Below are 144,179 nucleotides of genomic sequence, written 5' to 3'. Positions count from 1 at the left end.
CAGGCTCCAGACGCGCAGGCTCAGCGGCCATGGTTCACGGGCCCCGCCGCTCCGCGGCACGGGTGATCTTCCCGGCAGGGGCACGAACACGTGTCCCCTGCATCGGCAGGCGGACTCTCAACCACTGTGCCACCAGGGAAACCCTATATTTAATTTTTAACAAGAGTTTCTTATGAATTTTTCACATTGTAGAATGGTGGACCTTGTAAGCACATGGAAAGAAAGCCCATATGATGAATGGTGAATAAACTGAAGTTCAGTGGACCTTCCAGTCATGTCAAAGTCATCTTGTTACGGGTTGAATTTTGTTTGCCCCAAAAAGCTATGTTGACGTCTTAACCTTCAGTACCTCAGAATGTGACCTAATTTGGAAGTTAAGTCATTGAACATTTAATTAGTTAAGACAAAGTCACATGCGAGTAGGTGGGCTCCTAATCCAAAACGGTGTCCTTATTGAGATGAGGGAAATTTGTATATGGAAACACAGAAAGAACTTGTGAAGACAGATGCAGCGGTTGGAGTTCTGCTGCTATAAGCCAAGGAACTCCTGGGGCTACCAGAAGCTGGAAGATGCAAGGGAAGAATAAATCAAACCAATCTAATCAAAACTAAATCAAACCAGTCTAATCAGCTTTTGTATATGTATTGCTATTAACTTGAAAAGCTTACATTGTTCCATACCTTTATAATAACTGCCAGTTTTCTCATTAGCAGGAGTATACTCCTTATTTTCTTCTTCCACTTTGGTTGTTCAGCCACAGGCTGCTCAGGTAAGTGCGTCGTCTTAGGCCCTGAAAAAAAGTATGTCCAGAGATCAGACATATGTTCATTTCTTTGATTATTTTCTTTTACTAACTGCATTTTTTCACAAAGGATTTCAGTCAGAGATTTAAAATCTAAGTTATACCATATTTCCAACAATAAACTTTATATCATCCTATAGGAAATTGCCACGGAGTGTTGGAGAGTGTGTGGAGAGAAGGGAACCCTCCTACACTCTTGGTGGGATGTAAAATTGGTGAAACTGCTATGGAGAACAGTATGGAGGTTCCTCTAAAAACTAAAAATAGAGTTGCCATATGATCCAGCAATCCCACTCCTGGGCATATATGAAGACAAAACTATAATTCAAAAAGATGAATGCACCCCTGTGTTCACAGCAGCACTATTTACAAAAGCCAAGACATGGAAACAACCGAAATGTCCACTGACATATGAATGGATAAAGAAGAAGTGGTATATATATACAATAGAATATTACTCAGCCATAAAAAAGCATGAACTAATGCCGTTTGCAGCATCATGGATGGACCTAGAAGTTATCATACTAAGTGAAGTAAGTCAGATAGAGGAAGTCAAGTACCAGATGATATCACTTACATGTGGATTCTAAAATATGTCCCAAATGAACATATGTACGAAACAGAAACAGACTCACAGACATAGAAAACAGACTGTGGTTGCCAAGGGGGTGGAGAGGGAAGGATTAGGACTTTGGGATTTGCAGATGCAAACTAGTGTATATAGGATGGATAAACAACAAGGTCCTACTGTATAGCACAGGGAACTATATTTAATATCCTATGATAAACCATAATGGAAAAGAATATCAAAATGTATATATATGTCTATAAGTGAGTCACTTTTCTGTAGAGCAGAAATTTACACCGCATTGTAAATCAACTATACTTCAATAAAATGTTTTTTAAAAATTGCTATGGACAAATTTCCTAGGATAATGGATAATGTTTCTTATCTGCTATTTTGATGAAAATTTTAAATGCTTACCTTCATTGGTGGGATCCGTACCACTAATCTTTGGGTGAAAAACCCCGCATAAAAAAATAAATAGTAAAAAAGTCATTGGGAAAAGGACGTGATTTATCCAGTGATCTACTGTGTCTCAGAGTTTTCTTTCTTTTCCCAGCAGGTTCTGTAACTAGCAGAGACATTAGGATGTCACTGATAAATGGAGATCAGAATGCTGGGGATGATTTTCCAAAAGCTTTGTGACTCAGTCTGATGTGTTTATCTTTGGTCCTACAATAGTTTTTCGGTGTTTTTTTTTTTTAATAAACCACTATCAGATTTTCTTGGAAAATTAAGAGTTATGTTTTCATGAGGTAATGTAAATTTTTGGTTCCTGGATTTTAAAGAACAATTAATATTGCTGATAGAAAGATGAGAACAGACCCTTTTGGTTTTCAAAGGAATTATAATATCGTATGCTGTTTTGGATAACCACGAAGTATCTCCTATAAAACTAATCAGACATCAAAATTCAATCCAAATGTCCTGCAAATTCTGGTTCATGGGCTATCTTAACTGTAATTCTTTTTTTTTTTTTTGCGGTATGCAGGCCTCTCACTGCTGTGGCCTCTCCCGTTGTGGAGCACAGGCTGTGGACGCGCAGGCTCAGCGCCCATGGCTCATAGGCCCAGCTGCTCCGCGGCATGTGGGATCTTCCCTGACCCTGGCACGAACCCGTGTACCCTGCAGCAGCAGGCGGACTCTCAACCACTGTGCCACGAGGGAAGCCCTTAACTGTAATTCTTTAGGGGAAAGTTGTTTGAAACATCCTTTTGGGGGCGGTTTAAGACCTATATTCTTTATAGAATATAATATATTTATTTTGCTAAAAACATTTTATCAGTGAAACCGATCTTTCACCTCACATCATACAGATTGAGAAAATTATCTAACAGTTAGAAGAGGACTTAGGCCTGGATAATATTATCCATACATTCTTCATATAATAACTCATATAATAAGCAATAAAGGCAAGAAATCAAATGGACAATACCACCAATATTGCTCTTCATATTAAAGGATCACCTAATATCCCCTCCCACAGTTGTAATTATTATTGATGGAGTCTCTTAGCTCTGGACAATATTCATAATTAAAATGACACAAGCATCAGGAGAAAAAGCGCACAAGTTTAAAAAGACTTGAATGTTTTTTCAGTATAATGAAGGCTCACAAATGAAGTCCAGCCAGTGTGGCATTGACTGGGCATACCTGAGGTACTAAAGAGTAAACTCGGAAGGAGTCTAATTGCTTAAGAGGGTGACAGGAAGCAGAGAGGACTTATTCTAAAGTAAAAGCTGGTTAGGATCACAGCCTCAGTCCTCAGTCAACGAAAGGGAGGTCGTCCTGTGTTTAGTACTGTTTTTCTTTTAGGCTCTCCAGCCCATTCTTCCGTGGGTGCTGGGAAGTGAAGAAGAGATGTGAGTAAAGAGCTAGTAGGCTTCTGGAGCCCTTTACTTTGGCATCTCCCTAACAGGGTGCAACATAGAAAAGGGGACGTACTTGGAGCAAGCATGCCCCTGGTTGCCCTGAACCACTGCACAGCTTTGTCTGATGGAGCTCAGCCATGATGAAACTTAGCAAAAGATAGAAGTTCCAGGGTTGGGGAGAAGGTGGCATCCAGTGGAATTACCAACTTTTCTCTCTGCAGAATCCTCTTATATTCCTAGAATAGTTATGCTTATTTTCAGACGTGACAAACCCCCTCTACATGTAATGGAACTGGTAGAGTGAATTGGTAGATTTTTTTTAAACATTCGATTTTATGAAACTAAGTTTGTTTCAAAATTGATTCTAATTTTCCTTTGTCCCATGACCAGTACTCTTTCTAGAGTATACCACTAGTGTTACGGGTTGAACTGTGTCTCCCCACCCCCAAGTTCAAATGTTGAAGTCCTAACCCTCCAGTACCTCAGAATGTGACCCTGTTTGAGATGGGGTCACTGCAGATGTAATTAGTTAAGATGAAGTCATACTAAAGTAGGGTGGGCCCCTAATACAACATGATTGCTATTCTTATAAAAAGGGGAAAGTTGAACATAGACAGTCAGACAGATACACACACACACACACACACACAGACACACACACAGGGAGAATGCCATGTGAAGATGAAGGCAGAGATGGAGATGATGCAGCAAAAATCAAGGAACACTGAAGACTGCCAAGAAACTACCAAAAGCTAGAAGAGAGGCACAGGACAGATTCTCCCTTACAGCCCTCAGAAGGAACCAACCCTACTAACACCTTGGTTTCAGATGTCTAGACTCCAGAACTGTGAGTCAGCAAATTTCTCTTGTTTAAGCCACTCAGTTTGTGGTACTTCTTTATGGCAGCCCTAGCAAACAAACACTAGATAAACTCTTTGGGTTCTTGGGAAGAGATTATGGAAACTAAACGTGAATGTGTTCTCACTGTATATCATCAGTTTAGGCTGTAGTTATCATTTCCATGAATGTAAATATTCTATTACGCAATAGAGTAAAAACTTATCTTTAAAAAAAGTGTATATTTACTTTCTATATATTAAACTATATTTTATGCCTTTGAAGAATGCCCTAAGAAGGATCCATTGCTAATACCAAGGATGTCATTAGATATACTTTCTAATCTATGATTTTATTTTATTTCTTGTTTCTTGACCATGTCTGGGTTATAAGCCCCTTCCATTTTGGTGTCTTCTCCGATAAGAGCACTGGGCCAGGAGTAAGAAGGAATACATTTGGGTCTTAGCTCCATCACTTACTACCTATGTGTTCATGAGCAAATCATCTCTCTAACCCTGAATTTCCTCATCTGGAAAATAAGTAAATTAGATATCATACCAAGTAGATATTCGAGGCATTTACTGGGTTGAATTTATTTCCTGAATTTATTTACTTCATAAAGAATTTATTTACTTTCTATACAGATAATTTTTTCTCATGCCTAAAAGGATTAGCGCTGGTGAGATTTTCATATACACAGCGTTTTAAGAGGCATAACACAACAGTACCCTACTAGGGAAGTAAATATAAGTAGAAAAAGTGATGTAGTAGAAGACACACAAACATTAAGAAATGAAACCATGTTGTAAAATGACCCCAAACGTATTTTAAAGACTGTCAGTTGAGTCATCCTAATCTTCGAGAGACTCCATTAAACGCAGATAGTTCCACAAAGCGTACATTAGTTGTTGCAATCTATGAACGGAAGTCTCAAACCTTGCTTAAAATATTAATTTGAATATTACTTTCCTTAATTCTAAATAGTAAGTTTACACATGACATAAAATAAAATAAATGATTGGTTATATCATTGTAATTTTGTAAAACCAAGAACAATGAACTCTGCTTCATCGGAATGGTTAGGGAACTGAGGTTGTCTTTAACAGACTCTCTCAAACTAAACAGAAGTTACCATTTCATTCAGGATTGCTCATTTTCAAAGAACTAGAATCTTTCAATAAAATATAAGAAAGTTCTTTTGAACAGAATGTAATCTCTTTTCTCTCTTTGTGGGACTGTCAAGAATTTATAGTGCCCTCTGGGTTAAGTGAGAACCTTGATTATCAATGAGTACTTTTGTGTATCATTTTGATTATCTGAGCTTTTTTCCCCCAGGTCCAGATCCTTTTTATTTTTATTATTATTTTTTATTAAGGTAAAGCTTTTTTTAGCTTCTAGATGAATAGAAATATTGAAGTAAGGGTATTTTTACTAACATGGTGACTCATGTAGTAAAAGAGAAATATCTGTTGATATTAAAATGTTGGGTTTAATACCAGATCTTTCATTCACAACTTAATAGAAGAGGCAAGGGAAGACTGCATGGAATCTGGCCAGGCTGAAGTTGTTTAATTAGGTTGCTATATAAAAACTGCCACTTAACCTAAGTCTTAAGGAGGTTGCTAATTAATAGCTATCCAAAGATTCAGGATAACAGGGTAGATGCATTAGGACAGAGGGACAAGAACATTGAGGCTGCTAAGTAAAGAGTGGAAAAACTGATTTACAGTGGGGTCTGGAAGTTTAAAACTTCAAAGCTGAACAGTGCTGTGTAATAACGAGTCCAAAGGGCCTGGCTTCAGGTTGCTAAATTAGATTAGAAGGGAAGAAGAACATTGGCATTGGGATGTAAATTAAGTAAAATGAGAGACCAGGATGTGTTGTCTGGGGCCAATGAAGCTCCCTAGGACATGTAAGACTTGGAAATGAGAGGAACTATGGGAAAGTGGTACCTTGGTCTTCTGTGAATGAGGCTGGTGTAGAAAATGACAACAGATGATGGTGGTGGGTAGGGTGGTACAGAGTGGTATTGTTAAATGGCATAAACCTGGGAGGATGGGTGGTTTTGAGAACACAAAAGTCAAGATACTGAAGAGCAAGAATGCCAACCACACCTCAAGGCACTGATATACACTGGGGTACATGAGATATAGGAGAAGGGGTTGTAGAAGGCTGCAGCTAAGAGCCAGATCTCGGTGAGAAGTTGTACTCATACTGAATCTAGATGTTGTATTTATAATTTAACATTATAATATAAGCATTCTGACACACTTAATTTTAATATCTGTAAAACATCCAATTCAGTGAATATTTATTACTTTTTTGGGTCATTTACCTTATCATTGGTTAGGTTGTTTCCAATTTTCCTTATTACACACAGTAAAGTAATGAGCATATTTATGGCTAAAATTTTTTCAGCATTTATAATGATTTCACTTAGATAGTTTCCTAAATGAGGAATTTCTACCTTAAAGCATATGAACATTTCCAGGCTCTTGATACTCACTGTTCCACACTCATCTTGGATTTTCCCAGCCCCAGTCATGGAACCAACCGTCATCTCTAAGAATTCCTGGTTCCTTTCAGGGGACAATAGTATCCACATGCCAAGACCTGGACACTGGATGTGTTCATTGAATCAGAACACCACTGTGGTCAGGTCCTCTCAGTGGACAGAGACAGGAATACAGTGTATATACAAGTGTATATGTGTATGTAATATATGCATATATATACAGACATATATTTACATCTATATTTATTTCTATATGTATCTATAGCAAAAACATGGGTTCAAACAGTTACTTTAACTTCAGACCAACACCTGTTTACATATTTATAACCCCCTTCTTTGATGGTGAGAGACCTGGCTTCCATTATACTTAATGCAGTATATTTACTTGTTTGATTAACTTCTCCCTCCCTCCTCCCCGTGGTATGGAATCAACCTTCCATTGCTGCGACCTCCCTCCCACTGTCTAGATGCCCTTCACAACCCACTCAGGCTCTGACACCCTCTGCCAGGCTGCTCTCCCAGATAGATGACCTCCTCACCCCACTGGCCTCTGCCACCTCATGGTAGGCAGCCCTCCTACACAGATGCCCGCCCCATTTCACCTGGGCTCCAATACACCATGCCAGGCTACCTCCCACCTCACCCCTGCATGGATTTCCTCCCGATCCTGATTCCGTTCCAGTATTCCATACCGAGCACCCCTCCTCCTACTCAGATGCCCTTCTCATCCCGCTTGAGCTCTGACACCCCATTCTGGGCCACATGGCTCCCTCCACCCCACCCTGGCACATACCCTACTGTGAGTGACCCTACCTAAGGCTTTGGGATAGGAATTTTCAGAAGGATGAAGGGGGAAGTGACAATGTACCTACTTTCAAATTTAGTTGACTCAGAAACATTCAGAACTTCTGAACACTGCTGTCTTTTTCTTTCTTCTCAATGGTCACCCTTGCCCCAAATCCTGCTCTAATTCCTTTCTCTCTGATCTTATATCTTCTCATTCAACTTGAAGTGATGATCCATGTTCACATCTTCTAAAGGGAAATTTACACAGTAAAAAGATTAAAGACACCAGAATAGGGTTACCCTGGTGGCGCAGTGGTTGAGAACCCGCCTGCCAATGCAGCGAACACAGGTTCGAGACCTTGTTCAGGAAGATCCCACACGCCACGGAGCAACTAAGCCCATGTGCCACAACTACTGAGCCTGCGCTCTAGAGCTCACGAGCCACAACTACTGAAGCCCATGAGCCACAACTATGGAAGCCGTGCATCTAGAGCCTGTGCTCCGCAACGAGAAACCACTGCAATGAGAAGCCCGTGCACCGCAACAAAGACCCAACACAGCCATAAAGAAAGAAAGAAAGAAAGACAGCAGAATAAATGAAAACTTGGGGGCCTCTAAACATACACTGAAGTTAAATGATTTGCCCTCCACAAACGTGAGAATGTGAAGTTCACCTTCAAATGCAACGGGAAGTTGAGCAGTGACCAAGCCTGACTCAATGAACAAGTTACCATGATATTTACTCTTATTTTATGTGAACTTTAGCGCATCTTATCCCAGAAAGGATTTTAGGAAGTTTATAAGAGGTACAGAAAATAACAGCATAACATAAAAATAATAAAATATGGGGTGGGGGAGATAGAAAAGCAAGTTCAGGTACTCAGTTAAGCAGGAATCAGCTTTAAAAGTCAACTGTAAAGTCCCATGACCATGTTCAAGGTTGGCATAGAATTGGGTCTATCCTTCATAGAAAGAGATAATACAAAAAAGAGAATCTTGTCAATTATACGACCCACGGTGTTGAGAGAAATAAGAAACTATTTCTCAGAGAGTGGACCCCTATTCTTGGTGTTGGAATCAGACAGGCTCATTTTCTGTGTGATCTGGCCCCTGCGTACCTCTCCAGCTGTGTCTGTGCCACCCACCATCTCCCTTCCGAGGCCCCAGGCACCCTAGTGTTCCTTCAGTGCTTCAAAGAACCTTTTTCTGCCCGAGGGTCTTTTTCCATCTGGCCCTTTTGCTTGGAGGGCTCTTTTCCTTCTATTTGCTTGGCTGGATCCAGATAAGCCTTTGTCACTTGATTCGTTTGAAAATAATTTCTCCCATTCTGAGGGTTGTCTTTTTGTCTTGTTGATAGTTTCCTTTGTTGTGCAAAAGCTTTTTTAAGTTTCATTAGGTCCCATTTGCTTATTTTTGTTTTTATTTCCATTACTCAAGGAGGTGGGTCAAAAAAGATCTTGCTGTGATTTATGTCAAAGAGTGTTCTTCCTATATTTTCCTCTAAGAGTTTTGTAGTGTCTGGTCTTACATTAAGGTCTTTAATCCATTTTGAGTTTATTTTTGTGTATGGTGTTAAGGAGTGTTTTAATTTCATTCTTTTACATGTAGCTGTCCAGTTTTCCCAGCACCACTTATTGAAGAGGCTGTCCTTTCTACACTGTACGTTCCTGCCTCCTTTATCAAAGATAAGGTGACCATGTGTACGTGGGTTTATTTCTGGGGTTTCTATCCTGCTCCATTGATTTATCTTTCTGTTTTTGTGTCAGTACCATACTGTCTTGATTACTGTAGCTTTGTAGTATAGTCTGAAGTCAGGGAGCCTGATTCCTCCAACTTTGTTTTTCTTTCTCAAGATTGTTTTGGCTATTCGGGGTCCTTTGTGTCTCCATACAAATTTTAAGATATCTTGTTCTAGTTCTGTAAAAAATGCCATTGGTAATTTGATCAAGATTGCATTGAATCTGTAGATTGCTTGGGGTAGTATACTCATTTTGACAATATTGATTCTTCCAATCCAAGAACATGGTATACCTCTCCATCTGTTTCTGTCATCTTTGATTTCTTTCATCAGTGTCTTATAGTTTTCTGAGTACAGGTCTTTTACCTCCATAGGTAGGTTTATTCCTAGGTATTTTATTCTTTTTGTTGCAGTGGTGAATGGAATTGTTTCCTTAATTTCTCTTTCTGATCTTTCATTGTTAGTGTATAGGAATGCAGTAGATTTCTGTGCATTAATTTTGTATCCTGCAACTTTACCAAATTCACTGATTAGCTCTAGTAGTTTTATGGTGGCATCTTTAGGATTCTCTATGTATAGTATCATGTCATCTGCAAACAGTGACAGTCTTACTTCTTCTTTTCCAATTTGTATTCCTTTTATTTCTTTTTCTTCTCTGATTGCCATGCCTAGGACTTCCAGAACTATGTTGAAAAAGAGTAGCGAGAGTGGACATCCTTGTATTGTTCCTGATCTTAGAGGAAATGCTTTCAGTTTTTCACCATTGAGAATGATGTTTGCTGTGGGCTTGTCATATATGGCCTTTATCATGTTGAGGTAGGTTCCCTCTATGCCCACTTTCTAGAGAGTTTTTATCATAGATGGGTGTTGAATTTTGTCAAAAGTTTTTTCTGCATCTATTGAGATGATCATATGGTTTTTATTCTTCAATTTGTTAATATGGTGTATCACATTGATTGATTTGCGTATATTGAAGGATTCTTGCATCCCTGGGATAAAGCCCACTTGATCATGGTGTATGATCCTTTTAATGTGTTGTTGGATTCTGTTTGCTAGTATTTTGCTGAGGATTTTTGTATCTATATTCATCAGTGATATTGTTCTGTAACTTTCTTTTTTTGTAGTATCTTTGCCTGGTTTTGGTATCAGGGTGATGGTGGCCTTGTAGAATGAGCTTGGGAGTGTTCCTTCCTCTGCAATTTTTTGGAAGAGTTTGAAAAGGATGGGTGTTAACTCTTCTCTAAATGTTTGATAGAATTCACCTGTGAAGCCATCTGGTCCTGGGCTTTTGTTTGTTGGAAGATTTTTAATCACAGTTTCAATTTCATTCCTTGTGACTGGTCTGTTCATATTTTCTATTTCTTCCTGGTTCAGTCTTGGAAGGTTACAGCTTTCTAAGAATTTGTCCATCTCTTCCAGGTTGTCCATTTTATTGGCATAGAATTGCTTGTAGTAGTCTCTTATGATGCTTTGTATTTCGGTGGTGTCCGTTTTAACTTCTCGTTTTTCATTTCTAATTTTATTGATTTGAGTCCTCTCCCTCTTTTTCTTGATGAATCTGGCTAAAGGTTTACCAATTATGTTTATCTTCTCAAAGAACCAGCTTTTAGTTTTATTGATCTTTGCTATTGCTTTCTTTGTTTCTATTTCATTTATTTCTGCTCTGATCTTTATGATTTCTTTCCTTCTACTAACTTTGGGTTTTTGTTGTTCTTCTTCTTCTTTCTCTAGTTTCTTAGATTTAAGCTTAGGTTGTTTATTTGAGATTTTTCTTGTTTCTTGAGGTAGGGTTGTATTGCTATAAACTTCCCTCTTAGAACTGCTTTTCCTGTGTGCCACAGGTTTTGGGTCATCATGCTTTCGTTGTCATTTGTTTCTATGTTTTTCTTTTTTTACTTCTTTGATTTCTTCAGTGATCTCTTGGTTATTTAGTAGTGCACTGTTTAGCCTCCATGTATTTGTGATTTTACATTTTTTTTCCTGTAATTGATTTCCAATCTCATAGCATTGGGGTCAGAAAAGATGCTTGATACAATTCTAATTTTCTTAAATTTACCGAGGTTTGATTTGTGACCCAAGATGTGATCTATCCTGGAGAATGTTCCATGAGCACTTGACAAGAAAGTGTAATCTGCTGTTTTCAGATGGAATGTCCTATAAATATCAATTAAATCTATCTGGTCTCTTGTGTCATTTAAAGCTTGTGTTTCCTTATTTTCTGTCCAGATGATCTGCCCATTGGTGTAAGTGAGGTGTTAATGTCCCACACTATTATTGTGTTACTGTTGATTTCCTCTTTTATAGCTGTTAGCATTTGCCTTATGTATTGAGGTGCTCCTATGTTGGGTGCATATATATTTATAATTGTTATATCTTCTTCTTGGATTGATTCCTTGATCATTATGTAGTGTCCTTCCTTTTCTCTTGTAACATTCTTTAAAGTCTATTTTATCTGCTATGAGTATTGCTACTCCAACTTTCTTTTGATTTCCATTTGCATGGAATATCTTTTTCCATCCCCTCACTTTCAGTCTGTATGTGTCCCTCGGTCTGAAATGGGTCTCTTGAAGACAGCAAATATATGGGTTTTGTTTTTGTATCCATTCATTGAGCCTGTGTCTTTTGGTTGGAGCTTTTAATCCATTCACATTTAAGGTAATTATCAATATGTATGTTCCTATTACCATTTTCTTAATTGCTTTGGGTTTTCATAGGTCCTTTTCTTCTCTTGAGTTTCCCACTTAGAGAAGTTCCTTTAGCATTTGTTGTAGAGCTGGTTTGGTGGTGCTGAATTCTCTTAGCTTTTGCTTATCTGTAAAGCTTTTGATTTTTCCATCAAATCTGAATGAGACCCTTGCCGGGTAGAGTAATCTTGGTTGTAGTTTCTTCCCTTTCATCACTTTAAATATATCATGCCACTCCCTTCTGGCTTATAGAGTTTCTGCTGAGAAATCAGCTGTTAACCTTATGGGAATTCCTCTTTATGTTATTTGTCATTTTTCCCTTGTTGCTTTTAATAATTTTTGTCTTTAATTTTTGTCAATTTGATTACTATGTGTCTTGGCGTGTTTCTCCTTGGGTTTATCCTGTTTGAGACTTTCTGTGCTTCCTGGACTTGGGTAGCTATTTCCTTTCTCACATTAGGAAAGTTTTTGACTATAATCTCTTCAAATACTTTTCAGGTCCTTTCTCTCTCTCTTCTCCTTCTGGGACCCCCTATAATGCAAATATTGGTGCATTTAATGTTGTCCCAGAGGTCTCTTAGGCTGTTTTCATTTCTTTTCATTCTTTTTTCTTTATTCTGTTCCATGGCAGTGAATCCCACCATTCTGTCTTCCAGGTCACTTATCCATTCTTCTGCCTCAGTTATTCTGCTATTGATTCCTGCTAGTGTATTTTTCATTTCAGTTATTGTATTGTTCATCTCTCTTTGTTTGTTCTTTAATTCTTCTAGGTCTTTGTCAAACATTTCTTGCATCTTTTCAATCTTTGCCTCCATTCTTTTTCCGAGGTTCTGGATCATCTTCACTATCATTATTCTGAATTCTTTTTCTGGAAGGTTGCCTATCTCCATTTCATTTAGTTGTTTTTCTGGGGTTTTATCTTGTTCCTTCATCTGGTACATAGCCCTCTGCCTTTTCATTTTGTCTATCTTTCTGTGAATGTGGTTTTCATTCCACAGACTGTAGGACTGTAGTTCTTCTTGCTTCTGCCATCTGCCCTCTGGTGGATGAGGCTATCTAAGAGGGTTGTGCATGCTTCCTGATAGGAGGGACTGGTGGTGGGTAGAGCTGGGTGTTGCTCTGGTGGGCAGAGCTCAGTAAAACTTTAATCCATTGTCTGCTGATGGGTGGGGCTGAGTTGCCTCCCTGTTCGTTGTTTGGCCTGAGGCAACTCAGCACTGGAGGCTACAGGCTCTTTGGTGGGCTAATGGTGGACTCCAGGAGGGCTCATGCCAAGGAGTACTTCCCAGAACTTCTGCCGCCAGTGTCCTTGTCTCCATGGTGAGCCACAGCCACCCCCTGCCTCTGCAGGAGACCCTCCAACACTAGCTGGTAGGTCTGGTTCAGTCTCCTATGGGGTCACTGCTCCTTCCCCCTCGGTCCTGATGTGCACACTACTTTGTGTGTGCCCTCCAAGAGTGGAGTCTCTGTTTCCCCCAGTCCTGTCAAAGTCCTGCAATCAAATCCCACTCGCCTTCAAAGTCTGATTCTCTGAGGATTCCTCCTCCCGTTGCTGGACCCCAGTTTGGGAACCCTGACATGGGGCTCAGAACCTTCACTCCAGTGGATGGACTTCTGTGGTATAATTGTTCTCCAGTTCGTGAGTCACCCACCCAGCAGTTATGGGATTTGATTTTATTGTGGTTGCGTCCCTCCTACTGTCTCACTGTGGCTTCTCCTTTGTCTTTGGATGTGGGGTATCTCTTTTGGTGAGTTCCAGTGTCTTCCTGTCATGATTATTCAGCAGTTAGTTGTGATTCTGGTTCTCTCGCAAGAGGGAGTGAGCGCACGTGCTTCTACTCCACCATCTTTAACCAAATCCACGTTCTCCTGTTCTTATATAGTGCCTTGAGCTTACCCCTGGAGGATTCATCCTGATCATAAGGCGTTATTTGCATGCAAATAATGTTTCCTGATAGTCTCCCCTTGCTAGAATATAAGCTCTGTGAGACTCAGTGTATCTTATTTACTGCTGTATCCCCAGACCCTTGCACGTAGTAGGTGCTAAAATAAATGCTGAATAAAAACTTCTGTGAGGCTCATTAATGAATTTCACGGGACTGTTTCTTATAACAACCCATTTTATAAGCTGAAGGACTGAGTGATTTGGAGACTAAGTTGGGGATATTGGCAAAAGGCCATCCTAATAAAAATTCATGGAGAACATGCTACAGGCCCGGTAGGATTGTGCTGCCTTGTCCTTTGTCCAATGGAACAAAGAGAGCCTGGAAATGGACCCTGGTGCATGGCTCTTATAGACCTGCCCACTCTGCTTCCTAGGGTTGTCCTTCCGTACAGTGAGGGCATCAGGCAGGAGAGGTGAGGAAGCATAAAACTGCAGGTGTATAACTTATTGTTTACATGGACAGCATCCTGCACAATAGGTCTGCAGAACCCAAGACATCCTGAGAACATCAACTTTTTAATACATAAGTGAAATTCTTTCCCTTAAGGTCTGATCCTCTATCTGTTACACAAACTCCTCCCAAACTCCTCCCTGACACTTTTGCTCTGCACCGAATTACTCTTTACTTTGTATGCATGTGTCTTTCCACATGATAATAACATTTTAATGCAAGGAGGTCCCATTGTCAGGGCAACCAAGGGGAGCACTTGCTCAGTTCAGGCTCTACTGTGACTTAGATTCCTGCCTGCTCTTGGCTCACCTCACTTGTGTGGTTGCAAGGAGGTCAATATTCTGCTGTCTCCTGTTCTTTTCTTCTGTGTCCTGATGACAAACACTCACGCCTCTGAATTAACTTACTTTATAAACTCCTACTATCATTAATGCATTCCCTTTCTCCAGATGAATACTGCAGAATAGTGTACCAGCTGCCTCCAGGAAAGCCTGGCCAACACTTACCTTGTCCTTGTTCCATTCCAGGAGCTCAGAATGAGCCTCTATCTACTCACAAGCTGCCATATCCTTTCTCTGGTACCATGAAAAGGCCAATACCAGGAGAAATATATAGTGGATAAGAGTCCCAGCATTGCGTCTGGTGTTCTGGGTTCACATCTCTGCTCCTTCACTATCAGTTTGACCTTGAGCAAAATATTTCATCTCTTTGAGACTCAGTTTTTTCACCAGTAAAGTGGGGGATATTATGGCACTCACCTCATGGAGTTGTTATAATCATTGAATGAGATATGGCATGTAAATCACTTGGCACAGTGACTGGCACACAGTAAACAAAGCTTAGTTGTATAGTCTAATGTCTTATTACAAGTTTGTAAAGTAAGATGTGCCTTGAGTGAAGTCTCATAAAGAGGCCATGAAAAGGGAATACAAAATACTACATAATACAATATAATAATACAATACATAATACAAAACTTCCTTAAAATCTTCTTTATCCAAATTTCTCCCCAACACTCCTTTAGTGTCTCCTAAAATAACTCTCTTCTTTGTCATCCCACAAGCTCCATCCAATCAACCTTCCTCCACTCTTTAGTTTATTTCCCCTTCCATCTTCCCTCCCTCCCTCCCCTCAATTCATACCTATTTATTTTTTTGTAAGCAGTACCATGCCATTTCTTATTTAAATTAGTTTATCCCTCCCCACTCTGAGGTTATTTTAAAAATAAACCTTTTTGTCCTAGTTCTTTCATGATTTTTTTTCACACTTAAACCTATGGTCTAAAGCATAGATTGGTAAATATTCTGTAAAGACCAAACTGTAATATGTAGGTGCTTTTACTAAACCTGTACCAGAGGTGCTATTTAGTGCAATAAGGCAAGAAAACAAAATAGAAAATGTAAGCATTGGAAAGGAAGAAACAAAACTGTGTCCACTCTCTAGGTGCTAGGTATACATCAATCAACAAAATAGAGATCCCTGATGACATAGAATTTATATTCTAGTTGGGAGAGACAGACAATACACAATAAACCTAGCAAGTAAATTACACAACATAGATGCTATGGGAAAAAGAAAATTTGACCAGAGGAAGGGAGACTGTGAGTCTTGGTGGGCAGGTGTGACCAGCAGAGGCCCCAGTGAGAAGGTGACATTCAAGCAAAGACTTGAGGGGAGAAGGAATTAGACATGAGGGTATTTGGGGGCAGAGCATCCAGGCAGGGGAACGGCCAGCGCAGAGGCCGTAAGTGTGAATGTGACCGGCATGTGTGACGCCAGCAAGGAGAGGAGGGACAGAGGGGAACTGAGGGTTTTAATCTGAGGTTTTGAGCAAAGAAGGGACTATATTCTCATCCACAGACCGGGCAGGGGTGGGCGGCCCTGTTCCTCATGTCCAGCCAATGTTAACTTCTCCCACCCAACTTCATCCTGTCTAAAAGACCTCAGCATCTTTGCCCTAAGTGAAATAATTAGCCTTTAGATAAATAAACGAGTCACAATGGACGAGTTTTCTAAATGCTGCTGCCTCTTATGGATGGATGTCAGCATGTAGTGTTTAGCAAGACTAAATACATCATTGTAGAGACATTATATGCACAGTTATGGAGAAACAGTTATCCAAAATATTGTTTCTGGGTTAATAAACATAGGATTCTGTTGATACCTTTGTGCCTCTATCTTTTATATATTTCTTGAAAATGCTTACACTCCTATCCTTTGCTGATTTGGTTATAGGTGAGGTCACATCTCAGTTATATGATACGATTTACTCTGGAGCAGTTATTCAACTTAATCTAGTAGGCAGTAATATTTATATGCTCAATCAAAGTTTAATTAGATTGAATTGGATGTCCTCGTTTGGGTTTTAATTTATTAAGTACTGGGAATTTTGGGGGGTTTTTTGTCCTCATTAAAACTCAGTTAGATGAGGAATGCTGCATTAAAACAAGAAGTTTCTGTTAAAATAACGTGTTCTGTTAAAATCTACTTCACAATGAAATAGAAAAATCAGATAAAATATCTAATTGTTATAAATGACACTACGATTGCTTCCCAATGACAGTTCTTTATCATTTTGGTCAATGTAGCAATGAAGTCTGCTTGGAAGCAAAGCTGAAATTTAAGAATTTAGGTTATTGAAAGATTGCATAGATTTAATGATCGGCTTAGCTTCCACGGGAAGCAAGCTTCTTATGGGAGTATCAATTTTGCTGTTGTTGGGTGGAAGGACTGAAGGCATCTGGTTTGAATTTATTGTCTTCTAAGACAGTTTTCCATTTATTATCATTAATACAATGTAGGTTACTAGGGAGAATATAATAATACACCAGGTATTCAATGTGTATGGGGATACATTTGAAAATTGAAATAGTGGTTTCCTCAGGGGCCTCTCTAGACATGGTAAAGCAGGGGCTGTGACCTGACATGCCTTAGGGGAGTGGCAAGAAACATACACGAGTGAAGCATCCCAGTGTAAGAGGACAGTGGTAACTGACAACCAGCCACATGTTTGTGCAGCAACAGGGAGTGGTGAGGACAGTGGTACATTAGAGAGACAACTCCATCAAAATGGGTCAGCCACTTCTCAGCCAATTCCTGAAAACAAAAGCCTTGTGTGGCCAGATCTTCTGATTTTGTAAGAGAAGCCAGAAATTCTGATTTTCATGTGTCAAATTTTCTGATTTTTAAATGTCAGTACTAGTAAAACAACAACAACAACTACAATCTACATAGGTCCAACAAAACATGCCTGCAGGACAAATTCAGTCCATAGCCTGCCTCTTTGTCACTTCTTGGTATACATTTCAGACAGTGGAACTGAGAAACAGAGAAACCCTTATATGTGCGATTGAGTTCCAGAAATCTCGTTCCTCACTGCCCTGTGTCTAGAAATCACCTCGTCACAAACAGCTTTTGTCAGACATAGTATTCTATTGTTGCTATTAGGAACAGAGGCTACTTTTGGAGTCATTTACAATTATTACATAGTGACTGTAAATGTACTAATATCAATAATGTATAAGTATACAGAATTTACATATTTCTGCTTTTCCAAATATGTTAATATTTTAATCTTACATCAGTGTCCAAAAATAATTATAAGCTACATAGGAACAAATCTAGGACCCCAGTTGCAGTTTAGAAATCTGAGGCACGGAACAATTAAATATACTACCCAAGGTCATACAAATAAGGTAGTGGCAAACCTGAGATTAAACCTCAGGTTTGTTTACTCTGGTTGATGAGCTTTTTCTATAATCTAGACTTATTACCTTTATATGCCAGGCTGTTACCAAACTTAATACTGAATCCGACTGCAAGAAAAAAGATGTACAACATTAATCTGTTGAGAAGCTACACAATATGCATGACACCCTCCCAGGAAAATTTGTAATAGAATAAAGGAACTTCTGCTAAAATACAAATATGTGCATGTGTTCTAAAATAAATTTTGAATTAGTTTTTTGTAGAGTTAACCTTTCTTTGCATTTATTTGTTCCAGGATCATTGCAGGATAAAGAATATGTTTGTTAAAGAAATAAAACAAACACATAAAAAAGACAAAATAGAAGATGGTTATGTGTCTTTTATTTGTAACATTTGAATTCCTAAGCTCACATAAAACTGATTTCATAAATATCCTTTAGTTTTATCTTGCATTTTAATTGTTTTTAATTGTTAGTCTGTTCTTTTAACCAAATCCTTAATTTAATCACAAATGGAACTAAAAATATGCTAAATCTTTTTTCTGATGCAATTAGAAAAGATACTGAAAAACTTTGAAATTAGAACATTAAAAGCTAGTAAAACAGCTTAACTGTCAGATTAGAAATGGACTCTTCCCTCTAAAAGTTACAAAAATCCTTATTTATTCATTGAAAACTGTTTACCCAGAATTAATAACTGCCCAGAGAGAAACAACTTGTTGTAAGTTTTTTTGTTGATATATTTTTAAAAGCAGGGAAAAAAACCCATTAGTTCCAAAACACACTTTGTTTCGCTAATTCTAGGAGAGAATCACCTATTTCATTAAGAACTAAAATGATCAAAGCACAAAAGACAACAGTATTAACCAAGTGACACATCAGACTACTTTTAGTGATTCTGCCTTTGTACACATTCCTTGGTGGCTGTACTTTTCCTATGGTATTTCTTTTTCTCAGAGTGATACCCATAGGGTGTGGAAGCAGTGTAAGGTTAGAGACCATAGGAAGTGATGTGCTTCCATTAATGACCAGAATGACATAATCACCACAAAAAGATAAGAGAAATTCTATCCACGTCCCCTAATGCTTTGCCAATTAAAGAGGGAATTAAAACAAAATAACTCAGTGTGATCTTACAGGGAATGCTAAAGGTAGGAAGGAAGGAAGCTCAAGAAGATAAAGCAAAATGGTGGAACAGAATATAGATAAGGATTTAGTGTGGGCAAATACAACAGAAAAGAAAATTTATAAGTGTATAAAATCAAGTCAAGAGTTAGCAAAGACACAACATAGTTTGGAGAAAGCATGCAGTAATTTCTTAATGTTCACTGCTAGTTACATCCATAATGCACAGTGACATGGAGAGCTTTAGGAAGGTTTCAGGCTGAAGTATAGAAATGTTAGCAGTGGGGCAACGAGACTTCCAAGAGAATTCCGCCATTGGGAGATGATAAATGGAGGAAGGCTGAAAGACAGCTGCTAACAGTCTTCAAATATTTAGTGGACATGCAAATAAAGCTCTCATTTAGTATGTGTTTACTTATACAGTCTTTGGATCTTAATGTGGGATCCTAGAAAAGGTGAGCTGAAACGCAAAGATAATAGTTTAACTCAAGTTGAATGGAAGGATTTCAGATGGAATCTGGTCTGTGGGTTATACCAGAGGATGCTACAGAATTTCTGTGCCTGAAGATCATTGAGAGGAGAATTGGTTTTTCACCTGGAATATTACTGATGTGGTTTGGGAGGGTAGAAGGAATGGCTTAAGAAATCTCTCGAAGTTACTTCCATTCATCCTGGCCCTCAGAAATGAGCAAACACCCCAGGAAGAGAAAATGAGAAATCTCAGAAGTAGAAACTGACTCCAGATGGGTATTTCTCAATTTTTAAAAATTATCATCCTCCTAAAGAGCCTTTTTAGACATTTTATTCTTAATCATCTCCCTATCCCTACGGAAATTTAATACTACATATATACTTCATATCTGTATATGTACTATGGTCAGGCCATGCTCCAGTCTAATATATAAGATTTCCTCCCCACCCAAATCCATTTTTGCACCCTTGGGCAATCACCATCAATGAAAATGCACGCTCTCTAAAATAAAACATCGGTCTGAATGGGAGGTCACCGAGGATGGGAGAAAAAAAAAGTTATATATATTTTAACTCTGGCTTCAGGGACTACATAAATTCTCATTAGTCAGCATACTCATGCTCTACCTGCAGAGGGAAACTTTTTGTGTCCTCTTCTTTCTGTTAAATGGGAAAAGATGAATTCTCTGTCACTGCTATTTCAGCTAACTGCAATGGCTGTAATCTTTTGGAGATCCTGGACCTCTTTGTGAATATTAGGAAAGCACATATGTACACTCTCACACTCTATAAAATGTATGCATACGGAATTTCAGATCTTTATAACGAATTATGGAACTTTATAATGAATGGATCAGGCAGATAACCCCTCAACCCACTGATCAAGCTTAATATTTATTATAAAAAGAGACATCTAGACATTATATGCTTCCTGATATGATGCAAAAGGAAAGAAAACATCACTTACATAGTATTCTTGCTAAAAAATGTTTAACCTGACTCTAATAATGAGGAAACAATCAGAAAAAAATGCCAGATTGTGGAACATTCTACAAACAAACCAGCCAGAACTCTTTACTAATGTCAGTGTCACGAAAGACCCACATACACACACGCACGCACACACACACACATACACACACACCTCACACATACATAAAAGAAGGACTCTAATCCATTAACTAAAGAGAATGACAACTAAGGGTATATGGATGTCATTGTAATCTTTCCTTTTTGAAATTTCCACTTTGACATTTCTCAAAAAAAAAAAAAAAAGAAAATCATGGATACATGTATTACTCAACTAAAAAAAAATAGTGGGAAATGAGGGAGAGCGAGCCAGGTTAGGAGGAAGAAGCAAGATGTCAATCTCAGACCCAGAGAGTAGGAGATGCCTGAAGAGCTGAGATCTCCATTTGCCAGGAGAGGTACTTAGGATGTAGTCAGGCCAAAGAGATAAAAGATCGGCTGTAATGATTTTCTTCAGAATTTGCCAAACAAAGTTCTGCGGGAATAGGAACAGTCTGTAATTAAAACGTAAGAGTGGTTTGCCAGCACTAACCCTAGAAGTGCCGATTAGTGCAGCGAACAATATAACCAGGAGGAAATGGTTCCAAGAAGTTTAAAAAAAATCTGAATTTTTTTTTAATTGAGTGGAAATTGCATATGCACGAACAGTTAACAGAAAATAACCTTCAAAAGACTTCAAAACAGAAGTCTTCAGAGTCCAGCATCCTACTTGATCAGGCATTATTGAAATACAGGAACTTAGTCAACTTTTTTTTTGTTTGTTTTTTGCGGTACGCGGGCCTCTCACTGCTGTGGCCTCTCACGTTGTGGAGCACAGGCTCCGGACGCGCAGGCTCAGCGGCCATGGCTCACGGGCCCAGCCGCTCCGCGGCATGTGGGATCCTCCCGGACCGGGGCACGAACCCGCGTCCCCTGCATCGGCAGGCGGACTCTCAACCACTGCGCCACCAGGGAAGCCCAACTTAGTCAACTTTTTAATGCAAAACTCCTGTGTTGTCCATTGTGCAGAGCTTCAGAGATCCTCCCAGGGCCTGGGCTCCATGCTGTCACTTCTCTGTCTCACTGCTCAACACTCCCATGTGGCACTAACTGCATCGTGCATAGGCCGGGAAGACGGGCTCATCTGTCTGATCTCTGGATGCTTCGGACAGTCAGATATCCTTTCAGCCAAACACGATGCTGAGAAAATTCTTTGCCTATCTTGTCCTCTCAAAGTTACTTAGGAAGCAAAAAACCAAAACACAAAAAAGGTATGTTTGTTGTTGATCAGAGCCCAACAATACAGAGAGAGGTAGCAGCACTTGGATTCCATGAGACAACTTTGACGAGATACAAAGCAAGGGTCGGTCTGCCGGGTTAGGTCAACACAGAATGCCACGGTGTCCAGACAGTTGACCCTTTCTCAGTCTGGACCAAGAAAAGACTTCATGCCTTTCTAGGCTCTCGCGGCAGCTCCAAATGGCTTTAACACATTACATGCAATGAAACAAAATCAGAGCTGTTGAGTTATTCTTTAATCAGTACTACACTGAAATGCCCTAATACATTCTTATCTACATCCCTCCACCAACTGCTATTTTGTCGAATTCAAATGCTCACTGGAAGTATCATCACCCCCTAGTCATAGGCTCTCAGGACCACCACGGTTTTGCGAATGAATCAGAGAAGGCAACAGTGCTTCAGCTAAAAGTCACTTAGCTTCCAAAACGCAGGATGTAGCACAGAATGATTCTGTCTACTGGGATAGAAACACTGGGAAGGATGGGAGAAGGAAGTTGGCTCCAGCTCCACTGTTACCTTGGCAACTGTGGCGCAAGCATCATCCGGGCAGAAATTAACTTTGTGCCATAATATCATAGGGCAAAGGAAGGGAGAGCGCGGAGGAAGAGGAAGAAAACATCGGCTGGATCTAGAAACTCAGAGGGCCGGCTGGGAAGATTATGAATCAATGGGCGGGGCATTTGAGCTACAGGCACCAAATTACCCATTGTACTTTTGTTGGTTTTTTTTTTTTTTCACTGAAATTTCAGTATTGTGTGAAGACAGCCACCACACCCTTTAGTAATGAACAAACACTGCACTAATTTGGCTCAGGGCATCTGCTGATCATTCTTGGTCATTTATAACTTCCTTTTATTTCTCTTTGGGGAAACAGGGGAAAAAATATCTTGAACGGAAGAGACAAGGAATGGTGTGGTTATAAAAAGCACATTCTGTTGAGGGTGAACTGGTAACTAGTTAGCCTTAGGCTAGAGAGCAGTCTCTTCCCTGCAATGAAAGGGTGCAGACCTTATCTGGGGCAAGACAAGCCACGCTGTGGAGTGGTCCCTGGTCAAACTGTTTATGGGGGAAATTGCACTGATGCTGTGGGACGGGCCTCAGACCTCCCAGCCAAGACCACGGCATCAGGGCCAGGGCCTGCAGGGACCGCACAGGAAGGCTTGTTAGAGAAAAATTGGCTGTGCATCCAGAGTTCCAAAATTCACTGGGTACTTAGAAAACACGTTACAGAAAAGGGAGCCGGCTGACGAGACAGGTAAGTGGAAAAGTACAAGTAAGTATCTCAGTCTCAAAACCTGAATTCCAGTAAAGCTTAGGTGGCAGGTCACAGGCAGAACTGCGACACGCATGTAAGTGCAGAGGCTTCCTTCCTCCAGGATGGGTGAGGGGCCGTCCTTCTCTCCTGGCCAGGTCCACAGGTCACGGCTAGCAACACTCAGACGGTTCAAGAGCACACGAAGTGCGCGGGGAACATCTCTCAGGAGTCACCGCTGGTCTCCAGCTTGCCTGCTCCTGGGAGTAGGTGCACCTTTTCAGCCAGGGAGGTCTCCCTCCTGCCGGCCCGGGACTCCAGGAGGAAACAGCTTTTCCTCTTTCTTCTGTAGGGTAAGATGGGGCGTTAGTGACACATCCTGCTCGTCATCTCTTTCTGGAAAGCAGGGGGAGAAGGATGGTTAGGAGTAACTATAAGCAGAGCAATGACTTGTTGAAGGATTCTGAAAATACCCTGGCAATCTCTGGAGCCTTTAAACAAGAGGTTGCAAGCATGGCCCAGGAATAAGGCTTAGCATACAGATGTGTTCCACTGGCTGCAGGCTTTTTTTAAAAATCAAAGCAATGTTTAAAAACCTCAGCTAACTTGCCAAAAATCCAGGTTGCTCTGTGTTTTGGAAGAATTGCAAGATCTGGAGCCACTGGGCGGCTGAGTTGAGAATTGCTGTCCTCTTCAGATGCAGAATACACTCTCCAGTTTGCCCCAGTCTCCACCACTCCCAGCAGTCTCCCCATCAGGAGTGAAGTATCACTTACTGATTGATATGATAATTGGATTTAGACGGCTGTTTTCCTTAGAGTAGAGCACAATTTCTCTTTACCTAAGTTTCAATCAAAGATAAAAAAATGGAGGATAGGTACAAGTCAAGAAAAGTGGGAGGAAGGACATTTCTTAATAGAAAGGAAGACTATCCCAGTGTGTCTGACCGTTAACCACAACCAGCTGGCCTTTCTACAAATGCTCTTGTGGGCATTTATAGACCCCAAATGTGGCATCTGTTCTCCTTCTCTGGGTCTCTGCACAGGCGAGACCCTCGCCCGTGGCCTGCTCCTACCACGCCCTGCTCTCTTTACTTGGCTAATTGCCATCCATTTTCCCAACTCCAGCAAGATGACTCTGATCTGCCTGGGAGGCCTTCAGGCACTCCCGCCCCTCCCACTGTGGATCAGCCATGCCCTCCACCTGTGCCCACCCGGAGGCCTGCGTGCAGGGAGCCAGTTTGTACACCTGTGTGTGTGTGTGTGTGTGTGTGTGCACGCACACATGGGCGACGGGCATGTGGGTTAGCTCTACTTGTGAGCTCCAAGGTGTCAGGAAGAAGAAACCCTCACTAGCAGTGCCTGGCACAGGGCAGCAGCTCCTCTTTCATCCTCAAGAATGTCCTGGGTCGCAGGCTGGGAAGGAGACTTGTGCCTTGTGGCATTTAGGAGGACACGTTTCATATAGTTTAGTTAGATGAATGAGCTGCTTCTGAGGTCCACCTGCTGCAGAGCTGACGCCAGCTGCTACCTCTCTTGCACGGTGACCCCAGCTCACCCTCCAGCGCCCCCTATCAAATAGGAAACATCTGGGTAACAGGAGCTGGCGAATACGCATGCCAGCTGCTCAGAGACTCTATTAGAAAACCATACCAATGTGCTGGTTAAAAAAATAACCAAATATACAGAACAGAATCTAGGTACTTTTGCACCCTTATAATATTAAGCAAGGCAATTATGTAGAGATACATATATTGAAAAATTAAGTGACCATTTACTTATGCTCAGTACTTATGCTATGCACCAGGTGCCTGGGAGATGAGGTCACTGTTCTCAAGGAGCTACAGTCTATCAGGGAGAAAACGATATAAAATACAATGATAGGGCTTCCCTGGTGGCACAGTGGTTGACAGTCCGCCTGCCGATGCAGGGGACACGGGTTCGTGCCCCGGTCCGGGAGGATCCCACATGCTGCGGAGCAGCTGGGCCGTGAGCCATGGCCGCTGAGCCTGCGCATCCGGAGCCTGTGCTCCGCAACGGGAGAGGCCACAACAGTGAGAAGCCCACGTACCACACACACACACACAAAAATACAATGATATAAATATTAATATTTAGAGGAGGAGGTGACGCATGGTAGAACCCAATCCACCCATCCCACTCTGCCCTCACTAGCACCCTGTGTGACCTCCCTGAGGCTTTGGGTCTTAGCTGAAGTGGCCCCTTTCTAGGGATACCTAGGGATACCCTTCCGAACCTCCAGGATAGGGCATCACCTCCTCTTCTGCTCTTTCATAGCACCCTTCTTCACAACCAGGATAGTCTTTCTGTTTCATTCCTGCCTCCTGGATTCATCCCTTGTAAGATCCTGTAAGACCCACCAAGAAAAGGGCTGTGTCTGTGGTCTGTGCTGTGTCCCCAGTGCCTGGCAAGTGATGGTGGATAAAATGTTTGTGTAATCCAGTAATGAATGGGCTCCCAGTGTCCTCATCTGTGAAACAGACCAGTGATGCCTACTTGAGGTGAGTGGGAAGGTTAAAAAGTATTCATGGACAGAGTACGCATTCATTCCCTTTCCTGATCTCTCCAGAAGCACAAACATGGCAGCGGCCACTTTGTGCTGGGAAGGCAGAGCCTTGAGAGGACTTCTCTGATAACGTACCCACTGAGATGGACTCCACAACCTAGAGGAGGAGGAGTCTGACAGGTGAGGCTGGGAGAAGGGGGACTGGAGAATAGGGGCTGTGGCTGGAGGGAAGCACAGTCGAGGTGGAGCCTGCCAGGGATCTGATGCTGCTGTGGGTGGAGCGGGGTGGGGGCAGGGCAGGATGGGGATGCAGGGGTGGGGAGACAGGTAAGCGCACAACTATTTGAATAAGGACCCAGGCACCTGGTGTGGGGGGATGGAAATAGATGATGACAACCTGAAAAGGAATTTGCTGTTCCTCTGTTAAGCTTCCAAAGGTTCTTGTGTTTTTGGTTAACTTTTTGTGACAGAGATGGGAAAAATTAGGTGGGAATTAGGTGGGAATACAAAGTGTGTGTGTGTGTGTGTGTGCGCGGGTGTGTGCGGGTGTGTTTGAGAGAGTGAGAGCAAGAGAGTGAAGGAGAGATCATGGGATGAAGACAACTTTGCCTTTATAACTAATTCTCATAATTATTTGCAATGGGTCAGGATTACAGAAAGAAAGGAACTAGCATTTGTTAAGCCCCTGTGAGTTGCAGGTGCTTCGGGTCGTTATATTAATATCATTGCCTCTGTAAAACTTTGACAGAAGAGGAATCCAGGCCTCAGAGCAGAAGTGATGTGCTCAGGGTGAACAGGTATGGTGAACAGTAAGCTGCCCAGCTTAAATGGTAACAGTTGCTTCCATCAAACAAAGGTTTGCTGTTGTTTAGTCTTGGTGTCCCTCACGGCCCTACAGATATCACTTCATGTAACCCTTACCCTGATCCTGTGAAGTAAGCTTTGCCATCCCCATTGGTCTGATGAGGAAACAGGCACAGAGACAGAGAATAACTTATCAAAGCCACACAGAAAGTGGCAGAAGTAGAGATTTAAACTCAGGTCTATCTGGATGCAAAGGCCAGCTCTTTCCACTACACCACATGACCATGGTTTAAAGCCTCTGAGACATTCTTATGAATATTCATTTGAGTGATATTGACTTATATTAATTAACGATTAATTGCAATCGTTCCTGAATTTTCAAAATGCCAAAGAGATAGTTTTTCTTTATCCAGACTGATGCCACTTTGAGTTACAAGTGCAATTGGTAAATACTAAAACAATTATGCCACTAAAAGACTATAGACACTAGAAATATGGAAGACTTTTTTTTTTTTTAAGGAAAGCAGAAGAGGGAAAAGATTGAGAGAGGATATGGGACTTAAGCAAAGCCACTGAGTTAGTCTGTGAAAAGCCAGGACCAGTGCTTTCCTCACCACACCGTGCAGCCTCAAATGCAGGAGAAAAACTGTTTACTATGAGGCCTCTTAACATTCTTACAGGGAATGAATGGTTGAAATAGATCTGAAACTTGAGGAAGGACGTCTCAGTTGGATCCGCCCTGCAAAAGCCTACAAGCCTTCACAGCTGTATTCTAGCGATTTCCCACTGGGTGGCGCCAATGGGCTGGCTAAAAACCAACTGGTTCTGAGAAAAAAAAACCCAAACCAAAAAAAAAAAACCAGACAATATTGGGTTCCATGGCTTTCCTCTTCATCAGAGCCCTCCTGCAGGCATCCAGCAGGGCCAAACACGTTCCTTCCTATCGGGGAGAGTAGCTTAAGCAACTCCTATGCAGTTTGCTCTCTAGGGATGAATTTGCCATTGCAGGAGTTATCTGAACCCACCATGTATTAAGTCCACTAAAGAGCTCCAACAGGTGCTTAAGAGGTTTCTGCAGAGGTAGTGTGAATTTTCTGAGAAATGTTCCTAAAGACTGTATTTGGCTTGTACATGAAGACTTTTCAAGCACCCAGATTTTTAAAAATCCATTCTTAAGGAAAGAGTAACGTCAGGTTTTGGTTGTGCTCAGTCGGTACCATTGCTTTAATGTAAGGCAGAACTTGATTCTGCAAAGTCCCTGATTCCCGACTCTCAGCAGAACAAAGTCCACACTCTGCAGCCTGGCAAACAAAGCTGTTCTTAACTGGATCCACCCACCCTGCTCACCTCCTGTTGAAGCCCAGCCCACTCACCACACCCATCAGGCAAACTAGACTCCTCCCCGTCCTCCAACGGCCCTGGTCTGTAACGTTTCTAGTAGCTTCCCATCGGCTTGTTTCTTCCATCTGGCAAATGCTTTCTGCCCTTCTATGCCTGGCAAACTTTGACATCCTTCAAGATCAGAAAGGGTTAATTAGCTCCCTTCCGGGGTTCCTCCATCACTTTGCACACACCTGCATCACACTGCTTTCTACCAGCACTGGAACTCACCATTTCATCTTGCCTGAATCTGAACAGACCCTTAAAACTTTGTTATATGGGAATATATGATGAGAGATATTTTGGTCAAGTCACATAACAGTATGTATGGTTTGATCCAATTATATTAGGAAAAAATATAAAGCATGAGTCCAGCATGATAAGTTTACCTCTGGGTGAATGGAATAATATATGTTTTCTATTTCTGATATTTGCCTTTCACATATCCTCTAGCTTTTTAGATATTTTTAATATACATGTAATTTTTCCTCAAAAGTAAGCTTCAGTCATTTAAAAAACAAAAAGAGAAGTAGACCAAATCTCCACATTGAAATCATAGTTAGTTTTGGAAATGAAGTTAAAATGATTTTGCCTAGTCTTTGTGGGGAATGGTGGTGGTGGATGAAATCAGCATATCTTCTGCATAAGATACTCAGCCACTTCTGATCCAGAACATTTAAAATTAAAATAGAGATCTTTGCTAGCATTTGAAAGTTTTGTTTGTTTGTTTTAATATACATGGAACAAACTTGTGTGAATTCTATGAGTCAAATCTTCCTCTTATCTCTCAGTGTAGCCATTTTGAGAACTGGCCACGGAGGGAATAAACTTTCCAGAAGTAAAATGATTTATTCCAGGTCACGCAAATAATTTCTGACCTGACCAAGACTACAAAGAAACCGACTGACTTAGCTTACTACACCATACCATCACACATCCCAGTAATCGAATTTTCACATGGAATAAAGAAAGAAATCTGATGTCTGCCAGGTGTCAGTCATCATGCTAGCATAACCATATGAATAAGGTAACATTAGGAATTATAAAATGAGCTCCAAAAAGGAGTGACAAAATCACAGGATCACAGACGACTGTTCAAGCTGGGAGGACACCTGGATGTGATCTAGTCCAACACCTTCATTCCAGAGATGTGAATTCCCGGCCGTGAGGGAGGAAGCGACTTGCCGAAGGTGGGACCACTGATAAATGGCAGCGCCAGGACTCCTGACCTGTGGACTCTGCACTCCATGTTGATTTCAGAGAGGCAACTTGTGTACACAAGGATTTCTTAAGAGTCACCTCAGTGTGCTTCAGGAAAATCCCTCTTGCATTACTGGCTCTCCTCCACGTAAACCTAAAACCTAAATGGCTCTCCACAGCTTTCAAACTAAGTCCCAACTCTAGCGTCTAGCATCGGTGTGGACTACTACTCAACCACTCGGCCGTCACTCCCCAACCCTCCTTCTCTACCGTTGAGCCCATAGCAATGCCCTTATATATGCTTTCCTTTGCTCCTCTCTTCCCAAAACACCTTTCTCCCAACTCCAGCATCCTTCGAGACCCTTGACCATTTCCCCCCTCAGGAACACCATCTCCTACCCTCCCCACCCCGTCCCCAAGAAGTCTCAGCTGCTCCTCTTCTGGTTTCCCTTTGTGCCCATAGTACCTCTCACGTTGTTCTATGACACTTTATTAATTCCTGGTTCCAGCAGGAGATTGCTCTGGAAGAGATGAACCATACCTTGTTTCTGTTTGGACCCTGGTGCACAAGGGGCTGTACAAATATTTGCTAATTCGATGAAAATCCAATGAAGATGAACAATTATTAGGTCTTAAAGACCCAGTAAAACGAGAGGTAGAGGAAAATACAAACTGAATATCTACTATGGTGGAGGCACTTATATTTATTGTGTGTACTTCTTGCTCAAAACTCTGTGAAGTAGGCATTGCTCCTTCTAACTTACAGATGAGGAAACAGAGGCTCAGAGAACTGAAGTAACTTGCCCAAGTTCACTCAGCTAGCAAGTGGAAGGATAAGGGTCAGATTTGGTTGCCTCAAAAACAAAAAGCAGGGCTTCCCTGGTGGCGCAGTGGTTGAGAGTCCGCCTGCCGATGCAGGGGACATGGGTTCGTGCCCCGGCCCGGGAGGATCCCACATGCCGCGGAGCGGCTGGGCCCGTGAGCCATGGCCGCTGAGGCTGCGCGTCCGGAGCCTGTGCTCCGCCACGGGAGAGGCCACAGCAGTGAGAGGCCCGTGTACTGCAAAAAAAAAAAACAAAAAAAAACAAGCAAGCAGACAAAAAACATCCTGTTTCTATTACTCCACTGGGAGGAGAAATAAAAGAAAAGGACTGAGGTTCTTTGTTTTTCTAGTGTTTTAACATATATTGGGCATAGAAGTGCTACAGCAACAGCGTTTTAAAGCCAATTTCTTGTTTCTAATTCACCAACTTTCTGCTAATTCTGAGAAATAAGAAGGAGAAAGGGGAAGAAGAAATATTGGAAATAAAGCAATGATTTAGGAAGAACAGGACACAAAGGGATGAAAGGAAGGTGGGTATAAAAGGCGCAGCAGTGTGATAAGAATGAGAACACTGGGCCCAGCGCTTCGTGAAGATGACCTTTGTGTAAGCGGGTCCTTCCCACCACCAGCCACCATGAAAACAGGGTAGCTTGAAACACACAGCATATCGTTAGATCGGGCACAAAGAGGGAAGTATTCAATCAACTGCCTCTCATCTAACAGAGCATAGGTACACATACACACATACACACACACACACACACTTTCCTTCTCCAGTAATGGAACTTCACCAACACATTTTAAAGGCACTATGTTAAGATGATAGTTGCCAAAAAGACAAAGGAAAACGGTGAGTCCACCAAAAAGGGCCAAGGTGCGGGGCAGGGAGAGGGGGGGCCGGGGGTAGGGGTGCTCCTTTTCTAATGTGCTCCCTTGCAACCAATCAGCAGCACAGCCTCAGGGCCCCCCAGTTCCCGGAAGCCCCCCCTAAGCTGGAGCATGGACACACCTCACCTCTCCTCAGCCTCCTCTCAGATGAAGACAGATTTGGGAAAGTGGGTTTGAACTGCAGCGTGAATTACAGGGACCACATTTCTGGCTGGGTCGGGGGGATGGGATACGAGTAAACCCTGTAACTGAGAAGACTTCTTCATTCCTGACAACTTGGTTAGGCCCCCGGGGGGTTGGCAGCCCGGTCTGCAAAATGACTTTCTACGCAGCCTTGCATCCTACAAATTCCATTTCTTAAAGGCTTTAAAACCTCCAAGTGGTATCCATATTATCCATTTGTTTCTTTTGCTATTGGCTATTTTCCCCTCCCCTAACAAGTGTGTGGATTGAAAATGTTGACCATCTCGAAAATTCCATTGCTCAAGGGTCTGCTCTCCCCACCACCCCATTCCAAGCAAACTGCTGCTGATGCCCATGTGAGGATTTCACCAGAACTACCCCTAACCCACCCGCCCCCCGGGGTCCTCAGCTCCTGACCATACCCATTTCCCTCTGGCCATCTTTCTACACCAGAGGTCAAGCAGATATTTTGCTATTTCCTTATCTCGGGATCTAACCCACGGGTAGCAAAGCGAGTCCCTTTGGAAACGGCAGTTTTCCTGGAGGATGAGAACCAGAAGAAAAGCGAGCTGGCACCAGCAAGGAGGCTATGATGGGCAGCTGAGCTGCACGGGGCAACGTGGGCGATTCCTGAGTGCAGGCAGGGCCAAGGGTTCAGCGAGGGCTCTTCTAGCACCTTGACGCCGTGAGAAGCAGGGCCACACCAGGGTCAGAAGGACTTGAGGAACCGGCACGGGTGGCTTTAGGGAGGAAGTGGTGGTGTGCAAGGTATTTGATGACGGGGATCAAAACCAGTTGTTGTCTCCGAATCATCCAGTTTGGAGGACTCAGAATTTCCCATGATACCATGCTGCCTTGTGATTCCAACGTGTAGACAAGGCCAAAGGCCTACACTCTCTAAGCTCTCCTGGTATCATCAGCAGCGCAGGCTGGAAAGCTGCTGCTGAAGATCCAAAAACGCACAAAGCTTGTTTCCACTTCCCTCCATCTCCTACCAGAAAAAGTCTCAGCAAGTTAAGTGACTGCAGGACTCTGGGACCTGCCCCCCTCCAGCCTTGCACACACCTTGCTTCTGTTTGTTTCTGCACGAGAGCCCCGCTTCCTTAGCCTGCCCAGAACACACCTGTTCATCCTTTCAGGCCCCGTGTAAGTGTCTCCGGATGGGAGACAGAGCGCTCAGGGAAAGGGAACAGGCCTCAGGGGAAAAGGAAGAAGAGAAGGACGATCCCGGAGGGCCCCAGGGCTGGCTGCTAAGAATGTGGCCTGGCAGTTAGCTCTCCCTCAGACAGCGTCTCCCTGAGCTCTGAAGGGCAGTATTTCACTTCAAGGGGGAGCCCAGTAAAATATCAGGCTGTTTGCTGCAGGGAAATCCCTGGAACAAGAGAGAGGAGGAGAAAAGCAAAGCAAACAAGCGAGTACAAAACATCCCCAGCCACTCTCCTGCCCAATCCCTGTGGGACAGCTAGTCTTCAGAAGGTAGAAACAAGGGGGCAGCTCCTGCCACCCTCGGGCACAGGGCGGCCATGCATCTCACCCACCCAGGGGAGGCCAGCTCTCCCCTGCTGCAGTGTTTCTCCTCTCGCTTTCTAGAATCCACAAAGCTGCACCTATGACATTGACCTTTTCCCAAGTGTCTTGACAATTGCGGGGGGGGGGGGGGGCGGGGGGGAAGAGCAGGTAATTCCATGGGTGGGGCCTCCCAGGGCAGGACTTTGTAAGGAGCCCTCAGTTCCGCCCACAGTGCAGGGCAGAGCCAGTGAGGATGATTCGGCCTTCGCCTACAGCAGGGCCACCCAACACGCTCCCCAAAAACGCGAGCCCAGTTCAATCTCCTTGGGTGAACTGGACCATTCAGAGCTGATTCCAGAGACCGAGATCGCTGAGGGTCTTCACTTGTGAGCTGCCCAGGAGTCTCGGTGGCCCCGCCCCCTGGGTGCGGAGCACTTCCTTCTGCCCTCAGGGCCTCGAAGCCCTGAGGACACTGCTGCTCCCAGTGATCCTGGAGGCCAGGCTTCTGGGCCCGGAAGCTTCTGTTCCAAAGAACAGACAGACCACAGAGTAAAGAGCGCACCCGGCCTGAACATTTTTTAAAAACTTTTTTTCTTAACGTCGCTGTGTCTGTTAGACGGAGAAAGAATTCCAGGGGGAGACTGACACCAGCCACCTTAAATGGTTTTTGGAACAAGGCTTTATACATATTAATAACCTGATGAATGCATAACTGAAGTAGTGCCAGGTCACAAAAGATGCAGAGCAAGATGGGGCGGTAGTATCCCAGCCTTAAGGGATCAACAAAAGTGTACTGTGCTGCTAACAGAGCAGTAGCTACACTTCCGGCCCTTCTTTCTATGTGCCAGACTGTGCTCAGTGCTTTAAACTCATGACTTCCTTCAGTCCTTACAGCAGTCTTATGGGGTGAGTGGTACTCTCCTCATTGTACAGATGACAGAACTGGGGTTAAGTCCCTTGGTCAAAGTCACATAGTTCATTCGGGTAGCCAAGGTTGAAACTTGAAGACCTGTCTTCCTAACCAGTCTACCCAAGGCATCGCTCTGAACAGATCTTCACTCATATCTGCATGTGCTTTCAGCTGAGTCTTTGAGTTGGCAGCCATACAAAGCCAGCCCTGGCCGTCGGGGTTGGGGAGGGCAGTGTGGACGGGACAGGGCCATGACTGGTGGAGCCATCCACGGCAGGCCCACAGCCAGGGCTGCTGACTTTCCTTGCTAGCATCCCCAGGTCGGAAGTCCTTTAAGGCAGGCAGGGCAGCCAGACTACAAACATTTTAAAAAATTCTCCCAAATTGAAGTATACACGTGATCCAACCATCACACAGAAATTTAAAATGTTCTTTCTGCATTCTCTTAGGAATGTGGGTAGCAAATAAGCCAAAAGAAATAAAAATAGAAACATGGCAGGCCAGACCACCCGACACAGGAAAGAAAAATATTTATTTGATTAATTCTGTACCTAAACAGCAGCCCACATCACTGCCACAGAGGGCAGTCCCCACGCGGGTGTGTGTGTGTGTGAATGTGTGCACATATATGCACACCCCCACGTACATGTATACACATGTATGGCTAGATAAACACAAAGACCTGCCACCCACAGAGAATATTTATTCATACTCATGCAAGAATCAAACTGCTCTTCTTTTCCCAAATCCTGCAAACATTAAAAATAAGTCACATTATGTAAACACATTCAGTCTCTTGATTTACACTTGTTCTTACAAGGGCAGAGCTGCACATTTTTGAAGCTCTCTCCTTTAACCACAGGAGATGGGATACGGACGCACGGCGGGCTGCCTCATGGCGTATCATGAAAGCAAGAGAATGAATTGAAAACGTTTCGTCATCACTGCATTTCTCAAGATCAAGTCAGCAGACTGCTGCCAGCCCCTGATCTGCCATTCCATGTTTTTTAACATCCTGATTTCTCTGCAGGTCTACCAACCATGTCTTCCCCCATCCCATCCCATCCCATCCCATCCCATCCCTCTCGCTGGTGCAGTGTTAGTTAGCACTTGACCATGACAGTGCATGGATCCAGCCTGATTTCTGCTCAAAGCGATGCTACCTATAACCCAACAAGGCACAGTATTGGCCCTCTTTGGTGGTCCGTTGCTTCTCCCTCCTCCTTTCCATCTCTGCCTGCCCACCTCCTCCGCAGCCTGGCTTGGGGTCCACACAGCCATAAGGGGTCTGACTCCCTGACTCCCATACCCTGCATTTGTCAGCACAGCTGGACTGGTTTCTGGTAGATGTTCCTTAAGCCCCTTGTTTTGGGATGAGCCACAGGTAATTCAATGCACACACACCCTTGGAGGGATGGAACAGATTTCAACATGGCCCAGTGCCCACCTCTCGGGTTGCCCGGCTCTTTGAGGACTGTTTGTGGGAAGGCAGGTAAGGAACTCTCCCCCCATTTGCTTCTGTCACTTGGCCTTTTCATGGGGGGCAGGGGTGGGGAGGGAAGAGCACAGGCTGGGAAAGCATTCCCAATCTAGGTTAGGCTGCAGGCACAGACTTTTAGTTATCCTGAGAGAAGCTTAAAGGGTCCAGCCCTTGATGACATTCAAAACACCCTGACAAAGCATCATTCATCATTTCGGGTGTAACCTGAATGAAGTTCAAGGGCATGAGTCCCTGGAGGAAGAATTTACCTCCCCTGGGGAAAACAAAGGATTCCATAGAAGAGGGTCAGTCTGTCTGAATTCACCACAGGACAGAGCTTGCCATTACTTAATAAGACCTCTGTTGTGTGTCTGATGAAAACATACGGAGATTTTTCTTCCTCAGTCAGCCTGTAATTTAGGAAATTTGTAGTTTCTTAGCAATCTCATTCTTTTGGTAGGAACAAAGTATTATGTTGATGGGGTAAATAAACATGAAACAAACTTAATTTTCTTTTTAATAAAATAAGACCTATTGCTAGGAGTTTGACTACCACCAACTGAAACAAAGTCTCAAGCTCCCAAAGAGAGAAATGTAGCCTCTCCAGAGCTGTAGGGCCTGATCACCATTTTGTGCCCCACTTTGTAACTTTCATCTCTATGGGGTGGTCATTGTGCTTTCCCTATGGATAAACTGAAACTTGCAGAGGTTAGTGACATGCCCAAGGTTACATGGTTAATACCTGGCAGAGCGAGAACTCAAACCAGTATCTGTCATTGGCATCTTGTCCACAGGCCTTGGAATCCTGTTTTTCCTCTACTTCAGGCACCTGGAAATTGAGTCCTTGGCCCAAATCCAATCCACACCTGTTATGTATGGTCCATAAGCTAAGAATGACTTTTACACTTTTAAACAGTTGAAAAAAAATCAAAAGAAGAATAATACTTCCTGACGCATGAACATTACATGACATTTAAATTTCAATCCCCATCTATAAAGGTGAAGTTGGAACCCAGTGACACCCTCTGTTTATGTGTTGTCTAGGGCTGCTTTCCCATGTCAATGGCGGAGCTGAGTAGATGTGTCCCACAAGCCAAAATACTCAATATCTGGATCTTTTCAGAAAAAGTTTGCTAGCACTGGTCTGCACCCCATGGGTACCTCGAGCAGTGGGACTCTATCGTTTTAAAGCCCATGTGGTTATAAACGGTCCCCCAGCTGCCTTTCCAAAATCGACCTGGCCATAAATAGTCCAATATCTCTCCTATCCTGGAACAGAAGTGATGCTACATCAGTAAGATTATATATAAAATAGATAACTAATGAGGACATACCGTATAACACAGGGAACTCTTCTCAACACTCCATAATGACCTATATGGGAAAAGAATCTAAAAAAGAGTGTATATATGTATATACACAACTGATTCACTTTGCTGTACAGTAGAAAGTAACACAACATTGTAAATCAACTATACTCCAATAAAAATTTTAAAAAAAAGAAAACGCACGTGAAATAAGAATGGAATAAACTCTGCACGTACCTGCCTCCCTGATAACTAAACTTCGATGGCTTTCAGCATACGAGAGGAGGAAAAGGGCTTTTTTCTTATTCTCAGATTCCCAATTAACGAACCATGAAAACAACATGAATTTTACATAAAGGGAATGTGCTTTATAGGAATAAAGTAATTTTTACTTGTTAGGGCTCCTTCCTCACTTGGTCTTGATATTTGATTATGAAGCTGCAATTTTAGCAACAGAGCATGATGTGCTATTGTTCTCACAATGTGTTTTGCTCTCAGTGTAAGAGGAAGTTGCCCAGTGTATTGAAAGGTGGTAGGTAGTAGCACTGCTTCAGCTGAGGAGAAATGAAAGCAGATATCTTCTTCCTTTGCATACTTTTTGTTCCCCTTTCTGGCCTCTATTGCACATCCTAAAGACCTGGCTTATATGTGAAAACAAAATAAAATAAAACAAAAATTAAAAACCATACCTATCAAGATGAAGATTTCTGGAGATGGACGGTGGTGAGGGTCACACAACAAAGTGGGTTACTTAATGCCCATGAACTATACACTCGAAGACAGTTATGATGGTAAGCTTTATGTTATGTGTATTTTACCATAATTTAAAGTAAAACCAACCAAACAACAACAAAAAAGACCCCACAGATATCAGTTTTAGAAAAAAACAATTTCAAAAGCTTCAAGGAAGATTTTTATAGACAATTCCATTAAGAAAATGGAAAATAAAAAATCCCCAGGGAAGGGGTTTTGAAAGATTTGAAGCTTTTTCAGGAAAAAATGAGCATTAGTGTGTGTTTGTGTGTATGATTGCACACTTATGCATGTGTGTGTGTGCTTTCAAGAAAACATTCATGTCAAAAGATGCTCAACATCATTAGTTATTAGAGAAATGCAATGCAAAACTACAATGAGGTACCACTTCACACCAGTCAGAATGGCCATCATTAAAAAGTCCACAAATAACAAATGTTGCAGAGGGTGTGGAGAAAAGGGAACCCTCCTACACTGTTGGTAGGAATATCAATTGGTGCAGCCACTATGAAAAACAGTATGACGGTTCCTCAAAAAACTAAAAACAGAGTTGCCATATCCAGCAACCCAACTCTTGGGCATATATGTGGAGAAAACTATAATTTGAAAGGATACATGCACCCCAGTGTTAATAGCAGCACTACTTACAATAGCCAAGATGTGGAAGCAACCTAAGTGTTCATCAACAGATCACTGAATAAAGAAGATGTGGTACACACACACACACACACACACACACACACACACACAATGGAATACTACTCAGCCATAAAAAGAGAATGAAATAATGCCATTTGCAGCAACATGGATGGACCTAGAGATTATCATACTAAGTTAAGTAAGCTGGACAGAGAAAGACAAATACCATATAATATCACTTATACGTGGAATCTAAAATATGACACAAATGAACTTATTTACGAAACAGAAACAGACACACAGATATAGAAAACAAACTTATGGTTACGCAAGGGGAAGGGGGGAGGGGTATAAATTAGGAGTTTGGGATTAGCAGATACAAACCACTATATATAGAATAGATAAATAACAAGGGCCTACTGTATAGCACAGGGAACTATATTTAATATCCTGTAATAAACCATAATGGAAAAGAATATGAAAAAGAATATATCAATACATATAATACACATATATTATATATATATATAACTGAATCACTTTGCTGTACACCAGAAACTAACACAACATTGAAAATCAACTATACTTCAATAAAAAATAAACTAAAAAAAGAAAACATTTATGTCCAATTAATTAGATTCCCTCTGTTATTGCGATCAATATTGGAAATAAAAGTGTTTTCAAGAGTCCTTCTATGTACAATAATCTCAATCTATTAATGCAAAATACCAAGCACCCTTGCACCAGAAACAGAAATCAAAATAAGGAGTAACTATGTCTGGGAACCTCTTAGAGCTCTAACATCTTTTACCAGTGACACCAAAGGAAAGAAACCACACCCAGTGGACACCTATTAAGATTCTCCTGTCGTGTATGTACAAAGGCTGTTGTACCCGCCAGGGAGAGAGTGAGCTCCAAAAAAACAGCAAACCACAACAGAAACCTTATCCTAAAAATGGAACTGAGATCTGAGCAGGAGTGCCAACCTTAATAAAAAAGTCTTCCTCTTCAATCATTAGGTCGTAAAACTAAAACCAGCCTATGTTAGATGTGGGCAAACTTCATATTTGACTCCTGTGCATTTGCCAATGTTTTTCAAAGATTAATAAGATAAAATCCTTTGAGTGTGTGCTGTGAGTACTGTGGGACTTTCTGCCAGTTCCCCGAGCTGAGGTGGTGTATGGTGGAGTTTCTGAAGGCTCTACTGTTTGCAGTAAGCACACACAATAACAATAGCTGCTTATGGCCCGGGCCTGGCAGCGACGGAGTCAATGAGCTAAATGCCAACTGGAGATGACACTGGTCATGTCAAGTGAAGCCAGCGACAAAGGGACAGATGTGTTCTGTGTCCTTGGTGGCTGCTGCAATGCAGTTGCTGCAGACCAGCCATGGTGATGGAGCTTGGAGCAGCATGGTGTGATGCTGACACCAACTCAGTCAAATGCCCACTGTCTCGTCTGCTTCAGACAAACCCTGTACACCCCCCAACACACACACACACACACACACAAAGACACATGCATGCACACACACACATACACGCATGCACACACACGCATGCACTGATGCTTCACTTCCTATGCTTGGAAGTGCTGGGCTTTCAAGATAAGGGGAAACTCTAAAAATAACTCTGTAAGTGCAGATACTGACAATGTGTGGCCAGGTTGTAATGGGCCAGAACCCTCCTGTCCACTGCAGAATCTATATAAGGCAGGAATGCAAAACGATGGCGCCTAGGCAAATGGCACTCCTAGAAAGAGCTTGTTAGGTCTGTAGATATAAAAATAAATAGAATAAAATACAAGAACTGTTCGAATCAGTTGCCACCGTTTAAAATCCTGGCGAGGGACTTCCCTCGTGGCACAGTGGTTAAGAATCCGCCTGCCAATGCAGGGGACACGGGTTCGAGCCCTGGTCCGGGAAGATCCCACATGCCACAGAGCAACTAAGCCCACGTGCCACAACTACTGAGCCCGCGAGCCACAACTACTGAAGCCCATGTGCTTAGAGCCCGTGCTCTGCAACAAGAGAAGCCACCGCAATGAGAAGCCTGTGCACCTCAATGAAGAGTAGCCCCCACTCGCCGCAACTAGAGAAAGCCCGTGCGCAGCAACAAGACCCAATGCAGCCAAAAATAAATAAATAGATAGATAGATAGATAGATAGATAGATAAAATCCTGGCGAGTTCACCAGGTTCTTTTGATTTGGAAACACTGGCTTTTTACCCTCCACACACCCCGTACCCTCCAGGGAAACCATTAGCTGGCATTGCGTGGCGGCTCCTCCCCCAACTTGCCTTTTCTCACTACCTGCTTGTTAACTCATCTTTGCTACCTGCCTGGCCTCTGAAGGCTTTGGGTTTGGGTCATACAGAGATATTAAACTTCCTGAGGCAAGGGTGGTGTCTTTTGAGCTGTGCCAACACTCAGCACCAGCTCTTCACGCACTGTCATCTCATTTGAGTCATTCAGCAAAGCACGTTCCTCGGGCTCACAGAGCTGGGGTATCGTGACATTGGTCTCACAACTGGATGCTGTTGAAAGATGGACAGAGGCTTGGGAATCATCCAGCTGCTGCAGATCATCAGAACCCACTTGAGTTAGTGAGTCCTCCTCAAGCAAAAATCCACCTCGAATGGATTTCCTCAACAGAGGCTGTGTCTGGGATGGGAAGTCAGACTGCATGTGTTCAACCCCTGCCTCCCCAGACCTGTGTGATATTGGACAAGTTGCTTCACTTCCTTGCCTGATGTTCCTTCTCTCTTGAGTGGAGATAAAAATAGTATTTATCTCAAAGGACTGTGTGCAGATTAAATGAGGTAATATATAAACATATCTCCTACAGCACCTGGGTCATAGCTTTACCCAAAATATTTCCCTATCATTATACCTTCAGAAGCTGAACATACCAAATTTTAAAAGTGTATAGTTATTACAGACCATCACAGCATTCTTCTATGTTGAAATACTTTCATAAGACATAGACATAAATCACTACCATAAATCTCTGTTTTAAAATAATTATACTATTAGAAATAAATGAAGTAAAGGGAAAGGCACTGACAATCTATGTCATTCTGGATCCACAATGTGCCAGAACTGGAAGGAAAGCTAAGCCTTCCCTAATCCAGTGGATTTACAACTTATTTTAGCAGCAGAAACCATTTCTTCCAATGCAGTCTTACACCGAAGCCATTAATGAGAGCAGTGTGGCAGCTTTGGTTGAAGAGGAGGTGAGGCCCCAGAACTGGGCTCTGGCTTCACCCAGCATGTTCTCAGAACCTGTTGCTAAGGACCATGGACCTCGGCTAAGCCCTCTCATTGGACCAGTGGAAAATTAAGACCATTCATATCTATACCTAGATAAGAAGATTTATGTCAAAGACCAAGACTGACCTGTGACTGTATCCCCAGCACCTAGCCATGTGCCTGGAGCACAGGACCCTAGTAGCACAAAGGCTTGTGTGATGGGGGCTCTAACACAGGTGAGGTGCCAGGCTGAAGAGGTGAAGTCTGGAGGGATAGGCTTCTAGGGTATGGTGATGATTGCTGCCAGTACGGGGTGACAAAAATGCCATTATGGTCTAGACAGGGTACTGGGTGTGGGGTTGATTCTGGGGGAAGGAATGGGGTGGGGCTAAGTAAGCCTGACTTAAGTAAACAAAAGTAGTAGGGCTAGATGCCATCTAAAAAACCCAAGATGAAGGAGCCACTTTTCAGCCAAGGAATCTTGTTAAACTCCAATTCTGCCCAGAAATCTGGGAAAAGATAATGTTAGTTTCAATGTGTGATGCCTGGGCCACTTCCATCAGAGCTACCTGGAAGCTTATTAAAAATGCAAATTCAAGACCTCCAAGAAGAATTACTCAATCAGAATTTCCAGTAGTAGAATCCATGCATTTACATCCTCCACCAGCTTCCCAGATGTTCTTGTGCAAAAAAAAAAAAAAAAATTTTGAGAAGCACCATACTCCATCTCACTGGGGCTCACCCACGGTGTCACCGAGAGCCATCGGGAGAGCTTTACTTTGCTTGGGCCCTACCCTTGGAGATTCTGATTTAATAAGTCTGAGGTGGGGCCTGAGAATTGAGGTGCTTTCTGAAATACACCTCCCCCCCCCACCCCGCCCCAGGGTTGTAGGGCAGAGTGGTTTGTAATCATTCACAACTGATTGCCAGAGGGGAGGGAGAGCCTCCTGTCTCTGTGATATGAATCACTTCTGTTATTACAACCAACTGAAAATTGCCGATATTCTAATTGGCCCTTAGAGATAACTTGCTACTTTTCCCTTTGGTTTGTCTCTTTAACCACCCAGGCAGCAGGAAGACAAAAGTTTTCAACAAAGACCTGTCAAAACATTGCTCTTGCAAATACTGAAGTTGCTTTTAAAATATGTTGGGGATGCATTTACCAAGCATACTTTAAAGTTTATCAAGGTATATTTGGTTTTTAATAAAATGCTTTATTTAAATGCACAGTTTGAAGAGTTTTGATGGATATATGCTTCCAGGTACCACCTCAATTAAGATACGTAATATTTCTACCACCTCCGAGAAAATTCCCTCTTTACTCCTTTGCGGTCAATCCCCCAACCCCACCCTTGGCCCAGGCAACCACTGATCTGCTTTCTAACACTGGATTAGTTTAGACTGTTCTAGAATTTGATACAAATGGCATCAAACAGTATGTACTTTATGCCGGATTTCTTTTGCTCAGCACAATGTTTTTAAGATTCATCCATAACATGAATTATTAGTGAATTATATTGTTCATTGTTTCTTCTCTGTTTCAAAAATAAGTGCATAGGGGCTTCCCTGGTGGCGCAATGATTGAGAGTCCGTCTGCCGATGCAGGGGACGCGAGTTCGTGCCCCGGTCCAGGAGGATCCCACATGCCACGGAGTGGCTGGGCCCCGTGAGCCGTGGCCGCTGAGCCTGTGCGTCCGGAGCCTGTGCTCCGCAATGGGAGAGGCCACAACAGTGAGAGGCCCGCGTACCACACACACAAAAAAAATAATAAGTGCATAGGGCTTCCGGCTACTACTTCCGGAGAAAGAGCAGGTTTCCGGAACAAATTGAAAGGGAAGTGAGAAAGTAAAGACCATGGGCTTCCCTGGTGGCACAGTTGCTGAGAATCCACCTGCCAATACAGGGGACATGGGTTCGACCCTTGGTCCAGGAAGATCCCACGTGCCGCAGAGCAACTAAGCCCATGCACCACAACTACTGAGCCTGTGCTCTAAAGCCCGCGAGCCACAACTACTGAGCCCGCGTGCCACAACTACTGAAGCCTGCGTGCCTAGAGCCTGTGCTCCGCAACAAGAGAAGCCACCACAATGAGAGCCCGCGCACCGCAACGAAGAGTAGCCCCCGCTCGTCGCAACTAGAGGAAGCCCATGCGCAGCAATGAAGACCCAATGCAGCCAAAGATAAATGAAAGTAAAGACCATTGGCTAGATCACCTTCTTCAAGGAGCTTGGCCAGGAAGGCGAGGAGGAAGTGACCACACTGAGGTAAGGGGAGTTTTCACCTGGGCAGGTGATGTCTGGAGGAAGGAGCATGTGGGGGAGGTGGCAGTCCTGAACTGCAGGATGTGGGAAATGAGAGAAGAAAGGGAAATAAACTCAAGGGTCAAAGACAAACATCACCAGTTTAAAAAAATGTTGGTCTCGGGCTTCCCTGGTGGCGCAGTGGTTGGGGATCTGCCTGCCAATGCAGGGCACATGGGTTCGTGCCCTGGTCTGGGAGGATCCCACATGTCGCGGAGTGGCTGGGCCCGTGAGCCATGGCCGCTGAGCCTGCGCGTCTGGAGCCTGTGCTCCGCAACAGGAGAGTCCATAACAGTGAGAGGCCCGCGTACCGCAAAAAAAAAAAAAAAAAAAAAAAAGTTGGTCTCTGTGGTGGTTTAAAGATACGTCCATTTTTAAAAAACTTTTTATTGGAGTACAGTTGCTTTACACTGTTGTGTTAGTTCCTGCTGCACAGCAAAGTGAATCAGCTATATGTATATATGTATATATATATTCCCTGTTTTTTAGATTTCCTTCCCATTTAGGTCACCACAGAGCATTGAGTAGAGTTCCCTGTGCTGTACAGTAGGTTCTCATTGGTTATCTATTTTATACATAGTAGTATGCCCACAAAATTCTTTTCTTTTTTAAATAAATAAATTTATTTATTGGCTGCGTTGGGTCTTCGTTGCTGCATGCAAGCTTTCTCTAGTTGTGGCAAGCAGGGGCTACTCTTTGTTGCGGTGCACGGGCTTCTCATTGCGGTGGCTTCTTGTGTTGCAGCGCATGCGCTCTAGGCGCGCAGGCTCAGTAGTTGTGGCTCGCAGGCTCTAGAGCGCAGGCTCAGTAGTTGTGGCGCACAGGCTTAGTTGCTCCGTGGCATGTGGGATCTTCCCGGACCAGGCCTGGAACCCATGTTCCCTTCATTGGCAGGCGGATTCTTAACCACTGCGCCACCAGGGAAGTCCCATAAATTCTTAGATATTCCTCTTTTCAAGAGACAGAAAACTTAATTTTCTTCCCCTTTCAGTGTGGGCTGGACTTAGTGACTCACTTTTGATGAATGGCAAGTGGTGGAAGGGTGGTTTGTCACTTCTGACACTAAGCCTTAGAGATACTGTAGCTTCCATCGTGGTTGCCCTCTTTGGGGTCAGGGAGCTCTGGGAGCAGCCAGCAGAGACCTAATGTGGTGAATAGTGAAGGGACATCATCTCTGAGGGAGAGGAGGCTTGCAGGACGAGCAGGACTTAGGAGATGTGGAGGCCGAGGGACTGGCATGTACTTATAGCCTGAAGGTGAAGGGACATGGCTCTTTCAGGGAACTCTAGGAAGCTCCCTTTTGAAGTCATCTGCATCTCTCTCTTCATCCAGATCTACCTGTATGCATTTATTCTAAATTATTCATCCAGTTACACTCAGATTCACAACACAGTAGGAATCTACTAGCACTAACCTCAAGAAACTGATACTGATTAGTACCATGTTCTAGTTTGACATTATGGCCTAACTGGCCTTGTTGGTGGCTTGGATAGCTAACCTTTATGCACAAAATTATCTCACGGTAAGAGGTGTCCTGAAGACCACACAGTGACTACACAAGTCCTTAGGATAAGGACTGCTTATAACCTTATCCTCATGCTTTTATTGTGGTAAGACTGGTGAGTGGTGAGAGAAGATATATTGTTATATTTCAGTAAGTAAAACCTTCCTGCATTTAAATCCCAAGCTAATACTCATTTGACAAAGAATCTACTCTTGTCTGCCGGGAAATCTGAACTAGTCTATAGACCACACATAGCAGACAAAAGTTGGCAGGCTTATTTATATATGGGCATCAAGCCATACTGACTGTTCACACGTTTATTCAAATGCTCACGAAGATAAATTAATTCCTGCTGTGACTGACATTCCGCAGCAATTTCCAAAAATGCAGACACAGTAAAGTAATTACGATTTGTGATTGATTTGTAATTTACAAGCATTCCTGAGGCGCTGAGCAGCCCCTGAGATGGAGATTCTGACATGAGACCTAGGGAGAAACACTGAGCATACAGTTTTGAGTTTTATCTGTTCTTCATCTGTAAACTGGGAGAGAAGTGGTCTAGCAAAGAGAAGCAGGCCATAATCGATGCTTAAAGAGCTAAATGGCAATGCCTCACTGAGGCAGCAGGGGGACAATTCTGAACACATCTGGCAGCCATTGGTGGGACAGGGGATTAACAGAGTATTGTAGGAGGTAACACTTGAGGCTGGAACCTCTTAGTCAGTGGTGTCCGACAGAACATTCCACGATGATGGAAAGGCTCACTATCTAATACAATACCCACTAGACATACGTGGCTTTTGAGCACTTGAAATGTGACTAGTAAGATTAAGAAACTAATTTTAGTTTTTATTTAATTTTAATTAATTTAAATGTAAATAGCCACAGGTGACCAGCGACTACTGTATTGGACAGTGCAGCTCTAATTAATGTGGTTTCATGGATTCTTTAAAACCAGGAGCTTCTTGAAGAATGGAGATGTATCTTACACTGGCGCTCAGCACATGTCTGACATATAGTAGGTTTTCAATAAATGCTTATTAACAGACCCTCAGTAGCTAGAAGAGGGCTGCCTTTATAATACGGAACGTGGATTGTTTAAGACTGTTTAGTTAGTATTTCCCAAAGGGTATTTCAAAGCCTTAGACCCACAAAATGCTCTGGAAAGAAAGAACTCCCTGATCAAATATATCTGTATGTTCTATATCTTGCTTGGGGGATTAGGATGTATGACAGGGTACTAAAGAAACTGGAATAGCTTTATTAACTCACTGTTTCCCCTAGTCATTTGACCATGGAACCCCTTTTTCACATAATACCTTTGACATCCCCTAGAACTAGTAGATTCCGGGGAAAACACTTTGGAGGATGCTGAAATAATGACAGGGTAAGAGGAAGACTTCCAATGAATTCCTTGAAAAGTAGGGACCCCGATTTCTAGCACATGGTCAGCAGGTAATAAATATTTATTGAATGGTCTAGAAATGTCTCACTTCCAGTCAAAATCAGAAGCAGTCTACAAACCATTCCCACTCAGCAAAGGTAAAGAAAGAAGGCAGAGTGTGGCTGGCAAATCTAGGTATTCTCAGGCTGCCGTATTGGGCACCTGCCGAACTAGAAGATAATCTGACATGTATGAATTAGGGATATGTAATAGCAAATTGGAACAGAAATAATAAGAGTTACTGAAATATACTAATATTTTAAGACCCTGTTCTTTAAAAATTTAAACCAAGCAGCTAAACACTGAGAATTTGCTGTGATTAGAATATCCACCCCCATAGAAAGGAATGACCAATCCGGAGATACAGGTGGTGTAAACAAGGATGAGCATGGGTCCCTGGGGAGAGGAGAAGAGAACGGTCGTCTCTGAGAAGAGAAACGATGAAACAAGAACCTGACTGAGACCACGACAGAACCATGTTCCTTAGTCACTTCTGGTCTTTAGTTTCGCTAGTGCCTTAGTAAGAAGGGATTGGAATTAACTCTAGACCCACACCATAGTTTCAGCTAAAAATTATTTGTAGTTATTGTACATACACTTATGCTTAAATTTAATAAATTATATATAGGGCTTCCCTGGTGGCGCAGTGGTTAAGAATCCGCCTGCCAACGCAGGGGACACGGGTTCGAGCCCTGGTCCGGAAGATCCCACATGCCACGGAGCAACTAAGCCCGTGTGCCACAACTACTGACCCTGAGCTCTACAGCCTGTGAGCCACAACTACTGAGCCCACGTGCCGCAACTACTGAAGCCTGCGTACCTAGAGCCCATGCTCCGCAACAAGAGAAGCCACCACAGTGAGAATCCCACACACTGTAATGAAGAGTAGCCCCTGCTCGCTGCAACTAGAGAAAGCCTGCGTGCAGCAACGAAGACCCAACGCAGCCAAAAATAAATAAATAAATATTTTTAAAACAAAAAACAAAAAAAAAACACTGTATATAGACCATTCTATGGTATGGGTTAATCTCTTTTCAATAAATCCTTCCTATTCTCTTTTGAAACTCGAAGTTAGAAAAAAACAAGAATCTCTTCAGATCTAGTTAGGTAAAGGAATCTAGATGGGAGAAACTCCAACCAAAACCGTCAGTCAAGATCATGGTACCCTCTGCAGTGAGGTGCCCAGACAAAGCCTGTCCCTGCAGGGCTGGATGCGTTCCATGTGAGTGATCCACAGACTTCGTCACATGCTTTAGATCGGCCCACTTAAAACAGAGGCTTCAAAATGAAAAAAGTGTACCTATTATAAAGATAACATCACCTCAGTGTTTACAAAGATGCTGAACTCCCCACTCCAGGAGGGATCACCCCACATCCAGTGAAAGCTTCATTGTTTAGCCCATGTGATTGTGCACATCTGCCTCCAACTACATTCACAAAAGGGATGCACCAACACTAGCCTGTTCCTCTGAGCTTCTCTGTCACCACAGCTCTGAGAAGGGGGAGGAGAGGGCACGGCCAGAGACAGGAAAGAGCTCACTCAAAACCCTTGGTCCTGGGCTTCCCTGGTGGAGCAGTGGTTCAGAGTCCGCCTGCCGATGCAGGGGACACGGGTTCGTGCCCTGGTCTGGGAAGATCACACGTGCCGCGGAGCGGCTGGGCCCGTGAGCCATGGCCACTGGGCCTGCGCGTCCGGAGCCTGTGCTCCGCAATGGGAGAGGCCACAACAGTGAGAGGCCCGCGTACCGCAAAAAAAAAAAAAAAGAGTCCTCTGGTCGACTCTTTAAAAAACAAACAAACAAACAAAAAAAACCCCTTGGTCCTGGGCACACAGGCCACTTGTCATGTTTAGCTTTGGTCTTTGTTGGTAAGGCTTTTTAAAGCATAAGGTTTGATTTTTCTGATTATTATAAAAGTGATGCATGTTTGTTACAGAAAACTTGAAAAGTCCAAGTAGACACATATACAAAAGTATCACCCAAGAGAGAACTACTCTTGACTCTTTTTGCCATATTTCCTTTCTCATCTATGATTAGATGATTCTAGTAGACATACTAATAGACAGACACATGATTAGAGTGATTTTCCAATACGGTTTTGAATCTTGTTTTTATTACTTAATATTATGTGTTGTGATTTTCCCATGGCATCGTATTCAACTCTAATTGATTATATTTTAGGCCCTGAAATAAAGCAGACCACATCTCACCCCTGACCCAGTTAAAAAACAAAACAAAACCAAAAACCAAAACCCATCCATCTCCCATCGTACAAACCAGAAGCAAAAGCTCACTGGACGTCAGCAAAAGATGAGTAAGTAGAACTCACAAAGACATGCAGCTGATTTTGCTCCATTCCCGCTAACGCAGCACAATGCAGTTCATTGAAAATAATCCCACATTCCTTTGCTATTTTTCAAACTGACACTTTAAAATATGTCTGCCAAAGCTCCTAAAATGGTCTCTGGCAGGCTCTCCCATTCAGCTCTGGGCATTTCGGTTGCCCTGAACAACCACCCCCAGATGATGCCATGCTGGAGACAGACAGACACACACACACACACCCCACCTAATTTGACAAAGTCCCACAAATGCAAACTCAACTCCAGAGACCCTCTGTGCCAGGTATACCCACTCTGCTGGCATGGTGAGCTTTAACTCATGAAGGCCTCACTAAGCAAAAGGGAAAGTCACCTTGGACCAAAGACAATAAGGCTGTTGACATACCATGTCAAAGACCATAGTCTCAGTAAGTCAAGCTGGGGGGACTCTTGATATGACCTCATTCATATATGGAAGACTGAGGTCCAGAGATATTAAATGCCTTGCTCAGCATCAGACAACGAATGTGGTAACATAATAATGGAAGCATCCTTGTAAAGGCCAAACTGCCAGGCTTCAGACTCACAGGCTGAAGCTCTTTCTTCTTCAATGCCTGTGTCCATGTTGGAACCATCTGGCTGAAAGTGAAAGAACCCGCCTGACAAGAAGCAGCCCAGAGGCCTTTGCACAGATGGTGTTTCAAAAGAAAAGATCCTTTCAAAAGCCCCACAATGGCTCTTCATTGCTGGCTATTTGGGGGAGCAGCTCTGGCTCATGTGACAGGCTCTGCTTCTTTTCACCGTCCTGACCTGATCTGGCCAATCCTGGCTACTGCACTCACCCAAGCGTCTCCAAGGGAAGCGTGGGCATGACCTGGCCACCTCATATGGGAACGCAAGGTCATCGTATGCCTGGGCTTAGATGGGCTGTGCTGGGTCTTTATGAGACAAGGCTTTCCAAGTCTTTGGTCTGCAAACTGTTGTTCTTCCATCTGGCCCTAAAGTACCCGTGTTTGAAGCAGTGGTTTTGGTGCTGAAGCCTAAGATCATTGATGCATGAACCTCAATCATTAGCCAGCAGGCACTGCCTACAAACTGGGGGAGGAGGGGAAGCTTGGGTGTGATAAGATGGCAGTAATGAGAATAATGAGGGAGGTTGAGAAACTGCCCACCACACCTGTTTGAAGTAAAGGTAATAAGTGTGGGGAACAGAGGAAACAATTTACGTGAAGAATGTAAGGGAACACCTGGAACTCAAGAAATGGAGCTATCGTTTATTTCTTGAAAATATGTGCATGCCAGCCACATGGTAAAAACTCACTGATGGGGTGTCATACAGGGAAGTGGGAGGGTTGAGGAGTGAAGGTGAATGAGGCTGAGTTACTTTTCCTTCTGTGAAGCCTTCCCATATGAAGAGTCTCACTTCCTTCCCATCTCCCTCTCCAAGGCTTCTTTCTTCCTCATCCCATGCAGCAGTGGTGAGTGTACGGCTGGGGCCAGGGTGGAGGCACGGAGGGAAAACTCAAAATCCAGAAACACATGACAGAGCTGAACAGTGTTGCCCTTGCTTTGTTCCACGGATCACAATCTCCATAAGATGTCGATGAGTGATGACAAAAGAAAAAAGATTTCAGCAGCCAAACGCAGCTAAATGGGGGGCAGGGGGCGCTACACAAAACCCAACCAGTTTCTTCACTGGATGACTTCGCAAGGCCTTTGATCTATGATTGTCCATCGTGAGTCTTCAGGGGTGGAGATGATGTAGCGTTTCGAAAACCCATTTGATCAGGAAAAGAAAAACTGTTTTCACTGATGATTACTCGGGACTGATATTTTGAGGAATACTCTTGGTCGGTGCTGACCCTTAGATTTTTCTTCTTTGCTTTACTCTCCCACTTCACTGAGCTGACCCCCCACACACACACCCATCCTAGAGAAGAAGAAGGGATGATGTGCTAACAATAGTAATTTTCAAGTTTGAGAGTCACTGTCATCTAGAGTCGTGCCCCTGAGCGAGTGGTCTGGGAACCAGCAACATTGACGTCACCTGGGAGCAAAATGAATTGCGCTGCAATCAGGGGTACCGAACCAGAATCTGCAGTCTGGCGAGATGCCAGAGTGATTCATATGCACACTGAAGTTTGAGATGCAGACCGAGGGTGCTTGGGACTAGGCACTAACCTCAATAATTCTGACTTGGTGTATCCAGGGTGAGGCCCGGGTATGCACATTTTAAAATACCACTTCCAGGACATTCGGATGCAGCTGGTGTGTGGACCCCTAATGAGAAACACTGACTTAATTAAAAAGCTCCTATGGCCCACGTGCCCTGCTATAAGGTAACCAAACAGCCTTGTGCTAACATGTGGTTTCATGGCAGCACCTCTACAAGCTAGGTGATGGTAGAATCACTTTCATTGTTAGAAATAAGGAAATGGATCCCTGGAGAGAGAAGGTGAAACTGCTGGACCAAGGTCACCCAGGGGCCAGCAGGTGCCTTAGGGTGAACAAGGACTCTCCTGTCTTTCCTCCCCCGCCTCGCCAACCTCTCTCGTCGTCCTCCTCCCTCATCTGCTCTTTATTCGCCAGCTTCTGTGTCGCTAACAGCCCTCTGAATCTGCTTTTGTTTTTAGTGAAAGGCTAACAAAATACTGCTGCTCTCTGTGCTGGCTAATGATAATCCTGATTAGCTCCACTCTGTCAGCTGACTCCCAGGCTGCCCAGGGCCAACAGCAGCCTGCTTATTCAATCAGGGCCTGGCCCATTTGCTAATTATCATTTGGGCTCGTTTTCTCCAACTGTGAACTTGCTCGAGTTCAAGTCATCTTCAGCTGTTGCATTTACATGAAAAATAGATCATTTGTCACGTCTATGTCTGTCAATGCTCCAGCCTCCCCCTCGCTGTTGGAGACCAAATGAAATCACGTATTTCTCTGGGTTCCCAGGCTGCTGCAGACCAGCAGGTCCCAACGGGAGCCATGAGGCAAACCCTGTGGACAGATGGACGTGCTGGCCTTCCTCACTGGGCTGCCGAGGTGACCTCTTCCCAGCTTCTGAATTCCAAGCTGTATTCCCCCTCAGAGGCCTGATAGGGTGACCAACTGTCCCCGTTTGCCAGGGACAGTGTTTTCCCAAGACATGGGATTCTTCTGTGCTAAATCTGGGAGGCTTGGTCACTGTACACCTGGTCCACCAGGACACACAGACAGTGTGAGAGCATTCAACATCCTCCTAGGTGATATAGTTGGAATCTGGATCAGGGAACTGACGGAGCTGGGGTCCCAGCTTTCTCTGTCAGGCCTGAGGCTGAGGATGCACCCCTTTACTGCTCTGCGCCTTATTTTGCTTTTTACTCTCTACTGCTAATCGGATAGCATGAAGCTTTATTTCCAACTGTGGATAAGTGGAGGTCTGCAGGCGTGTTCTGAGATGAGGGTGGCACCAAAGAAGGAATGACTAGTGTGTAATCCCATTGAATGGGGATCATCCTCAAAGTACTCTTCCGGATTCAAAAACACACTAAGCATTTATTAGGTGCTTGGCAACACAGGCAATACAAGCATATGTCCCGTTTACTACCAGCCCTCAAAGAGTTGACAATCCTGTGGGAGACACTGATACAAATACAATGAACTATATCTGCTACAAGGCTACCTAGGGGATCTCCAAGATGGCAAAAGGCCATGGGAGCTGGGGAAGGGAGAATTAGGGTACCTCTGCTTCCTATATGACAGCCACTGTACATTCGTTATCTCATTTAACAGCCAACATTTCTTAAGCACCTATCGTGTGACTAACCCATTTAGTTTTTTACAATTCTATTATTATACCTATTCTACAAATGAGTAAAATGAGGCTTTGAAAAACCGTGCTCGAAATTGCGAGTTAGTGAATGAAGGGTCCAGGGTTTGAACCCAGAGAGTCTGAGCCTTGTGGTAAGCACTGTCTTGAGACTGAATCTCCTACCCTTGTGGGCTGCTGTACCCTCAACACAACCAGTGTGTTGGGCACTCAGCCAACGTCAGACAAAACTAACAGGGCCAGCTGAGGAGCATGGCTGTGCGTGGCGGGAACATGGCAGAGAGAAACATGAGGTGGGGCTTCTGCATCCTACATTGTGGAATCCCGAGGCATGACATAGAGAATGTCCCACTGGAGGTGTGGTGACTCTGGAGCTGCTGATGTTCAAAAGGAAACTGGCCTGACAAGTGCTGTCCTTCTGGTCCCTAGCTGCATTAGATTCTAAAGAAGGTACTAGAACAGGAAGCCAAATGCCTGACTTCTTCATCATCCTTCAAGGACCAAAGATGAGTGACAGTCATTATTTTATATTTTTTTAGACTGCATTTGTCAATTCTCAAAAGCTTATCTTTCTTATACAATTAGAACATCTGAGCAACTTGCCTTGCGTATATAGGGTACTTGATATATGCAAATCAAATACATACGTATTGATTTCATATAATATGACTGATTTTAATACTACAGCATTGCAATAGTAGACTTGGAAGTTAGGTATTCCAGCACTTTCAATATTGAAAGTGCTCGTTTCAGTAATAACAATCCACAAGTGCAATATTCTTAGTGGCCATTGAACTGTGCTAATGACTGTCTTCAGAAACATTCTCAATATCTTTTTCTGTTACTTTCTAGGTTTTGATTTGTGTAAAATGAATACATAATTTCAGACAGTTAAGCATTAAAAGCACTTGTTATTAATATGTACAAGCATTGAAATTAATCTCCCTGTAATTAAAATGAACAAAACATAAAGGTAGGCTGTTTCAAGCAAAATTTAAAGAACTATAAGCTTCTGGGAAAAAAAATGATATCCCTTCTTGCTCACACCTACTGTTAATAATTCCTGGTTAATCCAATCATAGTTTGTTCCCCATCCCCCGAAATAGGCTCTTATCTATTGACAGAATAACTGGGTTGTTCCAGCCCTTTCTGTGACTCAGACTTCAAGTCAGTTCCCGGCACTGCCAGGTGTTAGAATCCCTGGGGCCCTTCTTCAGTTGTAGAAAATACAGTTGACCCTTGAACAACGTGGGGGTAAGGGGCCCTGACCCTCCATGCCATTGACAATCTGAGTATAATTTATAGTTGGGCCCTCCATGACTGAGTTTCCTCCGTATCTATGGGTCTGCATAAACAGATTCAACCAAACGTGGATGGTGCAGTAATGCAGTATATAGCGTATAAGTGGACCTGTGCAGTTCAAACCCATGTTGTTCAAGGGTCTGCTGTAACTGAGAGGGCTCTGATGGCAAAGGAAGGCTTTATCTACTTGTTAACTTACACCCGGCTTTGTCCTACAATGGCCTTCATGCTTCCGTACGTAGAGAAGAAATTAACATTCAGCTCTCTCCATCAGATGTTTCTGCTCCCTTAACTCAGAGAAACCCAAACTTCAGTGCTGAGGAGAGCCTCTCCCTTCCAGTGGACCTTTAGGGAAGGTGTTTCCCCTCCACCTGAACATGTCAACTGAAAACAACTGAACCAAACTCCCCAGAAGGAGACTCTTCTCCTGGAGATCAGAGTGCTTGCTCCACCCTCTTCATTCACCTGCCCCTATCCACTCTGTCCTTAACATTTTCTGAAATTAGCTCTATCCGCTCCTTTCAGGCCTTTAACTCCCTTTTGCTGTTTGCACCACCTTTTCTGTTTACCCACAACAGCCTTTATACAAGACAAATGAGCAAAACCTCACCATGATTATGTTTTAGTTTCTTTCCACACTACTCGTCCAACTGAATCCAGAGACAACTTAGTTCTTGCCAAGAGCTTTCTAGAAAGTGGTTGTGAAAGAAAATGAAGAAAATAAATGCTTTAGCCAATGATATATCTCACTTGTACCCAGCGAGTCTTGCTTTGTTCCACAACTCTTGAGTGACACACAGAAAAAATGGGTTTTTTGCCATGTATTCTCAAAGCGTCGTTATAGATTTCAAGTTGAGAAACTCTAAAGGTGATATATAAAATTCCCCAACATCTTCTTTGCCAGATACAGGTACTCTACTGTATTAAACATGTCTTTTGGTTTTTGTGTTTTGATTCTTGAATATCTGGGGCCTTGCTGAAAAGGGAGGGATTGCCCCTTCTAGGGCTAACCAATTTCTAGAGATTGTAGACAACTCATCCTTGAGCTGTTTACTCACCAATCAACGCAAACCAACCAATCCAGAGCCCACTTTCCCAACCACCTCCACTGTGACCTCTTAGGGTTAAAATCCCTTTGGCCTAATCACCATAGCACCAGGTGACCAGCTAGGGGCAGCTCCCCTGCCCCAGAACCTGCTGAAATTACTTAAATTAGTCCATGTTTAGCCTTCTTACCCTGCCTCGCCCATTCCTTCCCAGGGAAACCACAAGAAAGGCTCCTGCCCGTGTTGTCCCTGACCAGTCTGCGTCCTTCCCCACGTTGTCCTCACACCGTGGTATACCCCCTTCTCTTGGGATCTGTGAGTAAAACAAACTATCTTTTCAATGGCAGTCATGTCTTTTTCTCTTTTGTTTTAATTAGTTTTGATTGAGTAGAGCTGCTCTGGCAGTCATCTCTTGATCTGTTGGCCTCACCATACATAAATAATTTAAAAACCTGTATTTTAAAAACATGTACCTCAAGAGAAAGGAAGACAGGCTAGCAAAAGACCAGTCTGGCCCCTGTGCTCAGGCCATTGTTCAAATGGAGTTGGATGAAATTTAGTTGCTCTGTCAGTTATATTTAGCAAAACTGTCACTTTAACTGTTTCAGGAAAAAAGCATGATTTTACGATAAAGCACTGATTATACTGGATAAGACGGTACTAGATAGAGTTGCTAGGGATAGCTGTGATGAGGGTACCATAGTATGTTATATGTCACAAAAGATGTAGGGTTTTTAGGGGCCCTTGACTTCCAAAGCACAGTTTGAGTCCTACTGTAAAGATAGTCTATAAAGAAAATGAAAGGGGCTTCCCTGGTGGCGCAGTGGTTGAGAGTCCGCCTGCCGATGCAGGGGACGCGGGTTTGTGCCCCGGTCTGGGAGGATCCCACATGCTGCGGAGCGGCTAGGCCCGTGAGCCATGGCCGCTGAGCCTGCGCATCCGGAGCCTGTGCTCCGCAACGGGAGAGGCCACAACAGTGAGAGGCCCGCGTACCACAAAAAGAAAAAAAGAAAATGAAAGGACTCCCCACTCACTTAAACAATAATAGTAAAGTTTTTTTTAACCAAGTGCTCTGGATTCTCATATATTCCATTAAAACTGCACTGCAGGAGATTCAGTATGAAAAGCAAAGTCCCCATGATACTGTATTCTCATCTTGGGCTCACCTCTCTCTATATCTCTGGAGTAAAAGCTACTCAAAACTAGTTTAACTTGACTTTGTGTATGTAGCAGGTGCCACCCAGTAGGGGCTGAATATTTAGTCACTGACTGAAGAAACGTTTCTTACCTTCTTTGGAAAACAGTGTAAGAGATGACATAGAACTCAAAGATGCCCATTTAAGGGGTTAAGTGAATAGGTGACTGGTTTTGGAGCTGAGAATTAAAGCTACTTCCTCTGACCCAAACCATGACAATCCCAGGGAGAAATGTAAGACCTCTGTTTGATGGCCGCGCACATCTTGGCATCTCCTGCCCTTTAGCTGACCTCTAACTCCTGTCCAATTCTGCAATCCTCTGGTTAGGAGATGGCCATCAGTTTGCATGGGCGAGGCAGTGTCCTGTGACAAGTGGCTGAGCCCCTGGGGTGACCAGGGTGCCGCACAGTGACACTTACCAAAGGGCTCCAGCTCCTTGCGGTCTATGAGGTTCATCTCAGTGACGAAGTAATAGAAGTGTTTGTAGCAGGTATTGATGTGGGCCTCTGCGCCCATCACAATGACCCGGTCGAAGTGGTGGATGTAGACGTGGACGAAGACCCGGAAGAGGCGACACAGGATCTTCTTGCAGATCTGCAGGAAGTTCTTTGGGAAGGGAACACCTAGAGAAAGGGAAAAAGGAAACAAAACCATGATGGGGAAGCTCTGGCAGGCCCCGAGCACACGTGTGAGGCTGGAGAACAGTCCTGGACCCGGGCTTCTGGGCCAGCCTGCAGATGCCTGGCTCTGTGTGGGCAGCTGCATTGGACATTGTCTGAAAAAGTGGCTAAAATGGTGTTAAATTCAAACACCAACAACCACGAAAAGACCAAAAAAATGAACAAAGAGGGCCAGGTTTGTTTCTTTGGTTATATCTTTTTTGGTGCAGATAAACGCACAGAAATATTTATTTTTAGATAGAAACAGGCACTCTCCCTTCTTGCTTTTTTACTTTTCCCACTTTTTAGAGCCCAAGAAAGTTCCTTTTCCTCTTATCTCTAATATAAGAAAGCTGGTAGAAGGAGGGCAATGATCCAGGGAGACTGGCACTCCTTGACACAGAGTAATAGGGAGCGGTGAGGACTGCAGCAAATTAGAAAGCCCTTTCTCGTCAAAGGAAGCAGCCGCTGCACAACTCAGTCAGTGGTGGCCAGATGGCCACAGAAGCCCGGGGCTGCGAGATCTGGTTTTGCAAGATGATTCAGAAATCTGGGGTTCTATATGAACTATCTGGAGTTCTATTTTTAAAAGGATAGAAATTAACCTGACATTTAAAAAAGAAAAAAATACCGCAGGTCAAAACAAAACATCTTCCTAGGATAACTCGGCCTGCAGACTACCAGTTTGCAAATTCTGATCCAAACTTTTTCTGAGATACACTGTTTCGGAGGTGGGCAAATGCAACAAAACTTCATGAAAACTTCGCATTATACTTATTGTCACCTCATCTCCTTGAGGGAAGGTAAGAGTTGGGGGTTGTTTTTCCTAACACAGACTGGGTGAGGGGGCAGAGGAATCACCCAGATTTCCTGTCTGATGACCACTACTCCCAGCTTGGTCAGAGCAACAAATAGCAGAATCCCAAGCCCACTTCCTTTCTGCTTCTCAGACACTGCTTAAACTCTTGGTATTTACACTGTTCTTAAGCAGTGACGTCATGGATTCCAAAGTTAAATAGCCTTTGAATTCCTATTGCGCTCCTCTTCCAGCCGTAGGACCACAGACAAGTTATTTAACCTCTCTGAGCTTCAGTTTCTCCATATGTAGGGTGCAGGTAAAATTGCCAATTGTCCTGAGGATTAGAAGTGACACCCCTGTGACTTTTGGTTTTCTGTCAGTTAAGGAGGAGTCAAAACAAGGCCTTTTCTGCATGGCCAGGAGTGTCAGCATGACTAAGACCCTCCTACAGCGCCCAGGACAGAGTAAGCGCTTGCTAAAGGGAATGACACCTCTCCGGCCCGCTCTCTGCTTTGTAGATCTGGAACATCTAGCTGTTGTTATAAGGCAAGTAATTACCCTTATCAGGAAAAGGCAGACATGACCACCAGCCGTTCGGCAGAATTGCAGAGGTGCGCTCAGGGCATGTCCCTGGTCCCCAGCAAGCCTGGAGTTTTGCTGTCCATGCCTCCACAGGGTCCCAGTGGCAGCTGTCTGGTGAGAGACACTGTCACGGGATCACCTGGGACACCGAGGGCAGGATGAGCGATGGAACACAGCTGGCAGCTGGCAGAGGCAGGAATCTGCCTCCCCAGGGTCTGGCACTGATATTGGCTTTTCTTCCAAAACAAAGTGGCAACATATCAAATGAACCCAGGGGGAGACTTGGGCACAGCTTGGCAGCTGACTGTCTGGGCAACAGATGCTGGGGTTTGAGGGTGGGGTGATGTAAAGCTGGCCCAAGGTGGAGGGCAGCTCCCCGCCAGAGCGGCTAGGTGGTTATCTCTGCTGAAGGGGGTCCAGTGAAAACCTCTGCTGCCAGGCTGGGAGAAGGTCTAGAGGCTTCAAAGAAGCCTGAGGTCCAGAGGTGATGGAATCCCCCATTATCCATATTCAAGTGTTGATTATGTTCCCATCAGAACGGGAGTCCTGGAACCACACGGACACAACAGCAGAGGTTGACATGTGTTACTTTCGCAACCTGTCCGTGATGTAGGTTTTACTAGTCCTGTATCACAGATTAATTAACACCAAGCACAGATTAACTTGCTCCAGGCCACTTAGGTAAACAGTGGCAGGGCTGGGATTTGGACCAAGTCAGCCTGATTCTAAAATTTAACAGATCTGGTTATGTTTGGAGTGTGACTCTCTTTGCCAAGGATAAAAGCACAGCTTAATTGCTAAATGCAACGAGGCATCTAAAGATTAGTCTTTGGTGGCACAGAAATATAATTTTTAAAAAGGAGAGGGGTGAGGAGAGAAGGGTGAAAAAAGTCCAAACCCTTGGGAGCCACAGATCCGAGTTACTAAGAGGTCAGCTAATACTCTGAGGCCCCAAGGAGAGATGTGTTTTCTCTGCCGGTGCCTTAGACGATGGACCTGGGACTAAGAGTAAAAGCCAACATTTACTGAGCACGTAACAAGTCTAGGTACTATTATTGTTTCCATCTCATAAATGAGGAAACAGACTCAGAAAATTAAGTAGCTTACCCGGGTCATGCAGCTGGCAAATAGCGGAGGGGTTTGGACCCAGGATTCTCTAACTCCAAAGCCCATGAGTACCCACTACTCTGAAATCTGGAGATGTTGCTCTGGGACTCTGCACACACTTCCAGCTCCCAAGCCCTTCCTTCCTGGGTGGCCTGAATCCCCCCAGGGGCGTTCACCTTTCATGTCACCAGCTGCTGGGGGACACAGGGATGGAGGGTTTCAGCTGTGCCAGTTCGTCTGCTTGACCTTTAAAGCTGGTGCCCACACCCCACACACTGACTGAAGGTAAGGCAAAATCTTGGGACACACCAAGGATGTTCATGGCACTTGTCGAGTTCCTCTAGAGTGTCCCCAATCTGCATCCCCCCACACCCCTCAAGTCCCTACATCTTATCAGCTTTGAGCTCTTGGCTCTGCCCTCCATTCCACACCTGGTCTCTGGCCTTGCCTTTGGCCTTGAACTTGGTTTGCTCTTGCCTCTCGCATTTGGGCTATGGCTGGGAATGATCTTCACAGTATAGAGAAGAGCTGATTTAGAGTCTGGAAGACCTAGATTAAAATCCTAGCCCTGTAACTTACTAGCTGTATAGGCAAGTGACTTCATCACTCTACTTCATTACAAAATGGAGAAAAACATTTACTTTCTAGGGTTCTTATAATAGTATCTGTAATGTGTCTGGCACATGGTGGGAACTTTGAGATGAAGTCCTACTTTTGTTATTTCCCACATGAACTCCTTGGGTAGGTAGGACCCCAGCCTCAAATCTCTTGGCTCTGGCTGCTAAGTTGGCCCTGACTCTTCCACCATCCCCTTCCTTACATGTAATTCATTCTTCAAAAGCAAACATTGCAAATGGTTCAAGTGAGGACATGCTCAGCATGCACCATAGTCACCCCCAGGCCAACATGGGAAGCTGAGAAGTCCTAGGCTGGATTCGTAGGGAGCCTAAGAACCCTGGTGGGTTCCCTGCTAAGCCAGAGATAAAATCCCAGCTCACAGAGTGTGGGGTTAAGAATAAGAAAGCTCTGTGGCATTTGGGAAATTCACTCAATATTATTGATGGTTCAGGGTCCAATTCTACAGTTTGTATACTATCTTAGCCCTTTTCTCCCTTTCTCTTCTGCCTTCCAAGTGTTCAGATTTGTGTGTGTGTGTGAAGACTTTAAATAAACCGTCAGAAGGTGCGAAGTGGAAGATCTCACCCCTCTGGATGGCCACCACTTTGGTGGACCCTGGAACTCGCATCCTGTGTAACTGGCCTCACGGCAGCAAGACAGGGTAAGACTCAGTGCTGATCTTCTCCTTTCCCTGACAGGCTCCAGAGGGACCAGTTCATGACAATTAATTTATCTGAGGGTTTCTTGTCTTCATGGTGCCGGTAAGAAGTATCTAATCTCCATTAAATAGCCACAGAAAAATGAACCCTGAAAGAGGCCTGCTATGTGTATGTGTGATGTCATTTATTCCCAGTGAAATCCTGAGCTGTGATACTATTATTTCAGCAATTTTTTTTTAATGTAACTGTGGCTTAGTTCAGCTAAAGTGTTTGCCTGTCCCCACAGATAAAAGGATGTAGAGATTTGACTCCGACAACTCGGGCCCTTTCTTTGGCGTCCTGCAGTTACACTCCATGGCACAGCGAAACTCACTGTTAAGATGACCATTTTCTGACTTCCACTGAGCTCGGTACCTGGCTTGCAGAGGAAGCTCAAAAAAATGTTTGTTTGTTTTCGATAAATACAGGCTAACAGTAGGAAGAACGAAAGGCTAATGAACCATCTCAGATGGACACTGGACTTGTTAGCATGGCAGCCTGAACCTGAGGAGAACGTGCAAGGAAGGCTCTGGGCAGAGGGCAGCCTATGTGTTCCAAGGGGCACCAATGACCCAGCTCAGGACTATATCCAACCCCATCCTTTTGTCCCTTCTGCTTCTTTGAATACATAAGGCACTGGGGACCCTCCACTTTCGTACTTCCCAAGGTCTGTGTTAAAAGTGACTAATTCTGGGAGATCCTTGGCTAAAAAAGAGGATCACGAGGTCAAGTATACTAGTCAAAATGCTGCTTTTATAAATGTTTGCAATATACCTAAAAATAGTAAAGGATCTGAGAATTTCTGTAGCCAAAAGTCCTATTTAACTCTGGAACCCCCTTTTTCCTGTAATAGCTATTGGTTTAAAAGAGTCTGTAATCAGACTTCCCAGGTTTCATTTCTGGCTCTACTACCTATTAACAAGGTAACCATATGCAAACGGCTTCGTATCTCTAAGCTGCAGTTTCCTCAACTGGAAAGAAACAGGGATATTTATGTTATCTGTAGCTCAGGGGGTTGTTGTGAGGATTAACTACACACACGTAAAAGGCTTTGCTAATACTTTGCAGATACGAAGCACTCTGGTGCACTGTTAGTTTCAGTATCTCATGGACCAAATGTTCTTTGTAACATACTTTGGGATTAAATTCCTCCTGCATATTTATTTTCAGGAGGGCAGTCTTGGTATTAATCCATCAATCCAGAACTTGCAAAGAATTTTGAGTGGTAGGTACTCAATTAAGCCCTGGATGATATTTGACTTTGCATTATTTTTTACAAATTTCTCATATTTATGTCTTGTATTACTGTAAGTTCCCTGAACAAAGGGACTGCTTTATACTTTGATTCTATCTTTAAAAGCACCTGGCACAGGGCTAGGTAAGGAACACTCATCATTCAAAGTTGAATCATAAGACAGCAGTCATCTTATTTAGTCAAGATGTGAATCCATCATCGCCTATTTGGGGGAGGAAAAAAGCCTACAGCAGAAATGATAGCTTTTTGCCAGAGTCTTGATATGGTCCTGGCATGCAAGGCGACACAATGCTCTTCTATGGAGGAGAGCTCTGAGATGGAGAATGTTTTCATCTAGCCTAGTGCGTGGGAAGAAAGAATCTGAAACTCCTTTTTTTTATCATTAAAACCTCCCTTTTTTACCTTTCAATATAGTTTTTCAGGGGGGTGATAGTTAATTTTCAGTCACTGTACTCAATTAGAAAGTTAATGCCAGACAATATTAACCAGAAGTCATAACTGAAATAGACTGCATATCTGAAGGATTTGGAGTTAAACTTTGACTAGTCTTATAATAACCCAGACAAACCTTCCGACAATAATCTCAGACAGATATGTATTGATCATATAGAAAACAACTTTTGGAATAGGTTAGAGAGGCTTTTTTTTTTTTTTTTTGGCCATGCCATGCAGCATGAGGAACTTGCCAGACTAGGGATCGAACCCGTGCCCCCTCCATGGAAGCGCGGAGTCTTAACCACTGGACCGCCAGGGAAATCCCTATAGAAAACAACCTTTGAACAGAAGGTCTCTACATGATTTGCACGCACGATTGATCTCAGAGCCTCTCCTTCCTCTACCCTACCCTGAGCCATAGCCCCTGACTCTCAGATTCAAGCTGGGAAATTTCAGACTCCAAGAAGCTGGCTCGAAATGAGAAGACGTGTTCAGATGAGCTTCAGAAAGAGGTGAGAGACATCTAGGTGTTCAAGGATAGATCTGGATGGCTCGGGGCAGGCCGTGTGGCTTGGTCTCTGCAAATGGGATCAGCAAGTCTAAAACGGGACCAGGTTGAACTCAGATTCCAGAATGAGCCCAGGCAAGATGCCTGGGCTGAGGTCAGAATCCCAGACCAATCTCTCACATGTTCCACAGGAATTTGCTCAACAATTAGACTCAAAGCAAGACTAGAGTTTGCTAAGTGATCAGGCCAAGGAGAAGGCCAGCCAGAGAATTGGGGTGAAGGAGGAGGGTGCAATGAGCCTGTGGGGCTTGGAGACCCTCTTGAAGGCCCGACCAGGCAGCTTCACGGCTCTGTTTCTGCTGCTGGTGAGGACCTGGTACTCAGCCGGGAACCAGCATCTGACAGAGCCCTGCTGAGTTTATGAATGTGTCTAACCACAAACTTTCTGATCTCCAAGCCACATTGAGTGTGAGAGCTAAATTGAGCATGGAATATAATAATTTCTCTGGGGCCCCATGGGGATTTGCCTTTCATCTCTGACTCAGTAACTATTCTTTCTCCCACACAGAATTGAATAAAAATTCCAGTAATTTCTGAGCTTCAATCCATTTTCTTTCTTCCTCATCCCCTCCCCTCCCCTCCCTTTCACTTAGCCCCCAAATGCCCCATTCAATCCTTCCTTTTCAGGCACCTCTGGAAAAAAAAAACAAGAAGTTGTCTAAATGGCTTGTGTTTTTATCTTTTATCCTGTTATGGAAGCTTCAAAAGGAGAGAGTCCCTCAGAGAATGCAGAGATGCTATGACAGGGCCACAGGTGGGAGATGGAGGTCCCAAAGTCAAACAAGACCCAGGCAGCAATTTCCAAGCTAGCTGCTACCCATTCTTGTTTTCATGGTTTTTCTCTTTTTTCTTCTGGAGAGAAAGCCAGATGCTTAGGGCTGAGAACCTGGTCTCTGACGGCACTGGGTTGAACCTGGGCTGTGGAGCTCTGGAGAGGAGGGCCTCAAAGCCTGTCTACAGGGACACCAGAGAACTGGCCCCAGAACATCCCAGGTTCCACAAGCAGCTGGCAGACATTCCAGCCCGTCATTCACCTAGCTAATGCCTCTTCCTTCTGTAGAGCTCAGCTGAAGGCCTCCCATCATCCCCAGACTCAGGTTGCCTAGCATGTGCCATCTGCTCCTGTAACTCTCCTGAGCACAGATCCCAGATGACAATTGCACACTGACCTGTGTAGGTACTGGCTCAGGTCTGCCACCCCCTCCAGACTATATGCTCCCTGAGGGCAGGGAGTGCATCCATGCTCCTCCCAGAAGGATGCTTAGTGCCCAGAGCGGAGGTACACCAAAATCAAAACTCAGAAAGGTGCAGGGAGGACTTCCGGGTAAGATGGCGGAAGACTAAGACGCGGAGATCACCTTCCTCCCCACGGATACACCAGAAATACAGCTACACGTGGAACAACTCCTACAGAACACCTACTGAACGCTGGCAGAAGACCCCAGACCTCCCAAAAGGCAAGAAACTCCCCACATACCTGGGTAGGGCAAAGCGGAGAGATTCCCGCACAGAGGATCGGTGCCGAGCGGCACTCACCAGCCCGAGAGGCTTGTCTGCTCGCCCGCCGGGGCGCGCGGCGCTGGAAGCTGAGGCTCGGGCTTCGGTCAGAGCGCAGGGAGAGGACTGGGGCTGGCGGCGAGAACTCAGCCTGAAGGGGGCTAATGTGCCACAGCTAGCCGGGAGGGAGTCCGGGAAAACTCTGGAGCTGCCGAAGAGGCAAGAGACTTTTTCTTCCCTCTTGGTTTCCTGGTGCGCGAGGAGAGGGGATTAAGAGCGCTGCTTAAAGGGGCTCCACAGACGGGCGCGAGTCGCGACTGAAAGCGCGGAGCCCAGTGACGGGCGTGGGACGCTGGGGCTGCTGCTGCCGCCGCCAAGAAGCCTGTGTGCGAGCGCAGGTCACTGCCCACACCGCCCTTCCGGGAGCCTGTGCAGCCCGCCACTGCCGGGGTCCCGGGATCCAGGGGCGGCTTCCCTGGGAGAACGCACGGCGCGCCTCGGGCTGGTGCAACGTCACGCCGAACTCTGCCGCTGCAGCCTCGCCCCGCACTCCGTGCCCCTCCCTTCTGCCCGGCCTGAGTGAGCCAGAGTCCCCAAAGAGGCTGCTCCTTTAACCCTGTCCTGTCTGAGCGAAGAACAGACGCCCTCTGGCGACCTACACGCAGAGGCGGGGCCAAATCCAAAGCTGAGACCCAGGAGCTGTGAGAACAAAGAAGAGAAAGGGAAACCTCTCCCAGCAGCCTCAGAAGCAGCGGATTAAAGCTCCACAATCAACTTGATGTACGCTGCATCTGTGGAATACATGAATAGACAACACATCATCCCAAATTGAGGAGCCCGGAGTCAGTGCTGTGCCTCTGAGGTGGGAGAGCCAACTTCAGGACACTGGTCCACAAGAGACCTCCCAGCTCCACATAATATCAAACGGCGAAAATCTTCCAGAGATCTCCATCTCAACACCAGCACCCAGCTTCACTCAATGACCAGCAAGCTACAGTGCTGGACACCCTATGCCAAACAACTAGCAAGACAGGAACACAACGCCACCCATTAGCAGAGAGGTGGCCTAAAATCATAAAAAGTCCGCAGACACCCCAAAACACACCACCAGACGTGGACCTGCCCACAGAAAGACAAGATCCAGCCTCATCCACCGGAACACAGGCACTAGTCCCCTCCCCCAGGAAGCCTACACAACCCACTAAACCAACCTTAGCCACTGGGGACAGACACCAAAAACAACGGGAACTACGAACCTGCAGCCTGCAAAAAGGAGACCCCAAACACAGTAACATAAGCAAAATGAGAAGACAGAAAAACACACAGCAGGAGAAGGAACAAGATAAAAACCCACCAGACCTAACAAATGAAGAGGTAATAGGCAGTCTACCTGAAAAAGAATTCAGAATGATGATGGTAAAGATGATCCAAGATTCTATTTCCCAGATCCAAAATCTTGGAAATAGAATAGACAAAATGCAAGAAACAGTTAACAAGGACCTAGAAGAACTAAAGATGAATCAAGCATCGATTAAAAACACAATACATGAAATAAAAAATACTCTAGATGGGATCAATAGCAGAATAACTGAGGCAGAAGAACGGATAAGTGAGGTGGAAGATAAAATAGTGGAAATAACTGCTGCAGAGCAAAATAAAGAAAAAAGAATGAAAAGAACAGAGGTCAGTCTCAGAGACCTCTGGGACAACATTAAACGCACCAACATTCGAATTATAGGGGTTCCAGAAGAAGAAGAGAAAAAGAAAGGGACTGAGAAAATATTTGAAGAGATTATAGTTGAAAACTTCCCTAATATGGGAAAGGAAATAGTTAATCAAGTCCAGGAAGCACAGAGAGTCCCATACAGAATAAAACCAAGGAGAAATATGCCAAGACACATATTAATCAAACTGTCAAAAATTAAACACAAAGAAATCATATTAAAAGCAGCAAGGCAAAAACAACAAATAACACACAAGGGAATCCCCATCAGGATAACAGCTGATCTCTCAGCAGAAACTCTACAAGCCAGAAGGGAGTGGCAGGACATAATTAAAGTGATGAAGGAGAAAAACCTGCAACCACGATTACTCTACCCAGCAAGGATCTCATTCAGATTTGATGGAGAAATTAAAACCTTCACAGACAAGCAAAAGCTGAGAGAGTTCAGCACCATCAAACCAGCTTTACAACAAATGCTAAAGGAACTTCTCTAGGCAAGAAACACAACAGAAGGAAAAGACCTACAATAACGAACCCAAAACAATTAAGAAAATGGGAACAGGAACATACATATCGATAATTACCTTAAATGTAAATGGACTAAATGCTCCCACCAAAAGATACAGATTGGCTGAATGGATACAAAAACAAGACCCATATATATGCTGTCTACAAGAGACCCACTTCAGACCTAGAGACACATACAGACTGAAAGTAAGGGGATGGAAAAAGATATTCCATGCAAATGGAAACCAAAAGAAAGCTGGAGTAGCAATTCTCATATCAGACAAAATAGACTTTAAAATAAAGACTACTAGAAGGGACAAAGAAGGACACTACATAATGATCAAGGGATCGATCCAAGAAGAAGATATAACAATTGTAAATATTTATGCACCCAACATAGGAGCACCTCAATACATAAGGCAAATACTAACAGCCATAAAAGGAGAAATCGACAGTAACACAATCATAGTAGGGGATTTTAACACCCCACTTTCACCAATGGACAGATCATCCAAAATGAAAATAAATAAGGAAACACAAGCTTTAAATGATACATTAAACAAGATGGACTTAATTGATATTTATAGGACATTCCATCCAAAAACAACAGAATACACATTTTTCTCAAGTGCACATGGAACATTCTCCAGGATAGATCATATCTTGGGTCACAAATCAAGCCTTGGTAAATTTAAGAAAATTGAAATTGTATCAAGTATCTTTTCCGACCACAATGCTATGAGACTAGATATCAATTACAGGAAAAGAGCTGTAAAAATTACAAACACATGGAGGCTAAACAATACACTACTTAATAACGAAGTGATCACTGAAGAAATCAAAGAGGAAATTTAAAAATACCTAGAGGGCTTCCCTAGTGGCGCAGTAGTTGAGAGTCCGCCTGCCGATGCAGGGGACACGGGTTCGTGCCCCAGTCTGGGAAGATCCCACATGCCGCGGAGCGGCTGGGCCCGTGAGCCATGGCCGCTGAGTTTGCGCGTCCGGAGCCTGTGCTCCGCAACGGGAGAGGCCACAACAGTGAGAGGCCCGTGTAACGCAAAGAAAAAAAATAAAATAAAAAAAAATAAAAATACCTAGAAACAAATGACAATGGAGACACGACGACCCAAAACCTATGGGATGCAGCAAAAGCAGTTCTAAGAGGGAAGTTTATAGCAATACAATCCCACCTTAAGAAACAGGAAACATCTCGAATAAACAACCTAACCCTGCACCTAAAGCAATTAGAGAAAGAAGAACAAAAACATCCCAAAGTTAGCAGAAGGAAAGAAATCATAAAAATCAGATCAGAAATAAATGAAAAAGAAATGAAGGAAACGATAGCAAAGATCAATAAAACTAAAAGCTGGTTCTTTGAGAAGATAAACAAAATTGATAAACCATTAGCCAGACTCATCAAGAAAAGAAGGGAGAAGACTCAAATCAATAGAATTAGAAATGAAAAAGGAGAAGTAACAACTGACACTGCAGAAATACAAAAGATCATGAGAGATTACTACAAGCAACTCTATGCCCATAAAATGGACAACTTGGAAGAGATGGACAAATTCTTAGAAATGCACAACCTGCCAAGACTGACTCAGGAAGAAATAGAAAATATGAATAGACCAATCACAAGCACTGAAATTGAAACTGTGATTAAAAATCTTCCATCAAACAAAAGCCCAGGACCAGATGGCTTCACAGGTGAATTCTATCAAACATTTAGAGAAGAGCTAACTCCCATCCTTCTCAAACTCTTCCAAACAATATCAGAGGAAGGAACACTCCCAAACTCATTCTACGAGGCCACCATCACCTTGATACCAAAACCAGGCAAGGATGTCAAAAAGAAAGAAAACTACAGGCCAATATCACTGATGAACATAGATGCAAAAATCCTCAACAAAATACTAGCAAACAGAATCCAACAGCACATTAAAAGGATCATACACCATGATCAAGTGGGGTTTATTCCAGGAATGCAAGGATTCTTCAATATACGCAAATCAATCAATGTGATACACCATATTAACAAGTTGAAGGAGAAAAACCATATGATCATCTCAATAGATGCAGAGAAAGCTTTCGACAAAATTCAACATCCATTTATGATAAAAACCCTGCAGAAAGTAGGCATAGAGGGAACTTTCCTCAACATAATAAAGGCCATATATGACAAACCCACAGCCAACATTGTCCTCAATGGTGAAAACTGAAACCATTTCCACTAAGATCAGGAACAAGACAAGGCTGCCCACTCTCACCACTCTTATTCAACGTAGTTTTGGAAGTTTTAGCCACAGCAATCAGAGAAGAAAAGGAAATAAAAGGAATCCAAATGGGAAAAGAAGAAGTAAAGCTGTCACTGTTTGCAGATGACATGATACTATACATAGAGAATCCTAAAGATGCTACCGAAAAACTACTAGAGCTAATCAATGAATTTGGTAAAGTAGCAGGATACAAAATTAATGGACAGAAATCTCTGGCATTCCTGTACACTAATGATGAAAAATCTGAAAATGAAATCAAGAAAACACTCCCATTTACCATTGCAACAAAAAGAATAAAATATCTAGGAATAAACCTACCTAAGGAGACAAAAGACCTGTATGCAGAAAATTATAAGACACTGATGAAAGAAATTAAAGATGATACAAATAGATGGAGAGATATACCATGCTCCTGGATTGGAAGAATCAATATTGTGAAAATGACTCTACTACCCAAAGCAATCTACAGATTCAATGCAATCCCTATCAAACTACCACTGGCATTTTTCACAGAACTAGAACAAAAAATTTCAAAATTTGTTTGGAAAAACAAAAGACCCCGAATAGCCAAAGCAATCTTGAGCACGAAAAACGGAGCTGGAGGAATCAGGCTCCCTGACTTCAGACTATACTACAAAGCTACAGTAATCAAGACAGTGTGGTACTGGCATAAGAACAGAAAGATAGATCAGTGGATCAGGATAGAAAGCCCAGAGATAAACCCACGCACATATGGCCAACTTATCTTTGATAAAGGAGGCAGGAATGTACAGTGGAGAAAGGACAGCCTCTTCAATAAGTGGTGCTGGGAAAACTGGACAGGGACATGTAAAAGTTTGAGATTAGATCATTCCCTAACACCATACACAAAAATAAGCTCAAAATGGATTAAAGACTTAAATGTAAGGCCAGAAACTATCAAACTCTTAGAGGAAAACATAGGTAGAACACTCTATGACATAAATCACAGCAAGATCCTTTTGGACCCATCTCCTAGAGAAATGGAAATAAAAACAAAGATAAACACATGGGACCTAATGAAACTTCAAAGCTTTTGCACAGCAAAGGAAACCATAAACAAGACCAAAAGACAACCCTCAGAATGGGAGAAAATATTTGCAAATGAAGCAACTGACAAAGGATTAATCTCCAAAATTTATAAACAGCTCATGCAGCTCAATAGCAAAAAAACAAACAACCCAATCCAAAAATGGGCAGAAGACTTAAATAGGCATTTCTCCAAAGAAGATATACAGACTGCCAACAAACACATGAAAGAATGCTCAACATCATTAATCATTAGAGAAATGCAAATCAAAACTACAATGAGATATCATCTCACACCAGTCAGAATGGCCATCATCAAGAAATCTAGAAACAATAAATGCTGGAGAGGGTGTGGAGAAAAGGGAACACTCTTGCACTGCTGGTGGGAATGTGAATTGGTACAGCCACTATGGAGAACAGTATGGAGGTTCCTTAAAAAACTACAAATAGAACTACCATATGACCCAGCAATCCCACTACTAGGCATATACCCTGAGAAAACCATAATTCCAAAAGAGACATGTACCAAAATGTTCATTGCAGCTCTATTCACAATAGCCCGGAGATGGAAACAACCTAAGTGTCCATCATCGGATGAATGGATAAAGAAGATGTGGCACATATATACAATGGAATATTACTCAGCCATAAAAAGAAACGAAACTGAGCTATTTGTAATGAGGTGGATAGACCTAGAGTCTGTCATACAGAGTGAAGTAAGTCAGAAAGAGAAAGACAAATACCGTATGCTAACACATATATACGGAATTTAAAAAAAAAAATGTCATGAAGAACCTAGGGGTAAAACGGGAATAAAGACACAGACCTACTTGAGAATGGACTTGTGGATATGGGGAGGGGGAAGGGTAAGCTGTGACAAAGCGAAAGAGAGGCATGGACATATATACACTACCAAACGTAAGGTAGATAGATAGTGGGAAGCAGCCGCAGAGCACAGGGAGATCAGCTCGGTGCTTTGTGACCGCCTGGAGGGGTGGGATAGGGAGGGTGGGAGGGAGGGAGATGCATGAGGGAAGGGATGTGGGAACAGATGTATATGTATGACTGATTCACTTTGTTATAAAGCAGAAACTAATTAAAAAATAAAAAAAATAAAAAAATAAAAAAATTCAAGCCCCTGACCATGGCCTGAAAAAGCCTTATAGGAGGCGTTCTCAAAGAGTGGTCCCCAGACCAGTAGTATCAGCACCTGGAACTTGTTCGGAAATGCACATTCCCAGGTGCCGCCCCAGACCTACTGGATCAGAAACTCTGGGGGTGAGGCCCAGCAAGCAGGGTTTTAACAAGCTCTCTGGGGGACTGGGATGCATGCTGGAGTTTGAGAATCACTGCTCTAAGTGATCCGGCTCCTGCCTACGTCTTCCACCTCATCTCGTTCACTTTCCTCCTTCCTGATTACACTCTGTCAAATGGGCATCTTGTTAATTTCGTGACCGTGCCAAGGTCTTTTCTCCTTCAGGTCCTTACATAGCCTGCTCTTGCTGCCTGGAACACATTTCCCATCCCTCTTTTCATATCTCCTTCTCAGGTACTTCCTCTGCCCACTCTTTCTAATGCAGATTTCTGTTTCCACCTTTAATTCTCTGTGGCTTGGATCTAATGGTTTTCTTCCCAGTACCCCCTATCACTAGTTTCCTATTTTTATTTTCTGGTTTACTTGTTTTTGTTTTTTGGTTGTTTTTTGTTTTTGGCTGCACCCCACGGCCTGTGGGATCTTAGTTCCCCAACCAGGGATCGAACCTGTGTCCCCTGCAGTGGAAGCGTGGAGTCCTAACCACTGGATCGCCGGGAAAGTGCCCTGGTTTACTTGTTTTTATTTGGCTCCTCCACTAGCTGTAACCTCCACGAGGACAGGGCATGTCTGTTTTGTTTGTTAATGTATACACAATGGACACTACAGTGCTTGGTACATAGTAGATGATCGATACGTTAAGGGCTTGAATTCACGCATTACCACCCTTAAGGTCCTTCCAGTAGAATACAGGAAAAGAAAATATGTGGCATCTGTCCTCACTCCACCATCTAAATGAGGCAGACATGGCTATTTGGTCTCCAGAGTCTTTCCCTCTTACACCTGGATATGGCCTCAGAATTTTTTATGACACCTTACTCTAAGCATCCACTAAGAAAAAAAAAAAAAAAGTCAAAGTTGTTACTTTCAATAGAAGTGGAAGAGACAAGTATATCAAATCTCTAAACAATATTTCAAATAATTTAATTACTAGTATTATTTATATACCAGATACTGCACTAACATTTCACAAGCACTATCTTAAGTCACATGAACACTATATAGAATAATTATTATTCCCACTTACTGATGAGAAAACAGTTCCAAGATCATGTCATGTGCCCAAGTTCCCACAGTAAGTGGTAAAGAGAGGCTTTAAACACAGGACGGTCTGATTGTGACACCTGAACTCATTGCTGAATCCTTTCCCTACAGTGAGCATAACAGATGGTACAGGGCATGATATACCATACAGGACTGAGGGCAAGCACTGCACCCAGGTTAAGGTAAAGGTGTCAAAGGGAGTCCAGGGGGACTTCTGAGGCATGAGTGAGTCAAAGGTGTGGAAAACAAAGAAGCAGGGAAGCAAAGACTCACCCTGTACTCACTTACTCCTTTCCCAGAAGAAGTCTGAGCTGGGAAGAGAAGGGCTCTGGTGAAATGTGCTCAGATCTCAGGAAGACGTTTGGCTGAGCATGTTCTATTCAGAGCTGCTGCGGCTGTCCTCTCTCATCTCGGCCAATTCTTCAACAATAATCTGTTTTGACTATTGACAGGATATGTGCTCTCTGGAAAGTTTATTTGTACACATGCATACTGGAGTGCGGTGGGCAATGCTTATAAATTCTCCTGGGGGAGGACGCAGGGCTTTTTTAGCTACACTGGAGCCCCAGCTAATCTGATTCATCTCTCCTGGGTCAGTAATCCCTTCATGTAATGAGCTAGGTTATTGTTAAGTATGCTGTTCATATGAAAAATGGGATGGCAAGAAAACGTTTGGAAGCCATAAATTATTAAAGTATTTTAAGAAAAGTAAGTTTATACTAAATATCCTGAGTGTGATCCAAAAAAAAAAAAAAAGAGAGAGAGAGAGTTTCTCAGCTGATTTGCACTGAAGGAAAACCTGCATAGAAGTAGAATTTATAGCACAGCCTTTTAGTTCCATGGTAACTGACTGATGTCACATTCAGGATGGAGACTTCCCTGATGGGCCCAGGATTCAGCTTGGATGTATCGTAGGTTTAGTTAAGCATAAAAGTGATTTCAAATTTAGGAAATGAGTCTTTTTTTTTAAGATTAATTTTACTTAAATTGATTTTGGAAGGAAGTGCTTGAAGCAAATCAGATGGTTCTTTTCCAACACTGTAATCAGAAATGGATGTAGAAATCTCATATAATTCACAAAATTGAGCTTGACATGATGCCATGTCTCTATGGAAAGAACAAAGAATTCTCAGTGCAGAGAAGAGATAATTTCATATGATCCAGTGCCTTTATATGAGAGTTCCTGAAAGTATTATTCCCAGATGAGCAGAATCAGCATCCCCTCAAAGGCTGCTAAAAACTCAAATTTGGGTCCTATCCAGCACTACTGAGTCAATCTTTCGGGGCAGGGCTCTGGAATCTGCAATTTTAATGTTTCCCAAAGAATTCTTAATAGAAACCATTTCTGGTGGAATCTGAACAAAGAAACAGGAAATATTCCTTTATCATATCTGGGAGCACGTAATGGGACCATCATTACAGCTTGATGAGAAATAGAGGCCATAATCACATACGGCCTAATGGCCCACAGCCTATGAGGAGTATAACAGGGTGCAAACAGGGGCATTTAAAATATTTGCATGTTTTACTTTAAGGGAAGCAAAACGGTGTAGCTAAACTTCTGGGTGTCAAAATCCAGCAAAATTTTAAAAACTGGGCAAGGGGAAATCAGCATAAATTGTCTCCTTTATTTTATCAACAAGAGCAATTTGAAAAGCCCCACCAACGCTATAATTTCATAAAAGAAAAGGCGTTTTTCACACCAAAAAAGAAATAAGGAGGAAAGACGTAATCTCAGAACAAAGGACAGTCCTTGACCTAGAATAAATTTAGGAGTAAGTATGAGGCATTTGATACGATGTCCTTATTTTCTTCATTCTCATTTTGTCACAGAGAACACTGACTCTGGCACTGACATTTGGGAAGCTCTCAGGTAGTGGAGAGACCAGGGTTTCATAAAGACAAATATCAGTTCTAAGCTCTGCCCCTTGCTAACTGTGTGATTTGGGCATCACGTGCATGACCAATTTGTCTTTTGTCTTTGTTTGTTCATCTATAAAACAAGGATAAACATCATTGTGACCATTACTGACCTAACATGGACTAATCAGCTGTCCCATGGAAGGGATGGAAGGGACTCAAAGCTGCCCTCCTTCCTTGGTTTTCTCTTCCTACAGCTTTGCAATCTACCAAGAATCTTGTTGGATGTGAGATAAAAAGACTTGAGATAAAGACTTGCTTGAGATAAAAAGGAGGAAAAAGGGCTGCTTCATTAATTGTTCCCAACTTTTATGTCCCTTTTTTCTTTTTTAGCTTCTCTTGCTTTCGATTATGATGGAATTTCACATTAGACAGATGCTCTGTTATTTGACTGTTACCAACAATCTGAAACTGCAGTTCTCTGCTTGGTTTGTCACAAAATGCAAGGGGTGCAAGTAAATCCCTGCCAAACATCTCTGAAATGTCTTTTTGCTTTTTTTTGTGTTATGCCTATTTATGAGTAAATTATTTCTCCAAAGCAAATACAGTCTATGTGTCTATCTGTAAAGGGTGCAGAGGTGTGTGTGTGTGTGTGTCTGAGAGAGAGTGAGAGAGAGAGAAAGAGAGAGAGAAGGGAGGGTGAGAAGGAGGGCTGATGTGCTGCATGACTCCAGGACCCCAGTCACACTGTATCCTATATAAATGATGTCCCATTGTCAATCATGTCCCAAGAGGTTGTACAAAATGATGGACCCAGGCAGGGGGACACACACAGATAAATATTATTCCACCAACAGCTCAAACACAGCTTTCCAAAGAATTTAGTAAAATAGTTTCATAGCTAACACTTTTTGAGTGCTTTCGTATCAAGCAATGTGCTAAACACTTGACCTGCACTATCACATTTTATCCCTCACGGCAACCCTGTGATTATGATCCCCACTTTCTCTGTGAGGAGACCAAGTCTTAAGAGGTCTCCTGCCTACGATCACCCAGTTAGCTGGTCAACGGCAGAGGAAGAAATGGAGTCCATGTCTGGACATCCAGAGCTTAAACTCCATACCAGTTTGCTAAACCACCCCTCCAAGCAGGAGGAAACAGAGAACGGAGATCTTGTTTAAAACTTGTAAATCTGAAAGGAAGGTTGTTTTCTCTTCTTTTCTTCCTGCTAAAAAGCAGTTGGCCAGGGCTTCCCTGGTGGCGCAGTGGTTAAGAATCTGCCTGCCAATGCAGGAGACACGGGTTCGAGCCCTGGGCTGGAAAGATCCCACATGCCACAGAGCAACTAAGCCCGTGCACCACAACTACTGAGCCTGCGCTCTAGAGCCCACGAGCCACAACTACTGAGCCCGCATGCCACAACTAATGAAGCCCACGCGCCTAGAGCCCGTGCTCCACAACAAGAGAAGCCACCGCAATGAGAAGACCACGCACCGCAATGAAGAGTAGTCCCTGCTCGCTACATCTAGAGAAAGCCCGTGCACAGCAACGAAGACCCAACGCAGCCAAAAATAAATCAATAAATAAGTAAATAAGTAAATAAAAAGCAGTTGGCCAGCTTTGGCTTATGGTTTACCTCCATGAACACAGAAAACAAAGGCTTTTTGGTTGTTTTTTTTTAGGTAATTAGTGAGCATTTAACACGTCAGCTCTAATTATAGCAGAGTGTACCAATTTATATTTCCGACAACAGTGCACCCATTCTTCTGTGCTCTTGTCTACGTCTGGTATTATCATTCTAACAAAAGCTTTTTGGAAGAGCTCGTTCCTCAATCCCCAGAGCAATGATGTCTCTGTTTGCCGCGCAGGGAGCTTTCGTACTTGAGGCTCTCTCAGAATAAGTTAGTCATTGTATTTCCTAAAGGGATGACCTCTCTTTCTTCAAGAAGTAATCACTCCTGCCCTGCTGAACTGGACAGAGGGCAGTAGCCAAATATCCTGTCGTCAAGCGTCCTCCCGGGCAACACTGGTGCGTGGTCCTTGTGGAAGTGGCTCTAATCTGTCACGGTAGGCAGCTTTGCTAAGCCTCACTTTATGAGCTACCACCAAGAGCTAATAAAACATGTCAGGAAGTCTCTGTAAGCTGTAAAAACATTTCCAAAGGTCACTGCCGACACTCTGGACTTCAATGACTTTTGAAAGGAAAAGAAAACAGAGGCAGAGGCATAGAGTTCCAAAAGACAGAACTATCAAAAGAAGTGGCCCCAAATGGACCGTAAAGGCCGACAACTCCACGCTACACTGGCCACTGAATAAACTCTGCCCAGAAGGTGTCTCGATGAAAAGGTTCCAAAGCCAGCAAAGGGTGGTGGGGATAACGACAAGGAAGGAAAGCACGACATCCCAGGCTTGATCTCTCAAGAGGGGACTTTCCTTTTCTTGGTTATTTAGATTCAGTGCGTGGGGCATCGAACAGTCACATTTACTTACATTTCCGGCACCTACAATAGACTCCTTTATAAGTAATGGTGTAAGGGGCAGAAAAGTGATGAATTTTAGATTAACCCTAGCGTATCAGGCATTTTTCTTAATAAATGCTTTTTTCTATTATAAAAGTAAACATACTTTTAAATGAAAACACTAAAAAAAATTAAAAAGGAGAAATAATCATGTCATGTTAGAAGTTTCACATTTTATGTTTTGGGAGCCATGCTTTGACATTTGGAATGACCAAGAGTCAGTGGTGCTCCTAGTCTAGAAATATGAACCATCATCAAGCATTCCATTTACTGCTGATGAACAAGGTCAGGCCCAGAAGAGGCAATAATATTTTTATCCTGGCTTAGGAAATTTTAGACTTGAAATCTGAACTTGCTTTTGGGGAAAAAGGTCATCCATGGAGTCAGTAAGTCAGGATGTCATCTTGTAGAAGCTCAGCACAAAAAGACCGTTGATTTGCTAGTCGCCCCAGAGTGAGGGGCAGGCTCTGTCCTGCTTTGGAGTGGTGGCCAGCCTGCTCTCATGCACACACTCCAAAGCAGGACAGAGCCTGCCCCTTCATATTTTATGACAGGTTTCAATAGGGAGTGAACGGGAGTCAATTTCCTAAACGTTACAACAGCTCAGTGAACTAGTCAATAACCGGTGATACCAAAGGGCTGAGCTGATCCTTCCCATTTGTCTCCGTTTTCTTTCTTCTCTTTTATTTGCTAAGACAGGTAACACAGACCAGTAACAGGACTCCAGGCCCTGCAGCCAAATTGAGCAGAGCCGACTCCTGCTCTGCCCTACCTGCTTCCTAACTTTAGGCTGGTTCCCCTGCTTCTCTTAGTGGCACCTACACAGTGGTGGACATAATAGGACTGGCCTCACAGTGCACTTGGACAATTCAAGGAGATACGCTTTTAAAGCTCTCAGCAAGAGCTTGGCACCCAGTGAGCATTCAGTAAATGAGGGATTCACCACACTGCATGGCTGAAATGGGAGCTCTTTGAGGACAGGGGTCATGTCTCTTATTTCAGCTCCTGAGCACCAGGTGCCTGGGCACCCAAGGCAGTCATGGGAAATGGGGGACTTAGGCTCAAGCAGGAGTTAATTTGGTTTGATTTAGTTCACTTTCATTTCCTGGTATAGTCTCCCTATTTTTTTTTTTCTTTTCCAAAATAGTAAATCATGTTTTCCCCTTGATTCAAGCAGCTGTATTGTTGACAGCTAGTTGAGGCTGTCCAATTCTTTTATTTTTTTACTTGTTCTACAAGTATTTATCTTTCTTATATTATTTTTGAGAAGCAGCATTCCTTTCTCTCTTCCTCTTTTCATAGCTTTCCTCCCGGGGAGAACTGCTCTCCCCTCAGTTACTGGGGTTCTGGTGAGTCTGTCAATCTGTGATCCCCCAACCCCATGCCTACCCACCCCAACTGACATATACGCAGAATCATCATTTGGCACTAAGGTTACCTGTTTCCTAATAGATCCTTTTTCCTGCTCTGGTTCATCAGAGCCAGTTTCTGTGGCTTGTAACTAAAGGGCCCTAACTGATAGCTATCTTGTTGTTCCTTCCTTTCTACTCAGGTTTCCTTTCTACTTCATGGATGGTTTCCCATATGTCTGCTTGACCATCTACCAACAAACTTAATCTCCTTCCGTGCTGAACATGGCAGCATTTAATCCATTCTGTGATAAGGATGACATCACCCCTCTTCTAATAAGTTCAGCCTTCCTCTTAACTAGCACAGTGGCTCCATGAAATTCAGTTACCCTCAAGCAAACCTGATTTTTTGCTGCACAAGATGTTAATGTTGGCATCCTAAGCACCCTAAGACTTAACTATTATCATCTTAAAATGGTAATGCACAAGGAGAAGGAGCTGCCATCTGCTCTATTCATTTTATAGTGGCAGAAAAAGGAGGAGAGCCTTTTGTCCAAGGCCAAACTGCCAGAGAGAGGACAGATTAGAATGCAGTCTCCCGATACTTGGTAAGGTGCTGTCGTCATCTTACTGGGCAACTTATAAGGAAATACTATTTTGGACCCAATCCAAATAAATTTTCTTTGTGAAGTAGAAAAGGCCTTTGTCACAGGACAATAACATCTACAAACCAGTCTCATAATAAAGACATCTAAGAATGGTTCAAAAGAAACGGCAGTTAGGGAAGAAAGGAATGCAGGAAGAAGGGAGAGGGGTGCTAAGGAAAAATGCCTGATATTATTTCTTCTACAGGGAGATGCAGGATCCTCCAAAACGGAATCACTCCAAGTTGTCTGCCAGCCAACACACAGTGAACTTTTTTTTTTTTTTTTTTTTGCGGTATGTGGGCCTCTCACTGTTGTGGCCTCTCCCGTTGCGGAGCACAGGCTCCGGACGCGCAGACTCAGCGGCCATGGCTCACGGGCCCAGCCGCTCCGCGGCATGTGGGATCTTCCCAGACCGGGGCACGAACCCGTTTCCCCTGCATCGGCAGGCGGACTCTCAACCACTGCGCCACCAGGGAAGCCCCACAGTGAACTTTTATGTGCAGTGAGCTGTTTTAAATTTGAGGGTTCTCTGCACACACAAAAGTAAGCATTGGATAATTGACCCAAAGCAATGAACCAATAAAAGAGTTCTTTATTTTAAATTCATATCTGAAAAATATTTAATTTTCTTTTATCCCCAAGGAACAAAAAATCATAGTCTCTTAAAACTCCCTGAATGATCAAGTGAAGGAAATGGGAAGAGATATACACAGGCTTTAGAAATGCTGTGCATAACGCATGCATAGTTCTCCACATTTTTTGTTGGATAACACTATAGAAATGTCATTATCCCCAAGTGTGATCACTGAAGGCACATGGAAATGATATGTGTCTTTAAATTTCTATGATCTAAACATCTGTTCTGTTGCAAATATTTTCTAGACGGAAGCGTTGGTCATCATAGCATCTAGTGTATTAATGAGCCTAAAAATGAATGAAATTAGATCTGTACACTTGACTTCAACCACAAAATTAAATGTCTGTACAAGACAGTTGTAATTGACAAAAGGTAGGGCAGATACAGCTTTCTGAATTTTTTTGTTATAGGATCTAACTCAGAGAACTTCTAAATTCAGGGCTTTGAGAGACTGTGGTTAACTGTTAAACACATAAACCAGGCTGGCTGTCAAAGACACGGCTTACATGTCACCAGGCTCCCACCACACTTCCAAAGCAGACATCACCAACTGACCGCAGTGCTCATTTCCACTTAAGCCAGAGTCCCAGAATTTTCTCAACACAGTAGAACAAACAGCCATAGCCAACAGGGAAACACAAAGAATCCCACTTACCATTTCTCTATTAAACTACCCTGGTACTCATGCTTGCTTATTCAGTAGCTGGAATTTCCATAGTTCTGTTATTTAGGAAGTTCATTAATTATGAACTTACTAAATTTATAATGAAGAACCACATGCATCCGCGACAAATGGCTCTAAAAATGTGCAGAATGCCTGGGACATTCATTTCCTCTGATTCTCAAGAATATACAGCTGGGCTCTGAGGCTCCCCAAACACTTCAATTATCTACCCTAGCACTTTGCATAACATCTCACCCAACCCCACCTCTACAACTGAAGTAAAAATAACATCAAGTAAGAGAGAGTAATCTTTTCTTACATTTTCCAGCTCAGAAATGGATTTCTTTTCCTCTGTTCAAGACATAGTCCCTGACCTCTCCGATTTCGTATCCTCCCCGAAATAAAACCCGCATGGCTGGTCTAGGATGAGACACTATGATTATGAGTCTTATAGGATTACTCAGCCTCCTCCACCCCAAAAGGTAAAGATTGATATCTTAACAATCTCATTTAATTCAAGGCTTTTCTTGCATTGAACCACAGCACGTTTAGAGCTAATATATGCATTAGAAAGCAATAACCAAATAAATGAAAATCAATAGGGTCTCCACTGATTATTATGTAAAGCAATACATTACAAGGGAATAAACCAATAACGCTTCAATATTTTGAATTTTCACTAATTCTGAGTGATTACCTCCTCTCCATGCTCTGATGAGTATAAGTGTGTAAAATTTGACTACATCCCTTTTCTTGTTAAAATACACTTTTTAAAAAGTTTATAGAACCCTCAGAAGAAAATAATAATAATAATAGAAGCCTCCTGCTGAGAATTGCTTTTATGACCAGATATTTTGTAATTTATAATTTACAGTAATTCTTTATGTGCAGGTAAGGGCCTCCAAAATACTTGATATTTCATGAATTAACTGCTCTTTTAGAGCAGTTTAAATGTTTTCCCAGCAAGTGTCCTTTATACCAGAGTTTCTCAAACTCAGCACCATTCTCATTTGGGGCAGGATAACTGTAGCGAGAGGCTGTCCTGTGCATTGTGTGGACCATTTGGCAGAATCTACTCACTAAATGCCAGAGAAGCCTCCCAGATGTGACAACCGAAAATGTCTCTAGACTTTGCTAACTGTCCCCTGGGGTGCAGAATCACTCCCAGTTGAGAACTCCTGCTTTAGGGTATCCATCTATTGCTTACTAACCTCTCCCGTTTTTTGATAGATGATCCAAAGATAAATTTTATGGCATACCTCCTCCCTATTCAAAAGATTACCCTCCTGGATTAGCTGAGTGCAAAGCAAAGCAATTTGACATTCAATCACACAGCATCCCTGGGAGGAGTTCCTGTGTTATCTTCAATTCATTGTTGAGAAACAGAGTCCAAAGTCATACAGTGAGACGGGGACATGAGGTGTCTCCTGAAATGTATTCCCTTCCCATCCTCCCTCCCAGTATGGGCAGAGGGATCATCACCTCATCTATTGCCTTCTTTCCTGGGGGAGGCAAAATTTGCACTGGAGGATTTAATAGTTCAGAGCAAGAACTAACAACAGCAATCAAGTCCTAGGCAATTTGGGGCAAGTTATCTCAGCTCTGAGAGCCTCAGTTTTCCTGTTCATAAAAACGAAGATAGTAATTCCGAGTTCTCAAAGCTGTTGCTCAGAATTGAAGAAAATAGTGTACATAAAGCATTTAGCACAGAATCTAGTATATAGGTGTGCATAACAAAAGCTAGGTCTTTCATTCCCTATTCATGAGGAATCTCAAACCAAGGCCACCACATGGTCCCATTTGGAAGCCACGATGGAGACCAGAAGAGCTGGGTGCAAGGGTACATGTGCCCCCCTCCACGGATTTGGATGAATTGGGGAGGCTCAACATGCCTGAGAGGCAGAAGACATCTCTGAAGCAGAAATACTCACTGTGTAACACTGCCAAGTCTTTCTACAAATAAATAATTGCGGGTCACTAAATGCTCCGAGGACTTTTTAAAGTCATGTACAATCTGAATTAAGGAAAAGAGACATCTCACATAAAATTTCTCTTATTTTCACCTCGCCATCCCCATCCCCATCCCTGATGCCAGTAGGTTGAACTGCATGGAAATTGCTGATATTCGACTATTTTTTATCTGCCAAATGGCACTTTCTTAGGGAACAGTCTAAATGTGTGGAGCGGGGGAACACACTATTTCCAATACCTAAAATGTAAGGTTCTCAAGTGGAGGTCAAAGAACTCATTCTTGGTTATGTTTGGAAAATTCCGAAGAAGCCAAGCCCACGTGAGGTGTACTATTATTACGGGTGAACATTCTATTCTTCATCTTTCTTTCATCAACACAAGAGGCTAATTTACAGAGCTTTCAAAAGACCCTCCAATAAAAGAGGCAGGTGCTTGATCCCAAATCCCAGCAGGGCTCTGAATTAATCAGAGGAAGAAGGGAGAACTCACCTGAAACTAATACTAGGCTATGACATAAAAGAGATGGCATATGTATGCCATCCTAGGTCAGGGAAGGGGTCACACGGCACAAAACGGCAGGCAGAAACGCAGTTCAGACCATTGTGGGTTTGGGGTTAGTGAGCATCCCATCCTCCAGCTCACCCCTACCTGGCTGCCCACTAAGGAGCAGAAAGTGCTGGAAAGTAGGATTAAAGCTCCAGGGAGTTGGCTGAAGGAGGCAAGTCACCAGATGGTTGTTTGAGAGTACTGCATATGCCGACGGTACCATGACTGATGTGGTCTGGAGACCCTTCCAGTAATACAAACTTTGAGAACTATCTTGTACACCTCTCTGAACTCTTCCACCAGTCAGAAGGACAGAGTGACAGAAATTCAAGCCTGTACATTCCATCCTAATCCCTTCTCCAAGCCTCACTCCCTTACCTGACTGCCCTCAGATCTTCACCTTGATCTCGTATCAGGATCTGAAACTGAGTATGTCCCTAGGTGAAATCATGCCCTCCTGCCCATTCCTGCTCCTGTATCATCTATCTTGATCAGTGCTATCACTACTGACTCCACCTCTAAAGAGGAAAATTTTCAAATCGAGCTCCAGGTTCTTTTGCATTCTCTGCACACATTTAAATAATTTTGCTCCCAAGCGTGGCTTAGGCTCAGCCGCTTCTCTGGCTCCCAGAGCCACCACCCTGCATCACGTACTTATGGCTCACCTGGACAACTGTGGCTGCCTCCTGCCCACCCTCTTCATCTTCCCTCACACCAGCCTTGCTCCAAACTACCTCGAGTCCTCGTCCCCAAAAATGATCCTTAAAAAATTCACATTGGGGGCTTCCCTGGTGGCGCAGTGGTTGAGAGTCTGCCTGCTAATGCAGGGGACACGGGTTCGAGCCCTGGTCTGGGAAAATCCCACATGCCGCGGAGCAACTAGGCCCGTTAGCCACAACTACTGAGCCTGCGCGTCTGGAGCCTGTGCTCCGCAACGAGAGGCCGTGATAGTGAGAGGCCCGCGCACAGTGATGAAGAGTGGCCCCCGCTTGCCACAACTAGAGAAAGCCCTCACACAGAAATGAAGACCGAACACAGCCAAAAATTAATTAATTAATTAATTAAAAAGCCAAGCATTTGAAGCCCTTTAAAAAAAAAAAATTCACATTGGTTGCATGTTGTCCACAACACGTTTCCTTGGCTTTTTTTTCCTTTTTTTTTTTGGCTGCTCCACACGGCATGTGGGATCTTAGTTACAGGGGTCGAACCCATGCCCCCTGCAGTGGAAACGCAGAGTCCTAACCATTGGACCTCCAGGGAATTCCTGTTTCCTTGGCTTTTAATTAAATGAGAATAATACATATAGATGATGACTTTGTCTCTGGTAGAGAATAATGAATAATACTTATGATAATTATCAATTACAGGGCTTCCCTGGTGGCGCAGTGGTTGAGAGTCCGCCTGCCGATGCAGGGGACACGGGTTTGTGCCCTGGTCCGGGAGGATCCCACATGCCGCGGAGCGGCTGGGCCCGAGAGCCATGGCCGCTGAGCCTGTGCGTCCGGAGCCTGTGCTCCGCAACGGGAGAGGCCACAACAGTGAGAGGCCCACGTACCGCAAAAAAAGAAATAATAATAATAATAATTATTATTATTATTATTATCAATTACATTGTTAACTGTAGACACAGATATTCAAAATCTGGCCCCACCCTAATCTTATTACTGCTGCTCACCCAAAACATTCACTTCCCCAACTGTACTGACTTCTAGTTCCATGAACTCAACAGACCAGTTTTCAACGCCGTGACTTTGCACATTCTGTTCCTTCAGCCTGGAGTGCCTGCCTCCCTCCCCAGTTTCTTCCTGAAATGCCAGGCAAATAGTTACTCACCTTTCAAGACTCAGCTCAAAAATCACCTCCAAGGTGAAACCTTCTCCAAAATCCTCAAGTGAAATTAGTCATTCCCTTTTCAGAGGAACACTTTCATGTCTCTGCTATAGTAACCCCCATATTTTACAGTGATGTATTGGTTTGCTGTTCTCTCCATGGTACAGTGAACACCCCAGGAACAGGTGCTGTGCTGCTCATCTTCATCTACCCAGGACCTTCTTCGGAGCCTGAGTTTGAGAAGGTCCATGGGATGGTGGGTGAAAGAGATGGCCAGTGGCCTGAGCATAATGATGGTTCTTCTAGTGGTATATTAACTGTAGAAAGACAATTACTTAAAGGGGGCAGCTCTTCTTTTATGCTTTCTATTCCCTCTTTCAGTGTTTCTTTAAGGATAGAATAACATGAAATTATCTAGCTTAGCCTTCTGTGGAGAGGGCAGATGTATCTGAGGCCTAGAAGTAGGACTTCACGGGGTTCCTCTGTTCCCTTTAGCTGTGATACAAATTACCTGCTTTGAGAACTTGTGTGTGTGTGTGTTGTGTTTTTTTGTGTGCGGTACGCGGGCCTCTCACTGCTGTGGCCTCTCCCGTTGCGGGCACAGGCTCCGGATGCGCAGGCCCAGCGGCCATGGCCACAGGCCCAGCCACTCCGCAGCATGTGGGATCTTCCCGGACCGGGGCACAAACCCGTGTCCCCTGCATCGGCAGGCAGACTCTCAACCACTGCGCCACCAGGGAAGCCCCGAGAACTTGTGTTTTGATCTGTCCATTACAAGGAACAGAAACCTATTCAAGCTACTTAAGTAAATGAGGGACTTACTGTGTTATAACATGGAGCCCAAGAACAGGTGATGAAGCACAGGGATGGAACTGGGCCAGGGAACTGAAGGGTGGGGACTGGGTGCTCTTCTTACCTCACAGGCCATGTGATCTCACTTCTCTGCCTCACTCTAGTCCCTGGAGTCATTTTCTTTCTAGTCCCCTCTGAGACTTGACTCCTTCTTCATTTGACATGCACGTGAGCCCCAAACGGCAGTTTTAGGCTGGCCCCGCATGAGTTTTCAACTCAAGGGCTCTAACACCTTTCCTCTGAGCTTCAGTGCTATTAAATTAATTAAACAAGAGGCCATTAGACTGAGGTGGCGTTAATGCCTCAATAGCCTACATAAGCAAACCAAAACCTAATCGTGAAATGCCTCAGTGTTAAGGAATCAAAACCTAAGGACAGCCAGTCACAAACAGCCAACGAGGTTTCCCAAATAAGGCAATCACTTAAGCTACAGCCAATCAAATAACTACCTTGCTTTGCTTCTGTCTCTTCTTTCCCCCGGCCCCTGTTGATGGAGTGCTTTTAGCCACTTTCAGTTTTGCCCTCCCTGATTGGAATCGATTTTTGGTCAAATAAACTCTTATGATGTTTTAGTATACCTCAGTTTATCTTTTAACAGCATGAAGTCGTGAGAATGGGGCTCTAGTTGGCCCGGCTCTCCTTTTGGGTGGCACACAAGTCACACAGCACAGGCCAACCTACTGGTGGGCCTGGCTCAGGTCAGGTGTCCATCCTGGTCCAATCATCTGTGTCAAGGAGGGATGGGAGTCACATGGGCAGATGCCCTCTCATCTGGGGCTGTGAGCAGGGATGGATGATCTGAGAAGGGTCGCAGGCATTATAGCCCTCTCCAAAGGTATATATCTGCAGGCCCCCTCTTGCCCTACACCCTTCTGTCTCATCCCTCATCCTCAATACCTCTGCCAGCCTGCTGTCTACTAGCACCCACAGTGCCAAACAGAGCACAGTTAGGTGCCAAAAGTTAAATCCTCTTAGTACAATAATGAGGAATTAAAACCATTAAAGGAACATCAAAGCAAGGAAAGCAAAAGAAAAACATACTGGTAAGCCAAAAGTTAAAAACGCATGTTGAATTTAGCAATCTATCTCTTATCTGATAGCAGATTTTGAAACATGGCAACCACAATGATTCTGGGGGCTAAACTTTAATCCATCTGTCCTCCACGTAACAGGTGGGCATTATGCTCTACCGCCCCCCTCCAATGGCCTGGCACACAATGTACAGTATTTCTATACCATAGAGAATACAGCACAAAAACTAGAGTCAGACAGACTGAATTCTGCCACTTCTCTGTGAGCAAGAGAAAATCACCTAACCTCTTTATGTCAGTATCCCAATCTATAAAATGGATATAATAAAACCTACTTTGCAGGGTTCTTTTGAATATTAACGTTGAGACTTAAAAGTACATCTTCCTACGCTTAGTGTATAGGGAACAATCAATAAACAGTATTATGGTGAATCATACGAAGTTGACATTTTGGTAGATCACACTGATATTATATGCTTCCTCTCTCAGAGGACTTGTGATTTTTCATAATTATTGTGTAATGGTATGTTTCCAACGTTAAACTACGAGCTCTTTGAGAGCATGGACTCTGCCCATCTCACTTCCCACATAAGCACTTGCCAGACAGTAGGTGTTTCCTCTCTATTTTTCTAATGAATGAATATTGGTGACGATTGTAAGGATGACAGTGCTCAAGATACCTCTTCTAGACTGCCTCTATCTGGGACAATATAGTTCTTTATTCCATTGCCTGGCAAACAGGAGGGACACAATAAATGTTTATTAAAGGAATGAATGGGTGAACAAGCAAATGAATTTCAAGTCTAAATATAGAAAGTCCAAAGAGACTATCAATCAAGTAAAACTGCTATGAAGCAGGGTGCTGGTCGTGGCCGTCACAAAATACCAAGTGCTTTGCCTTCCTTTCCACCGTTCCAGCAGGCTCTTTGGTGCTGTGGAGACACCATCAGCATTCACTTAGTCCCCTGGGCCTCCAGGCAGTGAGAGAGGCAAAGTGCTGAGCTGCAGCCTGACAAGCCAGGAAAGTTTAGGACTGTGGTGTGCAGCTTCCAGAAGCCTGCTGGCTTTAGTCTGCCCAGAGACAGCCAACGGCTCGCAGTTGTGCGATAAGCCTTTGTAGACATTGGAAAGACCCCCAGCCCCTCCGCCCAGGCACTCTGTGTGGCTCATGCTACTTAAGGCAGTTTTTTGTCCGAAGAACATGCTTAGCTGATTCCCTGTACCTCTCATCAAACATTTAATCTTCTCTAGAGGAAAACAGATTAGAAGGGAGAATAGTCCGGGAAGAAAAACAAAAGAAAAGAACTGGTATGTGGCCCTAGTGACAACCAGGAGAGCAAGAAGGAGCCTGGATTGATTGAGAAGAAAGGAAGGAAGGAAGGGAAGGAGGAAAAGGAAAAGAAAAGAAAAGAAAAGAGAGGAAAGGGAAAAAAGGGAAGGAAAGGAAAAGGAAAAGAAGAGAGAAGAAAAGAAAAAAGAAAACTAGTTACAGTGAAAATAGAAGACTTCACCCAGCCATACATCCACCTTTAAAATGTCAAGTTATATCTCTGGATTTTAGAATGAAGTCACTTTTAGAAGAGAGGAGTGGTCTTCCTGGTTTTGACAACAAATAAAGGAGGAACAACATATGAAAGGTAGAATGTAGTTACATTTGGAAGAAAATCGGTCACTTTCAATTACTTAAACTTCAGGAAACCACAAATACACAAGCGTGGGGAGAAGGCAAGAAGAAAAGAATAGCCAAGGTCCACAAAGACAAATACACCAACATTAACTCGAAGGTTCTCCGACACGCTTACTGACTGGCCCGCACTTGTGTCATCTGGCAGGTCTAGGGAAGACAGAAGTGCCCGGCATTTCACATCTGAGATTAGAAGAAAGCCTAGAGCAGAACATCAGGGAACCCTGCCCAGATGAGGTTAAGGATTGTTGCCGTTTCTCAGGATTCGGGAGCTGGTCTTTTCAGCTCAAGCTACTGTTAACAGAAGCGTTACCACAGGATTATAATGATGGGTTTTGTTTGGTTATAAAGAGGGTCTGAGTCGTCCATCAAAGGAATAGGACACAACTCCCTGAGAGGTGTGGAGTGACTCACGCTCCCGTCTCACTGGAATTCCAGTGGTCCATGGATGCAGGTCAAAGCGGGGCCCTGGAGGCCTGGAGAGCTTTGAGCTCCTGGAGGGCAGGAGGGCCAGTGTTCAACCCTGCCTTTCCCTCTTCTTGGAGAAGCGCTGGGGGTGGGGAAGGCAAGGAAGTCTTGTGCTCCCCCGGCTGCTCTCCCACCCTGGCAGACTTCCTTCAGCTCCAGAAGCACTGGTCACTTTCCCCTCTCCTGCAGAGCGTGAAACCGGAAGTGCTCAGATGCATAGAATGGGGACTGACTTGGCAAGGGGAATGTGGGGAAGGGCCTCAGGGACTATCTCTGGCAAGACACTGGGATCCTGGGGATGCTTATCTGCTTCCAATATTGCTTCCTCTCAACTTCTTTCCTCGTCTTTTCCCCCATTCTTGGCTCTGATCCTGAAACGTGAGCTCTATATTCTTTGACAGCCTGTCATACCTACTTCTGGCTCCAGGGCCCCAAGCCCTGCTGCTGCCAGCCCTAGCTGGTACCCTCGCTGAGTGCTCACAGGCCTCCCCATCTCTAGAGGCTGTTTCTGGGCATTGAGCATGGTGCCTGGAATGCCAACAGCTGACCAGTGCCCCAGGGCGTCCAGGTGATCTCTGGTCAGGGTTTACACAGCAGGCTTGAGTCTGAGCCCCTGAAAGAATGTGGTGAGCACAGAGTAGGACTTGTTAACCTTCTACCCCATGACAGCTGTACAGATCAATACAGAGGTGACTCAGCCGCTGGAATAACACATGCATGCATCACTTCGGAAACATCCCAGCAGGCTCTAAGTTGATAAGACAGACAAACCACGCGGGGGGCGGGGGGGAAGCAAAAGTTCTCCTCCTCCTAAGAGAAATCTGCTTGACACTAGCCAGCATCCATTCACTAGACATGTAACAGAACAAACAGGATGTAGACTTCAGCCTGCCTGAATTCCCAGGAATCTACATTTCTGCCCCCAGATGGAGATGCATTTTCTATCAACACCTGAGCAAAAGGGGAAATGCCTAGCTTTCCCCTCCTTCAGTCTACTTACTCCTGGACCTGGGATGTTAGGGTTCCATTAGCATTTGGTTACATGAAGCTGCATTTTCCCAATGTGTTATTATGCGTGGTAGCTATAGCTACAAGACCCACCGTCAATCACGGGTCATTAATCTCCACTGAGTGTTCCTCCTGCTGTAAACTCTCTGTGCCTGTTCTGGCTTAAGGTCCTGCTGGATGGGCCCATTGAGAGGATGCCTCCCGGTTCTTCTCCCTCTGTCTGGCCCCCCAGCATCATTGCCGGGGTGCACATTTGCTCTGGGGAGCTCTGGGCTTAATGGATTTTTGCAGCACTTCCCCTTCCTTCCTGCTACAAAGCTTTGGCTTAGCACCAAAGCTGCCCAGATCCCTGAAGACAGGACACCCTACCTGCCTCTTGAAACTCATCACCATGCTGCAGACAGTGCTCAGCACTGGCGTATTTATGAAGCCCCCTGCTTAGTCATAACAAGCATCTTACTACCATTTACAGAGTGCCTACTATGTGCCAGGCAGTGTGCAAGTGCTCTCTAGGCATTGCTGCATTTAATCCTCACATAACCCTGGCAGAGGGCACTATTTTTCTTCCCATATTACGGTTGAGGAAACAGAGATTTAGGTTATTAACTTCAGTCAGGTCACATAGCTAGTAAGTGATGGAGGTAGAATTCGTCCATTCATCAGATAACATTAAGCTTTTATTATGTGCCAGTCACTGTTGTAGGGACCGGGGATATATTATTGAACAAAACAGCCTAAAATTCCAGTCCTCATGGAGCTGATTTCCTGCTGCAGTTTAAGCTCAAAGCTGTTTGATCCCAGAGCTGGGGTCAAGCTAGGGTTAAATTACATGACACTAGTTCAGAGGTGGTCACGACACAGAAAGAGTTGCTTTTAAAAGGTTTGATCATAACCACAATGAGATACCACTTCACACCCATTAGGATGGCTATTACCAAAAAAATGGAAAATAACGAGTGTTGGCAAGGATGTAGGGAAATTGGAACCCTTGTGCACTGTTGGTGGAAATGTAAAATGGCGCAGCCATTGTGGAAAAGAGTTTAGCAGTCCCTCAAAAAGTTAGACAGAATTATCACATGGTCCAGCAATTCCACTTCTAGGTATATACCTCAAAGAATTGAAAGCAGGTACTTGGACAGATACCTGCACACCAGATACCTGTACACAAATGTTCACAGTAGCATTATTTGCAGTAACCCAAAGGTGGAAATAACCCAAATGTCCAGCAACAGATGAATGTATAAACAAAACGTGGTATTTACATGCAATGGAATATTGTTCAGCCTAAAAAAGGAATGAAATTCTGATACATGCTACAACAACATGGAGGAAGCTTGAAAACATGAGCCTAAGTGAAATATACCAGATGCAAAGGAACAAATATTAGATAATTCCACTTATATGAGGTACCTAGAATTGGCCAATTCATAGAGACAGAAAGTAGAATAGAAGTTACCAGGGGTTGAGGGGAGGGAGGAATGGGGAGTTAATGGTTAATGGGTACAGAGTTTATGTTTGGTGTGATCAAAAGTTCTGGAAGTGGATAGTGGTGATGGTTGAACCACACTGTGAATGCACGACACAGTGAATGCACTGATTTGTACACTTAAAAATAGTGAAAATGGTAATTTTTATGTTATGTATATTTTACCACAGTAAAAGAAATATCAATCGATTTTTTAAAAATTTTTGATCATAAAAGAAATCAGCCCAAGAACGAGAAGACGTCAGCCAGTTACTGGGGGTTCTCAGGGTCTGGAGCACATACCTATTCATTTTGTCATTTGATTTCAAAGTCAACAAACATTTCTACCCCAAGACACGTAGGAAAGAAAAGATGCCAGCTTCCCGCAAGGCCTCACTCACCTCATCCTTTATCCAGTGGGGGCCATTTCTCCCTAAACATACAGGCAGTATAGGGCAAATGTAATAAATACAGTTTGATGAAGATGATAGCAAGGGAATACTGGAAACTGGCAAATTCGAGTCATCCAGTTCAAAAGAGTTTTTAGAGGCACCTGGCTAGGCAACTGCTTAGAAAAGAGGATTTTTGAATTTCTGGAAATTCTTTCTTTTTTAAGAGCACTTTTGCTCTTGTGATAAATGCATATTTTGCATCTTTCTGGAAATAAGTACAGGCAAGCTGACTACTCAGGGGTTAACACTCTGACCCCAGCTTTGCACCTCCATTGTTGCCTGGTTGGTCTCTGGGCCAGGCACATCTAGAAATCACACACAGATGTTTCCAAATCTTCCAAATTTTCTAAGGTGAACATCACTAATTTGTAACCAGGAAAGAAACATAATAGCTTCATTTTAAAAGAAAGCCTACTGGCTTGGAGGGAGGGATACTATTGCAGTGGAGAAATCCAGCTCTATCTTGGTCCCAAAGAAGGTTCAAAATTTCTAGAAAGGAGCATTTAAGTGGTGAAATCAGTGCCCTCTAATTTTTCTAGCAAAGTGCTTGTAGATTTGAACTAACCTTTTGGGATTAAACTGTGGAGATCAGAAGCCAGTGTGAGGCCTTGAATGGGCAAGGGAGCCTGGAGGAGCAGGACGGTCATCATCAGAGTACACACCGTACCTATTTTTAGACTTTTTTTAAAAAAATTATTTATTTATTATTTTTGGCTGTGTTGGGTCTTCGTTGCTGCGTGCGGGCTTTCTCTAGTTGCGGTGAGCGGGGGCTACTCTTCATTGTGGTGCACAGGCTTCTCATCGCGGTGGCTTCTCTTGTTGCGGAGCACGGGCTCTAGGCGCATGGGCTTCAGTAGTTGTGGCACGTGGGCTCAGCAGTTGTGGCTTGCAGGCTATAGAGCGCAGGCTCAGTAGTTGTGGCACACGGGCTTTGTTGCTCCGTGGCATGTGGGATCTTCCCAGACCAGGGATTGAACCCATTTCCCCTGCATTGGCAGGCAGATTCTTAACCACTGTGCCACCAAGGAAGTCCTTATTTTTAGACTTTTAAAATGTCTGTGTATACTTCCTCACTGATCGACCTCAGGATTTGGCAGAGTCTTTTGAAAGTTTGAAACCATGCCAGTTGTATTAAATGAACCCACAGGAGGGGCCTTGCTCACACTTGAGGTGTGACAAATATAAGTCAGTAAGTAAGTAAAGGAGAAGGATGAAAAGGCAGAGTACAGGGGAGTTTCAGGGCAGTGAAACTATTTTGTTTGCTACTGTAATGGTAGATACACGGCACTATGCATTTATCAAAAATCATAGAACTATAACATAGTGAACCCCAAGGTAAACTATGGACTTTAATTAACAATAACAAATCAATTTTGGTTCATCAATTGTAACGAATGTAGCACACTAATCCGGATATTAACAATGGGAGAAATTGTGAGGCGGGTAAAGTGTCAGACTAGAACGCCCTGTATTATCTGCTTAATTTTCTGTGAGCCTAAAACTGCTCTAAAAAATAAAGTGTTATTAATTAAGGGGGGGGAAAGGCTGCCTATTAGCCCCAAGTAATTTATTATTCATGGTGTTTTATGCAATCTAACAAAGTAAAATGAAACAATTCAGATAGTATGTGGCAGGATACTATGGAGTAAAGGTTATGGAAAAAAGTCAGCTTTGCCTTGAAATCTTCCCTTTTGATTAAAAATAAATAAAAACAAATAAAACCAAGGAGGAGCAGAACCCTTATCCATGTCTAGTAACTCAGAATCCCAGGGAGCAGACACAGGCTGCTTGGCCAGGTTCCTTTCCTCACGTTTTCCAAAGCAACATTTTAAAAACTCCTAGTTAACGTCTAATAAGTGAGGGGATGGCTTCCTGATGAATCCCCCATCTTCCCAGAATCAAAAGCATTATGACCACACAACAACCCCTTCTTGACATGTATTCTTTTTCTATACTTCAGTGCCATGTGGAAACGTTCAGCACCACGAGTCAATTTTCTTTTTTTTTTTTTTTTTTAATTTATTTATTTATTTTTGCTGTGTTGGGTCTTTGTTTCTGTGCGAGGGCTTTCTCTAGTTGTGGCAAGCGGGGGCCACTCTTCATCGTGGTGCGCGGGCCCCTCACTATCGCGGCCTCTCTTGTTGCGGAGCACAGGCTCCAGACGCGCAGGCTCAGTAGCTGTGGCTCACGGGCCTAGTTGCTCCGTGGCATGTGGGATCCTCCCAGACCAGGGCTCGAACCCGTGTCCCCTGCATTAGCAGGCAGACTCTCAACCACTGCGCCACCAGGGAAGCCCCAATTTTCTTTTTGTTTCTACAGCTTTTAGGGCTTCTTTCCTTTCCTTTCCTTCTTTCCTTTCCTCTAAGTTCAAGTACCAACTTCCACTTTCCCCAGAGCAAGTCTTATGGACTTACAGCCATTAATCAAAAAGGAAGGCAAAGTTTTTACTTCTGTCATAGGAGGAGAATGAGGACGATCAGTCCTGAGGGCTAATGCAGCATCACCTCAGGATAAAAGTGAGGGTTACAGCCATCCTGCTTTAAACAGAAACAGTAACCCTGGCAGGTTACCTTAGCTTATTACAGCCATACACTAAGTCATTAGCCTGCAGCTGTCTATTCCTTAGTTAGATTCTGAAGACCCACATACAGCCCATTGGTATATATCCTCTATGGCAGCCCTACTTTTTGGGAAATCACCCCTCTATGGCTACAGTTGACTGAACCACGTACAACAAAGAATGTTGCTCACAACCCAGCTCAATAAGTCATTAGCCACTGACTGCAGTCACTAACCTACAGTGCACCCTAAAAGGAATTCAGGATGAAAAACAGGATGAGGTACTCTGTGCTTTGGAAAAATAGACCCCTTAGATAGGTATATGTATATCTCAGGAAGAAATTTTTTTAATAAATTTATTTTATTTATTTACTGTTGACTATGTTGGGTCTTTGTTGCTGTGTTGCTCTAGTTGTGGCAAGCAGGGGCTACTCTTCATTGTGGTACGCAGGCTTCTCACTGCGGTGGCTTCTCTTGTTGCGGGGCACGGGCTTCAGTAGTTGTAGCTCGAGGGCTCTAGAGCGCAGGCTAGTAGTTGTGGGGCACCAGCTTAGATGTTCCACGGCATGTGGGATCTTCCCAGTCCAGGGCTCGAACCCATGTTCCCCGCAGGGGCAGGCAGATTCTTTTTTATTTTTTATTTTTATTTTTATTTTTTATTTTTATTTCACATCTTTATTGGAGCATAATTGCTTTACAATGGTGTGTTAGTTTCTGCTTTATAACAAAGTGAATCAGTTATACATATACATATGTTCCCATCTCTCTTCCCTCTTGCATCTCCCTCCCTCCCTCCCTCCCTATCCCACCCCTCTAGGTGGTCACAAAGCACGGAGCTGATCTCCCTGTGCTATATGGCTGCTTCCCACTAGCTATCTATTTTACACTTGGTAGTGTATGTATGTCCATGCCACTCTCTCACTTCGTCCCAGCTTACCCTTCCCACCTCCCTGTGTCGTCAAGTCCGTTCTCTAGTAGGTCTGTGCCTTTATTCCCATCTTGCCCTTAGGTTCTTTATGACCTTTTTTTTGTTTGTTTTTTAGATTCCATATATATGTATTAGCATACGGTATTTGTTTTTCTCTTTCTGACTTACTTTGCTCTGTATGACAGACTCTAGGTCCATCCACCTCACTACAAATAACTCAATTTCGTTTCTTTTTATGGCTGAGTAATATTCCATTGTATATATGTGCCAATGTGCCACATCTTCTTTATCCATTCATCTGTCCATGGATGCTCAGGTTGCTTCCATGTCCTGGCTATTGTAAATAGAGCTGCAATGAACATTGTGGTACATGACTCTATTTGAATTATGGTTTTCTCAGGGCATATGCCCAGTAGTGGGATTGCTGGGTCGTATGGTAGTTCTATTTTTAGTTTTATGAGGAAACCTCCATACTGTTCCCCATAGGGGCTCTGTCAATTTACATTCCCACCAACAGTGCAAGACAGTTCCCTTTTCTCCACACCTTCTCCAGCATTTATTGTTTGTAGATTTTTTGATGATGGCCATTCTGACTGGTGTGAGATGATATCTCATTGTAGTTTTGATTTGCATTTCTCTAATGATTAATGATGTTGAGCATACTTTCATGTGTTTGTTAGCAATCTGTATATGTTCTTTGGAGAAATGTCTATTTAGGTCTTCTGCCCATTTTTGGATTGGGTTGTTTGTTTTTTTCTTACTGAGCTGCATGAGCTGCCTGTAAATTTTGGAGATTAATCCTTTGTCAGTTGCTTCATTTGCAAATATTCTCTCCCATTCTGAGGGTTGTCTTTTCGTCTTGTTTATGGTTTCCTTTGCTGTGCAAAAGCTTTTAGGTTTCATTAGCTTCCATTTGTTTATTTTTATTTCCATCTCTCTAGGAGGTGGGTCAAAAAGGATCTTGCTGTGATTTATGTCATACAGGGTTCTGCTTATGTTTTCCTCTAAGAGTTTGATAGTGTCTGGCCTTACATTCAGGTCTTTAATCCATTTTGAGTTTATTTTTGTGTATGGTGTTAGGGAGTGTTCTAATTTCATTCTTTTACATGTAGCTGTCTAGTTTTCCCAGCACCACTTATTGAAGAGGCTGTCTTTTCTCCATTGTATATTCTTTCCTCCTTTGTCATAGATTAGGTGGCCATAAGTGCATGGGTTTATCTCTGGGCTTTCTATCCTGTTCCACTGATCTATACTTCTGATTTTGTGCCAGTACCATACTGTCTTGATTACTGTAGCTTTGTAGTATACTCTGAAGTCAGGGAGCCTGATTCCTCCAGCTCCGTTTTTCTTTCTCAAGATTGCTTTGGATATTCAGGGTCTTTTGTGTTTCCATACAAATTGTGCAATATTTTGTTCTAGTTCTGTGAAAAATGTCAGTAGTAGTTTGATAGGGATTGCATTGAATCTGTAGATTGCTTTGGGTGGTATTGTCATTTTCACAATGTTGATTATTCCAATCCAAGAACGTGGTATATCTCTCCATCTATTCGTATCATCTTTAATTTCTTTCATCAGTGTCTTATAATTTTCTGCATACAGGTCTTTTGTCTCCTTAGGTAGGTTTATTCCTAGGTATTTTATTCTTTTTGTTGCAATGGTAAATGGAAGTGCTTCCTTAATTTCCCTTTCAGATTTTTCATCATTAGTGTATAGGAATGAAAGAGATTTCTGTCCATTAATTTTGTATCCTGCTACTTTACCAAATTCATTGATTAGCTCTAGTAGTTTTCTGGTAGCATCTTTAGGATTCTCTATGTATAGTATCAAGTCAATTGCAAACAGTGACAGCTTTCCTTCTTCTTTTCCTGTTTGGATTCCTTTTAATTCTTTTTCCTCCCTGATTGCTGTGGCTAAAACTTCCAAAACTATGTTGAATAAGAGTGGTGAGAGTGGGCCACCTTGTCTTGTTCCTGATCTTAGTGGAAATGGTTTCAGGTTTTCACCATTGAGGGTGATGTTGGCTGTGGGTTTGTCATATACGGCCTTTATTATGTTGAGAAAAGTTCACTCTATGCCTACTTTCTGGAGGGTTTTTATCATAAATGGGTGTTGAATTGTGTCAAAAGCTTTCTCTGCATCTATTGAGATGATCATATGGTTTTTCTCCTTCAATTTGTTAATATGGTGTATCACGTTGATTGATTTGCATATATTGAAGAATCCTTGCATTCCTGGGAGAAAACCCACTTGATCATAGTGTATGATCCTTTTAATGTGCTGTTGGATTCTGTTTGCTAGTATTTTCTTGAGGATTTTTGCATCTATGTTCATCAGTGATATTGGCCTGTAGTTTTCTTTCTTTGTGACATCTTTGCCTGGTTTTGGTATCAAGGTGATGGTGGCCTAGTAGAATGAGTTTGGCAGTGTTCCTCCCTCTGCTATAGTTTGGAAGAGTTTGAGAAGGATAGGTGTTAGCTCTTCTCTAAGTCTTTGACAGAATTCGCCTGTGAAGCCATCTGGTCCTGGGCTTTTGTTTCTTAGAAGAGTTTTAATCACAGTTTCAATTTCAGTGGTTCTGACTGGTCTGTTTACATTTTCTGTTTCTTCCTGGTTCAGTCTTGGAAGGTTGTGCATTTCTAAAAATTTGTCCATTTCTTCCAGGTTGTCCATTTTATTGGCATAGAGTTGCTTGTAGTAATCTCTCATGATCCTTTGTATTTCTGCAGTGTCAGTGGTTACTTCTCCTTTTTCATTTCTAATTTTATTGATTTGAGTCTTCTCCCTTTTTTTCTTGATGAGTCTGGCGAATGGTTTATCAATTTTGTTTATCTTCTCAAAGAACCAGCTTTTAGTTTTATTGATCTTTGCTCTCATTTCCTTCATTTCTTTTTCATTTATTTCTGATCTGATATTTATGATTTCTTTCCTTCTGCTAACTTTGGGGTTTCTTTGTTCTTCTTTCTCTAATTGCTTTAGGTGTAAGGTTAGGTTGTTTGAGATGTTTCTTCTTCCTTAAGGTAGGATTGTATCGCTATAAACTTCCCTCCTAGAACTGTTTTTGCTGCATCCCATAGGTTTTGGGTTGTCATATTTTCATTGTCATTTGTTTCTAGGTATTTTTTGATTTCCTCTTTGATTTCTTCAATGATCTCTTGGTTATTATTAGTGTATTGTTTAGCCTCCATGTGTTTGTATTTTTTACAGACTTTTTCCTGTAATTGATATCTAAGGTCTCATAGCATTGTGGTCAGAAAAGATACTTAATACGATTTCAATTTTCTTAAATTTACCAAGGCTTGATTTGTGATCCAAGATATGATCTATCCTGGAGAATGTTCCATGAGCACTTGAGAAGAAAGTGTATTCTGTTATTTTTGGATGGAATGTCCTATAAATATCAATTAAGTCCATCTTGTCTAATGTGTCATTTAAAGCTTGTGTTTCCTTATGTATTTTCATTTTGGATGATCTGTCCAGTGGTGAAAGTGGGATGTTAAAGTCCCCTACTAGGGTTGTATCACTGTCGAATTCCCCTTTTATGGCTGTTGGTATTTGCCTTATGTATTGAGGTGCTCCTATGTTGGGTGCATAAATATTTACAATTGTTATATCTTCTTCTTGGATCGATCCCTTGATCATTATGTAGTGTCCTTCTTTATCTCTTGTACTAGTCTTTGTTTTAAAGTCTATTTTGTCTGATATGAGAATTGCTACTCCAGCTTTCTTTTGATTTCCATTTGCATGGAATATCTTTTTCCATACCCTCACTTTCAGTCTGTATGTGTCCCTAGGTCTGAAGTGGGTCTCTTGTAGACAGCATATATACGGATCTTGTTTTTGTATCCATTCAGCCAGTCTATGTCTTTTGGTGGGAGCATTTAATCTATTTACACTTAAGGTAATTATCCATATGTATGTTCCTATTACCATTTTCTTAATTGTTTTGGGTTTGTTATTGTAGGTCTTTTCCTTCTCTTGTGTTTCCTGCCTAGAGAAGTTCCTTTAGCATTTATTGTAAAGTTGGTTTGGTGGTGCTGAATTCTCTTAGCTTTTGCTTGTCTGTAAAGGTTTTAATTTCTCCATCAAGGATGAATGAGATCCTTGCTGCATAGAGAAATCTCGATTGTAGGTTTTGACCTTTCATCACTTTAAATATGTCTTGCCACTCCCTTCTGGCTTGCAGAGTTTCTGATGAAAGATCAGCTGTTAACCTTATGGGGATTCCCTTGTATGTTATTTGTTGTTTTTCCCTTGCTGCTTTTAATATTTTTTCTTTGTATTTAATTTTTGATAGTTTGATTAATACGTGTCTTGGAGTGTTTCTCCTTGGATTTATCCTGAATGGGACTCTGTGCTTCCTGGACTTGATTATCTATTTCCTTTCCCATATTAGGGAAGTTTTCAACTATAATCTCTTCAAGTATTTTCTCAGCCCCTTTCTTTTTCGCTTCTTCTTCGGGGACCCCTATAATTCGAGTGTTGGTGCATTTAATGTTGTCCCAGAGGTCTCTGACACTGTCCTTAATTCTTTTCATTCTTTTTTCTTTATTCTGCTCTGCAATAGTTATTTCCACTTTTTTATGTTCCAGGTCACTTATCCATTCTTCTGCCTCAGTTATTCTGCTATTGATCCCTTCTAGAGAATCTTAAATTTCATTTATTGTGTTGTTCATCATTGTTTGTTTGCTCTTTAGTTCTTGTAGGTCCTTGTTAAATGTTTCTTGTATTTTCTTCTTTCTATTTCCAAGATTTTGGATCATCTTTACTATCATTACTCTGACTTCTTTTTCAGGTAGACTGCCTATTTACTCTTCATTTGTTAGGTCTGGTGGGTTTTTACCTTGCTCTTTCATCTGCTGTGTGTTTCTCTGTCTTCTCAGTTTGCTTAACTTACTGTGTTTGGGGGTCTCCTTTTCGTAGGCTGCAGGTTCGTAGTTCCTGTTGTTTTTGGTGGCTGCCCTCAGTGGCTAAGGTTGATTCAGTGGATTGTGTAGGATTCCTGGTGGAGGGGACTAGTGCCTGTGTTCTGGTGGATGAGGCGGGATCTTGCCTTTCTGGTGGGAAGGTCCACGGCTGGTGGTGTGTTTTGGGGTGTCTGTGACCTTATTATGATTTTAGGCAGCCTCTCTGCTAATGGGTGGCGTTGTGTTCCTGTCTTGCTAGTTGTTTGGCAGGGTCCCAAATAGCAGTCAGTAGTGGGAGAAGAAGGAAATGCTGGAACAGGAGTGGAATCCTGCCTTATTTCTATTGATCCACTCCCCTGAGGCCAACAGCTCAATTGTAACTATCTTAGCACAGCAGAGAGGTGGGGGCAAAGCTAGGGGCAGGAGTCTTATCTTTGAATGTTACGGTTACCTTGGATTGGACTCATTCTCATTACTGAACTGGGACTTTTTTGCGTGTGATCTACACTGATGTAAGATTCTTATCACCTGAGAGAGACTAGAAAAGCCACGGCCTGTAAGAATTTTATCCAGGAACAATGGGAGGACCACCATACTGAATATATTTTTTTCAAGGGTGAAAAAGAATAAGGTCACATTTGGGTTACAGTATGAGTTATACTCACTAGAGAACCAGTTATGTACATGGCTTTGGTTTGTTTTAAAAAACTTACTCTTGGCTATTTTGAAGAGAATGGATTGGAGAGGGGGCAAGAGTGAAGTTGGGAGACTTAAAATTGGAGGGCACTGTAGTATTCTGGTTGAGAGATGATTACAGAAATGGCAACAAGGAGAGAGGCAGAAACCCAACACACATCGGAAGGTACAAGCAGTAGGAATGGAGGATAGATTCAAAGTGGGGGCAAGGGAGAGGGAGGCATCAAGGATTTGTCTAGGTTTCTGAGCAACTGGGGAGAAGATCTTGGCCAAACTGTGAGCTGGAGAACCCTGCAGGAGAAGCAGGTTTGGCAAAGGAAGGAGGGGGGGGGCCCTAATAAATCCAAACTTTAGCAAGTTGCTGAGGCTATTTTAGAACAGTCTTCCGAAGAGCTTTGGTTTCTTTGAGGTGTCTCAATGAACAGAAGGCCAATGCCGGAACCTGAGATGTATTTTTAAAACTGACATATGGGTTGGCTAGAGTCAAGCTTTCATTTAGCTTGGGAGCCACAAAGTATGCTGTGACATCTCTGCACCCTGCCCTGCTCTATACATCTGGGCTCGGTTCTGATGGAGAAATACATATGATCTCTCTCACTGCTGCTTCCCAAGGGAAGGCCTTGCTTTTCAAAGCATCAAATGCGGGCTTACACTTGTCGACAGAGGCCAACATCTACAGGTACCATTTAATGGCTTCAGAGGACCTCAGAGCATGACTGGGAATAACCATCTTCCCTGGCAACAGGCAGAGAAACTGTACATTTATTTCCCAGTGTTCAGGGTAGAAACATCTGTCTAAAGCTACAAGGTCTCGGTGGATGAAAGCAGCTGGGAACCCGTGGGGCTCATTCATCTTAACACCACATTGTTACAGATGTTTGCAGCTGCTGAGAGCCCAGTCCGACACTCATGGCCTCCATTCATCTAGGACTGGGCAGTGGGATGACCCTGAAGATTCCCCACATGAGGCAAGACCCACCTCCAGCCTCAGCAAAGCTAACATGGGGATTAGGTTTAAAACATCAGTCTTGAACAAAGGGCAGTTTTTCTTGGCTCCTGCTACTGAGGTTATACTCCCTATGGCCTTGGATTTGGTGATAAAGAACCAGTTACACATGGTGTGATTTTCAAAGTGCTGCCTCACTACTTAAATCAGCAACATAAACATGAGATGACCTAGTCGCAAGTTTTTTTCCTCCTCAATAAGTCAAATGCATGTAGGCCTTCCAAGCAGCTGTTTGTAGGAACTGCTGTTCAGATCTCCAAAATTCTGAACCAAAATGAGGGAAAACAACAACAAAAAATGTGCGAGAGAGCTTGGCTGAACAGTCCTCTAAGTATGGTTTTTAAGTCCTTTAGAATGAAAGAATTTTTATAAGACTGCTTTATGTGTACGTACAATCTGTAAAATACCAGTTTTTTCTCAAACCTAGGCAAAAAGTGAAATTTTACCATTTGCTTTCAGAAAAATTATTAAAAATTATGCCTTCATTAATGTCAATTTCCTTGGTTTGAAAATTGCTCTAAGGTTATGAATATGTCAACATTAGGAGAAGCTGGGTGAATGGTATATGGAAACTCTAGGTACTATTTTTGCAACTTATCTGTAAGTCTAAAGTAATTTCAAATTAGAAAATAAAATTTTAAAAATTAGTTGGTTCCGTAGTCTCTGAATTTTCCCAACTATGACTTCTTACTCGAAAAGTGTTCTAACCCATCGGTAAATATATATTTATATATGACCATCTTTGGACGGGATCATGAAAAAATAAATGAGGTGGGCACATACATTTCATGTCAGTCTAAAGTTTGCCATAATTGACCCAACATGCCAGCAGAGCACCATCAGCTAACTGTGTAAGAAAGAGCCTCATTTTTCACCTTCAGATGGAAAAGGTCCTGGCTGACTCAAATGGATTTGGCTTTAGATCTGAAAACCACTGCATCCTCTGGGGAAAACCAAACAGATGTGTGTCTGCTTTGCTGAAGTGCTGCCTTGTTGAGAAAAATACAATTTCATCACATCTGGTTCTAAATCGCAAGATGAGTGGATTCTGTCACTCATATAGATTTTAATCTTCCGTTTTATGCACTTATTTATTTATTTATTTATTTAGCTAACTCATGATGCAAACATAGGATCAGATTTACTTTTCATATGCTGTCACCACTGAGTTATCTATATTTAAACTTGGTTGATATTTGGACTTGCAATATGTTTTTATCCTCTAATTATATGACAAAAATGTAGTTTGTATTAATACACTATTCTGATAGATAAAACTATTATGTAGCATATACAAATATTATTGGATTCTGAATAAATTTAATAAACTGTACTCACAGAAAAAAAATCAAGGATTAAGATTTCCCTTCATGATCCTGAAGGACCTCAAGACTTATTCTAAGTATGCTTAAGAATCAGTTAATAAGAGAAATACAGTAAGTGGCATATCAGAAAAAAAAAAGCTTTTCTTGGACTTGAATACAAGCAAATTTGGTGAAATGGCAATAACAGAGGGACCTCAGAGAACATTTGGTCTAATCTCCATGTTTGGGGATTTTAGGAAATTTAAAAGACTGATGCTGAAAATTTGGGGCTGGGGTAGGTTACTAGATTTCTTGGACAATCTGATAAAGCTATAGATATTCTACCCAGAAAATGCATTCTTAAACACTTTGAATATAATTTGGAGGGGTCTGTGGAACCCATGGAGTATTTTTTTTCTTTATTTTTGCAAAACAAAACAAAAGACAAGCACCACCATAAATTTGTAAATGTGTTTATGACTGAATAGGCAAGGGAAAACTAAAGAAAGATATACACTAAATTGTTATCTTCAGTTACATCCGGAGTTTGGGATTGGAGTGGGTTGGAGAGAAAGAAAGAAACTTAATTTTATTGGAACTTTAGACACTGGTATTGGTTAAATTATTAGTACCAGGACATATTACTTTTGAAACACAAAAGCAGGAAATGAAGGAGTGAAGCAGGGAAGGAGGGGTGGGTGGAGGTTGCAGGGAGGGAGGGAGAGAGAGAGAGACCCTCTTTGGAATGAAATGATAAAGTTAGGTTTGAGTGATCTGATTGCAGCTCCTCTGCTGAAAGCCTTGTACCCCAGGCTCCAGGACCCAACAGCTCTTTCCCCTGGGAATTTACAAAACACCCTCTAAGCCTCTAGACTCCCTCTCAGAGTCCCCAGTGAGAAGGAAGAAGCCAGTACTTTGGACTCTCTTTACTATTAAAGAGATGGCGAAGGGAGCCATGTGTACTGAGCTCCAGCCAGGCACTTCGCATATATGATCTCCTGTGATCCTTACACAGACCCTTTGGGGAGAGAAAATAGGAAGGTCAACAGCATACATCACTGACCCAGAGCTTGACGACAATAATCATCTCATCTATTCTGGGAGGCCTTTACCATACTTGAGGGGTAACCTTGCACCCATCTTCCCCTCACAGGAACTAGAGGTATTCTCAGCTCCATTGTACAGGTCAGGAGTTGAGATTGCAGTCAAAGAGCTAGTTGAGAGCAGCAGGAATCACGCCAATCTGTTTGCTCACACCCACTGCTCCTCTCAACACATGCTTGTTCCCCACGCAGCAGCTGGAGTGGTTCTTTTAAAAATCAAGGGAGATTACTTCACATCTCTGCTTAAAACCCTTCACGGACTCCCCATCGCCCTTAGAATAAAATTTGAAAACCTGACTGAGGCCTTAGATAATCTGACTTTCTTCAACTCTCCCCATCTCCTCACTCTAGCCACACCTTCTTGCTGTTCCTCAAACTTTCCAAGCATGGTCCCACCTCAGGGCCTGGGCACTTGCTCTCCCCCCTGCTTGGAGCGTGCTTTCCCCAATGTCCAAGGACTCTGTCTCTCATGCCATTCAGATGTTGTTCCAATATCACTTTCTCGGAGTGGCCCTTCTGCCATTATAAAGCAGCATTCTGTCACTCTCTAGTTAATTTTCTTCACAGCACTGATCACCAGCTGACATATCATAAATGTGATTACAGTGTGCCTCTCTCTTCCACTCAGCTATAAGCTCAAGGAGAGTGAGAACTTAGTCTTCATTCTTCTCTGAATATTTACTTATTTATTTATTTGGCTGCGCCAGGTCTTAGTTAAGGCACGAGTGATCTTCGTTGTCACATGCGAGATCTAGTTTTCTGACCGGGGATCGAACCCAGGCTTCTTGCATTGGGAAGCGTGGAGTCTTAACCACCGGACCACCAGGGAAGTCTCATGGGACCCTTTACTGCAGTGCTGGCACCTGGACAAATGTCCCCTCGAGCAACAGAATACAAAGAAACTGTAAGGGCGTAGAAATAACTGCACGCATGCACAGTTGGGCCAAATTATGAACAAGATACAAAAAGGCCAAAACCCAACTGCCACTTCTGAGGTGCCAGGAGCAAAAGCCGGGTACCACGCACGATCCCTGCACACAGCACCACCAGCGGGGTGAGCAGACCACTAAGCCACCCCTCCAGTCTTACCCATTGATTCGCCCCCTCCCCACCCCCGACCGCATTTAAGGCACCAGCTTGCCCCAGCTCAGGGAGTGAGCAAGGGAACCTGTTATTTGTTTTCACTCCCTCCTGCTACAGCATGAGTCCCAATAAAGCCTTGCCTGAATTCCTCATTTGGCCTTTTATCAATTTCTATTGATTAAAGAGTCCAAGAACCCAGGTCGGTAACATCCCCAGTAAAAGTCAAAAAAGTGCCTGGAACCTGACAGGGGCTCAATCATCAATATCTGCTGAGTGATTGAATGAATAAATGCATAAATCAGTGAATGAAAGCTACCTCTCCTCAGGGCAGTAAGTTACAAATGGAAAATGGTGGGACTGAATATTCAATTCAGCTTAAAAAACCTAAGCCTGAGCCTGCTCTCCAAATAGACGGCTGGCTGAGCGATTTACACTTAGCTTTCATTTCCCAACATTTCCTGAGTTCATTCATTTAATCTTTTCTGCATTAACATAAATCAAGTGCCCGCCATTTCAAGCATAAATTAAATTCAGTCCAACTCTACTACTTACTTATAGAGACTTTTACAACAGCGGTATTTGGTGAATGTGAAATATGCTGCACACTTATCTTGATGTCATTTCTCTAATTCTGCTGATATAGTCTGACCTAGGTTAAAATTGGGCACCCTGAGAAGTTAAAGATATTGGTGGAATAGAACCAAGGCATCATATTTAATCAAGACAGCTGAAGACAGATTTTATCTTTTTGTTTTCACGCTTTTGCAATATGTAGTTTTATATTTTGCCAAAAAATTCAGGGGGAGTGATGCACTTCCTAAGCTTTTTGTATGACAGTCCTTGGGAGATCAGCCTCTAATGAATATTAATAGCTTTGAAAAGACTGGATCTAAAAGAGATAATCCTAGGACTGGTTGAAGTCCTAGGATTCAACCGAGGACTTCACTAATTCTACTTTGTATACCACTAATTCTACTTTGCCTGTAAATTGCAGTTACAGAAACAATTTGTCAAGAAACACTGTACATAATTTTTAAAAATTATTAAATGTACTTATAAAATTTTAAAAGATGTACCCTGAAAATTAGTTTTCTATGTCTTGAATCTCTAGATAGAAAAAAAGATGGAGGTAAACTGCTGCTGGGTGTTGACAGGGTCAAGAAAACAGTGCTGTTCAATTACCATCTGCAAAGAAGTAGTATAAATGATCCTAATACTACTAAATAAGCATGAAATCTGAAAATACTACAGAGTTCAGGTCTTGCTTGTGTTCTGCATAGAACCAGAGAGACGACATAGGGAGTCAGAATGCCTGGATGCCATTCAGTCCAACAAATATTACCGGAGCTAATCCCGTGTGAGGCACTGACCCTGCCTGTGACTTGGGGTCGGTCATTTTACTGCTTTGGGCAGTTTCCTCATCTGTAAATTGGGTGTAAATCCTGCTCTACTGACTTTACATCTCAGTGATGACAATCAAGGGTGAAGAATGAACTGCTAAGCATGACAAATCTTCTGGCTGTTGTTGCTGTTATTATTATGATTGCAAGTAAATACAACAATTTCACCTGTTCTGTAGATATCTTTGGTTCTCACACATAAGATAGTTAAGGACAATAATTTTTTTTTCTTTTCTTTTTTTTTTAGTTTATCATAGATTTAAATCACTTCGTGTTCCAAGCAAGCAACAATTGATCTGACTATTGCTTGAAGACACTCTCACCTCTACTTATGCCCTGATCTTTGGAGAATATATGAAGTACTTAGTATGCAATATCTAAAGAGAAAAGACAATAAAGTTGGATTTATTATTACTGATTTCTGTTCTTCTTTTTATTATTTTTTTTTTGCGGTACACGGGCCTCTCACTGTTGTGGCCTCTCCCGTTGCGGAGCACAGGCTCCGGACACGCAGGCTCAGCGGCCATGGCTCACGGGCCCAGCCGCTTCGCGGCATGTGGGATCTTCCCGGACCAGGGCATGAACCCGTGTCCCCTGCATCGGCAGGTGGGCTCTCAACCACTGCACCACCAGGGAAGCTCTGTTCTCCTTTTTAGAAAGCATAATGCTTGGGTCATAATACTCATCACATGTGTAATATCTTGTTTAATGTTTGTCTTCACCACTGAGACTAGAAGATACGTGAATTGTTCACCAGCTCACACACAAGGCCTTCACAGGGTAGACACAAAATACACACAATAAATATTTGTTTGACGAATGAATAAGAATCTAACTCAGACTCTGTGCTTATAAAAGGGAAGTATCAAACATTAATCTAGAACTTACTACATGCCACCTACTTTCTAAGTGTTTTTGTATATATTAACTCATTTAATCCTTACAACAAATATATGAAGTAGGTGCCAGGATGGCCACTTTACAGGTGAAGAAGTGAGGACGCAGAGAGGTTAAGTAACTTTCCTAATGTCCTATAGCTAGTAAGTGGTAGAACTAGAACACAAAGCTAGAAGGCTGGTTCCAGAATCTGTACGCTTTAATCACTGCACTGATACAGGGTGAATGTCTGTGGACACTGTCTGTGTATGTGTCTCAAAGCTCCAGCTTCCTGACAGCTGACCATCACCCACATTGATTTAGCCTCTTGACATTCCCTATGTCTATGTATAAATGTCCTCTTAGGTAAGAGAAGGAAAATGGGAAAAGAACATTTAGAAACGTTTTTGTGGCTTATCAAAGATGCTAAGACTAAAGGAAAATAATTAGGCTGATTTAGAGCTTCATCCCAAACAGTCATGACCATGTAAAGCCAGGTCCCAGGGCATGATGGCCAGGGCAAGACAGTTAATGTGGGGTGAGCTTAAACTGAAGGTCCGAAAAAAATACTGAGGAACATGTTAAGTCCTGAGTGAGTCCTTCTGTCAAATTGCTTTTTGCCATCTTTCTCCCATTCTGCTTCATTTCTCATAGATTCTTATGGGAATCAAACCCCACAACTCTAGGAAGATGAACTCCAAGTGATTTCTGCCATTGCCAAACCCGTAGAAGGAACCACCAGGGATTGGTCACAAACTGCTTTGGGACCCAGGACTGCAGCTCAGAAGACTGGGAACACAGCAGAGTCTTGGAAGATCATCATATAGAAACCTACAAAAGTCAAATTCTGATTATGGGCTTAGTAAGAATGTGCAACCTGGGTTGGCCACCAAGCAAGGCGTATATCAGACTGGAAAGCCAATCTGTGAATTGATACGTATGTGTTAAGTTCCTACCACTTGCCACAGATTGGGCCTCCAGGGTTATAACTGGTATATCCATGGCAGCCATCCATGTTCATGCCCATAAGAACCAGAATTCTAGAGAGGGCATCCTAGGCTTCCCAGGCCTGCTTCCTGCCGTGCTTCTCACTACAGCTGCATTTCTGCTGAGGTTTTGCTCACCAGCCTTGAAATAAATTTCTCCCCCACCACCTCCAATTTATTGTCTGTTGGCTTAAACTGCTCAGGATAGTGTTTCTTGTTACAAAAAAAAAAAAAAAATCCCTATTCAAAGTCACTGGGGACAGATTTGGTTCTAGAAGTCAAAATTTTTCAGAATTTAGAATGGCAACATGGTACATATACTGCCTGTTACATAACACCCCCAGCAGGCCCAGGGACAGCATCTTGGAATCAAACACGTTAATATCTTCACAGTGAAACATAAGAATGTTCATACTAAGTTAAATAAATAAAGAATATAAGTAGCCTCATGCCAGATGAAAACACTTGTGGTTTTCAGACCTTTTCTGGATTCCAGAATGGCTAATAATGGGTTGTAGGCCCATATTTATAACCCGAAGTCCAATACAGTGGGCTTTACAAACCTGGAAGTGGTCAGGGTGGAGTGGAAGACAGGGCTCAGTGGGTCTATCAGAAAGCCTATGGGCTTTTTCATCAGCCCTCTCCTCACTTCATTTCTCTTTCCTCAGCATCCTCCCCCTAAGGTATTCCCAAACTTGATGGATTTCAAGCATACATCTTACCATCTGTTCATCAATCAAACTGCAGCTCAAAATGTGGGACTAGAAAAGGCACAGAATAAGTAAGGAAGACTGATGGGAAACTGACTTGTCCATTAGACAGCAGAGCACTGATGCACCCAGCAGGAGGAAGAGGCTGATCTGTTTCTTTATGAACATTTTTTAAAAGTCTGATATTTACTCAGTGCTTACCGTAGCAAAGGACCATGTTAAGCCCTTAAATATAAAGTTTCATTTCATCCGTTCAGTAAATTTTAGGGGGTAGGTGTTATTATTACCCCATGTGATCTGTGAGAACACAGTGACTTAGTAAGGTTAAATAACTTGCCTGTAAGTGGCAGAACTAGGATTCCAACCTAGACTGTGTGGACACCAGATCCCACAATCATCATCTGTTTAATGTTGTGTAAATAAAGTCATCTACACTGAGTGGTACTCAAATCCAGTTTCCTCAGTTACAAGCATCACATAAGGAGGAAAGAAGGGTCATATGCTTTGTTGTTGTTGTTTTGCTTTGTTTTCATTGTTGCTTGGTATGAACAGGACAGGAAGGTGTGTGTGTGTGTGTGTGTGTTCATAGGTGGGGAGGAATCTCATGGAGAAGTAGTTTTTCAAACCCTCATTGGTTGAGATACCACATATACAGGCAGCACTTGTGCACAGAGATCCAGGCAGGTGACCAGGATGCTGTGAAGTGAATCTCTCATTTGGGCACATAATTCCACTCCTGCGGGATGTGTGAAGCTGACTTGAGAACATCAGTGCCATTGCCCATCACGGACCTCTAGTTCATGTCTAGGCAACAGCTGCTGCTTCTTCAAAAGAAATCCAGGCTCAGCTGAATTCCAATCTCAGAATAATACATGACACTTTCCACTCCCAACTCAGAATTCAAGGGGAAGATGAGCTGCTCCAGGATCCCTAAGATTCATTTCCCAGGGTCACTATTCCCTTTTCTGCAGCCTCCTACACCTAGAAGGGAGGCCTGGCTTCAATCAGAATAGTCTCCCCTCCCCCAAGAGTGCTTTGGAAACAAGCTCTCCAAGTTCATTACAAGCTCAGAGAGGTGGAGGGGAATGGGCAGGGACACTTGGATTTTTCTTGCAGAATCCCATGCCTGTGTAGGCAAGACAGAATTTGCAAGCACACACTGGATTATCCTAGGTGCCAATTTCAGCAGAGGAGCATCCAAGTTTGCCACAAGCAAGGGCAGATTGAGTGCTACATGCTTCCCTACAAGCACATCTGGGCATTCCAGGGCAAGGAGAGCAGAAAGCCTTCAAGGTTTGACTCCTTGCCCATCTGGAAGAGTGGGTAGGGCAAGGAGTGGTGGAGTTCAAGGTCACTTGATGCAGCCCTGAGACATTGCTGCTTCCTTTTTTTTTTTTTTTCCCTAGATCCAAAGCTAAGCCTCTTTGGTACAATCCACAGACTTCATGTTCCACAAAAGAAGAAACTTCAGTAACTGATAAGGCACCAACGTGCCAGCATCCCAAAAGAGCGCCTGGTTATCTCCTAGGTAAAAGAAAACGCCAGTAAGAGTGAACACCTCACCTGCCAGACAATTTCTAGGTGGCCAACGTCAGACATTCCCTCAGAGTGACTGATTTGAAGAGAGATGTCTACACAGACAAGCATGACCTTTTCACAGGCAGCTGCCTTTCTGTCCCAGCTCCTCAAATGGTGCCTTAATGTCAGTCTAGGAGTCATGTCTTCCATAATTAGGTGTGTAAAAGTCACTAATAGGGACCTCCCTGGTTGCGCAGTGGTTAAGAATCCGCCTGCCAATGCAGGGGACCTGGGTTTGAGCCCTGGTCCGGGAAGATCCCACAAGCTGCAGAGCAACTAAGCCCATGTGCCGCAACTACTGAGCCTGCGCTCTAGAGCCCGCACGCCACAACTACTGAGCCCACGTGCTGCAACTACTGAAACCTGCGCTTCACAGGGCAGGAGTCCATGCTCCACCACGAGAAGTCACCGTAATGAGAAGCCTGCGCAACACAACAAAGAGTAGCCCCCACTAGCCACAACTAGAGAAAGGCCGTGTGCAGCAACGAAGACCCAACGCAGCCAAAAAAAAAGTCGCTAATAAAATCTCAGGTTTTCTAACTAACTTGAGAGATGAATTTAATCCATTTGTTGGCTCTTATCCCTCTACCCTCAAGTTCAAATGCACAAAAGGAATGCAGAGTACAATAAAGATTCTGTTCATATTTTTTGCCTTGTCTTTGATCTAGTTGGGAATCTGTGTTCCAACACTGGGTGGGAAATGGATGCCACTGGAATTTCAATCTACCTGTCCAAACTTATTTCCCGTCATGCCTTTCAGGAACACTCACAGAGGTTGCCCTACCCACTCTTCTGCTTCATTGGTTCAGTCTTTGCCCTCCCTCCTGGGGTCAGGCTCTCCAGCGGGCTTTCCAACCTAGCCCACCTGGCCCCATGTGGCCTAATAAGGTGGTTATTAATCTGTGAGCGTGACTACCTAGCCTTAGCCCAGCCCACCGTTTCTGGCTCCACAGAGTTGTACCCCAACCCACCTCCAGTTTAGTAGCTCCATGTCACACTTTAGGTAAAATCCATCCTTTAATAGCAGCCACTGCAAACTGAATGTTTGGTCTCTATCCTTCTTAACGGCTATCTATGCATTCAGCAGCTATTTATTGAGGGGGCCATAGAGTAGGCACTGTGAAAGGAGACATCGTGATGGAAAAACAGTGACCTTGTGATCAAGGAGCTCATGATCCAGTAGGTCTGTGCCTCTCACTCTTTGATGTGCACAGGAGCCACCTGGGGATACTGTGAAAATGAAGATTCTGTTATAGCAATTTGATATGGGATGGGGTCTGAGATTCTGCATTTTTAACGATTTCCCACGTGATCCCAAAGCAAATCATACTTGGAATACAAGGTAACAGGAAAGTGAATGGGCAGGCAGAGGGGGTGCCCACATGGATACCTCTAACTTGGTCAGTGATATTGCAGCTGAGACTCAGAGGATGAATAGGAGTTGGCCCAAAATAGATGGGCTTGGTCTGTTTGAGGAAATGAGGGGTGGCAGAGGCAAAAGATAAAGTAAAAATGTCCAGTTTCCATTCACTGCAGTCCCGAAGGCTGAACAGAAGGAAGTGTTTCAAGATGATTTATCGATATGACTTACTGTCAGGGGAGATGCAACCTATCAGAGGTGATGGTTTCGGGGCATGTCTAAAATGACTGGGTCGCAGGCTCCAGGGCTCCCGGCCCTGCCAAAGATTCCTGTGCCCCAATATTGCCACATATGTAGCATACTCAAGGGCACCATGTGTGCTGGGGCAATGGGCATAGCAGGGTAGATAAAGGACTGGCTGGGCTGACTTTGGCACTGAGTCAAATCCTGGAAGCTTTGCCAAGCTCTGAGGAAGGATAGAAAGTCTCAAGAATGTCTCTGGCTAGGTTTCCCATCACCTGGTAGAACAGGGACTGTACTCAGATATAATTAAATTAAGGAAAATAAACATGACATTCCATGGATACTCCATTCACACCGAAGTTTGTGATTCACACACACTTCAGAAGTTTAAGGAATTCAAAATGGTTTAATCTGTAGGTGACACCATAAGCCGTTAGGAGACACTCTGGCTTTAGGTTCACACTACGGATGCCAGGGCACAAAGGGAAAGGCCCAGAGTAACACTCTGAGTGCTTCTCACCAGCCCTAGGAACACCTCTGCTACACTCCCTTCAATTAACAGGTCTTGGTTGAGTTTACAACTTCAGAACAATGTTCTAAAATGAACCACTTGGAAAGCCCAGTTCGACACAGAGGTCAACACACCAATGAACTGCAGAGGCCCTCAATGAGATGTGAGATCTTTGAAAATACCCTCAAGGGAGGAGGTGGTATACGCAGAATGACCAGCAGTCATTCTGGTCACTGCAGACATCAGCTGAAACCTGGCCTCTGAAGTCATTGGAGAGGCAAATAAGGGGGGAAAACTCTTCTGTAATATTCTAAGCCCACTCAGAGCAATTCAGAATGGGAAACAGTTAAGAGAACAATATATCTTAAAACAATGAAAATAAACAGAAAAAAATACTCTTGGGAGCCAGAACGTGATTCATTTTCTCAGTTTGCAGTGGCAGTTTGTTAAGGGCAGAAGAAGGCTGGCTCTGGAGAGTTAGGACTCTGGGAAAAGCAGCACTCAGATGGATGTGTTGTCTGTTTCATGGATTCAAGCTTAAGCCAGCTCACCAGTGTTGCCCCTTTGCTGCAACAGAATTCCCTGCGGGGCCCCAAGAGTGCCACTTGCCTTGTAGGAGCTCTGCAGAGCTGTTCCTTAAACTACCCCACCTGATCAACCTTTCTGGATGTAGCGAGACATCCCTACTTACTCCCTGACTAGGTACTCTCACCATCCTCATCTTCAGCCAGGCACACCTTCTCAGGGTAGATGGCGAGGCTTGGAGAACGTGTTGAGACCACAGACCATGAAGGGCTGGATCAGAGCCCCCCGGCCTCTTCCTTCCTTCTCAAGCAGCCTCTCTTGGTCTGTGCTCCTTCCTGCCTCCCAAACAACAAGAAGGAAAGCAGGCCCTAGGGGAAATTATAGGCGGCAAGTGTTTACGGAGCATTTCAAACTGTGTTTCTTGAAGCTTTAAGGTTCCACTTCATGAGTGAAAGAAGCTACTTCATCTTGGAGGAGTGGGGGTGAGACTCTGAGCCTTTCACCCACCACGGCAGCCAACGCAGATCCAATTTTACTCATCTTATTTAAGGTTCAAGGCCTTTTGTTGGTTGGTTGGTTGATTGGTTGGTTGGTTTGAAAAATATAAAAAGGCTTGAAACCAAGAAAATGGTGTGTCTGTATCAATAACATCACACCATATTTTTTGTAGTTACAACAACTAAAGGGTTGAAGTCAAGACAAAAGCAAAGTGGCTCCAAGGTGGAATTCAAAGGAGATGGAAAATATCTACAAGAGGTCATCACTAAATACAAAAGCTCATTGGGCCAATGATTTTGCCTATGAAATGAGGGGTTTTGTGGTAGCTGTTCTTAAGTATTTTGTGTGAAAGTAGGCATGATGACTCCTGGTTCCTGCCACGATAATGTTAACTTTCTGAACCCCTCCCCACTTCAGAACAGTAACCACATGGGTTCTGTCCCACAGCTTGTCAAGCTGCCGTCCTACCTGCCAGAAAAAAAAATTTCCCAGTCAAAGATCAGATTTCACCTGAGACTCTTAGGCCCCAAGAATTTGGCCACTGCTAATTCAGCAGCCATTTCTTCAATAGGTTCCTCCACTTGAAAATGGCTGGGATTTTGTACATGGCTAGCAAAACTGACTTCTGGGATAAGGGGAAAATTCAACTTTTTTTTTTTAAAGGGAGAAATTTTCATTTTTTAAGATGATTTTTCCACCCCGGAAAGGATATTCTCTATATTCCCAAAGGAGGAGATGCTGGATCACCCAACAATGAGAAAATAAACAAACAAGTGCCAGGAATCACATCCAAAGAATCAAAAGTTAAACAAACAACATGATTTTCCTCACTTTACTAGAGATTTGTGGTTTTATTTCAGTTGTGAAATCGAACTCCTGATCTCCTTAGAGATCTACGTGATTTAAACACCATATTTGAAGAGATCCCAGAAAGAACATGGAGACAGGGAAGGGGACAGATTAATCCTCCTGGCTGCTTCTTCCCCAGGCTTCAGAGAATTCAGAGGGAGTCCAACCCTGTAAAGAGGACAGTACTTTCTAGAAAGACAAGACTTCCCTTGGGAAGGAAAACTTGACCTCAAGAGGCAACAAACAGGAGCTGAGAGAACATGAGGGCTAGTGATGTAAATCTGCCTTGCACACCAAAGTGCAACACCAATGACTGACCCACACAGCCCCTGGGCCTCTCCTCCCCACTCTCATCTTCTCTCAGGCCCCCTTCTAGTCTGCTTTTAAAGTGGTGACATTGGTGGCGGTGACTGGGGGAGCTGTGAAGCTGGGAATGTAGTGATTTTGAAATGCAAAACTCTTGAGGCAGCCCCAGAGGAAGAGAAAGAACATTCTTTTCCAAATGACACCAAGCAGCCTGAAGTCAATTTATTTGCTTGGAAAAGGTCAGTAAAGTCAGGCTTTTCCCATTAAAAACTGTACACAACCGATCAACATGAGAGATAAACACAGTTCCATGTGCCAAGAGACCCAAAACATGCACAAAATTCTCCCAAACTCTCTAGGGTACCAGGCTTATGTGTCACACACACACAGAAGAGATGAGTTGAGTCATTGGGCATCACAGTGCAGGGCAGTTTAAAAGCGAGCTAAATCAATTTTTTAGGACTGGAATAAATGAGCCCTAGACTGGAAAGGAAAGGTAACATTAGGAACAGTCCAACATCCTTTGGGTAATGTGCTTCACAAAAGCAAAAGACATCAGGCAATCAGCTGCCATTTTCAGAAAAAATAATGCTGGGACTTGCACAGCTAAGAGAGAGATTAATTAAGGGAGGAAGGCAGTCTATTCATAAAAACTGGTCCCAGAAGAAAGCAGTGGAACCAAGCTTTTACTCCCAGTCATTTCTGTAAAACTTATTTTGATCGACCAGCCAGATAGGAGCTCTCCTTCTTTTGCAATTCTATAAGATTTCTTTCTTTCTGTGAACTGAATTTCTTCCCCTATAAGGCAGAGGGAGTCATAATTGCCTAACAGGATTGTTGCCTCATGATGTACTAGAATAACCTGTACACCGAAGAGTTCTATTTAGTATTGTCATATTGGTAAAGCTTTTATTTTTAATTTTCACTTTGAGGTGGTTAAGTTCAAGGGCAGGGAGCACTTGGGGCAGTTCCGTCTGTGCCCTGCAATGCCTCACCCGGGCCTGGCCCATCGTAGGCATTCAACGCCTCTTTTGAAATGAACTGAATCCCAGCCAGGGTTGCACACCCCTGACCCTTGTCACGCCCTCAGAGCAGGCACTGTCATTGGCAATCCTTTTCCATAATCGAATGTCAGCACTTGAGAGGACCCTGGAAGTCGTCTAGTTTCATCCCTTTCTACCTAACAATATTGAGAAAAATGCAGGGTTCCCAACTTTTAAGTAAGGGTGGGATTCAATTCTAAGCTATGCATTAACTGTTGTCCCTGGAGGATAACCTTCCTCCGCCCTCTCGACTTTATACTCTTTTGTGCAGGAAACAGGGGTATCTCCAATTAAGGCTTCAAGGAGATGAGGGAGGAAAAGGACAAAGGAAGCTAGTTTCCAACCTGTGTCCAAAACGCAAAAAAAATTCCCGATTATACCGAATGCTCAATTCATCTGGGAGACAGAGGATGATGCTAGGGAACAGGACCAGGGACATCCTTTTCTCTTCTCTGAGAATATTATCTTTCCTTTAAGAAAAATCAACATTTTCCTTTCCTTTCGGAATTTTTTTTCTAAGTCACATTTGCTCTACAGACATAGAAAACAAAGTGACAGTTACCAAAGGGTTTGGGATTAACATATATACACTACTATATATAAAATAGATAAACAATAAGGACCTACTGTATAGCACAGGGAACTACACTGAATATTTTGTAATAACCTATAAGGGAAAAGAATCTGAAAAAGAGAGATATATATATATGTATAACTGAATCACTTTGCTGTACACCTGAAACTAACACAGCATTGTAAATCAACTACACTTCAATAAAAAAATAAATAAAATTTTTTTAAAAATCAGATTTGCTGATTTTTCAACCAGGCTTCTCCAAAATTTTAAATCAGAAATGGTTCCAGTCCCTCTCTCCCCTCTTTTCTAGCTCTAAATGCATTTTCCACCCACGTCTATGCCATCGCTGTGCCCCTCACCTGTCTTGAGCGGCAAGATGATTTTAAACTGAGAGGCAGCCACACATCTGGACACATAGCGGTGAAATCTCTGTCAGCTGTTCAGTGGGAATGGGGGTGCAAAGCCCACTGACTGTCACAGAAATCAGAGATGCGAAAAGTCTCTCAGAAAAACCAACCTTATGCCTTCTGCCTTAAAAAAAAGAGAATCATTCCTCTTACTTCATCATACAGCCAAGGATACCAAAAAAAGCCTGCAAAGCCCCATCTCCACCCTTCCAGTTAATCAAGTCTGAAAAAATTCCTGGAAGCAGAACAACTAAGGGAGGTTGCACTATGAATTGTCAAGGGCTTTAGAATTCCTGTGATTTACAGGAGAGAATGAAGCTGTTTTGTGCATGTTGAAGGTGCATGGGATTCTTAATTTATGGTTTAGGAGTTGCAGGCTGTACTGCAGCAGTAAACCTACTACGCTACTGAATCACTGCCAAAGGTGACCTTTAATGGAGCCTCCAGAGGTCAAGCAGTCTTTTCTCTGGCAGTCAAAGAGTTCTTGGCTTCCCAAGGCTCTTTTCTTGAACACAAAAGAAAACCACTTGAATGCGCATAAACTAATTCAGGCCATTTGATGGAAGGAAACAAGGGCAGGAAATGTCGTCCAGCATCACGAGGGAACGGCAATGGGGGAACGGCAATGGAACTGGCAAGTCAAGGCCCATAGTATTCTTTCTTTTTTAAATAAATTTATTTATTTACTTTTGGCTGCGTTGGGTTTTCGTTGCTGCGCGCGGGCTTCCTCTAGTTGCAGCGAGTGGGGGCTACTCTTCGTTGAGGTGCGGTGGCTTCTCTTGTTGCAGAGCACTGGCTCTAGGCGCACGGGCTTCAGTAGTTGCGGCACGTGGGCTCAGTAGTTGTGGCTCATGGGCTCTAGGAGAGCAGGCGCAGTAGTTGTGGCGCACGGGCTTAGTTGCTCCGCGGCATGAGGGATCTTCCCAGACCAGGGCTCAAACCCATGTCCCCTGCATTGGCAGGCGGATTCTTAACCACCGCGCCACCAGGGAAGCCCAAGACCCATAGGATTGATCCACCCTCTCTGAAGACACATGGTAGCTTCCCGTCTGTTCGCTCCTTCTCCTTCTGTAGACGGATGATGAAATAAAAATTCCTATTCTATGGCAAGTCAAGGAAAATGTAAAACATAAAAAAATTTCTCTGCCCTTTGGCCTCCTCTCTCCCCTCTACTGTGCCATGTGTATCTGCATTATGCATCGACCAGACCTCCCCACTGGCAGAAATACCTGCTCAGCCATAAAGAACAACATTCTCCTAGCACCACCAAGATAACTCCTTAGGAGGTAACCTTTCGTAATCTAGTAAGAAGCCACGATGACCCAAGACTCACTACTTGCTTTGTATACATAGATCTGGATTGTGCAAACTATCTGTGTCATTTAATGCACAGCACTCTCTCTCAAAAACCTGTATAGCTAACTGTGCTTTGACTTCTAACAGGCAGAACAGTTCTCGGGGCTTTCTGAGAAGCTGTTCCTGGGTTATAATCCCCAATTGGGCTCCAATACAATTTTCTATTTCTTTCTTAGATCGACTGATTAAATTTTTGTCGACACCGACCTTTTCTGCTTTAGGAACTAGGAATCATGGGAGCTGGCTGGGCTCCGTGTGCCCGGATGCAGATCAGAATGTCTGTGGGAGGACAATGCTGCCTTACAAGTGTTTCTGACTTCCCTGGACTGTGGCCTGCGCCTCTCACTACGTTGATCTACGAAGTGCTTGTCTTTTCTGTGCTCAACTCAGCCTTTCAACACCCTACTCTCTGCAGCATTCTCTTCCCTTTGATCCTGTGACACCACTCTCTCCATATTTCCCTCCTAACGCTGACTTCTCCCCAAACTCCTTTATCAACATGCCCCGCCACTGAGTGTGATGTCCCTCAGGGCACTGTCCTAGACCTTTGCTCTTTAGACTTTAGACTCCCCGCCCTAAGTGATCTCAGCCACACCTACAGCTTCAGTGCCCTTTACCTGCTTCACCTCTTTCCTAAGTTCCAGACCTGTACATCCAACTTGTCCGGTCCATATTCCCACTTGGATGTCTCAGAGGCACCTCAGAATCAACTCAGCCAAACTTCCCAGCCCCTCAAAACTCCTCGTCCAACATTCTCAACTCAGAAAATGGCTCTACTTAGCTGTTCAAGCCAGAAACCTAGGAGTTACCCTCTATTGCTCCTGTTCCCTGATTTGCCTCCATATCTTCCATCACCTATTCTCCCTCCTAAACCTCTCAAATCCATATAACCTCACACTTGCGTTTAAGCTCTCACCATCTCTTATCTGGACCACTGCAATGAGCTCCAGGCCCGTTTCTCTACATCCATTCTGCCCCTCCCTCGTTCACTACTTTGAACTTTTGAGTCTTACCACGTCACTCAGCTGACTTCAGAGGCTTCCTCCATCAGTAAAATGAAGTCCAGAGTTCTTCTCAGGACCTCCAGGATTTCTTGCATGGTCTCCAAGACCCCACTACCTATGTGAAGTCATCACGTGTCACTCTTGCCTCACTCACTGGGCAGCCCTCACATCTCCCTTCTTTCAGTTCTTCAGAGATACCAGGCTTTTCTCACCTCAGAGCCTTTGCACGTGTTGCTCTCTCCTTCTGCCCACACCGCCTCCCTACCCTGCCCTTTCCGCCTTGCTGAGTCCCACTCACCCTTCCAGTCCCATCTTAAATGCCCCCTCCCTCTAACAGCTCCCCCTGTTAGAGATGTTGTATGCGTGTTCGAGAGTATTTGTATGCCTTTGTATTTTGTATATTTGGCACACTGCATTTCCCTCTGCCAAACTTTCACACTTGTAATGATTAATTTCACTCATTCATTCATCAACTTACACAGAGTCCCTGCTTGTGCACTGTTGTAGGCACTGGGGTTGCAGCACAGAATGGCAGAGATTCCTGCACTCAGGGAGCTTCCATCCTTTGTAATATTTCCCTCCACTATGTGATTTTTAGTTCCTCGAGGAGGAGGTCATGCTTGCTTTGCTGGCCGCTACATTCCAGTGTTTTAGCACACTAGCACATTTTCATGTGAATATTCAGTAGACATTAGCCAACTGTCTGATTGGCTTACTGAAGATACTACTGGGCACACAGTAAACAAATACATGTTGAATTAGACAAGTTCATTCAAGCAATCATGTCCACAGAAAAAGGTAATATTTCAGATTTATCATGATGGTTTTCATTGTATCATTTGATTTTTAGTAAGAAATTATTGGTTCTCTTATTCCTGTTAACCAACATAAATGAATAAGACAAATTATTTCAGAATGAAAATAAAGTTAAGAAAAGCTAGGATGATGGCTGGAGTCCAGTGGGCAGGGTAAATGGTGCAAGACGAGGTGGCCAGAAGCCTGCTCACAAAGCGGGCAGCAGGGCAAGGCAATGATTTAGGACTTTTTTGTGGTTTCAGTGGGGAGATATCGGTGTTTCTAAAGCAGACAATAAACATGATCTGATTTATGGTTTTTAAGAAAATGACCCTCTGCTATGTGAAAAATAGGCCAAATAGTTTTGGCCCTCTTGGCATTAAGACCTCTTAGAAGACCAAAGACCACTATAGGAAAAAATAAAATTGTTTTGCTGTTCAAAAATCTGACTTCATTTGGGGTTATTACATAATTAAAAAGGTATATGTTGACTGTAGTCCTTTTTGGTGAGTTTCAAGTCCTCACCTCCAGCAAGGGGACAAGTCTCTCATTTTACTGGACATTAGCCAGTTAAGGGGCCATAACTCTTACCAAGTCTGTTTATTTATTAACATGAGATTTATTTACTAATCATTGATGAATATGATCTGTTTGATGGACACTTAAAAGAAAAAATACCAGTAGGCTCATTTCTGATAAACATCTCCCTTCAACAGCTACAAAGTATGTAACATTGTCACCAGAGCCTTCCTTCTGAAATTCACCGATGCATCTGACATTTGTCACACTCATTATTTATGAGCAGTCATCTATGCAACAGAAGTGAGAGTCATCCTTAGGGACACATCTGCCAGTCTTATATTTGAAACCGCTTCTCTCCAAGGAAAAAAGATTTCTGTTTTCTTATGTCATTAAAAAAAATGTATTGAGGTATTTTTAGTCTGGAGCCTTCTTAAAGCGTGGGATAATGACTTTGCTAAATCCTACTGGAAATAAAAACACATCTAGAAGCTATGGAAGAACAGAAGTCACAAGGCTGTTTCTTAAATTAAGGAGATGGCCTGCTGGACCAGATGAACAGGGGCCTCCTGATAAGATGAAAGATATGCCAGATGAATTCTCCTTTTCTTATTTAGTTGCAACACCATTAAGACATTGTAATGCAAGTCAGTTTACCTTTTAGAAGCCACATCCATAGACAGCAGTTAGCAGTAACCGTATACATAGCCAAGAGCACTGAAAATTCTTTTAAGGAAGGCGCTGCACCAACTCTTAGCCCCTCAGCCTTTTGACGCCGCTTCAGCTTGGGCAAAGGAGCAGACCGTTAAACTGAGAAAACACCTAAGCAGTAAGCAGGGCATTAGCGGCTAGAAGGGAATGGGATTCAAAGCCCTGTTCCTGCTGGAGTCTGGGAGCCCTCACTTGCTCCCTGCTAAAAGCCTCCCAGCCGGAGGCTGCAGCTGCAGAACTTCTGCTGCCAAGTTGGTGGGAGGAGGCCCTCTTCAGTGGCAGGAGGTTGAGGACCACTGATAGGCCCACGGAGACGAGGCAGGTGCTTGAGGCAAACTCAGGAGGAGGTAACCCAGGGAGCCCTGGCAGATGGCAGGGTGCTGGGGCAAGAGGGGGGACTGGAAGAGGAATTAGGGGCTGGCAAATGATCTGCATGGATGGGGCTAGGATCAAACAGTGGGGACCCTGTTCCTGGTCTGAACACCAGAAGTAAGACTCTAATATGGCACAACTGGGTGACAAGGTGGGACACCAGTTTACAAAGATTGGGATACCAGGTAGAGCCCTAGGCAAGAATCCACTTCCCAGTCTTGGAATTTGGGGTATGGGGTTGGCCCAATAAATAATACTGGGAGAGTCCATCTTGCCACTAAAACCTGTGAAGAAGGTCAGAGCCTCTGGTGGGTCCGAGCCTGTGGATGGGGTTAAATGCTCCAGCTGTGGGAACACAGCACCCTGAGGGGTGTGGAGGGGCCCCCAAGGGGCAGGCAGACCAGTCTTTGTATCGCACCCCTTAATACAGTACTTGGAATAGGCAGATGCTTAATAAACAGTTATTGAATTATAACCCCGAACTTAGTTCTGAAACGTAGCTTTTTCAAGAAACTCATCCTTATGGATCTATTTACTGGGTCATTAAAAAGGTTCACTTTGATAACACCCCCTTTTCAAACTGTCCTGGAAAAGGTGACACTGTTTTATCTGAAAAACTTGAGCCCCACATTTGGCCGTATTTCTCGTGAGCCGACAGTGCCCCATGGGCCCTCCTCAAAGGCCAGCTGCTGGGGAGCACGGCAAGGAAGAGGTGAAATGTACACCTGTGGCACCTGAAACAACACTGAGCCCAGTCGACCCTGTGAGTCATCACAGACTGATAAGGGCAGCCGGATTCCATGACTATTTTAAGAGTCAACATGTTTTACAGCTCAAAAAATTTCATGGGCCCCAAAGTGTCAACTGTGTGAGGGACGGCAGAGAAACCATGGCTGAAAAGTCCACCCCTGCAGCAAGTCCAGAAACCTGCCTCTGACCCTGCCTGTCGAGGGCTCAGGGCCTCCAGGGTCCTAATTTCTGAGAGCCTCAACCACTTACTGGTATGTGCACCTTCTCATATGGGAGAAAAAACATAGTAACTACTCTGCGGAAATACAGTATTGACAATATCGTTAGTAATCATGTTAGCTGATATTTATCAAACGTTTTCGACATGCCGAACCCCATGTATTATTAAGTCCTCACAGCAACCTTATGACCTAGGTCTCGTGGTGTTACAGGAGAGAAATAGGGTTAACAGACCAAGGAGTAGAAAGGGAAGGCAGTGAAGGGGGTCAGAGGGACTGCACACTGGACTGAAAGGTAAAAGTTGAAGACAATTACATTGCTCTGCTCATTTCCTCAACGTGGAACCATACGGCATTATAGGTAGCTAGCAGGCATACCCTCATATTCTTTTATTTTTTCCTTCTTTTCTTCCTAACCAGTGAGATTTTCACCTTGGGCGCGTGCGCACACACACACACACACACACACAAAAATATCAGTCCTCACTACTACCATTTATTACAAGGGACACTGTGAAACCCTCAATGCAATCTTAATTTGTGTTCATTCAACCAAAATCATCAAATGCCTACTAGGTGCAAAGGACTGGCCTCCTCATTGCTTTATCTACAACAGTCTTTGAATATATTTCTGTCTTTGTGTTTATGCAAAGACATGCATGCACATGCCTAGAATGTGATATCTCAGAGGTCCCTGGTGTAGGGAAAAAACACAGTGGAGTCAGAAAGACTTGCTACAAGTCTTTATAAGCTATATGACCTGGGCCTCTCTGAGACTCAGTTTCCTCCTTTGGAAAAGAGGTAAAAAACACCTTTCTAAAGTGGTTGTAATGCACCTAACATATTATAGATACTCAGTAAATGGTAGTAACCCAGGTTCTCAAAGGATTGTATGCATCCCTGGGGGGTCCTTTCACAGGTACACAAAGTCCTCCCCTTCCCAACTACGTATGTGTGCAAAGCTGGACTTGAACCATAGATTGAAATGCAGAAGCAGATATGAGAGCCCAATTGTTTCCTATGAACTCAGACTTTAAAGAGATTTGCAGGGACTTCCCTGGCAGCACAGTGGTTAAGAATCCACCTGCCAGTGCAGGGGACACGGGTTCGAGCCCTGGTCTGGGAAGACCCCACGTGCCGCGGAGCAACTAAGCCCATATGCCACAACCACTGAGCCCACGTGCCACAGCTACTGAAGCCCACGTGCCTAGAGCCTGTGCTCCGCAACAAGAGAAGCCACCATGATGAGAAGCTCTCGCACCGCAACGAAGAGCAGTCCCCGCTCACCACAACTAGAGAAAGCCCGCACGCAGCAACGAAGGCCCAACACAGACAAAAAAACAAATTAATTTTAAAAATAAATAAAGAGATTTGCAAAAAGTAAAACAATGCCACTCTTCTTACTCATTTTTTGTTTGTTTTGGGAAACAGCTATTTCTCATTAAAATGTTATTTATGTTAATATGTGGTGCATTTATCATTTTTTAATGAATTAATAAATAAATATTTTAAAACTTCCCTAGTTTTAATTTCTAATATGATAACAATTGATAGCTGTAACCCACATAAAACAAAAGATCTTTAGGATTTTCAATAATTTTCAAGAGTATGAAGGAGTTCAAAGACCAAAAAAATGTGAGGCCACTATTCTACATCTATCTTACTTAAATCTTACAGCATCCCAATTCCCTTTCCCAACGTTGTCTTTACAGAACTCATCACTACCTAAAATTATTTCATACGTTTATTTGTTATTTATCTGTTTTCTCCATATGCCAGTCATTCACTTATTTGCTCTCAGATCCATTCCCTACATAGGTTTCCCAGGCCCCTTTACCCCAGCAGGAGACTGGAGGAGGGAAGCAGACACCCAGGTATTTCTCCCATGGTCCTCCTTGGCCTCCAGCGGCGCTGCATCTTCTCCTTGGTTCCAATTCTGCTGAACAGGCCGTGCTCCCAGCTCCTGCGGCACAGCCCCAGCCCCAGATGCTAGTCATCCCCTCCCCTCACTTGGTCTGTCCAATCCTAGGGAGTAGGAACTTGCAGCTCTTGTGATTACACTGGTACCTCACCATCCCATTTTGACATTTCAGCTCTCCCCACACTTTGGGGAAAGGAACTTACCTCAGTTTCTTCATTTGAAAATAGGGAAAACGATAATGTCGACTGGGGCTGCTTTGAGGATTAGAAATAAAATACACACAGGGAATTCCCTCAGAGTCCAGTGGTTAGGAATCGGTACTTTCACTTCCAGGGCCCAGATTCAGTCCCTGGTCGGGGAACTAAGATCCCACAAGCTGCACAGTGCGGCAAAAAAAAAAAAAAAAAAAAAACAACCTCATAAAGGACCTCACATGCTGTTGGGCCCAGAATAGGCAACAAATGTTAGCTAATGCTATTATTATGACTGTACTTTAAACTTTGGAATTACTGCCTGACATAAAATATGGAATCTATTGACTTCAGTGAGGTATTCAAGCCTTGATTATTAACTGGCATTCTAATGGATGTGAAAGATTATTCTTTTTCCAAGATAACTACTGTAATTATGACATGATCAATAGCTTTTCTCAATTTTTATTCCAGTTGGAAAAGAAATTTACAGCGAATACCGCAGGAAAAATTCCCCTATGTCATTAAGCATTACAAACTGCAATAAATCAGTGGTCTTCCCTTTTTATATCACCATGAAAAGTAATAAAAGCCCAAATGTATTCAGCACTTAATTCTCTACCAGGAACTCACTAAGAGCCCTGTGTGCATTATGACACTTAATTCTCATAACCTTACAAAGTGGGTGTAATTATTAATACGCCTACTTTCCACATGAGGAGACAGGCTCAGAGAGGGTCAGGGCTTCCCAAAGTCCCAAAGCCATGAGAGGAACAGATTTGAACCCAGGCTGATGATGAAATCTTACCTGTATACTATTTTTATTTTTATTATTGTTATTATTATTATTTTTTATTTATTTATTTTTTTTTGCGGTACGCAGGCCTCTCAGTGTTGTGGCCTCTCCCGTTGCGAAGCACAGGCTCCGGATCCGCAGGCTCAGCGGCCATGGCTCACGGGCCCAGCCGCTCCGCGGCATGTGGGATCTTCCCAGACCGGAGCACGAATCCGTGTCCCCTGCATCAGCAGACGGACTCTCAACCACTGCGCCACCAGGGAAGCCCTGTATACTATTTTTAGAAAACAAAATAAAGCCATCATAACACAATCCATGTGTTATGACAGTTACTGCTCACAGGGACTTTGGTACATATCATTAACATATTTGCTCACATTTCTCTTCAAAGACACAGAAAGACAGATGCCCTCAGCTGTAGGCTTCCCCCCACCCCCCACTTTGGGATGGTGAAATATGAATGGTTTATCGGAAGGCTGAAACAGGTAAATCCCCAATGTTCAACAACTTTCTTCCCTCTGTTCCTGGAGGCCATGGTAGGATTCCCTGGCTGGGCCAGGCAACCAAGAAATGTTGAAGGAAGTCACCCACGAGTAATTCTTGGTGGTCCTGAGATGTTGAGGTTCCATTGTACTGCCACACTAGGCATTAGGGCTCTCTCACTTCAGCTGGCCCAGAAGCCAGGCAGGAGCCAGTTGTTGCTGGCAGAATCCCGGGGGTGACAGCAGAATGAACGCTTGACTATCAGCTGGAGATTCTCCCTTAATTCATCACTGCTCTCCAGTCCTAGGATCCTGGGCCAGACAATTCCATAGAAACACTGAAAACCTATGGCCTAATTTGAAGAATGTTTCCTTTCCCTGAGAGAGAACTAACAACTCCAGTTTGTCTCTCCATGAAGACAAACATTTTAACTTCCAAAGGCCTGCTCTAAAGATCAATTAGACATATCACTAAGGAGGTATTCACACACACTAAAAGGATTCTTTGCCAAGCTTTCTTTAAAATTCTCTCTGAAAAATGAAAATATCAGCCAAATGACAGAAATTCAACTGCCTCACAATTTTCAGGAATTTTCTGTTCTGTAATATGAACTATACAGCATGAGTCAATCAATTTACACTTACATAGTAGTAATCAGTTCACCATGTGTCTACTTGATGCAGAGCGTTATGCTGGGTGCTGCACCCTGTAGCAGAAACAAGAAGGTGGGATTGGCTTTGTGCAGGCCTCCTATGCTATTCATGTGAACGTCTTCTCAAGTTCCATCAGGGACCCACCTGGTTCCAGCCGTCAAGGCCAAGCTAAACATCCCATGAATGTTTACTATTTCTTCTAAAGGTTCCATAAGATATAGCAGAAGATGAAGGGAATGTGGATCGACTCCACAGCCAAATACTTGAAAGAAGTATGGATTTTCATCCTACCTTCTCTCCTTTCTTACCTTAATTCACCTGCCAAGTCTAATTCATCACACTGATACCATGTGATATTGAGGGGATAACATCGAAAGCATACCTAGTCTATGTCTTAACACTGTGCTAAGTATTTTAAATGTAGCATGAGCATGTTATTTAATTATATCAACAGTCCTATGAAGTAGATCCTTTTCTATGCATTTTACAGATGAGGAAACAGGCCCAGAGAGTGAAAATTTTCTACTAAAAGTTGATAACTGGGATTCAAACTCAGGTCTAACAGAGACTAATGCTTTTGTTCCTTTTTACCAACACCCCACCTTCCCAAACTGGCTCATCTTCCCACAGCATCCATTTCACCAGAAGACTTAAGAGAAAGACATGATTACATGAAGGAAAACATGGATAGAATTATCATTTAGAATATGAATTTTGCATGAGTTTTTTTAAGATGAAACACCAAAAAGTTCTTATATGCAGAGGTCTTAACAGATACTACATGTCCTGAAACCTACAAAGGTCTTTTAAAAGAAAAGCTTGAGGGGCTTCCCTGGTGGCGCAGTGGTTGAGAGTCCGCCTGCCGATGCAGGGGACATGGGTTCGTGCCCTGGACCGGGAAGATCCCACATGCCGCGGAGCGGCTGGTCCCGTGAGCCATGGCCGCTGGGCCTGCGCGTCCAGAGCCTGTGCTCCGCAACGGGAGAGGCCACAACAGTGAGAGGCCCGCGTAATGCAAAAAAAAATAAAAGAAAAGCTTGAGACTCACTCTCCACACAAGGAGATCTAGGGCAGGACAAAAACTCAACCTCTCTTCCAAATGACACTGTTTAAGGGTACCTTCTCTATCTAGAGGGGAGGCAGAGACTGGTGGGGAGGGCAGAGAGAGAAGACCTCTGGTGTCAGGGCCCTGCTGATACGCCCTACTCAGATAAACAAAAAACCTGTGCTTTTTAAAAGTCAGCTGGCACGTCAGTGATAATCCAGCATGCTCTTGGGGATCTCATCCTCACTTCAAGTGGCTTATGCAACTGCTCCTTCCAACTCCATGTCTGTTCCGGGCAAGAGTTCTGGTTAACTCATTTTTCTCCATCCCACTGCATTTCCGGATGCATTTCCACAACCCCTAAGGCTTAGGTGCTGACTCGGCTTGCCTATCCACGCAGCACTGACCTCCACAAGGCAGCCTTCGTTGACTAAGGTAGGGCACCCATGTCCACAAGCACCAACCGAGAGAAAGCAGCATATACCCCCCAACCCCCATTACAGCCTTTATTTTTCATCTCTGTTTTCCACTGAGTATCATATAGCCCAGTTCCCTTCCCAGCTGATGCTGAGATGGAACAACTTGTCATTTGAGATATGGCTCATTAAAATTACACAGCACGAGTAATGGAGACCTCAGTGCAGGTGGGGACAGCAGGTAACTAGCCTTAACTTACAGGGCAGTCTCTAGGCCCTCTGGGCTCCCCTCTCCACTCCTTTTCCCTGCTGCTTCTTAGCACACTGGTGGCCCTCACCATTTTCCAGAGGTATCTCTTGGGATTTGTTGAGTGGGGTCGTTATTTACCACTGTTCTTATTAACTCAGCCACCAAGTCACTGCAGTATTGGGTTAACAAGGTGGAAGTAGGGAACTGTGTCCCTCCACAAGACCATCAATTCGCCGGCAGCCAGCGGGGGTGAGGAAGAGTGGAGTCAGCTGTTTCTGCATGGTTTCCGTGAATAGACAACTGAATAAACTAGGGTAGCATCAGAATCTAGAGAAGGCAAGTTCCTACAGCGAGCAGAACTTGAAGAGTTGCCATCAGTAAGGACCCAGTACAATTTGCATCGGATGCACCGCCCTGTCTGTTTTCACATCCTTCCCTGTGAATGCTGGGTTTATCGTAGGACATTTCCTAAAGAGGATTTAACATGTGATGAAACAGGTAGGGGTAAATCAAGGGTAATGTTGATTCTGGGCCAAGAACATCACAGACACGAGATGTCGGAGTAGCTGAGAGCACAGCCTGTAGAGTTGGGCTACTTTGGGTCTGAACCCTAGCTCTGCCTGTGTGACCCTGGGCAAGTTACTTCATCCTTTTCATCTGCGAAATGGACCTCATAATGCCCGCCTTACGGGGTTATTTTACAGATTAAACGATATGATGCAGGTAAAGCGTGGAGGGTAGTATGTATTCAGAAAATTGGAGCTTTATTATGATGCCTTCCCAACGAGTAAATTCTTAGGGAGCCAGTTTATCAGATCCCAAAGGCAAAACATGTTTCCAGAGTCTTAGAAAAACTTGCCAGTTCAAAAGGCAATCTTGGAGGCTTCATTCCTGGGCACTGAGAACTCTTTCCCCATCCTCTTGAGAGGTCAAATCCAGGGCAGCTCACCCAGCACTGATTTTAATGAATGGCTTGTGCCAGATGTGACTAGTAAGCTAGTCTCCCCTCTTCCCCAGCTAACCTGCACCCAGTCTCTGCTGAGGTTTGCCGGACTGACACTGGACGTGGGCACATTCAGTACTCAGTCTTCTGAAAACCAAACAAAACAATCCTTCCTAGTAGCTTTCTGTCTAAAGGGTTAAGTGTTCATCCCTGACACCAGGAGTTGGTCTAGCTCCTAGAGAGACACTGAAATTTCCCAGAGTCTTGGAAGGTATTTATGACCCCCATCACAGAGCAATTCATCAACCATTTTTTAAAAATCATGCTGATTCTCTTACAATGTGTCTTGCTTTTTTCTGGGGATACCATTCAGAAATCATCTAGTGGGCTCCAAGAGTTTTGGTTGACAGTTAAGTAGAAACGCATGCAGAGAGAGAGGCAGCTGACACACATTTGTTTTTTAGCACCTCTTATAGGGGCTTATGGCTCTGGGCTGGGTGTTTTTACTCACACTGCCTCATTTAATCTTTACAACAGTCCTGTAAGATCAGAATCTTTACACAGAGAAATGCAAGCTCAGAGGTTATGTGTCTACCAATGTCACACAGCATCTTGTAATAGCAGAGCTAGTCTCTGTCTACAAGCCCAGTGCTAGTCCTACCACACTGTAAATATATTTTGTTGACATACATGCTGTCTTACCAGTGTTACATAGATTTACATAAAAATAAAAAACCAGGAGGGAGACAACAGAAAATAAAAAGTTAAAATTTAAAGGCTAATTATAAACTCAGTTCCCCAACATGCCATGTCTGAAAAGCTCATCCCTATGGACATTTTTATAGCCTTATGTTTCCTGCCACAATATTTTGAGAGAGGATGAAACTCAGCTGCAGTCTCATGGACACACTCCTCAGGCATTTCAGGGGTGATTTTTTAAAATAGGGGGCAGGGCTTCCCTGGTGGCACAGTGGTTAAGAATCCGCCTGCCAATGCAGGCGACAAGGGTTCAAGCCCTGGTCCGGGAAGATCCTACATGCTGCAGAGCAACTAAGCCCGTGCTCCACAACTACTGAGCCTGCACTCTAGAGCCCACGAGCCACAACTACTGAAGTCCACGCCCCTAGAGCCTGTGCTCCACAACAAGAGAAGCCACTGCAATGAGAAGCGTGCGTACCGCAACGAAGAGTAGCCCCCGCTCACCGCAACTAGAGAAAGCCCGCGTACAGCAATGAAGACCCAACACAGCCAAAAATAAATAAATAAATAAAGTTATTTTAAAAAAGAATCTTGTTTTTAAAAAAATAATAAAATAGGGACAAACAGAAACAAATAATCATTTCTTTAAAACTTATACCAAAATTCAGCCTTTCTGAATTTTTTCCCACCCTAGACAACCTCTTAAAACCATGATTGAGAAGTCTTTCACCATGTGATGGAAATTTGCAGAATAACGATTCATTCTGTAAATGGTAGTGGGTGACAAGGGCATAGATTTTTGGCCACTCTTGAGTTCAAACCCTGACTTCTAAATGACTGATTAGCTGTACAACCTTGGGAAACCCTTTGCTTGTTTAAATGTCAGCTTCCTAACTGGTAAAATGGCATATTTAATTCATTCAGTTATTATAAGCATTAAGAAAGATTAACAGTAGCAAGTATAGTGCCTGGCACTTAGCAAACTCACATGTGAGCTCCCTCCTGGCTTCTCTCCCTTCCTTTGCTTCCTTTCCTTGCTCTCCCCTTCCCTGACACCCATTTATTCTAAAACCATAGAGGTAGGTGAGATCATGTCATTATTTTTTAAATTCCTCCTGCTCAAAGACTTTTTAAAAACATGAGTTGGAGGAGTGCTAAGTTTTCCACTCCTTTTTTTCTGAGTGTCAGATCTGAGATTTAAGTCCTATTATATAACAGAAAAACAGGGAAACTGGGGGCTAGAACATAAAAATTATTGTAATTAGACAGGCAATGGAATTTTAAAAAGTGGGTGGCTGTGCTTTCTACTTTTCAAACGTTACCTCTAAAAGTGGCTAAAGAGATACAATCAAAGAGGAGGTGGCCCTTGCTTCTGAAGTTACTGCTGTCTTGGGAGCTTTTGCAGGAACATCTGTTGGCTTTTCAACAAGGGAAGCTGGGAAGGATCAAGGGAGACTGGAGGAGACTCTGGTTCACGAGGCAGCCACATCTGTTTGGTATTCTCCCAACTGAGAAGGCTCGACTTCTGAAATAGCCCGGGTATCCGAGTTAAACCAGAATCCAGAAACAGATGAAAGCTTTTCTTTCCTCCATGTCTCAATGGTAGAGATCAACAGCTGTTTATATCCTTTAATACCTAACTAAGGGTGAAGCCTTCACATCTGTCTGTATTTTCCGGTTCTAGTTCCTCGGATCACAGTGGAGAGGAGGGGAAGTTTCAAACCCTCCCAATTCCCAGGCCAGAAGACAGAAATATGACCAGGATTCAAAGCCATAATGTGAAGCAGAACTCCCAAATTTCTCATCCACCCAGGGTCTGCTGTTGGCTGGGAATTCCTCTTTTACTTTATCCTGACAGACGTCTTGATCATTTCCATGATAATGACTCATGGCAGCACCAAGATCAAAAAGAAGGAAAGTAGGCTGGAATCAGGGGGAGGAAGAAGAGGAGGAAATGAATTCTCATAGAGAAAGTGGCTCCTAAAAGATAAGTTCTTGCAAAGACAGCAACAGTATTGTCTGAGGACAAATAGCAGAGGTGAGAAGGATACTAATGAAGACCCTCAGGGTGATGGTGGATGGTGGTGGTTTTTACTGACCCCTAACATTTTAACCTTGGAAAAGTTAAACAGACATAATTAAACCCTGTGGAAGGCAAGGTACGGGAAATACCCAGGAATGGTGATAAAGAGATTCAGAGACATTTGTTTAACTTCACTTTGATCACCAGCACCACACACATGCTGGACCTTTATAAAGATTATTTTTCCATCCATCCATCCATCCATCCATCCATCCATCCAACAACTTATAAGGCACCAGGACTGGACTTAGTGCGGGGATATTCAAATGCATAAGACATATTCTATAACTTGAAGGGGCTTATATTCTAAAAGATGAGAGTCTTCACAGAGGAGATGGTATAAAGTTCTTTTTTTTTTTTTTTTTTGCGGTATGCAGGCCTCTCACTCTTGTGGCCTCTCCCGTTGCAGAGCACAGGCTCCGGACGCACAGGCTCAGCGGCCATGGCTCACGGGCCCAGCCGCTCCGTGGCATGTGGGATCCTCCCGGACCGGGGCACGAACCCGTGTCCCCTGCATCAGCAGGCGGACTCTCAACCACTGCGCCACCAGGGAAGCCCCTAAAGTTCATTTTTAAAAAAAAAAATTTTTGGTCACGCCACACAGCATGTGGGATCTTAGTTCCCCAACCAGGGATCAAACTCGCGCCTCCTGCATTGAAGCATGGAGGAGTCTTAACCACTGGACCACCAGGGAAGCCTGAGATGGTATAAAGGATGCATAAGAATTCACTAGAAGGGGATTCCAAAGGAGAGAATGACATGGTTAAAACCAGAGAGGTAAGAAACAAACTGTTCCTGGGGAGAATAAAAAGCATTCTGGGTGGTTACAATGAACAAGAGGGGTGGGAGGAGCTTACCAAAAGTACAGATTCTTAGGCCTCACCTAAGAGATTCTGATTTAGTTGTTGAGGGGGAGGACCAAGGAATCTGCATTTTGAGAAGAAGGTCCAAGTAATTCTGATACAAAGGACAGTTTGACAACTCTATATAGATGAACATTTCCCAAAAGATGCTAATAGTGTTCCATTAAAAAAAACAAAAAACAAAAGAAGGTACCAGGTTCAAATTAGGATACACTACTTACTAACGTATTCTTTTCTTGGAGATGTATAATGCACATTAGTATATTTAAAGTCCTGCAGTAAAGAAATCAATTTCACTCCGCATTTCCCAAACTTATTTTTCCATGGGAGAAAAAAAAAAATCACAGTGCACCTATTAAGAGCTCCCAAAACACTTTTGTACTGTGCGGCACAGATTGGGAAGAGCTGAAATAGAGGATTCTGATCAGGTGACTGTTCCCCAAGCACACTGAATGGCTAAGGAAACCATCTAGAAAAAGAAAGCAAAGTCATTTGCTCTGGGGGATCTGGCGGCAGCCAGTAATTTCCTCCAAGCAAAGTCTAAAATCACCTATGATGTTCTACTTTCCAGGGAGATGGCCAGAAGCTTCCTCCCTCTTAAGTAACACACCAGGCTCTGTGATGTTATTTCTGGTCAGCAGCTCTATGTGGTAACCACAACTGCCAGAGAGAACAGAAGTGCCCAGAGTTCAAAGCATCAAAGAAACAGAAGGGGAAGGGCAGCAAGGAGGGATCCTTGCCCACATTTATTTACCTTTACTGCTGTTGTATGTTCTGCACAGTCATTGGCAGTTGCTTGTAATGCTTTTGGAAAAGACAAATTCCCCCCAGATCCAAAAGGAAGCCTCTGACAGTCAATGAAAGTGCAAAAAAGACATGAACCTAGGAAACTGCTACTCCTCCAAGGCACCAATTATACAGCCAGGGGAGTTTCTGAAACCTGCCTTCTTCCTCCTATGCTGGTGAGCCAACCAAGGCGGGTTGTGCTGCCATACCCCCCACTTCCTGCCCTAACAAGGGACAGCAGAGAGAAAGTATGTGAGAAAACTGGACAAGTCAAGGCAACACGAGGATTCTGAGCAGATTGGTTTGTGTGCTGAATATTTCAAGATGGACATACTGCCCTAATCAATTTATATACATTTTTTTTTCTGGTATAAACATAATTACTTCCATACACCCCACTTCAACTTTCCATATGCCACATGGGGACACACATGCCCCATCTAAAGGTGATTTTAGCAATGTGTTTCAAACGTTTTTTTTTTTTAATACTCCAACTGTCTCAGAGCTTTTCAATAATATTTTCCAGCAGCATAAGTGTTTTTTCAACCATTCCACAAATAGTTCCCGAGTGCCTAAAAGGTTCCAGGGCACCAAGCTAGGTATCACAGGTACAACAGTGGAAAGAAGAGAATGCTCATCTTTACTGAACCTAAGGCCCTAAAAACTGAATTCTGAATTCAACCTGCCAGGCATGCAGATTCAATAATCAGCAGCATAAAGAAATATAAGAGATAGGAAAGGTCTGGTCTCTCCCCTTGAAGAGTTTTATGGCTCAGAGCACAAAGCAAACAAAAGCATTTGCATTTCAGGTGTCCGGGTTGGTCTAGCAGCTACACAAGGGTCCAGAGTTAATAGTACAGACTGAAATTAATACCTGTGATCAGGAGAGGGAAGAAGAGAATGCCAGGATCTTATTTCTCCAAAATGCCAACTGCCTGTCTGCTTGATTCCCAAACAAATCCACGGATTCTCACACTGGGATTTCTTACCCTGAGAGACGAGTACCAATAATTGCACCAGAGTTAATGTAACTAACTAGTTAATTAGCTCCAAATTAAAAATTTTACCAGGAGCTCTGGGTGGGTTTGGAGTCTAATCCTAAGGAAGCCAATAAGATCAAATCCAACTTTTCATCAAGCCAGTGTTTCCCACTATTTAGGTCTACAAAATAATTCTAAGTGGTCTAGAAATGATTGTTTTTTCAATAAGGTCCTTAGATCCAGAAAAAGAAATTGCTAATATGTGAGTGATGGAATTTAGGGAAACACTGATATAGGTGCTATCCAGCATTCAAAGGCCATCCCAGAAGAAGCCTCTGCAAACCCTCCAAGCTTCGGTGGAAGGTGACAAAATAACCAGGAAGCTGGTCATGGACTTACCCACACACGTTGGAAATATGTCCTCATTGTTGATCTGGACTTCAATCCAATCCATGAGAAGGTTCATGTACTGGGGGGCTGGCAGTGCAGTCGGCTTCTTGTACTTGAGGTCATCCTGCCACCGATACTCGTATTTGGGGCCCCCTGACATCACAGGGCAGGTCCGCTCAGTGCAGAACTCACAGATGGTACCGTAGATGAGGTTGATCCGATTGAAGAAGTCCACCACGTGCACTGCCACCCAGTCGTTCTGGTCCTCCCTGCTGGGCAGCTGCACAGCTGCCCTCAGGTCCACGCCTGAGTTGAGGGATGCCTGAGCCCGTCTGTGGAGTTCGAACCTCTGTGCGCCAGGTTCAAATTTCCTCTTTGGCAGGAAGGTCTCGTCCTTGTTGAACACCTGCTTCAAGGCTATGGACATGGTCTTCTCCTTCTCTTGCTTCCTCCTGCAGGAAGCAAAAAGGCAACTGGGACTTTTCAACGAGAGATCACAACCCAACAGGGTTTTCCACTGCCAGCCCTCTGGCCCCAGTCTTGCGGTCTGCAGCTTTCAATCTCTTTTTAGACAGCCCCTTCCATCTTCCTCTTGAATGATTTCCAGGGGAACCTCATGTTTCTTCCTAAAGGCAGGAGAGAAAAGGGTCTCATTAGTGTCCCATTTGCATTTAAGAAATGACAAAGGCTTAGACCTGACTTCCATCTCACTTCTGGCTGTGCCCACTTTCATCCAGGTATAAGGACATGGAAGATAAGCCAAACCCCTGAGAATCTGGATTGGTGATCAAATCATATGACCAAATAGCCAAAGGAGGAAAAGTATCACACCCTTTTTCTTCATGGCCTTGATCAAATCTCTGGAACTTTTCCCTGTGTGATCATAGTTTCAATGGACTGCTCCAAGGTGTTATGGATGAGCATGTTAGTCAATGACACATCCCCATATGCTCCTTTTTAGAGCATCTGCCCCACCCCCCAACTTGCCCCTATTGAGTAAGCATAAGGACACTACCCCCATCCACCTGGATACAGCTGATTGGAGCAGGGGTAGCTATCACACCCAGCTGGCTTCCCCAGGAATTTGGAATCAGGATCCAGCCTTTGGGCATTATCCCTGAGAAGTGATGAAAACTGGGTCTGCTTGATGCTATTTGCAATAGCCAAGACATGGAGACATGGAAACAACCTAAATGTCTATCAACAGATGAATGGATAAAGAAAATGTGATTATATATATACACACACACACACATATATACAATGGAATACTACTCAGCCATGAAAAAGAATGAAATAATGCCATTTGCAGCAACATGGATGGACCTGGAGTTTATTGTACCAACTGAAGTCAGTCAGACAGAGAAAGACAAATACCATATGATAACACTTATATGTGGAATCTAAAATATGACACAAACGAACTTATTTACAAAACAGAAACAGACTCACAGACATAGACAGCAGACTTGTGGTTGCCAAGAGGGAGGAGGGATGGGATTGGGAGTTTGGGATTAACAAATGCAAACTATTATATATGTGTAACTGAACCACTTTGCTGTACACCAGAAACTAATACAACACTGTAAATCAATGATACTTAAACAATTTTTTTACAAAATTGGGTCTGCTTGAGCCCTATTTGGACCATGTGTAGTACAGTTGAGAAAGCTGGTCTGCAGAGAGGGGAGGGAGGAAAGGGGGAGGGGTTGAGAAGAAGAGGAGGAAGAAGTGAAGGAGGAAGAGGAGAGAAAGAAAGAAGCCATATGCACAGACAGAGAAACAGAGACAAGGGCACAAGTGACCACAGGCAGAGGAAGACCAGAGAAAGGGAGACAGTGGGGAGAGAGTAGCTTCTTTTGTTCTTGATAGTCTTCTAGGAACTGGTTCCATTTCCTCGTGAAGCCTAGTTGTGTTTCCAACCCTTGGGACACATACATTTTTCTTGAATTAGTCAATTATCTCATTTTACTCCAGCTAACTTGAGTGGGTTGTTTCTTTCTAAGAACCCCTAACTAGGACAGAATTTATCACCCTTACAACATGCCATCCTTTACATCCTAAATAGTGCTTTGAAGCACTACCTGATAAAACTTTCTGTGATAACGCAAATGTTCTGTATCTTTTTTGTCCAGTATGGCACACACTAACCACATGTGGCTACTGAGCACTTAAAAGGTGGCTAGTGTGACTGAGAAACTGAATTTTTCATTTTATTTCATTCTAATTAATTAAATAATTGATTGACTTAATTAATTAATTAATAATCCAAAAAGCCACATGCAGCTAGTGGCTACCATACTGGACAGGGCAGCTCTGAAGTCTTCAGTGCTCTCTTCTCCATCACCTCATTTGACCCTTTTAAAATTCTGGTGTGATTTATAGCAGATTTAGAATAGGTGCAGTAGATTTGTAGTAGGTATCAATATCCCTGGGTCTCCAAGAGATAAAATTACTTGCTGAGGGCTTCCCTGGTGGCGCAGTGGTTGAGAGCCCACCTGCTGATGCAGGGGACACGGGTTCGTGCCCTGTTCCGGGAAGACCCCACATGCCACAGAGCCTGTTGTGCTCCGCAACGGGAGAGGCCACAACAGTGAGAGGCCTGCATACCGCAAAAAAAAAAATTACTTGCTGAACAAGGTCCCATAGTGAGTAGGGACATGGCTAGGATCAAAATTCAGTTTTTGATTGCTAGCAAATGCTCTTTCCACGTAGCCTTACATTCTAAAAAGTGATGCTCTTCAACCTGTCCTTCCTGCTGATTCATGAAGCCCCTTTACCTAGAGCTTCCGTCCATGTATTCCCCAAAGACCACAAGTATCGACTGGCTGGAAGTGAAGAAGATGTCCTGTGGCCTGGAAACAGAGAGGAGATCACTGATCCATTCATGGGCCAAACCCTAGCAAAATGAGCCAACAGCTGTGGCCAGAGTCAGAAGAGTCCATCATGGCATCAGTTAAAATGGACTTGAAGCAGGATCCACTGATCCACTCCTCTGCTATGCCACACTCAAACACGGTTCAGTGATGCATTCAACCTTAAGTTATTCCAGCAAAACAAAAACAAAAACCATCTAAGACATTCCGACTGCCTCTCACAGGCTCTGCGCTTCACTCAGAACTGCTGATTATTCAGCTGAATGCCTCTTCTGGCCACTCCCTGCAGCCTCCCTGCAGCCTTGGTCGGCTCACTCCCTCCCTCTTAAGCCCACCCTCTTCCTGTTAGGTTTTCACTGCAAGGCCATATTGTCAGTGAGGTGTTCTTGTCCCTCGTCACCTGGCCTCGAGTGTACACACCCTCTCAAAGAGATCCGTGCAGAAAAGCGGATCATGTGACACCCTACCTTTGGCTGTCTGTGAAATCACATTCACAGTACTTCAGAAGATCACCAGGGGGCTTCCCTGGTGGCGCAGTGGTTGAGAGTCTGCCTGCCGATGCAGGCAGGGTCCGGTCCGGGAAGATCCCACATGCTGCGGAGCGGCTGGGCACGTGAGCCATGGCCGCTGAGCCTGCGCGTCCGGAGCCTGTGCTCCGCAACGGGAGAGGCCACAACAGTGAGAGGCCCGCGTACCGCAAAAAAAAAAAAAAATATATATATATATATATATATATATATATATATATATCACCAGGAAGGTTATCACCACACAAATTCTGCACACTGTAGCAATCTCTTCTTCAAAAGAATACCATCCCAAAGGCTTAGCCTGCCTGAAAAGAGACTTTAGAAAGCCGAGGGCCTTCAAAGAGCATTTCCAAAATAAAAATATGAGCTAGAGCTTGGGAAGATAGGGAAAGGAGGACAAGGACGTTTATTTTCTCTTAAAATAGACAAGTCCCTCTGTATCACAAATGTTTAATTGATGACAGTAAAGCAGCAATAGCCCAACAGCTGCCCCCTCATGTCTCCAGTAAATAAGACTTGCTGTTCTGTTATTCTGATAATGAGGGTACCATCAATCAATTCCCACGGTCCTCAGAGCAATCTCATCACCTTACATGACCCTCGTTATCACTAATTCTGCTGTTTCCCCAGGGCCTGGCATGTCTGGGTGCACGGACACCAATGTGGAAACCTTCCTCCGTACCAGTGCCAGGCTCTCATGGACACTACCAAGTCCCTCTGGCACCTCTGTTGAGAGTGTGTGAATGAGACAGATAATCATTGCAAATCCTCCTAATCGCAAAACCCGCCAGTGGCTGGTACTCACTAATATTTAAATTAAAAAAAAAACCTTGTTTGAGGTTTGGGAACTTTTCTTCCAGACATACTTAGAAAACAAACTTCAAGACATCAATCTCTTGAAGTGGATGGGTGTTTATTCAAACGTTTAACCAGCTTTAAAGTCACTCTTCCTTTTTGCTCCAGTGTAACAGGCTTACCTGAGGGAACAGTCATCTTTGTAAGATTATTTCTCAACCAAGTCCCTTAATGTGCTGCTCTTGGCTACCATTTATTAAACTCTACTATGCACCAGATTTTTATGTATATTATTAACATTTTAATCCTCACTACAACCTTGCATGATGGATGATTTTATGACCATTTTATATAAAAAGAAATTGAGGCTCAATCATATGAAATAATTTTGCAGAAATCACAAAATTAGTAGATGGTAAGGCTAAGTTTTGAATCCAGACCTCTCCAGTGCTGAAATATATATGATTTTTTTCTCACTAAAGTTGCTTTAAAATCTCATGAACATCCTTATGTTTTCAAAGCCCCTTCACAGGTAGATGTCAAAGCTCCTCACAAGCCTATAAAGGAAGCTAGAACAGGTGGTATTATTATCTGCATTTTACAGATGAGAAAACGGACACTTCCATCTCCTAATGCTGTTGCAAATGTGTTCATCATTTTAACATGCTCAGACATGTCTCTCCCGTTCAAACTTTTCTGTCTAGAATAAAGTTTTCTGGAGAAGGGATAGGTTGGTCAGTGGGCCCCTGTGTTTAAAGACAATGGCACTCCAGGATGGATAAAATTCATTACACCACTGAATGACTGAACAAAGAGGCATCTGTCCATGTCTTTATCTGAGCTTCAGATGCTCTACTGAGGCAGGTACCCAAAAGAGTTTTGAAGTAAAAAGGCAACAAGAAATCCATCTACATGGGGATATATGTATACATATAGCTGATTCACTTTGTCATACAGCAGAAACTAACACAACATTGTAAAGCAATTATATTCCAATAAAGATGTTAAAAAAAAAAAAAAAAGAAATCCATCTAACCTTACTTTCAACCCAGAGCCCCAGCAGGACCCTTGCCCATAATTGACACTGTAGGCTTATTACATGGTTAGAGCAGTGCTTCTCAAATGTGAACATGGGATCTTGTTAAAATGCAGGTTCTGATCCAGTAGGTCTGGGGTGGCACCTAAGAGTCTGCAGGCCTAACAAGTTCCCAAGTGATGCCAAATCTATTGGCCCACGGATGACACTTTAAGTATCAAGGCCTGATCTAACTAAGAGAGCTTGCCAGAAATGCAGACTCTCAGGCCTCTCCCCAGACCTAGTACATCTGAGCCTGAATTTCAACAAAATCTCAGAAGTATATGTTTTAAGGAGTACTGGGTTAGTGGGCTGCCCTACTGGCTGGGAAAGGGGAGGACTAAATAAACTTCCCTTCGTTGTTTTGTCAACAGTTTGCTTCATAAACCTAGTTATCGGCTGAGTGTGTGTATGTGAGAAAAAGAATGAGAGACTCAGTGTTTTGAATACAATTGCCTTGACAGATAGTGACAATGACCAGGTCTCTTGATCTGCATTGATTTGGATAGCACAGCCCCAGAACTCAGGACGTTCCCAGCAAAGACCTTGTCATAAATGCCAGATGGACTATGGCTGCTGCTACTGCCATGGCAGCCTCAGGCACAAAAGCTGCTTTGACTAAATAAAATGTGGGACTAGCAACGACACTGTCGTTATTCTCTGTCTTTGTTCAGTCTCCAGAAAGAAAAGAACAAGTCACCAGCTTTGCTCTGTGGCTAAAAACTATGGCAAATTCTATGTTATGAATAACACCCACTACAATCCTGGTTCTTAAGAAATGTTTGAAGCTAACTGCTCATTCAACCAATAAACCTTCACTAAAGGGCTAGGCACCAAGGACACAAAGTTAATTAAAACTTGGGCCCTGCCTTTGAAAAGTCCACAGCTTGCTGTCTAGTTCTGAGGTCAGTTCATTGGCTTTTGCTTTTTTAGCTACAAAATTAAATGCCCCAACATGGATCATGATGGGATTCCTTCACGGTATTACTCAGGTTAGGAATGAAAAAGACAGTGAAGAGAAAAATTCTCTTAAATTTCAAGTAAACAGCATAAATTGATTCAAATAAACAGCATAAAATTGACAGGCGCTCCATGTGTTCTCCATATTTTCTGCTAAATAGATCAATTATAGCAATAAAACATGTGCACTATAAAAATATGCAGAGAGCATTCAGCTGGGCTGCAAGGGAATGTTGACAAGGTAACTAAGCAACACTGGCAAGAAAAGTTCTTATTTTTCTTTTCCTACTGATGTCTGCTGACTTATTAGTTGAAAAATCAAAGACTCCTCACCAAGGATAAGGAAGAAATGAAACAGCTCTCCCATCCACTCCTGAGATGCGTCCTCTTTAGCTGTGACCACCTCTAGAGACGTTGGAGGTACAGAAGGGCAGGCAGGACAGAAAGTAGAGGGACCAGAGAGATATTAGTCGGGGAAAGGAGGTTTAATGTCTCCTCTGTGGGATGAAGCACTCCTCCTGGCAAGACCAGCTGGCAGGGCAATCCACTACAGGAAGGCCATGAGGAAAATGGGGGCCCCAGAAGGACCCCACATGAGGGAGTCCATGCCATCTTCATTGCTGGGGTCCCAGGAGCTAGGATGGTGCCTGGAACAGAGCCGACTTCACTGAATGTTGGCTGAATGAATGAATAAATGACAGTGAATGAAGAACCCTTTGCATCAAAGTGAAACGACAAAAGTGAAACCAAATTGGACCTCCTACCTTTCATTATTTGGGGACTCCACCTCAAACTGTAAGTTCACTGCCTACGCACTGAGGTCAGATATTTCCAACTGCTGGGCTGTCCTGAAAAGTCAAGACATCTGTCCAACTTCTCTCTCAAATGGGCTGTTCTTTCCCATGTGTTACCTAAAATTCCAGCTCTTCAGAATTAAAGAATAACTCACCTGATTTATTATCTTCCCACTATTTTTTTCGCTTTATGGCTAGAATAGTCCATGGAACCCTCCTCTCACACTCCAAATATTGAATAAAAGTACATTAGGTTTTTATTTTAGAGGAGTGCGTGTGTGTGTGTGTGTGTGTGTGTGTGAATAAATTCAACATCATCTAACCTTCTCAGGCTCCAACAAAAGGATTGTGCCTAAAAAGTGACTCTATCAACCTTTATGTAGTGTTTTACTCCTGCCTAGTCATTAGGTACTGTCTTTGCTCACAAAACAATCCAAAAATTGGAGAGATTCCTGCCTGAGAAGCCATCTTGCCTTTTTCTTTTTTGTGGCCCAACTAATCGACTTCCTCAACTTTGAGCTGCTGTACCGTTGCGTTTTAGACCAGTTGGGAGAGACAGTGCTGCCTCATTTTAATCTTCAAAGGCATGTATGATTTCAGAGCTTTAAAATGCCCAGGTTATTTCTGAACACAGATGAAATCAGTACAAACAGGTGCAGCCTTACAGAAGTCTGTTGCATAACCATCACTCCCCATCAATTTCTAACTCTTCAATATCCATTCAAGTTGCATTTTCATTGTTTCATTTGTATATTTTAGTCACCAGTGTGGACAGTCTAGCATTAAAAATAGGAGTAAATATTCCAAAGAGGAAAATATTGCATGCAAGCTGGTATACTGCAGTGGCAGCAATAGCAGTGATTGATCAATGCACAGGTGTTTACAGCAGAGACCCAAAATGATTCTTCATTTCACAGACTCAGAAACATCACCATTCAGAAGAGGACACTTGATGGTAAGAAAGAGTAAAAAGAGTGGAAGGATAGAAAAGGGTGGGATTTAGGGACTTCCCCGGTGGCGCAGTGGTTAAGCATTTGCCTGCCAAAGCAGGGAACATGGGATCGAGCCCTGGTCCGGGAAGATCCCACATGCTGAGGAGCAACTAAGCCCGTGGCCACAACTACTGAGCCTGCTCTCTAGGGCCTGCGCGCCACAACTACTGAGCCTGCGCGCCACAACTACTGAAGCTTGCGTACCTAGAGCCCGCGCTCTGCAACAGGAGAAGCCACCACAATAAGAAGCCCGCGCACTGCAACAAAGATTATTCTCCACTCGCTGCAACTAGAGGAAGGCTGTGCACAGCAATGAAGACCCAACACAGCCAAAAATAAATAAATACATAAATTTCTTAAAAAGAAAAAAAAAGAAAGAGAAGAAAAGGGTGGGATTTACTTGGTGTGGTTAAATTTACCATATACTCACACTGTGCTGAAGAAAAGACAGACTTTTAAAAACATATTTTCTTAAAGAGAATAAAGGTCTCTTAAATAAAGTCCTTCCTGAGCCCAGTAGAGACTGGCTTAGATTCCCAGTAATGAGGGAGATGGCAAATCTTTGGTTCTACCTTGCATAGGGTTGATTCAATCTTACCACAGTTTTAAAAATAAATAGTGAGGGCTTCCCTGGTGGCGCAGTGGTTGAGAGTCCGCCTGCCGATGCAGGGGACACGGGTTCGTGCCCCGGTCCCGGAAGATCCCGCATGCCGCGGAGCGGCTGGGCCCGCGAGCCATGGCCACGGAGCCTGTGTGTCCGGAGCCTGTGCTCCGCAGCGGGAGAGGCCACAGCAGTGAGAGGCCCGCGTACAGCCAAAAAAAAAAAATATATAGTGAAAGCAAAATTATTGCAAGATAAATGCTCAGTTGACCCATTTAATATTCATGAAAGGCATCCTAATTATTTTAATAATTTTTAAAAGAAAAATACTTCTCCAAGTTAGTAACCACTTGCTCTCTATTATTTCCAAATCTTTCGCCTAGCTAGAGAATATTTTTGTGGTTAGAAAAAAATCCTTATGATTTGAGACCATAATACTTAGGCAGGTGCCAGTAGAGAAATGGAGGATGAGGAGGTAACTACAGGTAGAGCTAATTTAATTGCTGAAATTAAAAAAATAAGGCAGATAAAAAATGTATTTTTACTTTTTAAAGCAAAGGTGTATACCAGCTGGTGTGATGTCACTCAGAACCTCCATCGGATACTGGGATAAAGGTCATTGTCAATTACCATTTCCTTCTTTCTCTTTGAGACAGGATATGCCAATTCTTTCTTGGAAAAGTCTTGCTTTAAAGGGAAAACATTCAAATTCAAGGAAGTTGGTTCCTGTAACTATCAACAGACTTATTTACTTTTAGACACTCTAAGTGACTTTGAGTCTCAGAGTCTGGAAAATTTTTATCCCTGGCACTATGGAAATTTATGTATGACATCTGGAACCACTGCAAGAGATCTTTGAAGGGGGTTAGAGAACACAAAATGCACTAGAAGACTGGAAATTGGAAAATACATTTCTAATTTTCAAAAGAATACTATTTTAAGCTTGGTGGGATGGGTAAAACTAACACCAACTGCAGGCAAAATTTGGAGGCAATATAGCCCAGTAGCTAAGAACACAGCATCTGCAGGGTTGCTGTGGGAATTCCAGAGGGCATATTGGTTAAATGTTTGGAACACAGCAGGCACTAAGTAACGTGGCTGCTGCTATCATCGTCATCATCCTTTGAATCCTGTTATGACTCAAGT

General features: G+C 43.3%; 1 protein-coding gene across 1 annotated transcript; it reads right to left on the bottom strand.

Moving 5' to 3' along the window:
* Positions 1 to 23,426: 23,426 nt before the first annotated feature.
* LOC308618580 (MOB kinase activator 3B-like) lies at positions 23,427 to 135,031 on the bottom strand (the record flags this gene model as incomplete). The annotated part of the gene is given in 4 exon segments (XM_081236632.1): positions 23,427 to 23,456; positions 56,044 to 56,049; positions 56,051 to 56,247; positions 134,420 to 135,031. Coding segments are annotated over 4 exon segments (651 nt in total). The 5' UTR covers positions 134,838 to 135,031.
* Positions 135,032 to 144,179: the final 9,148 nt, after the last annotated feature.

This window comes from Mesoplodon bidens (assembly GCF_964165515.1).
Source record: "Mesoplodon bidens genome assembly, chromosome: 6".
NCBI classification, from domain to species: Eukaryota; Metazoa; Chordata; class Mammalia; order Artiodactyla; family Ziphiidae; genus Mesoplodon; species Mesoplodon bidens.
This window is presented reverse-complemented; position numbering and strand designations above follow the sequence as displayed.